Below are 144179 nucleotides of genomic sequence, written 5' to 3'. Positions count from 1 at the left end.
TAGCATGGGCTTATTTTTAGACTCCAAACGAAAAACTCTGCTTTGTTTGGGCTTGTCTTCCTCAGGAGGCTGGATGAGTAATTTAATAGGTCTGTTTTACAGGAGGTGTATACAGGTAAAGTTGTTGATCCAGAGGAAGACATGAATCTATTTTACACACTTGAACAAGCTGAGAGTTTGTCAGAAGAATGATGATGAGTGAATGAATGAAAGAAGCTGTTATCTATACACAAATACAGAGAGAATATGTGAAAATATCTGTTTTAATGTCATGATAATGTCTAGATGCAGGACCGTTTTCTGTCTGAATGGCTTTTAGGCAAATCACAAGATCTGATTTTAACCTCCTGAGACCCGAGCGTGACTGCTGTGTGCATTTTTCATTTCCATTTTTGATTTGTAACTAGTAGCACCTAATAAACTTGCCAAAAAAATTCTAGAGCAAATAGTTTTCCTAAAAATGTATGTCCACATATGTGGACAGCGGGACTAAGTAGTGAAATTTTAAGTAATATCAAGCTATAGACAGTCCAATTTGTTTTCATCAAATAGTTTATTATGTGTCCAGGAGTGTTGATTATTCATGTTTTACAGACATTACATCTGATTTTCTATAAAGCTGAATAATTAATTCTGATTCAAAATAATGGCCAGCATCATCCAATCATTGTCAACCATGTTAAAATAAAATTATACAAAGTTTACATACACCTTAGCCAAATACATTTAAATTCAGTTTTTCACAATTCCTGACATTTAATTGTAGAAATCATTCCCTGTCTTAGGTCAGTTAGGATCACTACTTTATTTTAAGAATGTGAAATGTCAGAATAATAGTAAAGAGAATGATTTATTTCAGCTTTTATTTCTTTCATCACATTCCCAGTGGGTCAGAAGTTTACATACACTTTGTTAGTATTTGGGAGCATTGTCTTTAAATTGTTTAACTTGGGTCAAATGTTTTGGGTATTCTTCCACAAGCTTCTCACAATAAGTTGCTGGAATTTTGTCCCATTCCTCCAGACAGAACTGGTGTAACTGAGTCAGGTTTGTAGACCTCCTTGCTCACACACGCTTTTTCAGTTTTTTGTGATGGCCACTCCAATACCTTGACTTTGTTGTGCTTAAGCCATTTTGCCACAACGTTAGAGGTATGCTTGGGGTCATTGTCCATTTGGAAGACCCATTTGCGATGAGCTTTAACTTCCTGTCTGATGTCTTGAGATGTTGCTTCAATATATCCACATAATTTTCCTTCCTCATGATGCCATCTATTTTGTGAAGTGCACCAGTCCCTCCTGCAGCAAAGCACCCCCACAACATGATGCTGCCACCCCCATGCTTCACGGTTGGGATGGTGTTCTTCGGCTTGCAAGCCTCACCCTTTTTCCTCCAATCATATAGATGGTCATTATGGCCAAACAGTTCAATTTATGTTTCATTAGACCAGAGGACATTTCTCCAGAAAGTAAGATCTTTGTCCCCATGTGCACTTGCAAACTGTAGTCTGGCTTTTTTATGGCGGTTTTGGAGCAGTGGCTTCTTCCTTGCTGAGCAGCCTTTCAGGTTATGTTGATATAGGACTCGTTTTACTGTGGATATAGATACTTGTCTACCTGATCCCTCCAGCATCTTCACAAGGCCCTTTGCTGTTGTTCTGGGATTGATTTGCACTTTTCACACCAAACTACGTTCATCTCTAGGAGACAGAATGCGTCTCCTTCCTGAGCGGTATGATGGCTGTGTGGTCTCATGGTGTTTATACTTGCGTACTATTGTTTGTACAGATGAACGAGGTACCTTCAGGAGTTTGGAAATTGCTCCCAAGGATGAACAAGACATGTTTTTTTCTGAGGTCTTGGCTGATTTCTTTTGATGTTCCCATGATGTCAAGCAAAGAGGTACTGAGTTTGAAGGTAGGCCTTAAAATATATCCATAGGTACTCCTCCAAGAAGCTAAATGATGTTTCAGATGCTTTGTGCAATGGGCCGTTCTGTGTCGCCACCCCCACTGCTTGACCTTTGACCCCTCAACCCCAGGACACCTCACCGCATGTCTTTTGGTTGTAATTAGGGTGGCGGATGTACCTGATGTTGACCTTAGTTGCACTGTTGGGACAATCAGCCGAGAGAAAACGCTCTATGGACTGACTGTGTGTCGGCCTGGTCCTTAATTGCTGTTTGATAAGTCAGTCATCACTGTTACTATTGCTCATACTGTTAATGATTTGATTAAACCTCTTCCTCTGACTTTATAAAAGCATGACAAGGTATGTTTCAGTTTTATAATAACTTCATTCACTCTGAGACGCTGGACATATATTATGGTGTTTACGCAGAGTTTCATATGTTACACTTGTGAAACATGAACCTCTCTGTGTCCGGCGATCAGCTCGTCTGCAGGGGTCGGGCTGTGAGGTGTTAGTGGTGCGAGGGGTCGTTCGTCACACACTGAAGGGTCACACACACCCTCGCTGTATTTATCTTATAAGCAGCTTGATCTCGACTGGAAACTGCTCTTGAGTTCAGTTTGTCTTCATTCAGTACAGCTGTTCTTAATGTTTCCTGTCCAGAAACCCTCACAGCTCACGATGCGTTCAGCTGAAAAATGCAGACTTTAACAGTTTATAAACTGTTTGTGTGAAATATTGCATGTATGGATTTCGAGCTATCTGTCTGCAGTTAACTGGTTTCTGGTCAATAACTCACTTACAGTTTGGCAACCATGTTTATAAATCTACAAACACATAGCACATGTATGTGTTTCTCTAGAGTTTATTCAGTGTGTGTGTGTTTATTCCATTTTTATAAGAAAATGTGATCCACTTTATAATAGGTGCATTTAACTACACACTTAAACTTTGATACCATGTACCTATTATGTACATGTGTTGTTGCATTATACTTGCATTTAAAGTACCTGCATTTAATTACATCTGTAGTTACACTGTTAACCTTATCCCTAACCCATAAACCTAACTCTAACCCTACCTGTACCTCAACCTCAGTAGCAGCAAAAGTGTATCTTTTGAGAATTTTGCAGAACAATATGTAGTTACACAATAAATGGGTCATACAACAAATAAGGTTGTCTGAGGTGTTAAAAACATATATATTTTTTAATTATTTATGTATTAATAATAATCTCCTAGAAATGTAATCTGTGTCCAATTGGGTTTCATCATTTTTGGATAAATCTTTATAGCATTATCTAAAAAAAGATTTAATGACTTTTCGGATGTCATATAGTGTAACCATCAAATACATTTCTTTACTTGCACCTTGAACACGCACGTATTTAAAGGGTTACACAAAGGGATGGACCGATCCGATTCCTGGATCTGTATGGGCTCTGATTCTGATGTTTTTAGACGGATCGGGTATCGGTCCAACGAGCCCAATCCAAATCTCCAAAATGACATGAAAGAACCATTAAAGTATGAAAGTATCGTGCATTTTATTCAAAGCCACTTGAAGACATGCTATGGCTTTCTGAATCATAAAAGTCTGTGTTTAATTAGTAAATATATAGTGTGCATGTGCTGCGCGTTAGTGAATGATGCGGCTCTGTTGACACACATACAGAGGACACGCATGCTCTTGATGCGCTTGCGGCCCTCAGAGCGGCGTGCAATATGTGAACGCTCCACACGAACAAAATCTCAGATGTAGAAGCTCAATAGTTCGGTTCGCTTCTAACATGCATTGAGAACGCCACTGGAGGAGCATTTCACCAGATTTGGAGTAAGAAGCGAATTAAACTAATGTGAACTAGCCCACATACAGGCACTTACAGGACTTCCTGAAGTGTTCCGACTGTCAAAATAAAAGCCTGAGGGTTTTAAAGTTAAAGTTAAAACTCTACTGAAGACTTTCACTGGAATTACTGTTAATTTTGCTGCTGCATTATCCAGTAGACTACTGAACAATACAGTTTTTCTTAATAAGCTGTACATTTCTATTGAAATAATGTGTAGTTTAAGGTTTGTGTTTCTTGATAGATAAAAGAGTACTCTTAATTAGTATCACAGAATGAGAGATAGATATTCGAAACTGATTAAGAAAACAACAACACTGGTATCGGATCGGGATCGGGATCGGGATCGGCTGATACTGAGATTTCAGGTATCGGAATCGGATCAGAAGAGAGAGAGTGGTATCGGTGCATCCCTAATTAAACCACATGACCAGAACAAAATGTGCCTTTTCATAAAAAGGTCAAAATATCAAATATTTCTGATGGTCTAAAGAGGTCCCCTCTGTTTTATGGTTATTATCAGCAAAACAACAAAATGGCTAAATACATGTTGGTTATACCACATGACTTTGATTTAGTGGACAAAAGTGTTTTTTTGAAATATTAATAAAATTTTAAAACACAATTGTTTTACTGTTTTTTTTTATTTTTTTAAATTTTTTTTATTTTGGAAATAATAATAAAAGATTATTCTGCAATACTCATGCCAACATTTCTTTTTTTAAGAATTTCAGCTTTTAATCAGCTTTTTACCGTTCTCTGGACCGTTGCACCACTTGAAATCTTTTACTTTAAGACTCAGAAAAAATACCAAAATTTCAAAATATGCTATCATGGAAAATCTGTGTTCAAGTTATTGTTTTGTGTGAATTGCATTTCTGAAAAAATGATAGATCTGGACAGTTAAAAGAGCATCAAGTAACTGACCCCAAATACATTGTATTGTATGTATTTTAATGTTAGTACATAGTAAAAGACACTTAATGAAAAGTGACACCAGAAAATGAATGCAGGTCACATGTATTTGCAGCTCGTTACAGCACTATTGGGAAAAGGCTAAAATGTCCATGAACATTTCTTTTAATCAACATCAAGATTTTAGGTTTTGTAAATGTATATGAATGTATAAAAGGAAAGTGTATATTGTAGGTCCTGGTCACCATTTCACTGAAGTTTTTCACCTTTTTAATTACTAGTTCATTTAAAATAGTCTTGTGGTGTGACAAATTAATTTTTAAAAGTACAAATATTCCATGTAGTCTCTCAATTAACATGAGCTCATTAAAACAACATGCACAATAATTTTACGAGAAATGTCAAAATGCTGATTAAAATAGTTTTAGATGATATAAGTATGTCACACCGCAGGGCACGTTAACTTCCCAAAAGAATTGAGTATCAATTACCCATAAATGTGCTATAAAATATAACAAATTCCATTAACAAGAACAGCAAGCAGATTTCATATTTGGATTCAATAATAGAGTATTTTGTTTTCATTATTCTAAGTTTTAGACAAATCAATATACATGACAAAAATAGCAAAAAATAATTTTCTTAGTATGCTCTATTTTCCAGTACATATATATATATATATAATGTTTTTTTTTTAAACAAGATAGATTTACTTGTCAAGCAAAAAAACAAGCATTTTAAGAATGTTTAGAATTGTGACCGGAAAAGAAGACAAAAATGCTATTATTATCTATTATTTTTGCAGCGCTTGACAAATGTGATTTGATAGTTATGGATACAAAATATTTGGGCATATGTTCTCATAATGCTGTTACATAATTAGGCCTAATTTTATTACCAGCCTTGTTGTAAGAAAATCATATAGTGTGTTTGTTTTCTGCATTGACACTGTGTGTGTTTGTGTGAATGTTGTAATGTCCTGCAGTAGTGGTGAGGGCTCCCGTTTTTCTTCTTCATTAAGTGTGCTCTGAAGACTGTTAAATAATATTAATGACCGGGAGAGTCGTTACTTACCTCTCTTTGCACTGGCTCAAGTGTTTTATCGATCAGTGTGGAGATGTGGCACAGAACGGCAGATTATTGTGCGCTCTGATATTATCAGCAGCTTAAATAAGTTGATTAGCAGCAGTGCTATCTTTAAATAGATCTAGATGATGATGTTGATTGGGTAAAGCAGGCCGCCATCCATCTTTTTGATCTGCTAATAACTGGAATCCATCACTGTTTCTATCAGGCCAGCTCGGACTTGCTCTTCTCTCCTGAGTCCAGATTTTTAGGAGAACCGACCCAGGAATGTAGGACACATGGAGCGCTCTGTTATTTGTCAATGGCGTGTGAAACTGGTTGAATCTGTAGGCAGTGTGTGTTTCTGTGAACATGTTTCAGGAGGTCAGAGCTTCAGTGTTCGTGTGTTTTATCATCAACACAATCAAACACAGCTTTAGGATCTGAAAGTTTTGGCAAAGCGATGCGTGGGAACAGTGATGAGGTGTCAGATTTACTTTCTTCACTTGATTTCAGTTTCGACGTGTTTGGGGGTTTGCCATAAGTGATGCACCGATATTGAAATTCTGGTTGATGCCGATCAGTTTCATTAAATAATTTAATTTCTTCAATTTATTTTTTATTTTATATTTGATCCCCTTTTCTCCCAATTTGAAATGCCCAATTCCCATTACTTAGTAGGTCCTTGTGGTGGCGCGGTTACTCACCTCAATCCGGGTGGTGGAGGACAAGTCTCAGTTGTCTCCGCTTCTGAGACCATCAATCCGTGCATCTTATCACGTGACTCGTTGTGCATGACACCGCAGAGACTCACAGCATGTGGAGGCTCATGCTACTCTCCACTATCCAGTTAATCAAAATAACATAAAAATGGCAAAGTGTCATATGTGATTATAAAACTGCAAAAAACTGCGATTAAAGACAGATAACATGACTGTGTGCTCTTCAGAATAAACAGGTTACAAGCTGTTCTGTGCACACACTCATAGCCTCTATTTTTTTTCCTCCCTTTTTCTCCCCAATTTGGAATGCCCAATTCCCAATGCGCTCTAAGTCCTCGTGGTGGCGTAGTGATTCGCCTCAATCCGGTTGGCGGATGATGAATCTCAGTTGCCTCCATGTCTGAGACCGTCAATCCACACATCTTATCACTGGCTTGTTGAGCATGTTACCACGGAGACGTAGTGCATGTGGAGGCTTCACACTATTCTCTGCGGCATCCACGCACAACTCACCACGCGTCCCATTGAGAGCGAGAACCACGTTATAGTGACCATGAGGAGGTTACCCCATGTGACTCTACCCTCCCTAGCAACCGGGCCAATTTGGTTGCTTAGGAGACCTGGCTGGAGTCACTCAGCACACCCTGGATTCAAACTCGTGACTCCAGATGTGATAGTCAGTGTCTTTACCATGGGGGCTGAGATACCCAGACCCCCATGGCCCCTTAAACGTTTTTAGAACAGTTCACATGCATTGTGAAAGAAACGTTCTGCAGGATCAAGCATTCATGCAATTCCAAACATTAGTAACCACTACAAATATTATACAAATCTACAAATGCAGCACAGTATATCAGAAAAATGGAGATGACAGCGTTTCACCAGTTGCAGAACGTTGTAAACTACAAACTGCACTTTCAGTGTCAAAATAAAAGCTCCGGGTGAAGGTGGAGTAAATAGGACAGAAATATATTGCTTTTCTATAAAACAATTCTACTCCTCAAAATAATCATGATAATTCAGTATTACATTATAATAATAAACTTGACTGGGTCCAACGGTATTAATCAAAAGTTAACCTTTTTTAAGCTAATTTGTCCAAACTGTTTGGTGACATTTTCTACATTTTACTTATTATAATCCCTTAAAAGGTGTACTTTAAGCATAAAGCATTAATACAACAACAAGATCAACAAAAATCAACTGAAAATATTCCCACTGAACACCTGCTATAACTTGCTTTATCAGAGTTTGCATCACTGAATAGTTTAGTATTATTCAATATTCAACTGGGTTCTTAAACAATAAAGCAGTTTTTGCACACCTTGTTCATTCATAAAAAATGTTTAAGTAAAAATATTTAAAGGTAAATAATGCTTTTTATTAAGCTACTATGTATCATTGTACTGTAGGCCTATTTAAAATCTAAATATAAAAGTGCATATCAATGAAAATTATTAAATATCATTCTCCCTTGTGTTCATTGAGTGAAAAACAGTGGGAAGCATACCTTCATTATTTTTAATGAGATGTTTATTAAATGCCTTTAAAATATAGAGTCTGCTTGGCCACAATGGCTGTTTGAATGAAACGATGGTTCCTCTGATTAAAAACACGCAAAAAAATGAATCACTTTTGAGCCATTTTAGAGCTAATACATACTTATCGAGATATATATCGAACAACTTCAATAGGCTGAAAAATATTGTAGTGTCTGGGAACAGAATGGTTTCTTTAAAACATTTTTATTTTGATTAAAGAATAAAGCTCCTATTGGTTAAGCAGCTTCAAGCAACGGATTATTTGGGTATTCTCCAAGAGCGTTTGTGTGTGTTGTCTTAAACAGTGTAAAGTCAAAATGCATTGTTAGGAATAAATAACGATTAAAATGCACAAAATTCAACTATGAACATGTGTAGCTCTGAGACAATAAACACAGGAATAAGCTTTGACATTTTCATGTGCACATCTAAGATGATAGCCTTCATATTGGACACTTTGCGAAAATCAGTTCTTTGAGTAACACTATAGATGAGTTTAAATAAATTGACACATTTGACATTTTTATGTGCACGTGCACAACTCTGCTATCCTTACAAACTATAACTCAGACATGCGCTCTTCAAGAAATAGTGCTTTTAAAAGTAATCTATCTCTGCCTCTTTAATTGCTAGATATTGCAAAGATATTCTTCCCTATTTTGAAGAATCTTGAACCACATATACTGTATGACAGATTAATTTCTGTTCTCGTAAACATCATTTATAAGCAATACCATTTCACAAAGAGCAACCAGACTGATTATCATGTCACCGCAGTCTGTGTGATCCAGTAAAACAACCTTAATCCAACGGTTTGTCTGAGGTTTAGCTCCAAACATTATTGATATTGTTGGTCATTTTTTTTTCCAGGGCCGGCAAACCGCTTCACCTGCTTAGCCAACTGTGAACGGAACATTCTGCCTTAATTTCATTAAACCAGGAACGGCAATTAATGCACTTTCTCTGGCCATTTTTAATGGCTTGCAGCAATTAATACATTGAATCTTGTTAATTATTCTCCTGTTTTTTGGTCGTAGGTGAAGCGTGCACAGGAGATGTTATTTGTGGGGGTGAGAGCGCTGTCAGCGGCTGAAAGCTCAGCACACTTGAAGCTGGAATCCATTTATTCCCCTGGCCAGGCCTAATTACCCCTCTCTCCCAGCCGCCACAGGTACGCTCCGCTTTCATCTCGGCCTGAGCCCATTCTGCACCCAACCACTAGTAAAAGATTAATTGTTTGCTTTCTTTTGTCTCTCCGGGGACACAGGTCACTTAATAAAGAAAAATAATTCTCCCTCGCACCCGATCAGGCTTATTTCCCCAAAATGTGTTTGGACAAGTGCACGGGAAGCTTTTGTTCTTGTTAGCGAGTTCAGCTTTACCTTCAGAGCGGCAGAAATACACGAGATACAAACGTGCTACGTAAATGAAGGAAAATGGATGAGCATTGAGTCGCCATCGAGCACGAGTTGTATCATCATTTGTTCGTCCATTGCACTCTAATTCGTCATTACAGAAGTGAAATAAGAGCGTCTGCTCGCTGTTGTTGATTTGTAAAGCAGGTGTAATAACAAAAGGGCCGCTGAATGGAGATGCAATTAGTGTTCTCTGGTAATTGAGCGTCACGGCGTTTGCTGAGCGAACACATCACACCCACAAACACATTAATGGCAAACAGTCAGGACGCTCTACGCAGAGGTCAATAAAATGCACACTTAAATGCAAATGGCACTGTAACGTGTCAGATCAGTGACCTTTTGTGGAAAAAGGAGTCAAGGCAAAATTATTCACAGGTAAATCACTTATCAAGAGTGCAGCGTTTCAGAGAACATTGAAAGGACAACACTTAAGATGCTCAATCTGATTAAATTAATGTATGATAAAGAAGTTTTAATCAAACATTGAATTGCATTTAATCTGAAATTGCAAATTAATTGGCAGTGTAGGGGATTTCTGTACATGAACACATTGAGATTTTCATAAAATGCAGCTACAGTACTGGTACATATTAGTGTTTTTGCAGCAGGGGAGTGCATCAAATCCTAACTATATACTGAACAGTGTTGGGTAAGTTTAAGGAATATTCCGGGTTCAGTACAAGTTCAACTCAATCGACAGCATTTGTGGCATAATGTTGATTACCACAGAAATTAATTTCGACTCGTCCCTCCTTTCCTTTAAAAAAGCACAAATGTGTGTTCCAGTGAGACTCTTACAATGGAAGTCAATGGGGTCAATCTGTAAACATTAAAATACTCACTGTTTCAAAAGTATAGACACAAGACATAAACAATATGTGTGTTAACATGATTTTACTGTCATAAAATCACTTACTAACCACATCTGTGGAAAGTTATAGACAATTTTACAACTTCGTTGCCATGACTAGTGGTCGAGCAATATGGGTTTTTTAATGGCTGATGCCGATATCCAGAGTGCAGGGTGGCCGATACAATGCCAATATATCACACAATTCATTATAGTAAATAACATACAAAATTAATAAACTCTTATTTAGCACTATATTTACTAAATTTCACACATAACTTTAACTTTGTAAAAAAGAATCTAAAAAAATATATTGTATTTTAAATGGTAGTTTCTTCTGATTTCTGTTTAGTCATCAAATTTTAGTAATTTATTTGCACTTGAAGAAATTGTTAATATATAAGGAAGAAGGAAATACCAGTACACACAGTAGTCCAGCATCCATGGATGGCATGTCCACATTAGCAATCGAATTTTCTCAAAAAAATACCAAATCAAATCAATTGCACATACAGTGAATAGTGAATAAGACATTTACTTATAGCACACGTGAAGCGCTTTTACTTTTTAAGTTGCACTGGATTGCCAGGACTGGATTGCCTGCTTGGATTGTCACGGACTGACCATCATGATTTGTGTATCAGAGGAACTTTTGATCTTGATCCTGAAGTTTTTGATTTTGGCTGATTGAATACGTGCTTCAGAGGAAGATATTAGATGAGCGCTCGACAGGAAGAAAACGCTGGATATTCGCGAGGTTTGTGAATTACATTACAAGATATCTGCATATTTGCAGATGGTATATAATAGAAGTTTTATTGATACTTGCCTTTTATCAATGGGAAAGTTACAGGGAACTGTTGAGGAGAGACTGATAGAATACGTGCTTTAGAGGTAAATAAATGAGCGTTCCACAGGATACTGGATCTGCTCAAGTTTTGTGAGATTGGATTATTTAATCTGTTTTAATGAGATATGTGTATATTTGCAGAAAGTATATGATATTTGTTTTATAGATATTTGCCTTTTTATCATTAGACAAGAGAGTTAAAAGTTACAGGGAACTGTTGAGGAGAGACTGATAGAATACGTGCTTTAGAGGTAAATAAATGAGCGCTCCACAGGATGCTGGATCTGCTGAAGTTTTGTGAGGTTAGTTTATTACATATGTTTAAACGAGATATGTGCATATTTGCAGATGGTATATGATATTAGTGTTATTGATATTTGACTTTTTATCATTAGAGAAGACAGTTAAAAGTTACAGGGAACTGTTGAGGAGAGAGAGGGAGAATGAAACAGGTGAGCACTTTAACATTATGAGCTCAAACGCGTCTGTTGCGACTCTGATATGCGGACCGTTTAAATGACATTGTGTTGCACACTGGTCTATTATTGTAGTAACGCGATGCATGTAACAACAAAACAAACCGTGACAGGTCGTCTACATGTCTCAGATGCTTCACATGCAAGCAGGTGATTCTCAGAACCCTCAAGAAACAAATCGGCCAAACGGGAAAATTTGTCAGCCTATGCGATAATTAACAAATTCAGAATATCGGCCGATTTATCGGCCTCAGCGATATATCGGTCGACCACTAGCCATGATGATGTAATGTCAACAAACCCTAAAACCCAAAAACGACTGTATAAATACAGTTTAAACAACTATACAGCTCAAAAAATGCATGAGTTTTAACAAAATAAATAATTATATAATTATTATAAAATTAAATACAATTATAAGCTTCACAGTTCTGCCTTTAAACCTTCTAAAAATTGACCCCATTGACTTCCATTGTAAGTGTCTCACTGGAACACACATTTGTGCTTTTTTAAAGAAAAGGAGGGACGAGACGAAATAAATTTTTGTGGTAATCAACATTATGACACAAATGCTGTCGATTGAGATGAACTTGTATTGAACCCGGAATATTCCTTTAATGAAAAAGTAATCCATTAGTGATTACTAATTGCTTCTAAAATTAAAATCAGATTCCGATTACTGAATACTTCATCGAAAAAGTAATCACATAACTAATTACTTTACTTTCAAGTTACTTTCTAAAATACATTTCACATAAGTTTGTTTTTCCTTTCAACCTTCAAAATATTATACATTTTAATGTCTATAAAAATCTTTAAGATGTCACAGAAACACAAAGAGACATACATATGAACATAGTTCACATTTTAAATGTATTCTACATAAACAATATTATTTAGAAATGTGTCACCCAAGTTTCTTAATTGAAAGTCAGTAACTGTAATGTGATTACAAGAATTGAAAATTGTTTTGACTTAATACGTAATTAGATTAAAATAACTAATCACTTTGTAATCAGATTACATCCAACACTAGTCCGATTTTTTCGCAACATATCATTTATTGCAACAAAACTCTTTTGTGAATGTGGATCTTTTAACTACACTGTCATATTGACATCCATGCAATAAAAGATACAGAAATGATTTCAGTAATCATTCTGATGGACTCTGATTTCAATTAAACGAATAACTTGTGAGTTCATGAGGCCGATTCATTAAAATCAAAATATATAAAAATTCATAAAAGTAATTTGTTTGTGAATAAGACTACACTGGTCGCATTGTACAGCTGTTTGTATGCAGCCAGTAAAGAATATGCAATAGAAAGTGTTGACTAAAATAAAAAATGTTAACCTAAAAATTCTGGTAATATCTAAATTAACTGGTTTGATTCAATTCAAAAATGTTATTTAACATGTCAGAATCAACCTTGAATAGATTTGATTACACCAACAAATCTAATTTCAAGGGTTAGATCAAGTAGAAAAAGCTTCTTAAGGTAACAATTGCATTTTACCACTTTTTTACAGTGTATTTAATGCCTTTGTATTATTTTGTGGTACTCAGTTCTGTCTTTTTCACATATAATGTGTATTGGGACAGACGCCTGATGTCTGTGTCTGACCAGAGAGGATGGATATCAGACTGTGTGCTCTGTGACATAATGTGCTGAGGCACGCAGCTTCGCTTTATTAGCACAAGCCTGTTATTTTCCTGCGACTCTAAGTGTAGATAGGCAGTGATAAATGTTGTCGTACACTGTTGATGCAATTCATTTGTCAACAGCCTGAAAAAGGTTAATCAGTATTCTCCAGCCAGGTTACGGCTCCCGTCCCCCTCTCAGCAGTAATTGTGCCTCCATCAGGCCCCCCGTTACGGCCCCGGACACAACACATGCACCCCTGCAGCTGGGGACCAACATGAGGAATCTGAGATGGCTTTCGCACTATATTTCTCTCTCTGTCTGCTGGAAAAACATAATATTAATAATACCAGAGTAAAAGGAAACAGACAAACACAAAACACAAATTATGTCAGGTTGCTTTCATAATTTATACTGCGAGTATTTCATACGTAGACCTGCATGACCATGGGAAACGATGTAAAAAATCAATGGAAATTCATATTTCATAAGGCCATAATTGCGTTTGAGGTGTGCGGTGGTCATTTGTTTTAGCGGCGGCGTGCTGACAGTACCATACATTTGTGCTCTGCCTCTTATTTCATCTTCCAGTCCTTCGATTTCACTGCTCATGTCTTTTTACCGCTACAGCTGCTGAAAATAAGGGCTTTGTTGTCGAGAAAACTGTGCTTTTTTTTTTAACACTTGACAACGTTCTATCATCTGTGAAGTTATCGATTTGCCAGTGTTTTAACCATCAAACTGGATCTGTTTGAGAGCCTCTGGTTTTTAAACAATTCCTTTGACAGGCGAGGCGTCACAGCAATTGCCCTGCTTTTAAAGACAGTATTTCAATTTGTGGAGCTCGCCGGGCCTCTTTGAGGGAGCGTTGGACCACCAAAAGGGCCCCCGCGGTGGACAGAGTTGTCAGGGTACGGCAAGGGGAAAAAAATGGAGTGGCTTTGCTTTATAGATTGCTGTTAGGTCAACAAAACTTTGGCAGCATTGATTAACTTGACAGTGAATACAGCAGTACATTTATCACTAATAGCTGGACTGCAGAAAATCTAATAAGAGTCCAATAATCCCCCCGGGAGCTGTAACAGGTTCAGCATGGCCAGCGGAGCATGCACTGGAAATATCTGCAGCCGAGGGGTCAGACGGAGATGATGCCCTCCAAAAACACGCATCATCCCGTCAAATGCATCTTTCCTCGGCCGTGCGCTCCAAAAAACAGGAGCAAGACGGCCGCGCCAGTATCATTAATTGAAGCTAAAAAGTACATTCTCCTCTGGCAGAGTGTCTTATCTCCCCATCGGAGTGGTTAAAGAGTTCAGCAGCGTTAAGAGAAAGGGAGGATTTGAATTGTGTTGTTGGGAGTTAGATTTGCATGAACGGCTATAAAACACTCTGACCGCACGTCACAGTTTAGCGGAGAGGCTAATCGATTAGCTGTCACCTGCGCATCAGCTTCACTCCTTGGATTCAATTTTTTTCCCCGGCCGTTTTGCATATTGTATCGACCGGGAGCGGGTAAATGAGCAGAACGCGTGGAGACCAGAGGATGAATTGTTTACTTGCATAAAAATAACCTTTCAATTGTAGAAGATGCATGGCGCGGGCTTGCGCTGGCGTTCTGCTGCCCCAAGCAGATGGCATTCAGCTGCTATTGATCTGGTCCTGGAGGCGGGCGGGCGGGGGGCACGGGGAACAGGCCTGTCCATTCTCACGCCACACCAAACACTTCCTGGAAGTGCAGAGAGACAATGAAATGGCACTCTCTGTCCGAACTATTCGTAAACATCAGTAGAGTTTTCAGTGGCAGGTGGATGCGCTCGTCTCAGGATTTGATGCATGCATTGAGTGATTTTAGCGCGCACACAAAAATTCACCAAAACCCAACAACAACAACAGTTACATTTTGTCAAAATTAAGTAATGACTGTAACTTAGGTTGTAATCTGTCCTGTGACAGACAGATTTGACGTAACTGTGCTTGAATTCAGAGAAAACAGAAAACATTTGACTGGACAATCAAAAAACTTTGCCAACAGTGAAACTGAGAAAAATAGCTTCATAGTTACCATGTTTTGGCTTTGCAGGGCCAACATAGTCTCATGAAAACTCGTAAAAAGTACAAGATGGTGTAAGATATTGTGTGATGTGGCTTACATGAAAAGGTACAACCAACAAACAGAATTTCAAATCGATACGATACAAGCATAACATTTTAGCTAGCCTCCTGTCCAACATTTTATTTTAAGAAACGAAACATCTTGTGCTGAGTGACTCCAGCCAGGTCTCCTAAGCAACCAAATTGGCCCGGTTGCTAGGGAGGGTAGAGTCAGTATTATATCATGAAATTGTATATATAATAATGATATACTGTAAGCTATTAATGTTTGAAATAATGTGTACAATTTACATGTAATGACAATGAGTTTATATTCGATATAACACACGCTAAAATGGTACTGTCACTTTAAGAGTGTAATGTGCATCTCACAGACTCGCACAGGTGTTTATTCATAAACGAGAGAGAAGACTCGTTTTCTTAGCGCATCCGTGCTATTTGTGATTAAAATATTTCTTTTAACTTTTAAATCTGACTTTAAAAAACAGAAAGGATGTTCAAAGACATTTTTCGATGAAAGTGGAGTGCGTGGTTTCGTCTTTGATGGACACACATTACACGGAAGAAATGGTTTGTTTTAATCTCAGGCATTTTTCAACAAAACAAGGCCATTTTTCAGGTATACCAGTTCTTAAATTTCTATAAGCTAAATCCCATAAACAGTGTAGAAGAAATTATAATCATAATCAGGAGATTATGATGTTTGTCAGGTAATTTCATGTATGATCACTTGGACAAATTGCAAATTCGAAATTTCGAAATAGTTTTGCCTCAATATGGTTCATCATTTTCACGATATATCATCCCATCACTAATTATTACGACTTGTCATGAGACTGAGTTGGCAGGGCAGTATGGCCTGGCAATAAAAATGCTATCATTATCATATTTCAGTCTTTTAATTATTTTATATATATATATTAAATAAGAGGAATCATCGTTTTGACTAAACAGAAGTGAACTGGACTTACAAAGTGCTAGTGCTGTTTGCTTCTGAAGTTTAAATCAGAGATGCTATTAAATCATAGTGTTTGTCTTAACAACACACTAAGAAGGATTGCAAAACTAGTCTAATGACACACTCTTTTGGGAACTTAAAGGCATACAGATGTTCACCCAAAAATGTAAATGAAAAATCATTTACTTACCCTCATGTTGATCCAAACCTGTACGACAGTTCCTCTGTGGAACAAAAAAGGAGAAGTTTACCAGAATGTGTTAGTCTCAGTCACCATTCACTTTCAGTGCATGGAAAAAGATGCAATGCAAGTGAATGGTGACTGAGACTAACGTTCTTCATAGCATCTCATTTTGTGTTCCACAGAAGGAAAGAAAGTCATACGTACATAACGACAGAATTTCTATTTCTTTAACTGTCTAAGAAAAACCACTGTCATGTCTGCTCTGCGAGTGATATTGAGCTCACACAGAAAGCGCTGTCATGTTTGCTTCATCAATGTTTAATTCTTCCTTCTTTTGCATTCACATGATTCACATGTCTCTGGCAGTGCCGTAAAATTCTAACGATGTAGACACGTACTGTCTTACCAATCACAGCTCAGACTGAACGCATATATACCTCACAATTGAGACATTGCTTCAACTTTGGTTTTTAAACTGCAAGAACACATTTTATTTATTTTTTTATTTTTTTAAATAACCACTTTCCTCTATCATCACTGTTTACAATGATGTGCAACGTGTACATACGTATCTATGAAAGGAATATTCTGGGTTCAGTCAAAGTCTTTCTAGCAAGTTAGTCCACTGTCGGTCATCTTTGGGACGCTCTCGGGAGGTTATTTCCAGTCATGACAGTGCAGCTCCTATCTACTTGAATGAGGAAAGACCAAAATCTCCAAAACGGATGGTCAAGATTATGATCAAAGAACGTATTCAAATCAGCAATACATTTTGATAATACTGGAATCATAAGTTGTGCTACTTGACCTCATATTACACTAAAACACACAATTGTCCCAGCTTGTATAGCTAATGTGCATACACGTTAGCAAGTTGATTGGCAGGCGATGTCTGTATCAAAAAGGTGATTGGCTCTTTTACCTGTAAGGTGGGACTTCCCTTCTACATTTGTTGACCGTTGGGTGCTAGAGCCTCTTGGTTGAGCGTTCCAATTTGTCCCATTTAAATAGAAGTGGCCCGTCTCTGCTAAATAATCTCTGGTTCAGTAAAAGTTCAGCTCAATCGACAGCATTTGTGGCATAATATTGATTACCACAAAAAAAACGGGGTTACGGTGTTACGTTGTCATGGCAACAAAGTTGTAAAATTGTCTATAACTTCACACAGATGCGGTTAGTAAGTGATTTTATCACAGTAAAATCATGTTAACACACATATTGTTTATGTCTTGTGTCTATACTTTTGAAACAGTGAGTATTTTAATGTTTACAGATTGACCCCATTGACTTCCATTGTAAGTGTCTCACTGGAACACACATTTAAAGAAAAGGAGGGACGAGTCGAAATTAATTTTTGTAGTAATCAACATTATGCCACAAATGCTGTCAATTGAGCTTAACTTGTATTGAATCCGGAATATTCCTTTAAGATCTCAAAAAATGTTTAATGAGCATTTAAAAATCTTTGTGAATATATTGTGTATATTTGATATATTGCTCAGCCCGACTATTAAACAAACACCTGAGACAAACATCAATGGTGCTTTCAACAGGCCGAGCGTCACAGTTAAAGTGACTGAATTGAGATGATCATACAGTTATCTGGCGATAATGAGGCTGTGATGCTACGGTCAGGTTAGCTCTCAGCATCCATTGTTTAAAGGGTGACTGCTCTTCTCTTCTGTTCTCTCTGTGAATCCCCTTCACTCCAGCCCCCGTCTCACCATCACTGCTCTCCCTGAACCTCGGCCTACAGCACTAATTAGTTTCAGAGGGAATGGCCAACGAGCCTCTCCACACATCCTAGAGACGAGCGCTCACATTAACCAGACAAATACAGAGAGCCCTGCTGTAAAACCGCTTTAGCTTTTATCCTGGAGATGCATTGAGGGCAACATCCACAGACCATCACAGACCATCACATCTTCTGTCTCGAAAATGCCTTCGGACACGGCAATCTGTTTTAATTTGGCCCAGACGAAACTTTCCCATGTTTGTCGCTAGAGAAGCAGATCTTTTGCACTTAAATAGATAGTCGCAGTTTTCTGCGCACTGCTGTTGGCCGGTTGGGCACACAAGCTCAATGTGTTATTTTATAACATGATTAGTGGTGCTGGGAATATGCAGTGAGTTATTCAAACACGGTGGTACTTGCTGGACAACAGTGAACAGCTGTTTCCACCATCTTCAGGTGAATTTCTCTGTCCAGCCTGAAATCGGCTGATTTATTAAGCAATGCTTCTTTTCCGGCTTCTGAGGTCGTGATAAATGTGGCACTCTGCATAAATTTAACACAACGGCTGTGGTGTGAACGCATTATTTTAATGATTAAACATTATTCTGATCACCCACCTAACTGCATTCATCTATCCTCCACAACTAAACTCTGTCAACACAATGTTTCACGGTATTTAAGGGGTTTTTTTGTGTGAAGGGGAAGTGCACTCTGCTCTTTTTCTTTGTCTTTCTCTTTTCTTTCTTTGTCTTCGTCAAGGCACGCCATTCATTTGGGGTGGCAGCCTGCAAAAAAGTCATATTACGAGGGTGTTTGAACTAAAGCGTCTTCAGTTCATTTATAAATGGTTCCTCGGGGCGGCAGGGCCCTGAGATGCGTGTAGTTGAAGCTGTTTTGGCAGCGTATGCAGTCATAATCTCTGAAGGTTCGCAGCATTCTCTGAGCAGTGCGCTCTCCGCTTACCACGGTAATTGGCTGATGAGGAGGCTCGGGCCCTAAAAAGAATGTCAGGGTTCGATTTCTCCACGATCCTGAGTGAGGATATGTCACCATTTACGGCGCTTTCGGGTGACACCGGCTCTTGGCAGAAACTCTGGGGAAATCATTACGCTGTTTATAGCGCTCCCCTGTCGGACGGCTCTTCCCTCTGATATTTTCAAAATGTTTTTCCACTGAGTGATTGTACCTCACCGAGGTCGGGGAGAACAAGTCCCTTTTGTAAATTTTTGACCATTTTTTAACGGGCAAAAGAGAAAAAGGCAGACAATTGGTGACGCGTAGCGGGAAGCTGCTGAGAGCGCTTGAGGAGACGATCAATGCTGTCCGGCAGGTGTCTTCTCAGAGGAAAGAGACGGCGCTCTATTGATTTCTGGGGCTACAGCCACATTTTTAGAATGGATTGCTTTTGGCCTTTGGCACACTGAATTTTGGATTTTTATTTCACAATAGTGTAGAGTTGTTTAACGTGAATAATGTTTGAATCAGTCACTTCGTCAGTCAGAACTTGCAGATTTTTGCACTGCAAATGAATCGTCATTGCATTTTTAATGACCTTGTGTTTTGTGTTATGTTTTCATTTTCATTTATGATTTTCTGATAAAACTAGGACACATATAAGGATGGGAAATGTAGTTTTGCTGCACAAGCCTGTCACTTCTTAAACCAGCTAAAATGAGTCTTATTTTCTGGCAGGCTTTATTGTTATTCCTCATTAACAGTACAAAAAAATGCATTCAAATTAAACTGCACAGTCAACATCCACAAGCAAAATGGAATTATTACCAATAACAATTTGCTTCTGCCATGAATCTTAAATCGACTGTTGGGGCTAAAAGAAAACCCAAGTTTCCCATTCGTAATTACGACTTTGTAGTGGCGTTCATGTGCTCTCATCTCATAAATACGATAATTCTGACATACTTGAACGCACCATGATTGCAAAAGTGCTGAATTGAAATTAACATAACACAAACAAAATGTACATTTATTTTACACAGAAATTCACAACAAATTATTTGAAAACTTGGCCAAGTGGACACACTTGTCATCCAATAATGATCCATTCCAAAATAGCCACATATTGGTGGATTAATCTGAATGGCCGTTATATGTTAGACTATTTACTCCAGAAGGAGTTTGTTTTTGAGACTGTTTAAGGTTTATAGATCTATGCACACTGAACTGGTAGAGCGCAGTGATTTCATTTCTTTGATTGCAGTTAGACTATTTGACTAAGACATAGATTGGAAAATGAATTTGAAGCAGAAGTGTTACAGCAGAAGCCTCTCAGTGTGTCCGTGTGAGAAGTGTCAGATACGTCAGTCTGATGATTCAGCCTCTTAATTGTAAAGACCTGCAGGGCTGGGAGTATTGGGTAATAATTGTCAGAGTTACACAGGGTTAGATGTGTCATTACTGGCACGTCAATACCGCAGAAACTGAGAGGAGATCAGTGAATGATTCGCTTGTCAGGAGAGCCTCAAACAGCCTCCATGATCAATATACAATCCTCAAGATATGATGTAAAACTAGGCATTAAATTGCTTATGATTGCACTAGAATTTATTATTTTTAAAAGAGGAGGGCAAATTCAGTGTCATTTTGTTTTTCTGAAATAAAAAACATACATCCTAGAGTTGTGATACAGAGTTATTACGGCTTATACTATATGTTGTGGCTTTGAAGGAAGAATTTATCCAAAATTGGAAGTTCTGTCGTCATTTACTTACCCTCATCATTTCAGATTTCAAATTTCAAACATGTATGACTTTCTTTATTCTGTGGAACACAACTGGAGATGTTAGGCAGTATGCTAAAGACTGCCCGTGTGACGCTCCTGTTCTACCGGCTCCGTACGGGACTCGAACCGGCGTCTCCGGCATGGGAGGCGGGTGCGCTAACAAGGAGGCTAAAGGCTACAGCCTTTAGCGTCAGTCGCTAGTGCACCTCTTGAGGTCAGGAAAGTGAGGTTTTTTTTTTTTTTATACAAATTGCACTGCTATCTATCAGCTGGCCACCATTACACTCACCCCCCCAAACCTCACTCCCATCCAGGTTACGGCACCATTGTGACACTCCTGTTCTGCCTGCTCCATACAGGACTCAAACTGGCATCTCCGGCATGGGACGTGGGCGTGCTAACAAGGAGGCTAAAGGCTACAGCTTTTAGTGTCAGTCGCTAGTGCACCTCTTGAGGTCAGGAGAGTGAGGTTTTTTTTAATACACATTGCACAGCTATCTATCAGTTGGCCACCGTTACACTCACCCCCCCAAACCTCACTCCCATCCGGGTCACGGCACCATTGTGACGCTCCTGTTCTACCTGCTCCATATGGGACTCGGACCGGCATCTCTGGCATGTGAGGCAGGTGTGCTAACAAGGAGGCTACAGCCTCTAGCATCAGTCGCTAGTGCACGTCTTGAGGTCAGGAGCATGAGGTTTATACACATTGCACAGCTATCTATCAGCTGGCCACTGTTACATCTGTATCAGTCACCATTTACTTTCATTGTATGGAACCCTAACCCTAACCCTAATGCTTGACCACATTAAATGACAGGTGTAAATGCCCCCAAGACGATTTGTGATCGGATCGTGATTGGATCACTGAATCCACATTCAAAGGTGGTCAGGAAAGGTGTAAATGCAAATGTGTTTATGTTATCCAGATACAACTACGTAATAATGAATTATATGATGAGGTTCCGCTACAGTCATCCATTGTTAAAGCGCTGTGTTGTGTGTTCTTGCCTTTTTCTGTTAATTCTACAATCGCAAAGTGAAGAACACAATAGACACTGCAATCTTGTTACACGAACAGTGAACAATATCCCATGAATTATTCCATTAATTTGGAATACACTTGGAACATCACGTTTCTCTCTTCTAATCGTGCGTGTCACACATAAAACCAGTCTTCACTCTCAGAGCGGGATTCGAACTGGGGGCTCTGGCATGGGAGGCGGGCATGCTAACAAGGAGGCTAAAGGCTACAGCCTCTAGCGCAAGTCGCTAGTGCGCCTCTTGAGGCCAGGGGAGTGAGGTTTACACACTGCACAGCTACCTATCAGCTGGCTACCGTTACACACATTTAGCCAAATTTGTTTCGGCGACCTGAAATTTAGCTTTGGTGGCCAATCGCAGTCAAGACACATTTGACTGCCAGGTGTAAATGCAATCCAGCTAAAGAATATCCAGATACTATCTGGATGAGAAACACATGTTAATGCAAGGTGTAAATGGGGCCACAGTTTAGCCCTAGATGGAGCACTTGTATTCATATTAATGGGAGAAATTGGAGACTGTCAGTTAACTCAAACACACATGTGCATTAGCTGAACCAGGCTGAAATATATTAGGGGTGTAACGATTCCCTGGTTTTCTCGATGGATTGATCCATTACTAATCCTGCTGATTTATATGCATCTATCTAGAAATATGATTTTTGAATTGAGAATCATTAATGTTGGTCAATATTCTGTCTAAAATGCTAAAAACCGAATGAATCGGTAAAACAGTGTACAATGTTTCAAAATGTATAAATATTAAAATAGTTACATGTGTGGCGTGGTTCTCTATTTAACTGGTATCATTGTTTAGTTGGGGACTTGGCGTGCACAAAACATTTAATTTGAAGTCTTTGATATTGTTCTTTTATTTATTTGCATATTAGATCTTGAGTGAACTGAATAAAGTCAGATGGTGTTACTTTAATGTTGTAAAATTGGGATTAGTTAACTGATTTAGGTTTACTATGGTCATGGATAACCTAGAAAAATCAGGGAACAGACTGGTGGTGGCGTAGTGGTCTAAAGCAAAGAACTGGTAAGCAGAAGGTTGCTGGTTCGATCCCCACAGCCACCACCATTGTGTGTCCTTGAGCGAGGCACTTAACTCCAGGCTGCTCTGGGGGGATTGTCCCTATAATAAGTGCACTGTAAGTCACTTTGTATAAAAGCATCTGCCAAATGCATAAATGTAATGTAAATGTAACTTTAAAATTGTGTTTTCCAGGCCTGGGAATGTCATGCAAATGAATAAAATCATAAAAAATTATGACATTTTTATCAGAGACTATAAACAGTTCAAGGAAGGAAAACTGAAAAAGAACAACATTTTTTGCAGAACGCAACCGAAAAGTGGAACGAAATCCCTTTCAATTGTTCCAGCGTTAAAACATTATTTTTAAATGCTGATAAACGGTTAATAACTGGTTAATTTTCATCAGATACTTTTTTCATGAAACCAAAGACACAAGAGTTTATCACAGTAAATTTTGGGAATTACACCACTTCCTTTGGCAGACAAAATGAGGTTCTCTCTTTTTAGTACAATATAAGCATGTGTTGTGATTCTGAAGGAAACCGCTAGTTAAAAAAAACAATGTTAAATAAATTAAAATAATTCGATCAGCAAACGGTGACGTTTACTCCCCTGCAGTGTGTGCATGCATGCAGGAGAAATAGATTTAGGCTATTCATTGATTTTAGGTGGCCAAATGAATAATTGAAATATTTTTGGGGATATATTTAATATTAAGAATACATTTATCGAAAAGACGTTACTAGGCTACGGTATACTAGTTATGATTTCTGTCCTGAAAATTCCCCCACATGAGAAAACATTTAATTGCTCATTTTATTCTCTTACTTTGAGCTTGTTTTTCAGACCAGGCCCCTTTTTTCTTGAGAGATCTAGAAACACTGCACCTGGTGTTTCACCCACTCTTAGCACAGAGTGCTGTCATTAAAAAAAGAACGTTATTAACCCTTCTTTTATTTTGTTTCAACCGGTTAACAATTGGAAAGGGGGCTGTAGAATGCTGGAACCGGAATGAAAAAATACTGTTTCTGCTCAGAACGAACCGAAATGAAAAACATTTAGTTTTTAGTCCCTGATTTTTATACTGAAATATGAAATAGTTTCCTGTTTATGCTCAGCTCTAAAGATTTTATCAGCACATTGCACTTTTTATTGTTTTCCAAGTAGCCTGTATGCTGTTTTATCATAAAAAATGCGGATGTTTCTTAAACGTTCAGTTGATATGCTTTCTCTCAAATTATATCACATATTCTGAAAAATATAAAACATTTTCTAAACAAACCAAAAAATACAAAAATTATTTAAAACCGTCGTATTGTGAAGAGAGGCTGACGAGAACACCCTGTCTACACCGGACGCGTTTGTTGACCTTAAACCGTCGAAACCGTTTATTTGTGTTGTTGGCAGTAGTAGCGCCAGTGCGTGCAGCGCAAAATGGAACCGGCACCCGTTTACTGTCGGTATGACATGATGCACCGCAACGGACGCTTCCAGCGTAGACAGCATCATTGATTATAATGAGTTCTATTGCTTTTGACGCAATGTGCCACTCGCATCCGGTGTAGACAGGGTGTTAGTATGTGTCCCCCCCAGTTTTCAGATCGTTCCTACGCCCTTGGTTGTATCCACAGAAAATAGCTGCACGAAGATGTTACAAACATGGCTGCGAGTGGACTGAACTGCCTTTAAAGTGACTTTGAAATGAGACCTTTAAGCAAATTTGATGCCGCCATGAAAAATAATGAATAGATAAAAAGAATAGAAATGTAAAGAATTGAATCACTAACAGTGGTCCTGTGTGGGTCTATCAGGCACACTTTAAGATGGTTTCTGTGAGGCTGATTTGTCTACTCTTGACCTTTCCAGCAAACTGTCCCATCAAGCAGTGCGAGCGTTCCTGAGGGACTGGAGCTGTGCGGATAATGAAGCCTGTCATCTCCACTCACCTCCACACCAGACACACATCCAGCTCCTGCATCGATTCCACAGCCGCTCACAGAGATCCTCACAGCTTCACTTGTTGGTTGAGATGTTGTAACAGGTCACTGTCTTTATGTGTAAAGATCTGTGAGTTTGTGCTGGGGAAGGTGCTTCATTTAACCTCATATAGTGTAAGACATCGCTTTAAAAAGGAAAAGCTTCAAAACTGACTTCAGGGAAAACAGAGTGACGCTTAGACTAATTATTTATTTATAGTTTTACAAAGCACACAAATTTAGGACAATAAAAAAAATCATATTACAGTTATTTCTGTAATGTTATACAGTAAAACTTGATTACAATAATGATAATCCAAAGAGTAACACCCCTGAGAACAATTGGAACTACAAACAAACTCAAAAATAAAAGGTTCAGCCACATTACGGTAATGAAAATGAGATTTTTTTTTATTTTTATTTGTGGTAATAATGTCAGATATTTAATAATATCAATGGTCCAAAAATAGGCTTCTATGGGGTTTTCTTTATGCAAAATATAATTTCTTCTTTAGGCATGAAATATGACATGTACCCAGACATGTTCATCGCATTTTAAAAGATTCATCTGTGTACTGAAACGCTAACCAACATTAGCAGAAGGGCTGCAGAATTAATTTACAAAAAATTGTAACATTACAATCATTGCCTCCATAATTAATCAATCGTGAAACGTGTCAGTTACAGAATTGTTATACTCCAGTTGTGTCTACATTTTCTATTTACAATGTGTGTGTGTGTCTGTGTGTGTTTGTTTGTGTGTGTATATGTGTGTCTGTGTGTGTTTGTGTGTGTCCGTGTGTGTGTGTGTGTTTGTGTGTGTCTGAGTGTGTGTCTGTGTGTGTTTGTGTTTGTGTGTGTGAGTATGTGTGTGTTTGTCTCTGTGTGTGTGCAGAGTTGGGGAGTAATGGGATTACATATTTAAAATACCAAATAAAAGTAACTGTATTCCACTACAGTTACAGTTTAAATCGTTGGTAATTAGAATACAGTTACATTCAAAAAGTATTTAGATTACTGAAGAGATTACTTTGCATTTTATTGTCATTTGTTTCATTTAATATTTAGTCCTTTCAGATGGAAAACATTTATACATATACATGATGCGACCCAAAGTGCATTTGAACAGTGGTGAAACACTTTCTTATGATGTGTTACATTCATACGAGCAGACAGAGAAGTAAGTTTGAAGTACGTTTGGAGCAGAAGAAATAGAAATAAACCTTGTGTAAATTGTCAGCTTTACGCTAAGATAAAATGCTATTTCTAGCCATTTTACATGCACACGTTACCAGACACGATCATAATTTTTTATCAAGAAAATTCACGTTGGATCATAATTTCTTTTATCTAGTAAGATCTTTGATATTAGGGCAAAAATCGTATTCTTGATAATAATGTTTGTATTGTTTTCCTGTAAAAATATCTAAAAATCCTTAAAACATGATCAATTTGATTGATCTTGTTTTAGAAACAACACTGCATAAGATATTTCGGTTTTTCAGAGAATGTATTTTTAACATGTGTATTTTGTCTTACTGTACTGACAGAGTTTTTATAGTCAAAACAAGTGAAAAAATCTACCAGTGCTGAAGAAGTAATCCAAAGTATTTAGATTACATTACTGACCTTGAGTAATCTAACGGAATACATTACAAATTACATTTTACAGCATGTAATCTGTAATCTGTAGTGGAATACATGTCAAAAGTAACCCTCACAACCCTGTGTGTGTGTTTGTTTGTGTGTGTGTGTATATGTGTGTGTGTATGTTTGTTTGTGTGTTTATGTGTGAGTGTGTTTGTTTGTATGTGAATACATGTGTGTGTTTGTGTGTGTTTATATGTGAGTGTGTTTGTGTGTGAATATATGTGTGTATGTGTTTGTTTCTGTGTGTTTATATGTGAGTTTGTTTGTTTGTGTGTTTATTTGTGTTTGTTTGTGTGTTTATTTGTGTGTGTATATGTGTGTGTGTGTGTGTATATGTGTGTGTGTTTGTTTGTGTGTGTATATGTGTGTGTGTTTGTTTGTGTGTGTATATGTGTTTGTGTGTGTGTTTGTTTGTGTGTGTGTGTTTGCAACAGTAAACATTGTAACCAATCAGAGACATGAATGCAATGAGTGTTTAGATTAGTCGACACTCTTTTGCCATTTTCTGTGATGATGGGTTACAGTGTTACAGTTAGGCCTGCAGTTCACCTCTGATGTTTAATTCAGGTCTATTCAACTTAATTGACATGAAGAGAAGATGAAAAATAAAATTCATCAGGGCATGCAGGCCAAGCCAGAATATTTTATCAATGAAAAGCTATCTGCAGATATTGTGTTATAGAAGGCCTATAATATTTGTTCATAATAAAAAATAAACATCTGTTTTAGCTTTCGTTTTTTTATCATGAGAAATATTTCTACCTAGCAAGAAATTTAGAAAGAAAATACTTGTAACTTGAGACGAAATAAAAAAAAGTGCTTTCAAATTTGGTCCATAACAAAGTAAATCAGACTGATGTGAAGTTTGTTATAAATGCAATAATTTAAACTTTTGACTTTTCAAATCGAATGTTTTCTTGAACTTTTCTGTTTCTTGCAAATCACGACTGTCATTCGTCTACGACTGTTATTTAATCTTTCCATTCCATCAAAGTGACGGATGATCATTTTTTTTCCCAACCTCTGAAAGAGTCTAAAAAATGTGGCGCTCTTGCACTAGAAAAACAGAGAGAAGTTGCGAAATGTCTGTCTACTGCAAGTTTACGTAGGAAAACATTTGAGTTCGAACAGTGCGAACAGATGCAGAATGTCAGATAACCTCAAGCGGGCCACTGAAAATGTCAAACGGGCAAGATGTGGCCCACGGGCCGCCAGCTGAATAGGCTTGCTTTAGGTTGACAGTAAAACTATCATGAAGAACACTCATTCAGGATTGAAGTACTTTATTGTGAGACAGCAGCAAAATCTCATGACGATTTTATGAATATATCAGCCTCGATATGCTGTTAGTAAAGTCCACACTCTCAAACAGTGAATGCATCCAGTTCATTATTGAAAACCAACAAAACAACAGGCTGTGAAACAACCGTATAAACAGAGTTTGTAAACAGACTGTGAGAATCAAATGAACCCAGTTTGCATCTCTTCTTTTAGAACAGAACATAGCTTATTCTAATAGAGACTATTAACAACATTTAAAGCCATCAACTAAATTCAAGTATGTAGCCGTTATGGCAGTGCTGGGATTGTTAAACTGTGTCAATAATAAGCATCGAATGCCATTTCTGAAATTTCAGACTGATCTCTGCTAGTTATAAAGTGCTGAGCAGTGAGAAGAGCTACAGTTATTGGAGTACATATAGACATTTGCACATAGAGTAACATTATCTTTATGAAATGACATGAGATATGTAACTTCTCTGTAGAAAAGTGTCTGCATAGTGCTTAAGATAATGATCTAATGATAATATGAGGGAGGAAACATCATAAAAACACTGACAGTTACAGCACAACTCCTAAAGCAACACTGTTACCAATAACAAACACATATTTTAACTTGACTAACACGTGTGCACAAAGATAACTGTATGATTGTTCCAGTCTGTTGTGTTGTGGAGGTAAATAATGATTTTTACCAGCCCTCCACTTCAACAACAAAAGGCTCCTTGACCTTAATCTTTCCACTATTGACGATCACACACTCGGTGTACGGCAGGTTCCGATCGTTTGTGTCCTGCAGTTCAATGGTGTGAACAACAGACTAGAAAGAGAGAGAGATTTCACACAGACACGCATAAACCTGTTCACACAGAGAGTACAGACTAATGAATAATGAATTCGGTGAAATATCAGGACACATTAACTGTTAGCATTGCTATCATTGTGCTACAGCAGTGTTCATTTTTACACAGCTTTTTGTTTCAGTCTTTTGGCTAAAATTTCCTTTAAAATTAGTCAATATTTTGTCAAGTCATATCCATCATGTTTAGTCCGTTTTACTCTGACGAAAATGACCGAATTTTCAGTCAATCTGTAACAGACCAAACTTTAATCAAATATTCTAACTTTGTGAAAAATGTATCAAACATAAAAGATACAAAATATAACTGTCCTTGTGACAAGCTGATCTCTTAAAATACTAGCTTATAATGAATACTACTTTTCAAGTTACTGTGTTCTGAATTCTTCGTGCTTTAGAGACTGTTATTCATTTTCCATGTTTTAGCCAGTTTAGGATATTGCATTGCATGTAGCATCCTTTTACAGAAACGGCGTATTCACAATGCAAGTTACGCATTGTGACTAGCACGTCATTTAGTTCAAGTTCAGCTGTTCATTCGGCTCTTTGTGCAGATGTAAGTTGTAATATTATATACTGTATATGTTGTGTATACAGTGATTAATCTCATGTATAAATAGCGTTAGAATGAGGTAATTAACCCGTTTGTATTTTACTGGTGTTCAGCTGTTTCTGTTCACGCAGCTCAAGCAGAGAAATCCCCAACATACTGGATTATTGGATTAATCGATTCTTTCTGGATGTTTCTTCTTAAAACAGATGTTTTCGGTTTCTTCTGTTTGTGTACTGTTAATATCTTGCAGTATTATTTTGTCCTGCCATATTTTCATCAACAGTATGTTTAAAAAAAAATAGTTCTTACATGTACCTTGGTGTTGCTAGCATGTTTTAGCGTGCCACTAGGCATTGCTAGCATGTTGCTAGTGTGTTGTAGTATTACTAGGGTGTTGTAAGTTGGTTGCTAGGGTGTTCTGGGAGTTTGCTGGGGCATTGCTAGTGTTCTAGGTGGTCACTAGGTGGTTTCTAGGGTGTACTGAGTGGTGGTTACGGAATTGCTTGGCGGTTGCTAAGGTGTTCTAGGTGGTCACTAGGTGGTTTCTAGGGTGTTCTGGGTGGTGGCTTCAGAATTGCTTGGCGGTTGCTAGGGTGTTCTAGGTAGTCGCTAGGTGGTTGCTAGGGTGTTCTAGGTGGTCACAAGGTGGTTTCTAGGGTGTACTGGGTGGTGGCTACAGAATTGTTTGGCGGTTGCTAGGGTGTTCTAGGTAGTCGCTAGGCGGTTGCTAGGGTGTTCTAGGTGGTCACTAGGTGGTTTCTAGGGTGTACTGGGTGGTGGCTATGGAATTGCTTGACAGTTGCTAGGGTATTCTAGGTAGTCGCTAGGGCATTGCTAGGGTGTTCTGGTTTGTTTATTATCACCATGATGCGTCTCTTTCATCTTTGTCTTAGTTACTGCTGACAAAATCAAAAAACACTGTCAACAAACATTTTCATCCATAACTTTATTATTAACACTGTGCAACAGTTGCATAGTTAGATTTTGAGCCTCAGTGTTTTAGGCATAATAACTACACTGTAAATGGAAACCATATTAAATATATTTCAAAATTAAATAACTCTATATATTCTGTAGGAGATGAACCTACCATGCCCTCCAGGACTTTGCCAAAAACGACATGCTTGCCATCTAGCCATGGAGCTCTGGCTAATGTGATGAAGAACTGGGAGCCGTTGGTGTCGGGCCCAGCATTCGCCATACTGACCCAACCTGCACCGAGGTGCTTCAGCTTGAAGTTCTCATCAGCAAATGTGTTGCCATAGATGCTTTTACCTGTAGAGACACAAGAACTGAGAATTACAGTCTCCTCAGTATACAGGCCTTTAATTTATGGTTAATGGAGTATAACCAGGCCCAGATGGAAACTGCAGACTTTTTTTAATTATTTTTTTGTGTGTGTGTGTGTGTGTGTGTGTGTGTGTGGGGGGGGGGGGGGGGGGGGTGGCATTATCTGCAGAATTTTTACGGAAGGGATTTTAAAAATGGTCAAATGTGTAACATGGAGCTGCAAGTTGTACAGTCATATTGGTAGCCGAAAGCATGATCAAATTAGCCAAAATATTTAGTTAACAAGCATGTTAATGTGTGGGCGAATGTGTAGAATTTTATGCACGACTGGGATTTTAATTTTCCTGTGGAGTTCTGTGCCCGCAAATTCCATGTGGGCCTACTTATAACTAATTCAAATTTTGATGAAGACGGGAGACAACTGTTCATAAAAACACATTCTTCCTCTTTGCTGCAGCTTTTAAATCTCATGCATGTTCATGTACATTCAAATATGGCTTGTTAAGACACATTTGCATCAGTCAATGATGCTAAACCCATTTACATTTTACATTTATTCATTTAGCAGATGCTTTTATCCAATGTGATTTACAAATGAGGAATAAAGCATAGACAAATTGTCCTAAAGAGGCAATACTCTTCTGCTCTGCCAGTGAACCAAATGCCACTGGTGTTGGTATGTGTTGTGATGGGCTGCAAAGTTCCGTGTTTGATTATGCACCAGTATGAATGAGATGTGAGAGCTGTGGCAGAGGGGAATATTATTAGTGACTTCAGAAGACTTGGAATATAGAACATACATTGATCAGCCACAACATTAAAACCACTGACAGGTGAAGTGAATAACATTGATTATCTCGTTACAGTGGCACCTGTCAAGGGGTGGGATATATTAGACAGCAAGTCAACAGTCAGTTCTTGAATTTCATGTGTTGAAAGCAGGAAAAATGGGCAAGCGTAAGGATCTGAGCAACTTTGACAAGGGCCAAATTGTGATGGCTAGACGACTGGGTCAGAGCATCTCCAAAACGGCAGGTCCTGTGGGGTGTTCCCGGTATGCAGTGGTTAGTACCTACCAAAAGTGGTCCAAGGAAGGACAACTGGTGAACCGGCGACAGGGTCATGGGCGCCCAAGGCTCATTGATGTGTGTGGGAAGCAAAGGCTAGCCCATCTGGTCCGATCCCACAGAAGAGCTACTGTAGCACAAACTGCTGAAAAACGTAATGCTGGCCATGATAGAAAGGTGTCAGAACACACTGTGCATCGCAGCTTGCTGCATATGAGGCTGCGTAGCCGCAGACCGCTCACAGTGCCCATGCTGACCCCTGTCCACTGCCGAAAGTGGCTACAATGGGCACGTGAGCATCAGAACTGGACCATGGAGCAATGGAAGAAGGTGGCCTGGTCTGATGTATCATGTTTTCTTATAGATCATGTGGACGGCCGGGTGCGTGTGCATCGTTTACCTGGGGAAGAGATGGCAGCAGGATGCACCGTGGGAAGAAGGCAGGCTGGCGGAGGCAGTGTGATGCTCTGGACAGTGTTCTGCTGGGAAACCTTGGGTTCTGGCATTCATGTGGATGTTACTTTGACACGTAACACCTACCTAAACATAGTTGCAGACCAGGTACACCCCTTCATGGCAACGGTATTCCCTGATGGCAGTGGCCTTTTTCAGCAGGATAATGCGCCCTGCCACAATGCAAAAAATGTTCAGGAATGGTTTGAGGAACATGACAGAGTTCAAGCTGCTGACTTGGCCTCCAAAGTCCTCAGATCTCAATCCAATTGAGCATCTACTGTATGGGATGTGCTGGACCAACAAGTCCAATCCATGGAGGCCCCACCTCGCAACTTACAGGACTTAAAGGACCTGCTGCTAACGTCTTGGTGCCGGATACCACAGGACACCATCAGAGGTCTTGTGGAGACCATGCCTCGACGAGTCAGAGCTGTTTTGGCAGGTGGTTTTAATGTTGTGGCTGATAAGTGTATATAAAATATAGCATCATATGGACTACTTTTATGGTGCTTTTTGTTTTTTTAGGAGCCTGACAGTGTGAATCATTAATGTGCATTGTAAATCTTTTTGTGTTCCGCAGAAGTAAGAAAGTCCTATGGGTTTAGAACGACATGAAGGTGAGTAAATAACAACAGAATTTTGGGTGAACTAGTGTTTCACGCTGTAGAAAACCTTAGTGTAGATATGGTGATGATGAGGATACAGTGACAGTGTTCTCCTCACCGCCCGTGCCATCTCCAGCGGTGAAATCTCCTCCTTGAATCATGAAATCTTTGATAACACGATGGAACTTGCTGCCTTTATACCCGTAACCGTTCTGAAGAACAGAGAACTTCTATTAGCATGTTCTCACTCAATCAATCAAATGCATTTATTTAAAGATGAACACGTCAGTTTGTGGGATGGGGTTGTTCACAGATGTTTGTCATGAGTTCTACCTCTCCTGTGGCAAGTGCCACAAAGTTCTGCACAGTCAGAGGAGTGACCTCCCCGAACAGACCAATCACGATCCTGCCAACCTCATGCCCACCTACTGTGATGTCAAAAAACACCTGCAACACAAAGAAAACACCAGATTAAAGAGCTTCACTCATCGCTCAAAACTTTATCATGCAAATTTGTATGTAGCCTATACTAAAACCAATTATAGCCTAACATCATTGTACAAAAAATAAAGACCATAGAATGTAACCATTGAGACATAAACAAATAAAAAAAATATCATATATTAATGTTCACAATAGGCCCCTGTATCATTGTGTGCCTGCATGTGTCATCTTGAGTCTGCAGTATTTTCACACATATGAATCAGATTCCGTCGCACTTTCAGATGCGCATTATTCAGTGTGTGTAAATGTAACGCAACGCATGGCATATCAGCTCAAGATGCGACGCAGTCCAAGATGGGCATATGCGCCTTTGCGTCGCGTCAAGACGAGATCATGAATACACAAACAGCGATCGGTCACTATTTAAATCACAAACACTACTCTGATACACGACTGGTTTAACTCGTGATGATTATTTCTCAGTGATGTTGCGCAGGACGCGCCGCGGTGCTTCGGTATGCAGAGAATGCAGCTGCACGCGCGCGTCTCACCTTCTCGGTGACTTTCGGTCCGGTCCGCGTTTTAAAATCAACGGCGCTCCCTAAAAAGGGCAAATAAAAGAGAGCAAACGTGTGCCAAAGCCGAAGCCGATACATCGCTGAATGTGATCTGCGGATTTGACTACAGAGAATCTGCGCATTCAGTGATTCCTCGCGTCTTCCTGTTTGACGCTCCTCCTCCCGAGCGTCACGCCGGGACAGTACGGTACAACACGGTAAAACGGAACTAAATGCACTTTAGATTTTATTTTCTCCAAAAAACACCAAATATCAAGAACTCCGACAACACCTGTTTGTCACTAAACACTGCAGAATATTCCTGATCCATGAGATCATTGTGTGTAATGTCTTTTAATTTTGAGGTAATTTGATCTAATATTTAATCATTTTTAAAATGTTGTAGATTTATGTAGCTAATGAGAATTCTTTAACCCTTTTGTGTCAATTTAAAAAAGTTACTCAGACAAAAATCAAACGTCAAAACAACTGGCATTATAATATTATATATTAATATTATTTTCCACTTTCAATGAGTTCATTTTGTTAACCAACATCAGTCCTGATCATGACTACCAAATATTCATTCATTTTCAGGATTTTAACCCTTTAAATGCCAGTTTGTTTATATAATGCCACTGTTGTTTTTTACACACACACACACACACACACACACACACACACACACACACACACACACACACACACACATTTCTCAATACACACATACACAACACACTCTGACATCCATATCAACACAAACACACACAAGTTTATCTGCATCATTTATTCAAGTGTCCTGCAGTGCTCTATAATACAGCAAACAGAGAATAGGGGAAAAGCTTGTATTTGCTCCATAGGCTAAACATGAGAAAAATGGCGCCATCTGGTGGAAAATATTAATTTTTTATTTTTGAAGCCAGGGCTCCGGAATGAAAGCATAATATCATAGAATTCATGATTTTATGCTTTAATGGCACTGGGATCAAATATTGCAGTTTTAATGGGTTTCAATGGGGACATTTTTGTCCTGAAGGTCCTGAGTGTGACTATTTTGTGTACACAGTGTATTATAGATGTATTATAGGAACTGAGGTTCAAATATCAAAATAAAAAAAAATACACACCTTTGGCTAAATGTATGCCGTTGGCATTAACACAGCCAAAATGATCGAAAAAACAAAAATGAAAAAGACAATAATGTCCCGAAGGTCACACAAGGGTTAAAATATCTCATTTATTTCAAGATAAAAGACTTATTTGTTATTTTCAGTTTTGTTCAAAAGTTATCCAATAATTGTCCAATAATGAAAGGATTGTATTTGGGGTAAAAAGGGCTAAAGCCCCCATAAAACACAATGTTTTTCTGAAGTGCTTATTTTGAATAAGCATCATCTTAATTTGTACTCAAAAAGCATCTTACTGTCTCAAAAGTATTTACCTAAATTGGAAAAATTTGCCCTATAAATATCGCCCCTATATCTACAAAAAATCCCTAAAACCCCCTTGGGGGCCTTTTACACCATGTGTGGGGGTATTTTACCAGAATATGGATTAAAAGGCTTCCTTTGTCACTTTTTTTTTTTTTTTTAAAGAGTTTTAATCAAAACAACTTCCCGTTATTAATTCTTTTCACACAAATTATGTTGATCCATCAATATTCAATAAAAATACATTTATTTTTTTTCAATCTTGATACACTTTGTGACCAGAAAATAGCGCATTTTCCCTAAGGTGTGCCTTTAGCCTTGCTGTACCCTATTTTATTCTCTAGAAAGAAAGAAAAAAAAACTGTGGTTTACTCATTACAATGTATAATTACTACAATGTAGTACATTAAGGACACTCAGAGCCACTTTTAGTCATTAAGATGAATGGCAAAATGGACCAATTTACCTGACATCACCCTATGCTTCATATGTGAAGTGAATAATAACAGAATGTGGAAGATTTATGGGATACAGTAACGTGCAGAAAATGAAATTAGTTTTTCCGAAAAGGTTCTTCAATGGTTTTTTTTTTTTGCATCTTGGGTTCTCAACGAACTGTTTGAACTGAATGAGTTCTGGAGTTGCTATATGTTTCTTTTAAGAGATTAAAGAGGTTCATTATATATTCTTCAGATCAGTGTTTTGGTTTCTGGGTTATCAGTACATTTCTCAATACACAGTTTTGGTTCTTATTGGAACCTCTATTTGGGATATAGCTCAGTTTTAGTTTGGATTGCTTTACAATCAGAAGAATTTTTTATTTTGTGCCATATAATTTTCTTCTAATCTGATTTATTCTCTGGCTCTCCTCTGAACTCTTTCCTTAAAGTGCACAATCAAGCGGTCATGGGTCCCTTAATCGGGTTAAGAGCGAGCTTCATTAAACACTCTGGTAGCTGCCATGTAAAACAGAAAACCTCATCTCAGAACCCGTGACCCAGGAGGGCTCACTATAATGGCTTCTATGCTGATGGAGGGTCTAATCATTGGGTCAGACTTGAATTTTATTTCATTCAACTATATGAAATCAGCCCTACTCTGCAGCATCTATGAAGTTTAGTTTGGCATTCTGCTAATTTTCAAAGCAGCTTTACAGAAAATTATGCTGAAACAAAATTATGCAATTAAAGTTCTCATTATTCACTTCACTTCTCATGACACATATTCGCTTAATCATCCCAGAAAATGACTTGTGTTTCTTAGATTTCTCTGACCAAGCTTGTATATATTTTAGAAATGCATAAAAGCACCAGAGAGCAATGATCGTCCATTTCAAACTGAGCATAACCAGACATGAATGTTATGAGCATGTCACACTTATACAAAGATGATGTGATTCCTTTGATAATTAGAAATACCAAAGTCATTTTACTCTATTGGCAGATTACAATATTTCCCAGATGGTTTCAAAAATACCTTTCCCCTCCCCCATTCAGTCTTTTCATTACTCTTATGCAATAAGGTGACATTTTGCTATTCCAAATTGTAATGTTTGCATCTGAAGATAACAACAACTGGTTTGGTTACTCTGGTGTGCTCAAGTAGTTACTCTGTAGAGATTACAGAAAATCACACAAAACTAATTGGACGATGCAGTGATTTGTCAAGCATCAGTACTGAAACATTCCAGGTGTGAAGACCCTGAACTGACAGGTGAGATTCAGAGAAGAGCCACTGACTCAAAAAGAGCTTTAAAGAGTTTGATTCAAGTCACTGAAATGAGAAAGAACAGTGAGACACTGATGGCATCTTCAGCTCTCTCACACTGTCTGTGTGTCTTCACTTTTCCTGCTGCTGCATGAGTACATGATGAGGCTGTTCAGACTCGATCTGGTTCAGCGCTCAGAAATGGGGTTGTTGTGGTGTAGTGGTTAATGATCTGGGTCAGTTACCGAAAGGCTGCCAGTTCAAACCCTGCTATTGTGAGACATCAGTTATCACCGTTATGCCTTTGAGCAAGGCAATGGACCTTATCAATGTAGACACCATATTTAATGTGAATGAACATGAGATTCTGAGGTACAGACGTACAGTCTGTTCAGTATGTTGCACTGTCATGATAAGGTTTCAGGTCACGTTTAATTTTACATTCCATTATTTCCCAAGTTTTTTGTCCTATTTAAACAACAGTTCAACCCCTTTGAGGCTGTAAGAGATAGACGTACAGTCTGTTACTTTCATTCAGCGTCTACTCTGACTAAGGTCCATCATTCCCAAATTGTGTGTAAATCACCAGCGTTGGGTAGATTAATTCCGAAATGTAATCTAGTACTGATTACACAGTTAAAATTGTAATCAGTAATGTAATCTTTTATGTGGTTACACTTTTAGGGAATCTAATCAGATTGCTTTTTGATTACTTACATTACATTTTTGATCAAAGTTTTAAAGTAACAATTTCAATACATGTAGCTTTCATGAAACATTAGTAAACATGAAATTTAACAGTCCCTAAATCCCTCCCTTCAGCGGACTAATTGTTAATGTAATCTTACAGTAAAAAGTAACTGTAATCTGATTATACACTGTTAAAAAGTAATGTAATCCAATTACAATTTGATTACGCAATCCAGATTACATGTAGTCCAAAACACTAAATCACTTTGGATAAAAGCATCTGCTCTTTGATTCATTGCTTACAGAAATGTTAAACATCTCAAGGCATGATGAAGATGTTTGCTTTCATCATATAATAATACAAAGCTTGCTGCTTGTTGACTGTATGTATATCTCAAGAGTGTTTATACTTTACCTGTATTGGCTGTGCTTTGCACATTGCACACATGTGTGAGTTTAACCTTTTTAAGAAGCCACTGATGTGTTTATGGGAAAATCCTGATCATATTGTGTGTCTTTAGCAAGCTGTGACGTTCAGTATGCAATTTTCCCCACCAAAATTGCTGTGATACAGTTCAGAGTGTCAGAGTCTATGTTATGTGTTGTTCTTTCTTCTTCTTTATATTATAATAATAGTAATTAAACAATTACTCTTTAATTACTCCTGTAAACAGATGTTGCAGTTTTGCTGGATCTCTGAGGGTTAATTATAGAGAACAGTTTTAGATCATAACATATAAGCCTATACATCTTCTAGCAATGTAAATAAGACTGAAAAGGTATTTTCCAGGTTTTAATTCTGGCTGAATCGTTTCAAATCAAAGGCTTGATTCATTCCAGCACTGCAACACATTCACTGCTCGAGCTGAATATTCACTGGGATCATCTTTTACTCAATGACAATTTAGCTTTACATTACACATGCGTGGGATGAGTTGAAGACGAAGCACAATTTAATTGTCTCATTTAAACGCCCAAACACTCAATTAAAATGCTAATTCATTTTGAATTGAATATAAAGATTATTACTGAATTTAACAGATGATGCAGAGTCGCGCGCTTCGAAAGAATTTCTCAAAATCCAGGGCAAAGCCATTTACAGAAACAAACCCGAGCAGTGCCACTGTCTCACTGATGCCATCTGAATGAGTGAACTCAGAATAGTTTCGTTTTCTCTTTATCAAATGGCACAAAGCAGTGTTGTAATATTTACATCATGTGTAAGCTACATGTCTGTTGGTGTAAAAACGCTGCAGATGCATATAAACCCCTTGTTTGTAGTAGGCCATTAACAGGCCATTTATTATGAATTTGAGTTGCAACAACAGGGCGACCATCGACTCCCATCTGAATAAACGTCTATATGAATGAATTATATACTCAGCAACCCGTGACCTTAAAACTATAATAAGAGGCGCTGGTGGCGGAATTCTTTATCGGACTCCTGTCAAAGCGGCCCGTTCATTTGTCTTTCAGCCATCAGCAGAATTAATTAACGAGAAATGCAAAGGGTCTAAGTGAATGTCAAACAGCAGTCTATGTTAATGAAAGACACACCTAAACACTTTTTTTCCACCCATTGAAAATATACAAATGAAGCCCAAATTGACGCTCCGCGTTAATAATCCGGTTTTTGGCACAGAACATGATATATTTGGCCAGTTAATGTATCGATCCCCGCTGCCCCTCGAGAGCACTTTATTTCACTAGTCATTTATCAATGAATAAAAACACCGATACACTGTCATTATAGCAATGTTATTTCAAAGTATGACAACCGGTAAATGGTTCTGAGGTTGGATTTGACATGTATTACCAGCAAAATAATAATAATCTGCATAATTGCGCCATGACGCAGTTTGCACAGAAGTGTATCGAAGTGCCCGATCACTTCACTTTAAAATTATCCCCTTAAAAATATTATTAACACTAAATCTAAACTGTTTGCCTACGTTGTTATTATTCACATTATTTAGGAGTGAAATGCATTTGTAGACTAAAATTCATGTTTAGACGATTATGTGTTTTGGTTCGTTATCAGTCCGCAGAGACGTCTAAATGACGAATGACCCTGTCAAAACGTTGCCAGTCAAAACATCTGACCCCTCCTCTGTTCGGAATGGTGTAAAAATGCCCTACATTGAGATACAGAGCTCCTATCCAAACAGCACTAACTTTCTCAAGCGTCTGAACGGGTGGGAAACATTTCTGCTATCTAATGCGTTTATTTCATGCTCAAATCAGGCGAGCAACTGAAGGAAATTATAGAATTATCCAAAAATGCCCGATTGCAAGACTCATTCATTATCATGGAAATTAAATACACAATCCTGACAATCATTTATGATTCTAAGAAGTTTATTCCCACTTCTAAACGAGGCTTTTTCTTTAAAACGCAGCCTGGATTAAAAAAGTGTCTGTTTATTTAAAAAATATTGATTTAATAAACTCTAAACTAACTAGGAGTGACACAGACAGCATTAGCACACTATAACCAACTTAATTAATAATTAATAATTATTAATTATTTTTTAAAATAAATAATATTAATATAATAAATAATAAACAGTAAAAAAATACAAAATAATAATTTTATAAATTAATTTTTATAATAATAATAAATTCTAATGTAATAAATAACAATTAATAAACAGTAAAAATATACAAAATAATAATTGTATAAATTAATTTTATAATAATAAAAAATGATAATGAAATAAATAAATAACATTTAATAAACAGTAAAAATATGCAAAATAATAATTTTATAAATGTATTTTTATAATAATAAATAATTATAATGTAATAAATAAATAACAATTAATAAACAGTAAAAATATACAAAATAATAATTGTATAAATTAATTTTATAATAATAAAAATGATAATGTAATAAATAAATAACAATTAATAAACAGTAAAAATATACAAAATATTAATTTTATAAATGTATTTTTATAATAATAAATAATTATAATGTAATAAATAAATAACAATTAATAAACAGTAAAAATATAAATGTATTTTTATAATAATAAATAATAATCTGATCAATATTAATAATGTAATAAATAAAAATGAATAAACATCATATTGTGAGACAGATGCTCAACATAAGTCCGTCCAGAAGCCACGTGCTCGAGTGGGAGGACGTTTGCGTGTCCACGGGATTCGAGCAGAACTTGCGGTCAGTAGTGTGATGGTGTGAGTGAGTGTGCGGGAGTCACAGCTCGGACTCTTCTAATAAGGTAAGTCTCTTATTTCGCTTTATTCATGATCTATGTGACCTTTAAATGATGAATACAGTTTCACTGAACGCTCAGAAACCCGTTCCAGGCGCGTGAAAGAGAAAAGTCAAACACAAATCGGTTTCTTCACTTTTATACTTTCACTCCGCAGCTCATGACAGTGTTGAGAATGTTCGGGAATATTCTGTTCAGGCATGAATTCCAGTCTGATTAGATTCAGTATAAGTTAAGCCGGTTTTAGATGGATTTCTTGACTGGAGAATCCACGAGACTCGCTCATCCATCATGTGCTCTTACAGTCGGACATGCTGAAGCCGGGCGAGCCCAGCGGTTCTGCTTTCCTCAAAGTGGACCCGACCTACATCCAGCACTGGCAGCAGCTCTTCCCTCAGAACCCGCTGAAAACAGCCGCTCTGACGCCGCTGCCGACGCCGGTACCGGTGGAGAACCTCCGCCAGAGAGCCCACCTGATCTCGTCCACTTCTTCATCCTCGAGTTCTTCCACCACTCCATCCTCCGTGTCTTCTATAGCGGGTTTGAGTCAGCTCGTGGTTCCGCAGATCTCCCTGTTCGGACAGACTCTGAGTTCCGACAGCAGCAGCAGCTCGTCTCAACCCAAAGAACTTTGTTTGTCGTCAAACTTTAAGAATGATAAAGGGTCGCGGTTGAAGCTGAGCTCCGAGGAGCTGGACTACTACCTGTACGGACAGCAGCGGATGGAGATCATTCCTCTCAACAACCACAACGGAGAAATCAATAACCGTATGTATATTATTATTATTATTATTATTATTATTATTATAGGACAATTCCGCTGGAATTGCACTCATGAGTGTTGTAGCCTAAATAGTTGCACATAGATTTCAATATGTGGTGTTTAAAATATATATATATATATATATATTTCAAGACACTGAATCATGAGTGCATATATATATATATAAAATTCAATATGTGGTGTATATATATATATATATATATATATATATATATATATATATATATATACATATATATATATTAGTTTCATGATAAAATAACACTGCTGCATAACCGCAGGTAATTTTATTATATCTATCACCTTTTTAAACTTTTGAAGTCGGCCAAAAATGTGTCGAGCGCTTGATGGGAGGCACTTTGTGTAAAGGTGTGAGTTTTTGTAAAGATTAGGCCCTGTCGCACGAAATTATCAACGCGCAGTGTTATTAGAAAACATGCTTGAATATTTACAAAAATAAAGAAAGAAAGGAATTAATAGATACAATTAACCACCCATTAATTAATAAGCGTTTCCGTAATATTTGAGGTGATTTATATATTGAAATAGACTAAAATGAGTTTAAAATGTAAAATGTATTCAATATTTTAAAATCAGGCATTGAAGAATGGATAAATGCATTAATTGTCAAGGTCAAGAACTGTGATCTTTTCAACTCTAAATCATTCAATCTTCTGTATGAATCTTTATAAACTGTAAATTGATTTTTTCGACGCCAGTGGAGCGTTTTATCCGCACCCGTTTTCCGTCTTTAATTAACGTTATTCTAGTTTTCCCCCTGAAGAACTAAATAAGGGCTTTTCATGCATGAAGGGAAATACTGTATTAACATGAGAGGTGGACAGTGTTTATTCGGAGTGATCAGCAGTAATCTTCATCGATAAATGCCAGCAGCAGATGAGGGATGAGCGGACAAGCCACAATTAATTGCAGTATAGTTTTGTAGAGGAGAGTCGAGTGAGTGCGGATCACTGATCGATCTGCTCCATCGGCCAACATTCATCATCCCTACACGGGATATGTGTGTGTCTCCGGGGGACAGCGAGACTTCTTTATCACATTCAGGGTTCTCATATAAAGGCGCTTACAGCGGAACACATGTAGTTTAAAACGGGCCTTAATTTGTGTTACTGAACACTGTTTTACTCTGGATTGTGCAATGCTGCATGCCTATTGAGGTTAACAGGAATAACTTTGATGCACATTGCATGAAAAGAACACCTCGCTATATAAAATTACAAAAAGGGATAATAAAGGGATAATATAAAAAAAACATTTTTTTTTTTTTTTTTAATTTAAAGCCCAAATGCACAAAACAAAACACACTCTTTTTAAGGTACAAGGGCCGTCACCTTTCGGTACCTCTAGTACCGAAGTGGTAGCTCAGCGGTTAAGGCTCTGGGTTACTGATCAGAAGGTCGGGGGTTCAAGCCCTAGCACCGCCAAGATGCCACTGTTGGGCCCTTGAGCAAGGCCCTTGACCCTATCTGCTCCAGGGGCGCCGTATCATGGCTGACCCTGCACTCTGACCCCAGCCTAGCTGGGATATGTGAAAAAGAAGAATTTCACTATATATGTGCAAATGTATAATGTGTGATAAATAAAGAAAATTATAAATTATAAATGTATAGCTCGTTTTGGGGTTATAATTGCACCCTAAGGACCTATTGTGTACCTTTAATGGTACATTTATATGTTTCGTTCCTCTTGGAACAAAAATGTACCTACACAGTATCTTTTTGTCTCCTTAAGGGTATCACCCCAATGACGGCCCTTGCACCTTAAAATGTACAGGTTTAATATATTTCTTCCTATGATGCATGTACATTTTTGAATGATCAATATCATGCTGAATAAAGCTAAATATTGAGCTCTTTTTCATTTATGAATTGATATATGTGCCTGTTTTTACATTAAAATCTGGATCTAAAGCTTCATATATTTTTGTTTTTGTACCAAGCACAGTACATGAAATGTCTTTATGGAGCATCTGACAAAAGCACAATTTAAACTTTGTGTGTGACTCAGTGAAGGGGATCGTTCCAGCTGTGGTTCGGGGTCCCATCTGTGTGCTGGGGTGAATAACTGCTCCTCTCACTGTGCTGTCCCACAGGCTGTGACATGTGTGCGGACAACCGTAACGGCGAGTGCCCCATGCACGGCCCCCTGCACTCGCTGCGGAGGCTGGTGGGGACCAGCAGCACTTCAGTTGCCGTGGCACCACCAGAGGTCCCGGAGTGGTTGAGGGATTTGCCCCGTGAGGTGTGTCTGTGCACCAGCACCGTCCCGGGCCTTGGCTATGGCATCTGTGCAGCCCAGCGCATCCCTCAGGGCACCTGGATCGGGCCCTTCCAGGGCGTCCCCCTACCACTGGAAAAAGTGCAGTCGGGATCTGTGCGGAACACACGACACTTATGGGAGGTGAGTGTGTTTCATTCTCATGCTGAGATGATGTTGAAAGAAAATCAACTTAAACTGTGAATGTGAACAACCTGATGTGTGTCAAACACAAAGACGGGCAGGTGAGGAAACCACAGACACACAGAACTGTCACACACTTTACTCTTGATATTATCTGACAATCAAGAGGGACAGACAGCTCTCAGCTCAGGTTCAGTGCAGTACAGTGCTGCTGGATCATAAATTACTGTCACTGAGACCAGTGTCAGAAATTAAGTTTTACTTTAAGGGGCGATATTTCTCCACTGGATTTGATTTTCAGGGGCTTTGTTTACCTTCATAAGGGGAATTTGGTTTCTAACCACATAAAACTAAATGTGTCTCATCTGTTTAAATCAAATACTTAAGAAATTGTATTCATGAATTGATTAAATTTAAGATTAAGAATGTATTAACTCTTTCCCTTAAAATTAAATCAACATCAATGATGCAATAGTATGTATAACCAGGACTATAATAGAATCTTAAGTATCAGATTTTACAATTAAAAACAAAAAAATTCGTTCCAGAGACATTACTTTGCATTTTTAATTATTAGTCACTTTGTGTGGCATTGTTGTTTTGCCCCAAGCCCCCTTTAATTTCTCCCTCACATTTGACAGTTTTCTATGTTCTAAAATTAGACAAAGATAGATGAATAATAAATAAATAAATAAATAAACAGCTGGACTAATCCCTATGGCACTGGTGTATAGAAATACACACAAGGAGATAGAGTTAAGTGATAGAAATAGATAATCCTGTGTAATACAGAGTGTTATATGCTACAATGTCAGTGGACCAGCACAAAGATACTATGAAATGTATAGCGTTATGCACAATGAATATATGATGGATAGTACAATACATTATCATAAAGTAATATAAGTCAAGCTTCTTCAAGAGAAAGTTGAACTTCATGTGTGGCAAGTATGTGCTTTTGTTTTTCAAATAAATTGTGATGTAAAAAACTCAATGTTGAAATTCTTGGAGGAGTTGTCGAGAGATGATGTTGTTTTTGCAGTAGAGGCCGATTAGGGATGTGTTACAACTTTGATTGTCTGTTCCGTTGTTACAAACATATTTCAATGATTTGGTGATTCACGAAACATTCACTAGCTCTCCACCTGTGGTTTGAAACATAGTTACTTGTTTTTTTTTAATTGATAATATCTGCCCAGACTCTTTCTTGTCAGCATTCATGACAGCTGACTTTGAGAAGCTGTTGTTTATGATTTTCTACCTCCTCCAGAAGCACTTGAACTACTATTTGAAAACTGCGGTTTCTGCATCATTGTTAGTCACATGTCTTTAGTACATGACTCGTGTGACAAGTGGACTCAAATAGATTACACTCATGGGCAAAATAAGCAATAAATCAGTCACCCTCATTGTCTTTTGGTTTAAAATATTTGCAATCAAATTATTATCTTTTCTTTCACACTAATTGTGTCGTTCCAACAATATTCAATAAAAAAAATAGGTACAGCAGGGCTAAAGGCACACCTTAAAGGAATATTCCGGGTTCAATACAAGTTCAGCTCACTCGACAGTATTTGTGTCATAATGTTGATCACCACAAAAATTAATTTCAACTCGTTCCTCCTTTTCTTTAGTAAAAGCACAAATGTGTGTTCCAGCGAGACACTTACAATGGAAGTCAATGGGGTCAATCTGTAAACATTAAAATACTCACTGTTTCAGAAGTATAGACACAAGACATAAACAATATGTGAGTTAACATGATTTTACTGTGATTAAATCACTTACTAACCACATCTGTGGAAAGTTAGACAATTTTACAACTTCGTTGTCATGACAACGTAATGTCAAGAAACCCTAAAACAACTGTAAAAATGACGATTTAAACAACTTAATAAAGCATGAGTTTAACAGGAGAATTAATGTAAGTGCTTTTATAAAATTACAAGCTTCACATTTCTGCCTTTAAATCCTCCAAAAATTGACCCCATTGACTTCCATTGTAAGTAACTCGCTGGAACACACATTTGTGCTTTTATAAAGAAGAGGAGGAACGAGTGGAAATTAATTTTTATGGTAATCAACATTATGACACAAATGCCGTCGATTGAGATTAACTTGTATTGAACCTGGAATATTCCTTCAAAGAAAATTAGCTTTTTTCTCATCACAAAATGTTTCAAGATCTAAAAAATTAATTTCTTTTATTGAATATTGATAGAGCAACATTATTTGTGTGAAAATAAATAATAACAGAAGGTTGTTTAAATTAAAATTCTGTTTAAAAAAAAAAAAGGATATATAAACTTGGGTTCATATATTATGTAGATATCGGGGCAATAGTAGAAAATTATGTCAACATATGCAAAACACTTTTGAGACAAATTAAGATAATGTTTATTTAAAAAAAAAACTGTTCTGCAAAGGGTTAACCATTTCCTGTTCATTTCAATCACATTTCAGAACATTTCAAGTATTCTATAAACAAATGAATCTCTACTGTGATTGGATCAGTCGATATGAGTCCGCTTTAAACATTCTTCATATTAAATCTATTCCAACAGACTGAAGAAAAACATTGTGTTTTTACCCCAAATACAATCCTTTCACTTATAGGACAGTTATTGAAAAAACCTTTGATTTAATCACCTTGAACAAAACTGAAAATGACAAATAAGTATTTTCTCTCAAAATATCTGTGATTATTTCAGGGATTCTCATTAGCTACATAAATCTGCAACATTTAAAAATGATTAAATATTAGATCAAATTACCGCAAAATCAGCCGAATGCAATGATCTCATGGATCAGGAATATTCTGCAGTGTATAATGACAAACAGGTGTTTAGGAAAGTACTGTGGTAGTTCTTGTTGCTATAAAGTATTTTGGAGAAAATCAAATCAAAAGTGCATTTAGCTCTGTTGTAACGTACACTTTGGGACCAGATAATGACACCTTTTCTTTAAGGGGTGGGGGGTATTTAATTCTGTGATGTTTAATTAACCATTCTGATTGGTGCACATCTTTTGCACACTGACTAAATCTCGCCAATCAGAATATATTGCACAAAAATGTACCAGTGACAGAACAGAAATTAGAAAGGTGCATAAAGAAACACAAAAAGGCAAAAATAAATAAGCAACACTATCGACCATCATTTATGCAAAGATCATTTTTGTCCCTCCAAAAATGTGTTTTTGAACACTAAAATGCATTTTTGAATGTAAAATGTGTGAATAAGGAAAAACGTTTACCAAAATAAATGTTTTTGCCCATATTGCACAGCCAGTGCATTCTATATCTTTAATTCCATTACAGCACTTAGACATCCACTCGATCGCTGCAGAACTTATGTCTCCACACCCTGCGTTACATCATTAACGTGCAAATGACAGATGTGTTGATTTGTAACATTGTTGCTATGGTTTCAAGGAACAGTCAAGACTAGCTGCAGTAGTGCATCGTACTATGGTGGTTAAGCAGCAAGCTACAGTACATCATTGTACGAGAGACACACTCCAGATCGAGAAACACACTGTTACTTGTTCTATAGGGTCAGTGTGACGTCACTTTATACTCTCACTCAACAAAGACGACAGAGCTCTGTTGGGTGAAGGGAACACATGCACAATACTCCAGCACACACTGGAATTCTCTTATCATGCCAGTGCAGTGTAAAACACAAACATTTCAGCACATAATGTGTGTGTGTTGTGAATATCTCTGGCCGCTAGATCACTCAACTAAAACAGCATCGAGAACAGCCGTAGAATTATCCTCTGCTGTATGTCAGAAATCACTGTAATGGGGAATTAATCACAGGCTAAGTTTGGCAGAGTTTGTGAGGTGTCATACTCCGGGTTATGAGTGCGCTCAGTAGCTCTGCAGATTAATATTTCTCGTTAGATCATCTGTTAACATAATATTAGCACAACAGATCTCACGCTGCTCTCATTCGCTCATTTACATTCATTACAGCTTGATTAAGAATGTCTGCTCGCTTTGCTCTCTGAGCTTTTATTGATAGCTATTGTAGTATTTTTGTGAAATATTTATGCCTCATGTCAGACATGTTGGTTAAAGGTGTGATAGGAACCATTTGTTAAGTCAATTAGGAGTGAATAAAACTCAGTTCATCTATTGCTGTAATGACTAGCTACTACTTTAATGAACAGAATTCTCACAGCACACTAACTCTTGATGCTCATGCGGCAGTATATTAAACAAATGTTTATTCTACACTGTGGTGGTCTATAAGATGCAACTAGATGATGGTCCAAATGCAACTTCATTAAGTACGTGATTATACATTGTTAAAACAAATAAGCTGCATGTAGTGCTTGGCTAATGACACTGGACGGGTGGGATCTTTTGCTGTTTGATAAATGTGTTAATTACCCAAATATATTTGTATATTTGCATATGTTGCTCATTTAGTTTTAATGATATAAATACAGATGAAGACAGAAGTGTATATGGTGTTTTGTAACATTTACTCAAGTCATTATGAACATTCGGCCTAATGTTTGTTTGTCCCGGTCGTGGCGTACGGGGGATTTGTGTCCGTCAGTTCCTCTGGTTTTCTCTCTGGCCTGTCACAGACGTTGAGAATTATTCCACTGGTCCGTGGAGGGTTTTCCCACCCGGACTCTGGAATGCTTTTCTAAAGAATACTGCACACATTTCTCTCACTGATATGCCCATTTTCAGTCATATTTACCAGCTGTAAATCGTGTGAATGGAGCCGTTTGTGCGTGTTTCACGCTCACCGTGTCTAATTTAAATATCTTTGTAAAAGTCTCGCCCAATAAATATCTGCACTTGTTAGTCGTTCTGTCAGGACATCGAGTGTATGATGATCATCCACATTTATAAACTAAACACTATCTGTTGTTTTACTGCATTAAATGATATAGTAGCTCGTGTAAAGTGTGTCAGTGTGGAGTTGTGTTTGCTTTAGCTCTCCGTCAATCTTTGTATCACTTACAAAACGAGAACAGTGTCATACTATAGTACAGTGAAGGGATCAGACTGCAATATATGATCGCCACATTCATATACCATATTTACATGCTGTTCTGAAGAATAACATGGTACTTCCATAGTAAATGACCAAAAAACATGGTAATACCATGGTGCATTTTGGTATGTTTTTGTTGGTGTGAATGCTTTTTGGTCATCATGTTATAGAGGTGCAGAACATCATATGAAATATAATACAGTGATTTCTGGCTCTTAAATAGCTGGGGTTGGTGCAGTTGTCGGTTCTATTTATGCCATTCATTTGACAAAATTCTTTAAACAATATTGGGTAAACTATTGGGGTAGAAAATAGTCTGTGACTGAATGCTTTTTATTCAATGTAAATATCGAATAATTACTGCGCATGATGGTGCTTTAGTCATCTGCTGATGGGAATATTATTTTCTAGTGGTGGGCAGAAGGTCACTGGCATCTACTATGATGTCACCACTTGCGTCTGTATCAGTGGGTGTTCTGGGTGCCAGGATAATTATTTTTATCTTCCAATCTCCGCTACAGAGGTGACTTGTTTAACATGGTTTCACTGTATAATTTGTCACTGAAGTTATTTTATGCTTCATTAGTGACTGTGTTATGAGAGAAATCACCTCGAGATGTATCACGCTCTCAGTGTAAACACAAGCCTTTTTCACGCCGTAACATTCAGTCGTGACCAAACAGTTTCGTTTGGAAGTAAAACACGCAAATTCTTGCTCACATTGAGTTCATAGTTTCCGCCACACATTTTTTCATCACTTTTATTTTCAATCCTTCAGTTTGGAATGAGCGTTTTTAAGAGCAGCGCTGCGTGCTGTGTTTTCAATTGACTATTTTTACTTTAAGATTTGTTTAGTCTGGAAGTTTATGAGCCACGTCTGACGTGCAGCTGTTACAATTACAGACAATAAAACCCCCAGTGTTTATGTTAATATTTGTACTCATACTGTATATCTTTAACTTCTTAACTAACTCTCCATATTGACATCCCACTCGGTCTGAGAGAACATTCAAATAATGCTGTTATGATAGTAAAAATGATGTTCTTCAACAGACATAGCCCTGCGTGGCTTTTCTAAGGTGCTGTAGATGCTCTTTGATGATATTGCTGTGTGTGATCATCAGTAGGGTGTTTCCTTTGATATTGTTATTGTGATTATTAATTTTGATGAATAGAATTTACATTAAGATACTTGTTTTGTGTGGGGCATTTGCATGCCATATTCTTTATGTAAGCAATGCATCAAAATAACTTGAGAACTATGTTCCTGAATTGCTTTAACATTTTAATTGCACGTACAATAAAAAGTGTTGTTCACATTTGGAATAAATTGTACACAGTATAATTAAGAGGAAGTGAGCATTACTGCATGCCTTTGCATTCATGCACACAATGGCCAAAAAAACATGTTGTAAATAGAATATTTTGATGCACCTAAATTCAATACTGTAATTGACACTTTACACTGTAATTGTAATCTTGATTATTTGTTCAATTAATTGTGCAGCACTAATCACCAGTTAATCACAGTGTGTATGTCAGTTTGGGTTAACACCATCATGCAGTGAAATGAAATGGATCCTTTATTAATGTGGACATCAGGATTTATCTAAAAACTGTTTCTGTTAATCAAACTGTTTCATATTCAGAGTGAAGCTCAATCGACAGTATCTGTGACATAATGTTGATTATTAACCCAAAAATTAATTTCGACTCGTCCCTTCCTTTTCTTTAAAAAAAGCACAAATCTGTGTTGCAGTGAGACACTTACGGCTTTAACCACCACACAAACCACGCAATTGCATGGGGCCCCGGACGTTGGGGGCCCCCTGGCCTGAGTAGGAAAGCTCTGCAAAAACCGCATGAGGGGTGACATGTTGTTCTGGGTAAACATGCGAATATGCTGTTATCTGCGGTCTCAGAGCGGTTCATGAAGCCGCTGGGTTCGGGTCAGTAGGACTTTTCGTTCGGGTTTGTAATTTATGAAAAAATATACAGGCCTTCCGAACTTGTTTCGCCCACGCGCGCTCACACAGATACGCGACGAGTTAGGGGCCGTTCACTCCGAAGTGTTTTTGCGTGCGTCTACTCTGTTTCCCCATTGTTTTTCTATGTAAACGCGCTGGATGAACATCCTTGATTGCTGTACTGCGTCTCGCTGTTTCTTCAGTGTCTCACGCAGGACCGGCACATTTTTAGACGCTGTGTCAAGTTAAAAATAACCTGCGTTCTGTTTCATTCGTTGCGCTGCGTCTAGACTGTTTTTAGCGCAGGTGTCACAAAGATTTTATGTTCTGAATAAGTTCAGGCTGCAAAGAGGTGACTGTTACCATTTTAAACATTATTCCAGATTATTCTGCACCAAGCAATGTTTCAGCGCTTGATAAACAGCAATGTTTTTTCTGTGTGCTGAGGGGCCGCCGTGCTTGTGTGTTTACTGTTACTGTAACGAATGTTACCTACGATGCTTTCATAAAATACAGCCTTTTGCATCATGATGAACAACACACTGCAGCATTAGAATATATGCTGGGAAAGTAAATAAGACAGAAACATACAAATCCTCAAAGTAATAATAATAATAATACTGTATCATATTATAATGACAATCTAGATAACAATAAATAATTGTTGGGTTATAATATTAATATATACTGTAAGTTCTGCACACCCTGTACACACACACACACACACACACACACACACACACACATTGTAAACATATATGTAGTTAATATTGCTTTTTTATCACTGTATTGTGGAAAAACTGGAAAACTTGCATTAATTATCTTTAACTAGATTTGTATTTCATTAAACATTTTGAATGTACTTGGCTACAACGGCTGATGATTTAAAATCAATTTTGTCATTTTTTTAGCGACATTTTTCAAAATGGGGCCCCGGGTTGGTTGGTTGCTTGGGGCCTCAGAAATCGTAAACCCGCCCCTGCCAGTGAGACACTTACAGTGGAAGTCAATGGGGTCAATTGACAAAACTTGTGTGTTATTTGAGCTGTAAAGTTGATTAAATCGTAATTTTTTTGGTTGTGTTTTATTGTCATGGCAAACAAGTTGTAAAATTGGCCATAACTTTACACAGGAAAGGTTAGTAAGTGATTTTATCACACTAAAATCATGTTAACACACACATTTATAATGCCACAAATGCTGTTGATTGAGCTAACTTGTATTGAACTTAGAATACTTCTTTAATCTTGATGATTAAGTGTCTTGAAAGTCACTCAAAATGAAGTGTTTCATGTCGATCCACAGGCGTATTAAGACGCTAAACAGTGTTGGTCTCTTTCAATGAATAATACTGTTTTCTCTTTTTCCTGAGTGTGTAATGAAATGAGCCTAATTACATTTCACAGTCAGTAAATACACAAAGAGCTCATTGACTTCTTTTAAACATGAACAATAAGCTGAAAGAGTTTCTGGCACGAAGCTGATAAAGTGAGACGCAGATGAGGCCAGCGACTGAGAGAGTGTTTTAATACGGCTGAAGCGATAAGGAGCGCCGCTATCACCTCCAGAGACGCATGCAGACCGCATCAGCGCACAACTGCACCATTTACATGCTCAAACCTCTCGCCTCATGACCTGTAAGTGTTTCATGTGATAACTCGTCGCGGCACCATTAGTTAAAGTGTTCGTCTCTCCTCGAGCACTGGAAGCTTTGAGCGATCTCTGCACGGGTCTTGGTTGAGTTTAAGGGCTGCTGGGTCCTGATTTACCCACTGTAATGAGGTCAAGAGGTCAAGCGCCTGTCAGCCAGACTGTCTCCCGTGCGTTCTCTTTCTCCGTGGGCCGGTCATTGACGTTGCGCTGGTCAAAGGCTATTTACTGCTTTCAGTCAGTGACAGGGTCCAATCACTGAGGTGTAAATGTCGTCTGGAGAGATTGAGTAGTAAGTAACGCAGTGACAGACCTCCGTCAGGTGCGATCAATAGCAGGACGAGGGACACTGAGACCTGCAGGCTTGACTCATTACAGAGGGGATGTGATGTAGACCTCCTTCAGTCGGATTGTCCGGTTTAGTCCATCAGAAATATCCCCATCTGGTGTCATAAACACACTAAAACACATTTCACTTCAGATTCACTCATCAGCACTAACTCATTCAAACACTGCATACGGGAATTTATAAATTAGGCAGTTTTCTTGATTATCGTGATCATTTGCTGGATCGATATCTCCACTGAGAAATAAACGGTTCACAGCAACAATACTGACAGAGTTCATATGTGTAATAAACTGAAATGTCGATATATTATAAAGTTGTTGTTTAGCATGTAGAGACATCGCAAGATCAGAGATTTTATGAAACTGATCATGTAAAGGCCAGCTTCTTAATGTCTGAGGGAATATTTACAATGCCAACCGTTTAATTGATACTGTAATGTAGATGAATCTGTGTTTAATGCAAAGAATTATTTCCTTACAGAATTTTTTACTCGTTTTCCTGCAAAAATATAATATATATATATTTTTTTAAAAGATACATTCACTTCAGATATTTTGTCTTGTTTTCAGAGAAATCGAACAAAATTAATTATCATAACGAGAAAAACCATTTGCCAGTGGGTTAAGAAAAAAAAAAAAACACTCCATTGGCAAATAGTTTTTTCTCGTTATGAGAATTAATTTTGTTCGATTTCTTTGAAAACAAGACATAATAACTTACATCATTCTGCTTCTCAAGTCTTTTTTTCTTGTTTTAACGATGTTTAACATACAGGTGCATCTCAATAAATTAGAATGTCGTGGAAAAGTTCATTTATTTCAGTAATTCAACTCAAATTGTGAAACTCGTGTATTAAATAAATTCAGTGCACACAGACTGAAGTAGTTTAAGTCTTTGGTTCTTTTAATTGTGATGATTTTGGCTCACATTTAACAAAAACCCACCAATTCACTATCTCAGACAAATTAGAATATGGTGACATGCCAATCAGCTAATCAACTCAAAACACCTGCAAAGGTTTCCTGAGCCTTCAAAATGGTCTCTCAGTTTGGTTCACTAGGCTACACAATCATGGGGAAGACTGCTGATCTGACAGTTGTCCAGAAGACAATCATTGACACCCTTCACAAGGAGGGTAAGCCACAAACATTCATTGCCAAAGAAGCTGGCTGTTCACAGAGTGCTGTATCCAAGCATGTTAACAGAAAGTTGAGTGGAAGGAAAAAGTGTGGAAGAAAAAGATGCACAACCAACCGAGAGAACCGCAGCCTTATGAGGATTGTCAAGCAAAATCGATTCAAGAATTTGGGTGAACTTCACAAGGAATGGACTGAGGCTGGGGTCAAGGCATCAAGAGCCACCACACACAGACGTGTCAAGGAATTTGGCTACAGTTGTCGTATTCCTCTTGTTAAGCCACTCCTGAACCACAGACAACATCAGAGGCGTCTTACCTGGGCTAAGGAGAAGAAGAACTGGACTGTTGCCCAGTGGTCCAAAGTCCTCTTTTCAGATGAGAGCAAGTTTTGTATTTCATTTGGAAACCAAGGTCCTAGAGTCTGGAGGAAGGGTGGAGAAGCTCATAGCCCAAGTTGCTTGAAGTCCAGTGTTAAGTTTCCACAGTCTGTGATGATTTGGGGTGCAATGTCATCTGCTGGTGTTGGTCCATTGTGTTTTTTGAAAACCAAAGTCACTGCACCCGTTTACCAAGAAATTTTGGAGCACTTCATGCTTCCTTCTGCTGACCAGCTTTTTAAAGATGCTGATTTCATTTTCCAGCAGGATTTGGCACCTGCCCACACTGCCAAAAGCTCCAAAAGTTGGTTAAATGACCATGGTGTTGGTGTGCTTGACTGGCCAGCAAACTCACCAGACCTGAACCCCATAGAGAATCTATGGGGTATTGTCAAGAGGAAAATGAGAAACAAGAGACCAAAAAATGCAGATGAGCTGTAGGCCACTGTCAAAGAAACCTGGGCTTCCATACCACCTCAGCAGTGCCACAAACTGATCACCTCCATGCCACGCCGAATTAAGGCAGTAATTAAAGCAAAAGGCGCCCCTACCAAGTATTGAGTACATATACAGTAAATGAACATACTTTCCAGAAGGCCAACAATTCACTAAAAATGTTTTTTTATTATTGGTCTTATGATGTATTCTAATTTTTTGAGATAGTGAATTGGTGGGTTTTTGTTAAATGTGAGCCAAAATCATCACAATTAAAAGAACCAAAGACTTAAACTACTTCAGTCTGTGTGCATTGAATTTATTTAATACACGAGTTTCACAATTTGAGTTGAATTACTGAAATAAATGAACTTTTCCACGACATTCTAATTTATTGAGATGCACCTGTATTTACTGGAACATAAGACAAAAATACTCCGTAAGTAAATGTTTTTTTACAGTACACACTACTTTTATGATACTTTTATGGTGTTTTTTTGTGATTTTGGAGTTTGACAGACTTAGTCTTCATTTACTTTCATTACACAAAAAAGAGTGTCCAGGATATAATTAAAAGAAAATTCTAACAATGCAAAAAAATAATTTTCTTAATGAATATTTTTGTCTTGTTTTAAGAATTTTAAGAAGCTATTTTTACTGGAAAAAACAAAATGACATACAAAATCTTAATATCTTACGTCATTCTGCTTCTCGAATATTTTAATTTTAATTTTATTTTTTACCAGAAAATAAGACAAAAACACTCTGTAAGAAAATAAATATTTGCACCATTCTGGGTTGATTTGTAAATACAATTCCACTGAAAGTTTTTGGATTTGCATTGAAGTAGCTGTTTATTTGTTTGTACATCATTTTTTGCTTTTAAAGGGACAGTTCCCCCAATAATGAAAATTCTGTTATCATTTACTCACCCTCATGCCATTCCAGATGTGTAGGACTTTCTTTCTTCTGCTGAACACAAATGAAGATTTTTAGAGGAATATTTCAGCTCTGTAGGTCTATACAATGCAAGTGAATGGTGACCAGAACTTTGAAGCTCCAAAAAGCACAAAGTCAGCATAAAAGTAATCCATAAGACTCCAGTGGTTTAATCCATGTCTTCAGAAGTGATATGATAGGTGTGGGTGAGAAACATATCAATATTTAAAGGAATAGTTCACCCAAAAATCGATAGGTTGGTGTAAGAAACAAATTGATAATTAAAACGTTTTGAACTTTAAATTGCTGCTTCCGCTTAGCGCTGTATTTCTGTTTGAAATGAACTAACTCTCGTGTGACGTTCGTTCCTCTGTTGTATACAAAGCACGTGCTTCTGACTTCTCGCGTGAACGTGCCATTGCACTTACGTCTCTAATGCGTCAACTGCTGGCAGGAAGTGATTTTTAAAAGTTAATAAAGTTTTAATTATCGGTTTGTACACCAGCCTATCGATTTGCTTCAGAGGACATTAATTGATCGACTGGAGTCTTTTGGATTACTTTTATGCTGCCTAAATATGACTTTTGGACCGTTAAACAGCCAGCAGTCTAATGGCACCCGTTTACTTGCATTGTATGGATAAACTGAGCTGAAATGTGCTTATAAAAATCTTCATTTCGGGTTGTGCTGAAGAAGGAAAGTCACATACATCTGGGATGGCTTAAAGGTTAGTAAATCATGAGAGTATTTTCATTTTTGGGTGAACTAATCCTTTAAATATTGATCTGTTTATCACTCACACCTATCATATCACTTCTGAAGACATGGATTAAACCGCTGGAGTCGTACTTTTATGCTGCCTTTATGTGCTTTTTGGAGCTTCAAAGTTCTGGTCACCATTCACTTGCATTGTATGGACCTACAGAGTTGAAATATTCCTCTAAAAATCTTCATTTCAGTTTTGCAGAAGAAGGAAAGTCATACACATCTGGGATGGCTTAAAGTAAATCATGAGAGAAGTTTTATTTTTGCGTGAACTATCCCTTTAAATCCTTTTTTACTATAATTGTTTACTTACGGTCACTTTCCAATGCATGTCCATGAGGGGAATCATGTTACGCTGCCTCTCGCGTGACTTAAGCAAGTTGGTATGTTTACGCGAGAACTTACAGGATACAACTGGAAGTGCAGCTTGATTTGTTTACAAGAGGATGCTGTTCACAAGCTTCATTGGTTTTGCATTTGAACATGCCAGCACGCTTACATCACAGGAGAGGCAGCGCAAACTAATTCCACTCATGGACGTGCATTGGAGAGCAACCGGAAGTAAACTATTACAGGGAAAAGGACTTAAATAATAACCTGTTTCTCACCCAAAGTGATTGTATCACTTTAGAACACATTAATGTATCCACTGGAGTCTTATGGATTACTTTTATGCTGCCTTTATGTGCGTTTTTAAGCTTCAAAGGTCTGGTCACCATTCACTTGCATTGTATGGACCTACAGAGCTGAAATATCCTTCTAAAAATCTTCATTTGTGTTCAGCAGAAGAAAGAAAGTCATACACATCTAGGATGACATGAGGGTGAGTAACTGATAACAGAAGTTTCATTTTTGGGTGAACTGTCCCTTTAAATCAGTTTTCCAGCTGTCAGTAAATGCGAGTGATGTCAGATGAGCAGCTGGTCTGTCCGTTTGCGTTACAGTCAGGATTAAATCATATAAATCACCTTTATGGCCTGTTTATGGTAATTCTAACTCAAAGTCATAACAAATCTGCCTGACTGACTGCGAGCAGTAGATCACAGTGATGTCTATCAATCACAATGAGTTTTCTGTGCGTTCCCATATATTACACTGTGAGACAGTAAATACATCGATGGTAAATGCAGTTTATACTGAAACAGTATGCTGAATAATGCTCACAGAGATATTATTACTGGTGTTTGCTTAGTCAAGCGTCACTACTAATGCTCATAAGGGCTTTTCACACTTGAAATCGTTAACCCCGGGTTATTCTAAACCCTTCTGAATCCTGGGTTGCCTGATTCATGTTTCACACTGTTCATTCTTTACCCTGGATTAATAATTAATCTTGGGTATTCATGTTCCGATGTTTCACACTGTGCATTCGTAAACCCCAGGTTAATGTTATTATTTGGACAATGATTGGACGACCCCCTTTCAAAATGACAAGTGTGGAACATTGCTTTACCCGGGGTTAAAGCGGGGTTTAGAATGAAGATAACCCGGGGTTAAGCGCAGTGTGACACATTGACAGAATGTTCAATCTGGCCAACTAAGTCTATGGGATTTTTCGTATTGTCCACTGTGCGATCAGTTAGGTCGGAAGTTTGGTGGATGTTGTTTCAGTTTTGATCTTGGTTTAGGGATTTTGTAAACTGTGAACCATGTCTGTAGAATAACAGCATGAAACAGTGATCCCTCAAATCATGTGTGTCGTTGAGGAGAGGTGTGCTGTTACTTTACTAACAGATCACACTTCACCTGAAAAAACCCCCATAGAGTTATATTGTAGGAGGGACTCCAGTCAGATCTCGAGAGCAGATGCCTACACAATAAACCCCTTAAAGGAATAGTTCACTCCAAAAATAATTTTCCCACCCTCACTTTATTCCAAACCTGTACGACTCACTTTCTTCTTTAAACACAACAGGAGATGTTAGTCAAACCATCACTGGAGCTCCACAAAAAACATGAGGTTAAAACAGAGGAATGAGAGCGGACACGCGGGGTCACAGGGGTCAGATACGCTCCAATGACGTCTGCTATAGAGATGTTTTATAATGTCAGCAATCTTGAGACAATCAATCTACAGTACACTGTCTTTATATCATGCTCGATGCTCTTCGTGTTTTGTGTGTTCACATCTCTGCAATGTGTGTCTAATGAACTTTTATAAAGATGAAATATCAGTAACCCACAAATAAATGTCATAAATCATCACAAACAGAAGCCGTGGTGAGAATTAAGACTAAGATAAAGAAAGCAAATCCAATGCCAAGTTTATTCTCTGTGTTCCACTGCATTTATTTTCCCTTTTTTGGTTAAATTTGTATATAGCAGAACCAAACCATACAGTAAAAAATTAATCAAGATATGAAGTGTCTAAACGGCAGATGAATTGTTGTTTGTTGACAGTACTTCTGATGGTTTGGTAAATGTTTCTCTTTCAGATTTATGATCAGGAGGGCACGTTACAGCACTTTCTTGACGGTAATGAACCCAGTAAATCCAGCTGGATGAGATACGTACGATGTGCCAGACACTGTGGAGAGCAGAACATGATGGTGGTGCAGTACAGGTACGGTACACACGACTGTATATCACACGTCTGAGATGAGTGAAAGCATTTCTACCAGACCCTGAATGATCTGAATCCAGTCAAAGTCTTTCTAACAAGTCAGTCCACTGTTGGTCATCTTTGCGACGCTCTTGGGAGGTTATTTCCAGTCATGCCAGTACAGCTCCTGTCTACTTGAATAGGGAAAGACCGAAATCTCGAATTAGCAAGTTGATTGACAGGTGATGTCTGTATCTAAAAGGTGATTGGCTCTTCCTTTCTACAGCCGTTGGGTGTTCCAATTTCTCCCATGATTTTAATAGAAGTGGTCCGTCTCTACTAAATAGTCTCTGAACTAAACACTAAACCAGTGGTTCTAAACTAGCCAGTCACGACCCAATAATGGAGCACAGGTCTGTTCTGATAGGGTCACCAATCACACGACACTGACCCATCTAAACTCGCGAGTCAAACTCTCTGTAATTTCTTTTCTCAGCCCTAAAGCACAATTTTTCACTTAAATATTACCAAAATGTGAATCATGTTGGACTTTTAAAGACATTATTTCTGTTAGGGGAAAAAAAAAGACATCAGTGATCACCAGATCGTTTTAGCTAGTTCATATTCTCAAAACTTAAGTTAAAAAGTAAAATGGGAAAATAAACGCTTCAATAGACAGTTCTATGTTAACTTATTGTTATTACACAGTATTCTGATGCCACAGTACTTACGTGGTCATCAAGCTTCAAAATACCGACGGTACATCGTGTTTTTCAGTAATCACAGTTGTATGTATGATAGTATAATTCCCGATAGTAACTCTGTTGTGAAACGGCATTTACGACTCAGACTCGACCTGATGAGTCCAGCACGAGTCCAGCGCTGCAATAGCGGCTGTTCAAACAGGACATTAGATGGAGCACGACAGAACGCTGGGATCTCAAGACGCACTTTTCCAAATCGAACTCTTTTAGCGTTTAAAAGATGCAACGGCCCAAAACCTCCATCTAAACCATCATCAACACATCTAAAATTCAAATGCACATTCAATATGATTTCGAATGTGCATTTTTATCTTGAATTCAACTCGAATTAAAATTTCTAATTTTAAAGGAATAGTTCACCCAAAACTGATAATCACTCCACTGGTTTAATCCATGTCTTCTGAAGTGATATGATCACTTTAGGTCAGAAACAAAGCACAAATTCAATCCTTTTTCACCCAAACCCTTCTCTTCTGACCAGCTCTTTTAAACGGGTTCATGAGAGAAGCTCGTTTACAAAGGATTTTTTGATTTCATCAACGATAATGAAGGCGAGACAAAAAAGGCACATCATGACGATAATTAAAGCATGCTTATGATGAAAATATGACGAGATAAAAATTATACTGCAAGTTATTAAAGGAATATTTCAGATTCAATACAAGTTCAGTTCAATCGACAGTATTTGTGGCATAATATTGATTATCACAAAAAATAATTTTGACTCGTTCCTCCTTTTCTTTAAAAAAAGCACAAATGTGTGTTCCAGTGAGACACTTACAATGGAAGTCAATGGGGTCAATTTTTGGAGGGTTTAAAGGCAGAAATGTGAAGCTTATAATTTTATAAAAGCACTTACAATGAATTATACTGTTAAAACTCATGTATTATATGAGCTGTAAAGTTGTTTAAATTGTCGTTTATACGGTCGTTTTAGGTTTTAGGCGTTAGGTCGTCATGGCAACGAAGTAGTTAAATTGTCTATAACTTTCCACAGATGCGGTTAGTAAGTGATTTAATCACAGTAAAATCATGTTAACACACATATTGTTTATGTCTTGTGTCTATACTTTTGAAACAGTGAGTATTTTAATGTTTACAGATTGACCCCATTGACTTCCATTGTAAGTGTCTCACTGGAACACACATTTGTGCTTTTATTAAAGAAAAGGAGGGACGAGTCAAAATTAATTTTTGTGGTAATCAACATTATGCAACAAATACTGTCGAATGAGTTTAACTTGTACTGAACCTGAAATATTCCTTTAAATAACAATGCAAGAAATATACAGATGCAGAAACATCCAGAGAATCTGTTTATAGAAGACGATATTAGATATGGATTTCTCGTGGATTTCTCCGCTTGAGCTGCGTGAGTTAAACACAACGAACACCGGTAAAATGAACCTCTTCAAAACGGGGTAAATAACTCATTCAAATGCACCAGATTAATCATTATGTGCACAACATACAGTATATGTGATATTACAACTTACATCTGCACAGATAATCAAGTGAATGAACAGGTGAACTTGAACTAAGTGACACGCTAGTCAGAATACGTGTAATTTGCGTTGCAGGTGTTGTGAATACTCCGTTCTGTAAGAAACACACAATGTAATATTCCTTAATGGAAAAAGTCTCTAAAGCATGAAGAATTCAGAATACAGTCGGATCATTTCTAAAAAAACGTATCTTATACTTCAGTCTGTTCATTATTATTTCAGGATCTCAGGTTTTTCACAAGGACAGTATGTATATTTATATATGTTTAAATTAGAAAATGCTTGAATATTTGTTTAAAGTTTGACACTTTTTTGTCCATTTTGCACATAATTATCAACTAAAAGATATTATGTTTGTTGACTAAAATTAAATGTAATTTTCGTCAGAGTAAAACTGACTGAAATGAATTAATATGACGAAATATTGAGTGAATTTAAAAGGCATTTTCATCAAACTGTGACTAAAACAAAAAATGGTGAAAAAACTAACACTGGAAATGAGCCAGTGTGAGTGGATGTGTGTCTACAGTTGATGCTTTACAGAAGGACAAATCTGCTGTGCTTTTGATTGTGAGATTGTGAGCTTCTTGATTTGAAGGAGGGTGGAGATGTTCCCCTGTGAGCACATGATCGGGACGAGACGGTGTTGTAGGCTGACATGTTTCGTCCAGCCGCTGGATCCACTTTCATATGTTTTGATTTGCAATATCTGATTGGAATTCTCTTCAAAGCAGCTCGTGATGGATGAATCTTGAGCCACTGTTGTTTCGTGCTGACAATAATGTTCATTGGCATGTGCGCTGGGACGCCCTGCCGCTGTCTTTATGAGTCATCCAACCACAATACTAAATACATGTCATCGCGGGGAATGTTATCCAAGACGGAGGGGAAAACTGGCCTTTGATGTGCACATTTTGGAAGTCATGGCAGGCGTGTAAGAGACAGTGTTGGTTTACATTCTGAAAGTGTGCGAGACCACCCATCGCTCGGAAAACAGGCCTCTCTCAGCGCCACGCCGACTCATTGAGTCCCACTACATTTATTTGTGTGTTCCAGTGTTTACATTGAGTGAAGCCGAACTGAGGGGATAAAGAACATGCTAGAGCCGTGTGTTTCTCATGCCGTGTTTTCTCTCCTGTGGGTTACGAGATGTTTTTTATTTATGGGCTCGGCGCTTGTTTTATTTTGATGTCGTGGTGGAAAGAATTAATCAAATTCACTGATCTCAGCACTTCAGCAAAGACCAAAGAGCTTATTGTCAAATATTTGTAGCTTTTTCTCCTCAGGTCACGGCTCCTCTGATGAAACATAGTGTTTATGTCTGTCAGTTAAAGCACTGCTTTGTTCAGCAGAAGGGTTAGATTAAGGTTAAAGTTTGGGTCAAATTAAATTAGGGTTTGAGGTGAAGCGTGGAGTTCCAGTAGAGTTAGGGATTAGGGTTAGTTCGGTTCTCCGCTCAAGATGGATAAAATTGTGAAAAACCTTTTAATCTTACACTCCGCAAAACTGAATTGAGTAATCTTTAACAAAAAAATAAATAAAAAATAAATAAAATAAAAAATAGATATTTAAAGTATTATTAAGATTGTTAAAAATTAAACAATTCAATTTAATAGAATTTTGTTATGAAATTGAAACACATAAATCTTTAAAAAAAAATAAATAAAAAAATAGGCAAAATATTTATTGATTGTATAAATGGCTCATGTAGAAGTATGGCAAAAATCATTCATTTTTAAGATATGAGCTATCATACGTGGGGGGGGGGGAAGGGAACCTGCAGATTTCATTCTATTCATTAAACATGAGATGCTTTTTCTTCTCGTTTATTTTCTGAAGGGAATAAAAGGGGTTAAACTATGTAACACAATTTTTGTTCCTGGGTAGTAAGTGTTATTTCCTAATTGCTAATGCCTCAAAAGTATAGAAAATGGCTATTATTCCCCACAAACTTTGCTTTTTGATATTTTGAAATGTACCTATTTCCAATGAGAAAACGGGCGAATGTGTGTCTTTTCGTTCACATAAAGTCAGAAAAAACTACATATGAATCCAAATTAACATTCTCGTTATACTGTCCTTGGTAGCGGCGTTCAAAGTCCAGTATATCCTGATGGAAGAGCTCTCATCTTGCTCCTCCGAGTACGCTCCCATGTTCTCCTTGAATTTATCAAGATGAGCATCAAGGATATGGACTCTGAGGGACATCCTACAGCCCATTGTGCCATAGTTCTTCACCAGAGTCTCAACCAGCTCCACATAGTTTTCAGCCGTGTGATTCCCAGGAAGCCTCGAACCGCTGCGACAAAGCTGTTCCAAGCCGCTTTCTCCTTACTAGTGAGCTTCTTGGGGAATTCATTGCACTCCAGGATCTTCTTTATCTGTGGTCCGACGAAGACACCGGCTTTGACCTTTGCCTCAGACAGCTTAGGGAAGAAGTCTTGAAGGTACTTGAAGGCTGCCGACTCCTTATCTAGAGCTCTGACAAATTGTTTCATAAGGCCCAGTTTGATGTGCAGTGGTGGCATCAGCACCTTCCGTGGGTCCATCAGGGGCTCCCACTTGATGTTGTTCCTCCCCACAGAGAACTCGGTCCGCTGTGACCAGTCCTGCCTGTGGTAGTGCGCCTTGGTGTCCCTGCTGTCCCAAAGGCAAAGATAGCAGAGAAACCACCTTGGAGACCCATCAGGAATGCCACCATTCTGAAGTCTGCTATGACCTCCCAGCCATACTCATCATACTTTAAGGCGTCACACAATGTCTTGATATGTATCCACTTAGACAGCTGGAACTAAACTGAACTGGTGGGCTTAAGGCCCCTGTATCTATACTACTATTTATATTACTGGAAAGTTCTAGAAAGTTCTAGAAGTTACTCCAAGTTTACTCAGCAATGAATCTATCTGGAATGTTCTGGAAAATAGGTACATTTCATAATATCACTGTCCTGGTCACAATAGCAAAGTTTGTGGGGAATAATAGCCATTTTCTATACTTTTGAGGCATTAGCAATTAGGAAAGAACACTTACTACCCAGGAACCAAAAATAAAATAAAAATACATTTGTTACACAGTGTTATTTACCTGTAATTTGAACAGTTGTCACAAATCAAGGTTTTAATGTTCTCAATGTCTTTGCTTGTATTTCAGATCATGTATATTCTACCGGGCGTGTTCTGATATTCCTCGTGGAACTGAACTGCTGGTTTGGTATAACGACAGTTATACATCTTTCTTCGGGATCCCGCTGCAGTGCGTCGCACAAGACGAAAACTGTAAGAGTCTCTTTCTATCTGTTTCACGTCTTATCAAAAATGTTTGCCAGTACAGATATTTAAGATGCATTAATGTTTTCTGTACATACATGTGACTACTAACATGCAGTAAAACGTGTAAAACGGCTCAAATGTTGAATCAGCGATGCTTGTGTGTTTATGATATTTCACGTATCTATCACAGCTGTTTGTCATAATGTTTGGTCGGTGCTACATGGACAAACTTGACCCGGAATAGTTTTCCGTTTCCAGTACAGGACTGTATATCTTTTAATATTGAAAGTTCATGATCGTTCTACACTGGCTTTGTGTCAGTTTTGGCCTTGGAAATTTTAACCCACATCACAGATTTCGATGTTTAGCAGCGACGCTGGTGTATATTAGGTCAACGGTATTTTAGTTTCCCAGGAATTCATGAAACATTCTGCAGTGCATCTGTATTGACTTCTGAAGTAATAATTTATTTTCTCAATATAAACCCGCACTTGCACCATACTGTTCAGTCTTATTTCTGTCGAGTTCGCCGGCCAGTAGAAATCCTGGAGTTGAGACGGCGTCTGACAGCTCAGTGTTTACATGAGACCGATTTTATGACTTCAGTCTGGTTGTGTTGTGTTTAGAGAAGTCTCTCTCCTTCCAAACTCTCCTCTAAAGTGTGTCATAAGAGTTGATAGATGTGATGCTGTAAATGCTAGAAATACTGCGAGGAGAACATTGAGAGAACAAGACAAACAAGTCTTCAGTTGAGTTTGTTATGGCACAGAGAATGCCGTCAAACTGAAACACTGGATTAAAACTGGCCCAAAACTAAAAGCTGTTGAGATGCATTTCATTCATGATTTATTATTTTTTTGTGTGTGTTTAATGCATCAAAAACACTTCTAACTGTGGGGAAAAAGCTTTTAAATCGTAATTTTTGCAGACACAACTGCCGTTTGTTTCATCCCTGTTGTTTGTTCTGAAAACAATTAATAAATCTTGAAGTTGCATTCTTTTATTGTGAAGCAGTGAATATGAAAAACTAGTGTTGTGTTTTTCTGAAATGTCTTGCTTTTTTACAACTGCCTACCCTGAATTTCCATGCTGGTTTAGTGCTGGTGCAGCTGGTGGATCAGCAAAAAGCTGAACTTGGCAAAAACCATCAAGGCTTATTCGTAGACTAAAGAAGTTTTGCTGGTTACATTTGTTACTGTAAGAAGTTTGGGGAGGGGGGGGACACCAGCTCTCCAACATCCACAAAATAACACATGCTGGTGACCAGCTGGTTATTTGAGCAGGTTAGTTGTTAGACTACTAACATGTATCAAAGCAGTAAACAGTGATTTTCTTCCCGAATCCTGAAATATCCTCGCCGTGCATCGCTCCACACGCTGGGCTGCAATCTTTGTGTGTTTTCAAAATGCAACATTCAGTTTAATCTGACTTCTATGGCCTGACGCTCAGCAACGATCAAACATGTGATGCACACTTCATGTTTTATTGCGTTCAATGCGCCTGCTTTATTAAATCAGAAAGGTCTGTCGGTCTCCCACATGTCTCTTCTTACAGTCGGGTAATGTGATGTTTATGTACACAGCGTGTTGCGTGATGAAGAATGTGGTATGTGGTTTAACTGTATGGAAGTGTTTTTCTGCCGTACTGAATGTAGTTTCATATGAAACTCTTGTCTGTAGAAGTGAGTTCATCTTCATTGTAACAATAGAACTATTAGGGTTAGGTAACCTTAACCTAACCCTAACCACACGCACACACACAGATACCAGCGCGCGGCAAAGTCACTTGGAATCAGACAGTAAATCACATCTTTATGCTAATGCAAGGCAGCGAATTTAAATCATGAATGTAAACTTTGTTTTATTTGCATGTAACATGGGAATTGAAGATTGGATTTATATCCGTCTGGCGGAGTGTACATAGAATGTGCTTATTATCTGATCTGTATCAATGCATGAAGTGACCAAGTGTAAATAGCCCCAGAGTTTTCATCCAAAAACATATTAGTGTGGATGTGGATGCTGTAGGTCAGTGGTTCTCAACTGGTTTTGTTTTAGGATCTAGATTTTACAACGGATCCAACATTGTTTATTGTTAAAAGAATAATTCACCCAAAAATGAAAATTCTCTCATCATTTACTCACCCTTGTAATATCCCAGATATTTATGACTTTCTTTCTTCACCAGAACAAATTTGAAGAAAAATAGAAAAATATCTCAGCTCAGCAGGTCCTTAAAATGCAAGTGAATGGAGATTTCTCTTATGAAGCTCCAAAAATCACAGACAGTCAGCAGAAACATCATCCATATGAGTCCAGAGGTTAAATTAATGTCTTCTAAAGTGACAAAGTGTGAAAAAGATCAATATTTAAGGACTTTTTAACTATAATCCATCACTTCCGGTAAGTTTCATGAGAGGGTGGAGATCACACGGTCTCTCGTGCAGTAGCGGTTCTAGCATGTATGGCACCCTGGGCGAAAGGATTCAAGACGCCCCCAAAGTTGTTGACCATGTGCATGGGGGTTGGTGATTGTAAATGAGAATGCTCCCAATGTTGTTGACCGGGGGGAGACATTGGGCAACTGCCAATGCCACCCATGCCTAAATCCGCCACTGCTCTCATGTGATGTATTCGCGTTGGCATGTTAAGGACGTAATCTCACGTTCTCCTCTCGGTTGAGACATCCAGGATAAGCACACAAACACACCATTATGAGTAAAGAAATGGATAAATACAGATCTAAACTAAAACCAATGAAGCTTCTGTTCAGCGTTCCTCCTCCTCACTTGTAAACAGCGCTGCTCTTCTGGCTGTGATGCACGTGTGTCAGTTCTCACGTGCCAATGCGATTATGTCACGCTCATGCCGCTGCTTACCGGAAGTGATGGTTTATAGTTAAAAAGTACTTGAATATTGCACCAAAAGTGATTGTGCCCCTTTAGAAGTCATTAATTTAACCTCTGGACTCATATGGATGACATTTATGATGACTGTCTGTGATTTTTGGAGCTTCATAAGAGAAATCTCCATTCACTTGCATTATAAGGACCTACTGAGCTGAGATATTTTTCAATTTTTCTTCAAATGTGTTCTGGTGAAGAAAGCAAGTCATAAATATCTGGGATATTACAAGGGTGAGTTAATGATGAGAGAATTTTCATTTTTGGGTGAATGAACCCTTTAAGTCAAATGAGTTTATGACACACAACCTGTCCATGTTGAAAACTTCTACCAAGTGCCAAAATACTGGAGAGTCAACAACAACAGATATGGGAAGCGGTTTCTTCTCCCTTTTAAGTACATTTATTTTGTTATATTAACTATTATATAATTATATAATTAGTACTATTTTATTATTTTCCTTTAGCATTGTTTTCTGTCTGTAGTGCAGAATTCCCGATTGGATTCCGATTCATTTGGGTACGCTGTATTTCAGATATAATGTGCATGTTTAGTAAAAAGTAAAGAACAAATTACAAAAACAATAGATCAAAGATGCAAATGAAGAAAGCAGTACTTGAATACTTGATACTGCTGTTAAAAACTTCAAGAAAACTGAAATAATTCATGAAATGCAACATAAAAATACATAAATGACTGGTCCTCACTGAATAATACAATAATATATATCGAAGCTACTAAAGAGCAATGAGGGGGTTTCCTCATCTTCTTGTTATTGTTGTTTTAATATTTTGAAATAAATCAGCTTTTTCTTGTCCTGCTGATTACGTTCCCTTTACTAATCAATGACTGTTAAAAAAATTATTCATAAAAAAGATTGTTCTTGTGATTTTAAGAACTGATATTGGAATCATTCAAATGGAAAACAGTTTTTTTTATTTTGAAATTAAATTCTGCCCACACCCATTCATTATTCTGCAAATACATTAATAATACTGATATAATAAATAAATAACAAAATAAATATAAGTACATGTACCTCACTCAATTTGATTCCAATTCAGTAATGCACATGTGCATAGAAGCTTAAACAAAGGAGAGAAAAAATAAAAATAAAAATAAAAATAAAGGACATAGTTAAGCAATTCCATTTGACTGCTCACTTTTTTGTCTTCCTTATACTTTTAATTTCAGAGCCTAAATTAATTGGTTCCCATCTTTCTTCAAAAAGCTTTTTTTTTACTATTCATATTTTGCCATCTACATGGAATAAACTTTGAGTACTAATTTTAGCCAATCTTCTCCAATTTCATGTTATTTGCTGTGGAGATTTCACTGTGATTTTTGTGTCTATAATGATCATGAATTCTTCAAAAAGACTATTAAAAGTGGACTCAATCGGTTTCAGTGACACTGATACTTCTATGACAATTCAGTTTTCATCTGTGATTGGCATGTTGTGTTTGTAGTCTGCATGAGTTCATATTCTCACTGACTTGTGTTTGTGTTTTGTGAAACAGTGAACGTGCCGTCTACTGTAATGGAGGCGATGAGCTGTCAGGAAACTCTTCAGCCCTTCAGTAAGAGTCCCAAATCCTCTTCTCTGGTTTTGCCACGTTCGATGGTGTTTCCTCAGTCGTCCTGCTCACGGAGCTTCTCCCTCCTGGACAAGAGCAGCCACACCGAGTCCGGTTTAAACCAGATGAGCTCCAAAAACCAGCGCGTGCTGGCGAGTCCCACGTCCACCAGTCAGCTGAGTTCAGAGTTCAGCGACTGGCACCTATGGAAATGCGGCCAGTGCTTCAAAACCTTCACACAACGCATTCTACTGCAGATGCACGTGTGCACGCAGAACCCTGACAGGTGAGATACGGCGACAACACCTCTTGCCACGAAACAGATCGAACAAATCCTGCACAATGACTGAGCTCACAAATCTTTATTACATAGCAGCGTTTCCACCAGGAGATCTTTACCTTGTTAGAGACATGAAATTTAATCAAACTGTTATTTTTAAATGCCTGAAAATGCTCTATGCTGTCTATTGAAGAATTTCCAGCTACAAGAGTGTGCAGGAGTTTTGCTATTCTTTCATGGTATTGTTTATTTAAATATAATGTTTTATGAAATGCTTGAAATGAAAACTGGAGTTTCATCGAGTCCATATGGCACAGAAGTGTCACAGATAAACCGATGTGGCTGCAGTTATGATATCATTTTCATGAAGCGTGCATGATTTGAACTGCCCGTTGACATGGCATGTAGATATCTGCGCAGCTCTGTGTTGTTGTAACTTTGTGACCTGTGATGATGGGGGGTTCTTTCTAGAACATTGAATATTTTCAGTGATTGCTAAATCAACATCAACTTCAGTGTGGTATAAGTGAAGCAGTGACCAGCTTGCATCTTCACTCAAGAACTAAGTCATGCGACTGAATTAATGCTTCTGGTGAAAAACATCTAATGAGCTTTGACAGTCCAGCTGCATCTCTAGAATGAAGGACACAAGAACTAAGGCTGTCTGAACTCCAAACATCTGCAGATTTCTTTGTTGATCCAACCTGGTCTCATAGAATCACGTTACTATACCTACGTTTTCAGAAAAATATTTTTTACGTGGCTCGTTATACATATCGCAGCAGTTTCGTGGTGAAATTAACACTAGAGGCGCTACAACAGCAATGACTTAACATAAACACTTTTCATCCTGTTCCCCACACAATGCTATCTTATGACATCTAAACACCTCTATTATAGTCAAGTCATTTTTATTTGTATAGTGCTTTTCACAACACACATCGTTTCAAAGCAGCTTTACAGGAAATCATGCATTAACAGAAAATGAAACTGTAATATCTATAAAGTCTTAAGAGTCATCATTGTGTAGTTTGATTTAATATGATTGTAAATTGTGTATAAAAATAATTTAGAAACTCAGTGAGCAATCTGAAGGCGACTGTGGGAAGGAACACAAAACTCCATAAGATGTTGATTAATGGAGAAAAATAACCTTGAGAGAAACCAGACTCACTGTGGGGGCCAGTTCCCCTCTGACTAACATCATGAATATAATGACAATATTAGTTATTTATGTGCAGTGCAAGTCATGGGTTAAAATGAGTAAACTAAGTAAGTGTTGAAGTTCATCCTGGATTAACTGCAGAAGTTCACATAGATGCATTGTCCTTTGTTAGTTGGCTGATGAAGGCTTTTGTTGGCAGTTAATTGATAATCTATGGCTATGTTCAGACTGCCACTAAGAATCTGATTTTTTGCATATCCAGATTGTATCCAGATGAGTTTTGATAGTCTGGACAGCAAAAAACCATATGAAATTTGATTTTCCTGAATCTGATTCAAACCACATCGGGAGGTGGTTTCAAATGTGATTTAAATCAGATTTTTTTCAGATGCATCTCAGTTCGGATGCTCTGGCTGTTCAAATCAGATTTAAAATGGTCTTTTGCGTCACTCTTAATGCGACACACAATGATGACGTCAAAAATCGGTGACGGAAATGCCGGAAGTATTCATAAGCCGGCCGTGACTGCAGCACAGAACATCACAATATTTACCAGTCTCCTCGTCGCTGAGTTTTTTTGTGCGACGGCGGAGTTCTGCACCGCGACTGGACAGGGCGCTTATTTGGAGAGCGAGATGATGCACCTCCATTTTTCCTTCATCTGTTTTAAAAGCATCGTCACGTGGGTACGCCTACGTCCTTACCAAAGCAACCCATGCATATAGGTTGGTTATGTCTGAACGCACAAATCTGATTTGATCACTTGCAATTAATAGTGCAGACAGTCTGCCTGAAAAGATCTGATTTGAGAAAAAATCAGATTTGCCTGCAGTCTGAACATGGGCTGCATTCTTAAAATTGAATACATAGGCTATCAATAGATAAATGTGATGCAGGCAGACATCAGTGAGGTGCATCACAGTTCAACCAGCAGGTCATTTCGGTGAGGTTTGGTGAGGTCCATCCTAAGTCCAAGGTTCAGACAATGGCATATGAAGTATCCCATGTCTTATGGTTGGAGTTGGCATCAGTTCACCCTCTGAAGTCCATCATAAAAGATTGAAGTGATGTCTGGCTGGCACCGGCTGCATTTAGTCATCATCACTCAGACACACATAGCAGTGGAGTCCAACACCAAGCAGGAACAGAGCTGGATCTGGCCTGTTCTGGGATATGAATCCTGAGGTTGAGACATGGAAACAAATAGAATAATATTAGTGTAGATGCCATTCAATTTATTGCAGAGTTATAGATTATGAGAAATGTTTCTGAGAAATGTTTCTGGTTCTGGCAGACCTAACTAAAGCAGCCTAATTGTGAGTTGAAGGATAAATTAGGTGTATGTCTGGCTAAATAGATGAGTCTTTAGTCTAGACTTAAACTGAGTGAGTGTGTCTGCATCTCGAACAGTGTTAGGCAGACGATTCCATAGTTTAGGAGACAAATATGAAAATGATCTACCTCCTTCTGTGGATTTTGATATAGCTGCTTATTTTTTAGAGGTTTTTGGTCCAATAATTAGTACCTTTGTTTTGTCAGAATTGAGTAGAAGGAAATTTCTGGCCATCCAATCTTTGATTTCATTGATACATTCAAGGAGAATTGTGAAATTTTGTCAGATTTCAAAGAAATATAAAGTTGGGTATCGTCAGCATAACAGTGGAAACTTATATATGCTTCCCCTGGGAGATATTATCAGGAATCATGGAATAAGGAGAAAAGCAGAGGCCCTAAAACTGATCCCTGTGGCACTCCATACTTAACTTTTGTTTGATTTGACAATTCCTCGTTTACACAGACAAAGTGGTAGCGGTCTGCTAAATAGGACCTAAACCATGCTAATGCAAGTCCATAAATGCCAACATAATTCTCCAGACTATTCAAGAGAATGTCATGATCTATGGTGTCGAAGGCAGCACTAAGATCTAAAAGCACTAGAAGAGAAATGCAGCCGTGATCAGATGATAAGAACAAGTCATTAGAAACTCTGATAAGTGCAGTCTCTGTACTGTGATGGGGCCTAAATCCTGACTGAAATTGTTTCTCTGTAACATTTTCTCTGTAGAAATGAACATAGTTGGGAGGACACTACATTTTGTAGTATTTTCGACATAAACGGGAGATTAGAAATCGGTCTATAATTAGCCAGTTCTCCAGGATCAAGCTGTGGCTTCTTAATAAGCGGTTTGATAACTGCCATTTTAAAGTTTCTTGGGACATGTCCTAATGATAGTGAGGAGTTAATAATATTAAGAAGAGGTTCTGAGATTACAGGGAATACCTCTTTTAAGAGCTTAGTTGGTATTGGATCTAACATACATGATGTGGCTTTTGATGTTTCGCAAAGTTTTTTTAGCTCTTCATGACCTATGACAGCGAAGGATTGAAGTTGCTCATGAGGAAAATTACGAGATACTGTTTTCTGTGACAGACGATTGCATAATTCCAATTTTATTTATGATTATTTCAATTTTATCAGTAAAGAAATTCATGAAGTCATTACTATTGTGCTGCGATGGAATATCTGGTTCAGTCGATGCTATATTCCTAACCAATTTAGCCACAGTACTGAATAAACATCTAGGATTGTTGTGGTTATTTTTTATGAGTTTGCTAAAATTTGCTGACCTGGCAGCTTTTAGTGCCTGTCTGTAGCTACATACACTATCCTTCCATGCACCACGAAATACCTATAATTTTGTGTTCTTCCACTTGCACTCCATTTTCTGAGCTGCTCTCTTGAGAGCATGAGTGTGATCATTGTACCATGGAGTGGGGCTTTTTTCTTTAATTTTCTTTAATCGAAGGGGGGTGACACTATCAGGAGTGCTAGAGAATACTGTATTGCTAACACTTCCTGTTCTGGTTGCTGCCGGCACCTGCACGAGTCTGTGTTTGTAGCTTGCTAACCTTCTTAGCATTGCTTATTCTTGCTTATTCACGTTCATCGTTTTATCCTTTGCCATTTTACTGCGTGCTTTGGGTTTTTCCACTTTTCTACTGTTTCAACTGTGTGTATTTTACTGCGTTCACCCGTTTCTTCTTTTCTTTTTTCCGCTTGTCTACATCTCGCATCTCGACTGCGTGCATTCATTTTCTCCACTGTGTTTTACATGGATTATTGCATCAATCTCAAACATCTGCTGATTAGGAACCACATCGATCTCAAACCCTCGCCGCTCAAGAACAACCACAACAACAAACAATTGCGGTAAGTCATGGCGTCCGCTCATGTTATTTCTTCCTGCATTGCATGCCACATATTTACTATAGCTTCTTCCATCAGTAGTGAGGGATTTACCTGTGATAAATGTAAGGAATTAGTCAGGCTGATGGAGAAGTTTAATAAGTTAAGAGGAATGCATCTGAACACTAGTGGAGGTCAGTAAGAAAGAGAAGCCAGTATATACTGTTTTGGATGCGGGTAGAACAGCGAGCAACACACTTTGGTTCCGGCTGAAGAGCTCCCGCAGCAGGGCGTTTGGCTGACATCTCGGCGGCATACTCGCTCAGCAAAGCGACACCACTCTCCCGTTCCTATTAGGGTTTCCATTTGATTCTCTACACTTAATAATTGGTGATTCTTTTGTAAGGAACGTGGAAATAGAGACTCCAGACACCATTTTTAAGTGCATTTCGGGTGCCAGAGCGTCTGTCATCAGATCAAATTTACAAGTGCTGGCTAATGCTAAATGTAGATTTTCTAAAATTGTTATTCATGTTGGCACTGATGATGTCCGGCTTCGCCAGTCGGAGATCACTAAAGATACTGTTAAAGAGGTGTGTGAACTTGCAAAAACAATGTCAGACACTGTAAGATGCTCTGGCCCCCTCCCTGCATCGTCGTGGTGATGAGGTTTATAGTAGATTAGTGTCACTGAATGGGTTTTTTGGGGTAGACCTGACCTGCTAAAGAGAGACTCCATCCCTCCAGGGAAGGTGCCGCTCTCCTCTCTAGTAATTTGGCTCATAGTCTTAATAGTGATTGTATTTGACTAACTGTGGCCCATCTGCTAGCTGCTTTGAGACATCACACAGGTCACATAAACTACAAGACACATAAAGGCTGTATCACCTAGATATCATATAAAGACTGTGTCTGTTCCCTGAACTACCAAACACAAAACTCTCACTAAATCATTTTAAGATCAAACGTGAAAAAAATACAAAGAAATACAAAAAATACAAATAAAGATAAACATCATATAAAGGTAGGGCTACTAAACATTAGATCTCTTTCTACCAAAGCACTAATTGTAAATGAAATTATAACAGATCATAATTTGGATGTGCTCGGTTTGACTGAAACCTGGCTTAAACCAGATGAATATATTAGTTTAAATGAATCTACTCCCTCAGATTATTGTTATAAACATAAGCTTCATCTGAAGGGTCGAGGAGGAGGTGTTGCTACAATTTACAGTGAAGTTTTTGGTGTTACTCAGAGGACAGGATATAAGTTTAAGTCTTATGGACTGATAATGCTTAATGTGACACCGTCACATATAAATAAAAAATCTCTGTCATCTTTTGCCCTTGCTACAGTATATAGATCACCTGGGCCATATTCTGATTTCCTTGGTGAATTTGCAAATTTTCTATCAGATCTAAAAGTTACTGTAGATAGCGCTTTAATTGTTGGTGACATCAACATTCGCATAGATAATGAAAATGACACATTGGGATAAGCATTTATCGATATTCTTAACTCTCTTGGAGTCATACAAAATGTGACAGGACCAACTCATTGCCATAATCATACATTAGATTTAATTCTGTCATATGGAGTTGATGTTTTTATTATAGAAATTCTGCCGCAGAGCGATGACATCTCAGATCATTACCTCCTCTCTTGTATGCTGCGATCAGCTAATGTCACTCAATCTACACCACGCTATCATTCAGGTAGAGCTGTTCTTTCCACCACTAAAGATAGCTTCACTAATAATCTTCCAGATTTGTCTCACATACTCAGTAAGACAAAAAGTCCAGAAGAACTTGATGTAATAACAGAAAATATAAATACAGTCTTCTCTAGTACTCTTGATAGTGTCACCCCCCTTCGATTAAAGAAAAAAGCCCTGCACCATGGTACAATGATCACACTCATGCTCTCAAGAGAGCAGCTCAGAAAATGGAGCGTAAGTGGAAGAATACAAAATTAGAGGTATTTTGCGGTGCATGGAAGGATAGTGTCTGTAGCTACAGACAGGCACTAAAATATATATTAGCAAACTCATAGAAAATAACCACAACAATCCTAAGTGTTTATTCAGTACTGTGGCTAAATTGGTTAGGAAAAAAGCCTCAACAGAACCAGATATTCTGTCGCAGCACAATAGTAATGACTTCATGAATTTCTTTACTGATAAAATTGAAATAATCAGAAATAAAATTGGAATTATGCAATCATCAGTCACAGCACCTCATGAGCAACTTCAATCCTTTGCTGTTATAGGTCATGAAGAGCTAACAAAACTTATCAAAACATCAAAAGCCACAATAGGTATATTGGATCCAATACCAACTAAACTCTTAGATCACAACATATCTCTTGAATAGGCTGGAGAATTATGTTGGTATTTGTGGACTTGCATTAGCATGGTTTATGTCTATTTAGCCAGGCATACACCTAATTTATCCATCAATTCACAATTAGGCTGCTTTAGTTAGGTCCGCCGGAACCAGAAACATCTATCAAGATCTATAACTCTGCAATAAACTGAATGGCATCTACGCTAATATTATTCTGTTTGTTTCCCTGTCTCAACTTCGGGATTCCTATCCAGCCAGATCCAGCTCCGTTCCTGCTTGGTGTCGGACTCCACTGCTACGTGTCGCTGAGTGATGATGACTAAATGCAGCCGGTGCTAGCCAGACATCACTTCAGTCTATTACGATGGACTTCAAAGGATGAACTGATGCCAGCTCCAACTGTAAGACATGGGATACTTCATATGCCACTGCCTGAACCTTGGACTTAGGATGGACCCCACCGAACCTCACCGAAATGACCTGCAGGTTGAACTGTGATGCACCTCACTGATGTCTGCCTGCATCACCTTTATCTATTGATGGACTACACTCTTATAATGGAATACATAGATTATCAATTAATTGCCAACAAAAGCCTTCATCAGCCAACTAACAAAGGACAATGCATCTATGTGAACTTCTGCAGTTAATCCAGGATGAACTTCAACACTTACTTAGTTTACTCATTTTAACCCATGACTTGCACTGCACATAAATAACTAATATTGTCATTATATTCATGATGTTAGTCAGAGGGGAACTGGCCCCCACAGTGAGTCTGGTTTCTCTCAAGGTTATTTTTCTCCATTAATCAACATCTTATGGAGTTTTGTGTTCCTTCCCACAGTCGCCTTCAGCTTGCTCACTGGGGTTATAAATACAATTATTATTTAATTATTAAATTTGTATACACAATTTGATATTTAATCAGTCTGCACAATGATGACTCTAAGACTTTATAGATATTACAGTTTCTGTACATATTACTGTTAATGCTTGATTTCCTGTAAAGCTGCATTGAAACTATGTGTGTTGTGAAAAGTGTTATACAAATAAAAATAACTTGACTTATATTTTTTGTAATTACATCAAGTTCTTCTGGACTTTTTGTCTTACTGAGTATGTGAGACAGTTCTGGAAGATTATTAGCGAAGCTATCTTTAGTGGTGGAAAGAACAGTTGTACCTGAACGATAGCATGGTGTAGATTGAGTGACATTAGCTGATCGCAGCCAACAAGAGACGAGGTAATGATCTGAGATGTCATCACTTGTAAGGCGATACATTTTAACATTGCATTTAGGGCTATCACGATTATGAAATTTGGCTGACGATTAACTGTCAAACAAAAAAATGTCATATTTCTTAAGATGTATGAAGCACACATGCACCTTAAGAAGTCATTGGTCAAGTCATGGTTTTCTCAAATAACCGCTGTTAGATCAAATAACTGTGATCAGATGATTATTTAATAATCGCGACAGGCCTAGTTGCATTATTTTCATGAGATCAGGGTTTGGCAGTTCGCCCCTGCTGATGTCGTCACTACACTATTATGTGGCCAACGAGCGTCTTTTACTATTGGTGCACATTGAAACATAGTCTTTCATTCCGATGAATTAAAACATTTCCAAACAACACAAAGTGAAAATCTTTCATTATAATATTTTAGATGTTTTGCCAGTGCCTGATTGTTTGTAAGGCTCTTAAAGGGATAGTTCACCCAAAAATGAAAATTATTTACTCACCCTCATGATATCCCAGGTATGTACGACTTTCTGTCTTCACCAGAACACATTTGAAGAAAAATAGAAAAATATCTCAGTATGTCCTTAAAATGCATGTGAATGTGATTTTTGGAGCTTCAAAAGAGAAACTGCATAAACGTCATCCATACAACACCAGCTGTTAAATTAATGTCTTCTAAAGTGACACGGTCACTTTTGGTGTGAAAAAAGATAAATATTTATGTACTTTTTAAGTAACTCTAAATCAACACTGCTGGTCAGCAGCAGTATGCGCTTGTTTACAAGTGAGGAGGAGGAATGCTGTACAGAAGCTCTTTTGGTTTAGATCTGTATTTATCCATTTCTTTACTAACAATGGTGTGTTTGTGTGCTTATGATACGGACGTAATCTCACGTTCTTCTCTCAGTTGAGACATCCAGGATGTCAACGCGAATATGTCTCATGAGAGACCACCTGAACTCAGTGCTATCATGAAGCTTACCGGAAGTGATGATTTAGACTTAAATATTGATCTTTTTCACACCAAAAGTGATCGTGTCGCTTTAGAAGACATTAATTTAACCGCTGGAGTCGTATGGATGACATTTATGCTGACTGTCTGTGATTTTTGGAGCTTCAAAAGAGAAATCTCCATTCACTTGCATTTTAAGGACCTACTGAGCTGAGATATTTTTCTTCAAATGTGTCATGCACACATGGGATATCATGAGGGTGAGTAAATGAATTTTCATTTTTGGGTGGACTATTCTTTTAAAAGTGTGACATGGACATTTTCTTCCCTGTCTGCTGTCTTTGAAGTCTGGTCGCTGGTGAATGTTTTAGATGTTTGTGTGCATTCTTGTGGTGTCATCAGCCAATCAGTGTTGACATAGTCATTTTCCTGTGACTACAGAGTGATAAGTCATGTGACTTTTATGCATTAAGCCCAAAGTATACTTCTGTTCTGATGCAAACTCTTATCGTATGCTTACAGTCGAACGCTCAGCCTTTCAAAGGATACTTCATTTTGTGCATTCACCGGTGGTTGACTCATGCGCGCTTCGACTGCTATGAGATACTGGAGTATTTCTCTTCAGGAGTTTAGACCTATAAAGATATCTTTATATTTCTTCAGACTTGAGTTATACAAATGCAGGTATCTCCTGACCTCTTCATGGTGTTTAGTGGCGATTACATCTTCTTCTAGTGCTTCTTCGTGGCAGCAATGGCTCAATTGTGAGTGGTGCCACCTTGTGGACCCATTAATAATTTCTGGTGTATGCACTCATTCAGCGCTCGAGCACTCTGCTGATGACGAAATTTAAGTCACTTGCTCTGTACACATATGCCTGCCGTTCTTGCAAAACCGAAGTATACTTTGGGCTTCAGGTGATTAAAAGTGGAGGGCAGAAAATCCGCTTAAATCTGTATGTGGCATTTAAGTGGGAATTTCCCATGTGGATCTGGAGTTTTGTCTCACTAACCACTAACCAGCATACTTCTAGGGTCTAAATGTGGAGTGTAACATCTCTAAACCTAATTAACTACAGCAGAGGATGTATTGGAGATTTTCTGCTTAGCTCTATTTTCTAGGGTGCATATAAACCTATAAATCAGCTGCTGATGTCACACAGAAATACACACGGCAAAGGTGATGTAGAGGAAAACACATGCCACTTATTCAATAAACTAATATTCATAGAGAAGAAAAATGTTTGCAGGATTCCCAAGCAGATGAAGTCAATGTGAGGCTTTGTCAATATTCAACTTTATGACCCTGAGGTGCAGATCAAATTCAGCTGAACAAGGGAATCTTAGATCGGCTCTTTGACTCACTGAATCTGTTTCAAATGAGCTCACATATTCTTTATGGCTTTTGGCTTATACAAATGTATTGATGTTTAGTTTATATGAACATTTTAGAACGGATAAATGATCTGATCATCGCTGATGTGTTTTGCTGACGTCTCGTCTGGACTCGAGCTGTTTTTCTGCTTTTTGTTTGAGCACATTTATCATTATGATGTCATATTTCTGTTGGGCTTCGTTAACGAGTCAAGCCCCCAAACAAGCAATTCATTACAATATTGAGCAGTGAATAACAAAATACTGCCTCTAACAAGCTCAAATAAATATTCTCTTTACATAAAATATGAGATCTAGATATCTGCTATGCTTGTAGTGTTGGGAAACACTATTATTACTCATTTTATCAGATTAAATGTAGAAGTCTTGGTCTTTATATAGAGTTCTGTTGCAGAAGGTTTCGGTTGCTGGAGGTGCAGCTGGTCTTTACTGGAGGTCCAGAGAGTTTATTTATGTTCTTGCAGCGGGCCACTGCAGTAATAAACAATAACTGGACATTAATCACCAGTGCTGCTGTAGTTAATACTCCACAAACATTCATCATGTTAACATAGTCACTGCAATCACTGCATCTCCCAGCTGAAAAAACTGCTCTATGATTGTGTGATTACAGTGAATACTGGTGTTAAAGGCTCTTGTTGTGCCAAGAACAATTTATTTATTTTTATTTTTTTTGTCATTATGAATTTTATTTTTCCCATAACAGACGTGAACTTTTGGGTTTTTCCATGTCAAACTTCCCTGGCTGAAAAGTTTTATTTAATTTATTCATTTTTTACAGTGTAATCCGTTATTTTTAGAGGGGAGTCAAAATGACCATTTTCACCAATGACTGTGGAGCAAAACTACAGGCTAAAAACATAACCTGAGAAAGTGGACAGCATCATTATTTGATTTATACACAGAGATAGGTATGTCTATTACTTAAATCAGTTGACTTCAGCACCATGCCAATGGTGTGAGTCCAAATATTGGAGAAAACACTTGTTGTGTTGTTTTTCCAAAGTTGGAGTGCCTATAACTCCAGAAGTATTAAAGATATCTTAATATCCTTTTAGATAGTGGTTCAGAACAAACTTTCCTTTTTGTAAATTAATTTTTAAGGCCCAATGTGGTTTAATCCCAGACATATGGGGCTCTCAATTTGACTCAATATGAAAATTGTTCAATTTTACCAATTATTTTCAATGGTGGAAAATCAAATGTGGGTCACATGGTATGAAGCGAGGCGCAGTGTGAAAGATGCGAGGCGCGAGGCGATCGCCTGTGTTCCACGACTGCTACCGGGTCCTTGAATAGCGTATAACGTGCGAGTAAGGTCAGCCAGTGGAGTTTCTGGTGACCCCCTAGGGAGCTGGTGCCCTACGCAGACCGTGTAATATGCATATAGGGAGCAGCAGTACTGAGTCAGTGCATAAAAAAAGAAAAAAAAAAAGACTAGAATCAAAACCTAATTTTTAAAGTCTTCATAGGACAATTGTCTGATTTGCACGGAATTTGGTACATATAATCTAGAGATGCATGCTCCTAACGAAAAATAAATAAATAATCAAAATAATTATTCTGCTGACCAGGGCAGGATTAATGTCTACACAGGCCCCTAGGCTTGGAGCTTTCCAGAGGCCCCTCCTCCCCCCTGGTCCTCATTCACACAACTTTACAAATGCATGTGCACATAACCACCACCTATTGGGCACTAGCAGAAATAATGTGCCGTTGTTCACACTTTGTCTTTTTATATAAAATATCACAAGTAACCTACAGCAGAGACCACTAAAGTGTAGGACTGTGCAATATGGACAAAAATATCATAATAGAGATTTTTTTGATAAATATTGTGATTGTAAGTTTAATTGCAATTTTGGTAAATATTGTTCCTGATTCACAAATGTACATTCAGTGTTCAAAAGCACATTTAAAGAGGGAAATAAAATGTATCTGCATAAATTAGAGATACATTTGCATAAATTCCCAATTCTGATTGGTGAGATCTTGTCAGTGTGCAAAAGTTGTGAACCAATCAGAATGGCAAATTAAACATCACAGAATTCTAAATTTAAAAAAAATTAAATACAATTGAAGCTTTCTGCAATGTAGAAATGGCACATGCTGTAATCACAGTTTTATTGCTAATAATTGTGTGGTCCAACCAAAGGGCCTGAATGCATAATATCAATAAGAATAAATGATATTGTGATTGCGAGTTTAATTGCAATTTTGGCAGATATCTATCAAAAACTCTCTCTAATATGACGCTTTGGTGATCTCTGCTGATAGGTTACTTTGTGCCCTAACAAAGGGCTCTGATGCATAATATCAACAAGAATAAATTAATAGTGGCTTGTCAATGTTTTAGTTTTACATGCCCCAAAAGTGTTGTCAATCAGAAACTCCCAACTTGTGCAACCAATAACCAAACAATAGGCCAAAGCGCAGTCAAGTGAAATACTTAAAGTTTGGAATTATTTTCTTTTATGTCTTCATTGTCAATTATTAATGGTTCTTTGTCATTTTCATGCACTCTTTGTACTAAAGAATACATTTATTTTGAATTTGCTGTCTATGACCTCTAACCTGAAGTTTTTAGAGACAGATGACATAAAGATCACAATGTGATGAGTGCGAGAGTTTTGTCAGGAGTGAGTTTAACAGATGTGTATTATCCCAAATCAAATAGTGTTAATGTAACTGTGTTTTTCCTCATATTTACACCCAATGTGTGACAAATGTGAAGAAAAGTGAGAACAAATCCTGTCAACTCCTTGTTGTTACTCCTTCAAATATGATGTCAATCCACGCATCTTATCACGTGACTTGTTGAGCGCGTTACCGCGGAGACGTAGCGCGTGTGGAGGCTTCACGCTATTCTCCGCGGCATCCACGCACAACTCACCACACGCCCCACCGAGAGCGAGAACCACATTATAGTGACCACGAGGAGGTTACCCCATGTGACTCTACCCTCCCTAGCAACCGGGCCAATTTGGTTGCTTAGGAAGCCTGGCTGGAGTCACTCAGCACGCCCTTCAAACTCACGACTCCAGGTGTGATAGTCAGCATCAATACTCGCTGAGCTACCCAGGCCCCCAAATGTCAATTTTCTGATGGACTGTTTTTTCTCTTTCAAGCAAATGAGTAATGAGCTAACAAAAGATTTGAATTGTCAATTCATCTAATTATGCCTCTAAGTGCTTTCCGTTATTTTTTCTGATTGTCAATACATAAGCAATTTCTTTCCAGCCCTCCGTGATTATCTGGCACTTAACTCATAATTAACCTGATCGTTACTGTGCTGCACTCACACCTTCAAACAGGATCTGCAGCTCTCAGAGTCGAGCACTGACTGGGTGGAAATATTGATAGATGACCCAAACATGTTCTCGCCCTGTTGTTGATGAGGGTCATGCTACCATGGTAACAGCATTGGGACATCCCGTGTGTTTCTCTGTGTCTGCAGACCGTATCAGTGTGGACACTGTTCTCAGTCGTTCTCTCAGCCGTCGGAGCTGCGGAATCACGTGGTGACCCACTCCAGTGACCGGCCCTTCAAATGCGGCTACTGCGGCCGAGCGTTCGCTGGTGCAACGACCCTAAACAACCACATCCGCACGCACACGGGGGAGAAGCCTTTCAAGTAAGTAACAGTGAGTACCATCGTTTCTTAGAACAAGTTTTTGTGCGGTTCTGCATGTGTGTAAAACTCGACAAATGTCACAATAATGTTGACTGACTGTTAAATGCGCCTGCAGACAGTGATTAAAACTGTTTAGACTGTTATCCAACAATTAACAGCACATGTAGAAGTTCACTCTGGCATTTATACAACAGTTCGAAGGCCGCTTGTCCAATCAGATTAGAGGAGCAGAACTGAAACTGCTGATATTCAGTGCTTGTGGCATTCCTGATGGGATGAGGTAATAGAGGGCGCTTTCGAAAGTCTCTGTATTTTGGTGGAGGAAAATGAGAAGCCTTAATCATGGGCGGCGCTATGGGTGGGCTATTGTTTTCATCCTCTTGTGGTGATGTCAAAAGTACCAGTTCTTCAGTATCAAGTTGATACTAAAAATAAATAAATATATACTGTGCATATTACATAATATTACAAATATATGTATATAAATGAATGATACCAGTCTTGAAACACAGTATCGATAATACCAAATAATGTCTGGATTCAGTACACACATGCTGTGTTGTTGGCAGCTGCTTTCCAGCACGTGAATGAGAAGAGTCAAAAGAGTGAACGGTCAAAATGCCCGACTTGGTGAGAAATTGGAAAGTGTGTTGAGAGTTGGTCCATCCAGATGCAGTAAGCACCAAATATCAAGATATATAACCCTAAAAACAAAGATCAATATATACAGACATGCTCAAAGAATTTCCAAACTTTAAGTCATGAGGCAGGACATTTGCAAAACACTTTTATTAAGACTAATTTTTCTTTTCTCATAAGCACTTATTTAAGTCTGTTTACAGCCTGCTATTTTTGAAACTCAATTAAAACACCCTAAAAAAAAAAAAAAAATCAATATTAGGTGTCAAATCGGTCAATTGCACACAATGCGCTTTGAACTACGGAATGCCAAAAGGGACAAAAATTGTGTCTTTTTTAAACAGATTTAAAGTGCATAGTGTTAAAAGCATGCAACTTTTGATCTGTGAGCTTATTTGAAGTTGAGAACCTTTTAGTTTGAGTTATTTAGTAGTTAGTATTTTAGTAATTTATATATGTCATTTAAAATGTAAGAGAATCGATATTAACATCATGTTTATAAAAATGTTGTATAAAAGCAATATCACACACAATCGTGCTGTTGTACTAAATATCAGTCATGTGATTTTCCTGCGCCTAATCACAGCTCATGTTACGATTGTGAATGTGATTTTACTTAATTGAGTAAACAATTATTTCTGTATCTAATTTTAGTTTTCCATCACAGTTTTTACATTTAAGTTTGATAAACTCTGACTCCATTTATGACGAAACTATTATTGCATATATCTGAGTGTTTCAGCAGAAACTCTGATCTGAGAACAGTTCGGTGTGGTTTTTCCTACAAACGAATGTCATGTTTTTAATAACGTTCTCAAGCAATACTAATTAAAAACACAACAATAGTTGTTTTACAAACTTCACAACTTCATACTGAATTATTGTCATATCAATTCTAAATCACTTCATCTTACACTATTAAACTGCTATTTAATTTAGAAACTGTACAATTAAAAAAATCTAAAAGTTTAATAATTAAGTAAACTATAAGATTGTTTACATGCATATCACATCAGACAGATCAAACACTACTGTATATAGTGCACTGTCGAGATTGTGTTCATTTGAGCTCATTTGACATCTTCCATTGAAGTCCAGCAGGAGAAATGAATGTTTAATGTGAGTCGAGCTGTTGTTTCACACTGATATTCTGCTGCGAGACGTTTCACTGTAAAGACAAGCGCTGCAATCCAGTAAGAAATCAAAGATCTAATGAGCAAACAGATACACAAACGTGTCATCAGCATTTCAGGAGCTCACAGAGGAACAAAGACATTAATGAAAAGCCCACAGAAATCTTTAGTCAATCAATATTCTTGAGTTATTCTCATTGAGCTGATATGCTTGATAGAAGAAGTCTGGCGTTCTCTCTTTCTCTTGCTGCTGAATGCCCAAGTGTTTTACGATGCGACTATTGCCTTCCTGCTCAGTTTAATACACTTTAAAGATTCATACACAACTATTACTGAATGAAAACTTCAGCATCATGCAAGGTGTGTTACATGCACTCAGGTTTGAATTCCCAAATGTGAAGTCTCTCCTCAAGATGCTTCATGTTTGTCCGTTTTTAGCTTCATATTAGTAAAGGAATATTATATATTACCACCTGACCTCTGACCTGCTTCAATTGCAAATGTCAACACAGGAAAGAAACCTTGTCAAACCATTTGATGGGCTCTTTTTGACTGATTTTTAGTTAGAAACGCTTCAGTATGAGCTTTAGTGCGTCTAATGACAGAATCATGGTGATTCACAACCGTTTCCAGATTTCTAGTGACTCCAATTAGAGACAGTTCAGACAGTTCTGCTCGATACACAAACGACGTCCAGCTGAATAAAGACACACACACACACACACACACACACACACACACTATCAGCACTTTCAGCCTATCACATGATGTTCTCCTTTGATAGCCAGCCTCGCGAAAACCTCGTTTAGTTCTTTACCTATCGTTAGTGACACTGATGCGTGCTCTTATCAGGACAGGCGTCTCTGGGGGCGTCCCATCCACTCAGAGTATTGATAGGACCCCTGTGTTGTGAGGCATTGGGCTCTTTTGCCCGTCATCAGGACCCTGAGCATAGGTGCAATTACAACTCACCAGCCTGTAAGATTTCCAACCGCTTTCAAGTGTCAGTAATGGTTACGTCTGCGCAGGATGAGACGGTGTGCTTGACAGCCCTCTGTAAGCGTGTCCTGTTTGTGTGTGTGTGCGCAGGTGTGAGAGATGCGACCGCAGCTTCACGCAGGCGACGCAGCTGAGCAGACACCAGCGGATGCCCAACGAGTGCAAAGCCATCAGCGAGAGCAGCGAATCAATCGAGGTGGATTAACGGATTGAGCGGCGAGGGAGAATCATGATTAAACGTCACGGACACTTAAGCAAAACCAAAGATTTCCTGAGAGAAACTCCCAATCAAACACAGAAAACCAAAAGCAGTAATAAAATAAGTGAGATGTTAAGAGATATCGATCCTGGCACAGATAAAAGATGGGTGGGGAAGAAATCGGGTGGCTGGATATGGGGGAGATTATTTATTAAGGAGTTTGTGGATTGAGACTTTGTTTAGAAGACCTGCAAAAGAAGAGAAAGAGTCTGCCCAGCATACAAAAATAATACATATTTATATAACTCTGGTTTACTGCTTTATCTTTGTGTATCGCAAGCGCTTTCGACATTTAATCATGCGCAGGAAATGAATTATTGATATCTAACCTAACTCATGGAAATAGCAATTCTTGATATAAAAAATGTCATTTCAACTAATAAAAACATATTTTTTTTTATATCAGTAACTGCATATTCACTAGTAGAATTTGACAAATCACAAATCACACTTCTGATATATGAGATTTGCATTGATACTAGTGAAAACCAAATTACAGATATTATCAAAAATGTACATTGCTGATATGTAGATCTGGAATTCTAAGTAGTATTAAATTAATTATATAAAATATCTGTAATTGTGTTAAACAGGAGTAAATGACAGATCATTGCGAAATTCTACTAGTGAAAATGCACTTAGAGATAAATAAAAACATCTAGTTGAAATTTAATTTTTTATATCAAGAATTCATGTTTGTACCAGTGCAATTACTAATATCAATGAGCATTTTCACTATCAATTTATCCTACACATGAATAAATGTTAAATCGGCTTGCCATATAATTGTGCTCTGTGTAGTAAAACCAAAGCGTGAGTTCAGGGTTGTTCAATCGGTGAATGTACGATGTCTGTGAAACTGCACCATTTAGGAAGCATGACTTACAAGGGTAGCAACTGCTTTCACCAAAAATGAATTTTCTTTGTATAAAATGTAAAATCTGAATATTATATTTCTCTCATATCATGCTTTATGGCACTTTTGACAATTGTTATTTAATATTTCAACTCTGTATAAAGCACCAAAATGTACAGAGTAGAAATCATTGCCGTGTTCAGGAAACTGAGAGTTGAACTGTCTTTGTTATTCTGAGATTTACACGATGTCTTACGTTTTCCAGAGCAAAATCAAAGAGCTTTATTATTATTATTATTATTATGAGATACATTTTGTTAATCAAAGACATCACAGACTGAGCCGTTAACACAATGACTTAAATACAGTTTCTGACCAAGAACCTTTATGATGTTTGACCCAAAGTCTTTTACTTACAAACCAAAGTATCTGCAACGTTTTATAAACACACTGAATGTATTTTGTTCTTAATGGAATCGTTTGAAACTGTGTGCTCAGATGTCGTTTCAAGCGTAACACATGTCTGATAATCATGAGTTGTGCTGTATTTTGAGGAAAGTGTGTTCAGCTCAGATTCATTTACTTTTGTTTGCATGATCTTTGTATATAAATAGGCCAAAAATGTTCTTGTGAATAAAGTCATTGACCAAACTTTGATTAACAGTAAATGGGGTTGATTGTTTAATGAACTCTAAATTAGCAATTCAATGCCACAAAATAAATAAATGAAAATGTAAAATTGGATGCACATCTGGAAAACCAGATTCAGCAAAAAAATGAATGAACCAACAAAAACATTATAATTTATCCTGAGTTTACAGCAAGATCACACGGGAAATCTGCGTGTTGTTTCAGAGAGTTCCAGTATCGTTGGATCGGCTGTATTGTGCCGAATCACTGACAAGCAGCATCTACTATCAGACATTTTTTCATCTACTCGAGCATGTTTACCTTCCCCTGTGGCACGACCGGAAGCTTGTTGAAAACAGGAAGTAATGGCGTTTCAATAATCAGTGACGAGCATAAATCGGAGGTTGCATTTTTCCCTACCATTGAATTTTTTCTCCATATGCATTCCTCTTCACTGTATCACAGGCAGTACAGCTGAAAACAACTCGCTTTTGACGCCCCCCTGAGGACATTTCACCTGGAAAATGAAGCTCAGATGTGCCCATATGCCCAACAGCTACCGCGTTGGCCACTGGGGGCGGTGTTTCGAAATTTGACTAGCACAGACCGAATTTAGCTAAAGAAAAGTGAACTTACTGTTTCTGATTTCACTGTGAGCTCAGTCTAACCCTTCAGTTTAACCCATAACCCAAACCTCAACCGAACCATGACTTTAATGGGAAAATCACTTTTGTGTACCACGGAAGAAGGAAAACATCAGGGATTGGAACAGGACAAGTTATTGACATATATCAGTCATTCGTATTGCATAAATAAACATACCAAGTAACAAAATTCATTCACAGATGTTTCCTTTCTTAAAATAAATAGCTGGAAATTAGGCGAGCTAACATTTGATGCTTGTGTTGTATCGATTAGAAATTCTGTTTGATGATTGATTGGTCTCTATGGGAATGAAAGTCGTACCTTTATTGTGCAAGCCAAGATTTCACCATCTCGTACAAATTATCACTGGTTGTTATGAGCAGTAAAAAATGTAATCCAATACAAATTACTTTAAGGCTGTCATCTGATTATTTTATTGATAATTTTTATCAAAAGACTAATCATTGGGGGCCTGGATAGCTCAGCGAGTATTGACGCTGTCACCCCTGGAGTCATGAATTCAGGGCGTGCTGAGTGACTCCAGCCAGGTCTCCTAAGCAACCAAATTGGCCCGGTTGCTAGGGAGGGTAGAGTCACATGGGGTAACCTCCTCGTGGTCACTATAATGTGGTTTTCGCTCTCGGTGGGGTGTATGGTGAGTTGAGCGTGGATGCTGCGGAGAATAGCGTGAAGCCGCCACACATGCTAGGTCTCCACGGTAACGCGCTCAACAAGGCATGTGATAAGATGCACGGATTGACGGTCTCAGACGTGGAGACAACTGAGATTCGTCCTCCGCCACCCGGATTGAGGCGAGTCACTACGACACCACGAGGACTTAGAGCGCATTGGGAATTGGGCATTCCAAATTGGGGAGAAAAAAAAGAAAAGGCTAATCATTACTGATTAATTTACTTTTAAATGACTTTACTTGTTCATTGACTCGCACGGGGGTGCACGTCCATCAGCTGTGACGGAAAGGCAAATAATTTGTATGCATTATTATTACATAAATAATATTAATTCAGAAATGTGTAACCCAAGTAATGCACCTATAAGAAATTAACTGAACGTCAGTAACTGTAACATGATTACAAGAATTTAAAATGTAATGCGTTCCACTGCTTTTGACTAAAAGTAATTACATTACAGTAATTTATTACTTTGTAATCAGATTACACCAGACACGGATCATGAGCTTGGCAAAAACCAAATTTACGATTTTGTGTGCAATCTTAAATGTTTGTTACGTTTTTTTAAAATCTTCTTCTAATCAACTTTTGCCAAGAAAATGAAAGCTGTACTGTAATTACTAATTGATCAGACTGCAGCAGTTCCAAACACAAACTCTTCTCTCATGTTTACTGACTCGCTGCTGTTTGTTCTTTATAATGGTGAGTTTTTCCCCCCTTTTCTAGTTCTCGAGGTGAGCATGAAATCCATCTTGTGCTGATGATGTATCAGGGTTTGTGTTGAGGCCGCGGCCCCTGTGGAGTCTGTGCGGAGGGTCACGTCCCCGAGCGCCGCCATGTCTCCAGCTCGGGCAGCTGTCGTGGTGTCATACTTCTGACCCGAGGGCCGCCGGCCCGCGAGCCTCCTGATTTATTAGTGCACACCTTTCAAGAGCCGCTTCCCCCACCAAACGCCAAAAAATACACCTTGAAAAACAAAGATTTCCCAGCGCTCTTTTCTTGGATTTTCAGGTCGTGTTTATGATTTTTCTTTCATGTGGTTCGCTCGAACGTTCTCATGTTTGTTTGACCTTTGACCTCCTCGGCATTACATCTGAACTCTGTTATTCCACGATCTGATAAATGGTGTAAATTATTGGACCTTATTAGATCAACATTATTTGGTGTTGTTTTGTTTGGCTGCTCACTGTTAGATCAACAGTTACACATCTGAATATAGTACTGACCCCCTAGTTTGAGTCTAGTGTCATCTTTGGACCATCTGGGGCTATTTGTATGAGCCTTTATTGCAAAATGAAATTAAAGATCATTTTTACATTTCAACAGCACTTAGTGGCAAAGGTGGCAGTAGTCTGTATTTGAGAGATGAAGACAAATGATTTGCCATGCCATGTTGATTTATGTAAGACCAGGAGGCAAATTCATGGGAAATGTTGAATTAAATTGTATTATGCACAATGTTGAGAATTTATTTCTATGTATGCACGACTGACATCCAATGTTCTAGTTTGTGGTTGAGAGAGTAAAAACGTCCATCTGTTTTCTTTTGCCCAAAAAATGTTAATAATTCTTCAGACAGTAAAATGTTCCCAGTTCTTACATATTGAAGAAAATTGTTCCCCGGGGAGAATTACACATTTGTAAAACAAATAGTTACGATTTTGCGCATCAATCACGCCACTTGGCCATGTGAACCGAGACCTGTGAACTGCAGTGGAGCCCAGAGGCCAAACAAATGATCAGATGAGAATTATTATTTTGAAAAACAGACATGTGAAAGTGGCCTGTGGGTTTTCAACAGCAGGACTTTTGCTTTCTGTGGAATTTCCTGAACTGAGGTCGCTCTTTCACAGCCAATTAGCAATAAAGGTGGACTTTTTTAAACGTCTCCAAAATAGTCTAATTGGAAACATATAACGCTGTGGAAAAGTCTGTGAGAAATTCTGCTCGGTTTATTCACATGATGAATGTCTTCACAAAGTCATTTCTCATTACAGCTCTGACAAAGTAAAAATTAAGTACTTTCGACACTGAATTTGTTAGTTTAAGCATTAACTAGAAAATATTAAGTAAATTCTACATTTGTACCAAATTCAAACATGTAAATATAATGATCTAGCTTTTAAGTAAATATTATTTATGATTGTTTGTTATCTTTACAATGAGTTATCATGTATAAATCCTAAAGTAGAAAACCTTGTCATATAATTTCGTTAATTTTAGAAAATTCCAAGGGGGTCGTGGGTATCTCAGCGAGTATTGACGCTGACTACCACCCCTGGAGTCGTGAGTTTGAATCCAGGGTGTGCTGAGTGACTCCAGCCAGGTCTCCTAAGCAACCAAATTGGCCCGGTTGCTAGGGAGGGTAGAGTCACATGGGGTAACCTTCTCGTGGTCGTGATTAGTGGTTCTCGCTCTCAATGGGGCGTGTGGTAAGTTGTGTGTGGATCGCGGAGAGTAGCATGAGCCTCCACATCTCCACGGTGTCATGGAGTAACCGCGCCACCACAAGGACCTACTAAGTAGTGGGAATTGGGCATTCCAAATTGGTAGAAAAGGGTATAAATAAAATAAACTTTTTGTAAATTCCAGAGGTAAATAAAATAAGTAAATTTGACATAACTTTTCAAAGCTGGTGTTCCCAGCATGCACCAGGCTTGAAGAGTTAACGAGCTTGCATGTTTCACTGTTTGCTAATTGAATTACACCATTTTTATTGTTGATTTTGTTGTTTCATTTGGAAACTTCTTCCAATATCATGTTTTGTGCACCAAGAATTGAGCCTCTGGATCGTCTATCGCTAGTAATACACGGCGATGTCATCAATAGATTACATTGCATGGATGAAGCTTTCCTGTGAAAGTCTTCCGTGTGTCATGTGGTACGTGACTAAATATGCTTAAACAAAACACTGAAATGCTAAAACATTTTTAAACGCAAGGTTTAATTCAGTGCTCGAGTAAATGTGTACAAAACAAAGAATAAAATTCACCTGAAACAGAAGATTGCAAAGTAAACTTTACTTGAGATTTTCTAATTAAAGCCGCCAAGAATTGTGTGTTGTATGCCTTTACTTGAAAATATAGTGTCACATCTACTAGCAATTTCTGCGTGGAAATTGGATTTCTTAAAAAATAAATAAAATCTAGGAAACAAAGCATTGAAGAAAGCATTTCTACACATTCTGTATGAGTTACGGAGAAACATTCCACATCATCAGCTCGAGATCTTCAATGCTTCCATGTTGCGCTCCAGTAGTTCATGAAAGTGTTTATAGAAGTGATCATGACCACATTATAATAATAATATTGCTGAAAATGTGGCCTTGTGTTTTTACGAGGAGACAACCACATGAAAGCATTTACACTGTCAACATTTATACAGTCTGTCTTGCATTTAAATATTTTTTAAAGTAACAATTGCAATAATATTAGTATGTAAAAATGTCTGTGATACGCCAGTTATTATAATGCAAGGAGAAATGACTGAAGAATGAACTGAGATGGCAGTTTGTTCATTTGTTTGGGGGTCTGTTCACATGAAACTACAGCTCTTTACAGTATATACAGTATCTTCTCTGAATAACATCAACACTGAAATATGTTTGAGTGGGGTTTACTTAAAGAAACTAGGTGTATTCTGTGTATTTCCACACAGAAATTGCTAGTAAATTTAACACCATATTTTCAAAGTCGAAACAATTCTTGGTGGCTTTAATCAGAAATTCTTATCAAACGAAACATCAAAATCAACAATAAAAACAGTGTAAATAAACCATCTCCTCTAGGAATGAATAAAGAGTTGGTAATTAAATCATTTTTATGGTTTAATAAATGTTTTATTTGTAAATAAAAAAAATAAGCTTTTAACTAAGTCTTGTGCATAACTGTTCTTTGTAAATGGTTGTTTTAATGATGTATAATTGACTGTGGTTTTACAATTGATTTGTTCTCTAATTAATTGCCAAATCGGTGCATTTAAGATTGGTGTGTTCTGATTGGTGGCTGATGATTATCCTGTTATTTCATTGGCTGGATATAACCCTTGTTTGCATTCAAATAACTGCTCTTTAACCTTGTTTTAACCTTGTTAACCCTAATGAAAGCCTGTGGGCCAAATCAAATTGGTTTTATTCAGTGGTGTAGTAGTGTCTGAAGAGCTGGGCATACTGTGAATTTATGAAGGTACTATAATGTGCTTTTCTGTGTATAGTGAAATTGTTTTCCTAATTGAAATGATTTGATATCACGAGAAAAAGGCACCACCGACAGCAGTAAAAGGCAAAAAAAGGAAAAAAAACATTTGATATAATTACGAGACACAGTTGTCCAGCATCTGTGCAAAGAGCATCAAAAACTAGCACGCAATATAAATATATATATATATATTTACGTTTAGCAGGGAAATAAATTTGCAGCTCAAATTGTGGTTACTCCAGGGATGCTTGTGCATCAGACGCTGGAAATGTCTCACCCTTTAATGAAACGGAAAACATGATTGGTAAGCAAATATCCAATCGTGTCTGAAATGAACGTTCTGATTGGTGGATCAGTTTAGTCGGACTGTCTGTCTTGCCCATGCCATCAGTTGTGCTCCCGCAGCTCCGTGCATTTAGAGAGAATCTCTGTACGCTTTTTAAAATACACAAAATCACAATTCACTCAACAGTGCTGCGGCATCACGTTAGTAGATCGAAGAAGTTCAATCGTCGTCCATTATAAGCGTGGGGCAGGAACTACTGGGCAGGGAGAATTTGTAATAAAAAAGGACTTAAATATTGATCTGTTTCTCACCCGCACCTATCATATCACTTCTGAAGACATGGATTAAACCACTGGAGTCGTATCGATTACTAAAAGCAGCATAAAGGTTTTGGTCTCCATTCACTTGCATTGTATGGACCAACGGGGGGGACGACTATCCTTTTAAGGTGTTTACATGACCACACGAGAACGCACATGTAAACGCGCTCATTGATGTCAAACCTGCATAACGCACCATAATTAATTTTGAGCGTGCACAAACCACCTCACAATGATGATGAATCAAACATCATCCACAAATGCAAACGAATAAAGAAAGCAAAGAAAAAATAATTTATTTTAAAGAGACAGTCATAAATAAACACACACTAGCAACATCACATCATCAAAAACTACAAATAAACACACACATAAAGCCCTGATAAGATCCAAAACAGTAGTGTGATTTGTTGAGAGTGCCATCTGCTGATATCAAACACACACTCAACAGATGCTTGAGAATGTCTCTACATGACTTTTAAGTAAATGTGCAAACTGTCATGGAAAATTTGATATGGGTATTATTTTTGAGACATTAAAATTACAAAATGTATGAGGTAACAAAATTAATTGCGCCCTTAATGATCTTTACTCACAATCGAGACTTATTCAAATGCAGACGAACATTAGTGCCTTGCAAAACTACACACAAACTTTAATATCTAAGACATTTATTAAATGCATGAGGAGACGATGCATTAGACCTTCAGTTGACGTCACAATGAGCTCAAATCTCTCGGCTCCCGTGAGTGTCTGTTGCTCATGGCCTGCTGAATCTGTCTGTTGAGTTCAGATATGATTCTGTCATCATGCGTGTAAACTCCGGTCCGCAGCAGTGTGTCTCTCTCCTCCAGCAGACGGGTCACATGATCATCGGTGCTGTCGTCCACACACACGTGTGCCGGTTCCCTCCAGCTGTTCGATTCATCCTGCGGCTTCAATCTGACCAGAGTTAAACCGATGAGCTAACAGCCTGATGATGCTACATGAATCAGTTTTTCATAACTCCAAAATGAACTAAAATAAAATAAAAATGGTCTCAAATTAATTTGAGCTTTTTAATTATTGGTATATTCGAAATCCACCTTCATTAAAGATGAAAATAGACGCACCATCATTCTGTTTAATCACATCAAGACAAAGCAGCAGCTCGTTCCATATGTGCAGCAGTACCTGTTGAGCTGGTTGCGAAAGTCCTGAAGTTCATGTTTGTCGTGTTTCACAGTTTCCTTCTCTTCTGCTGCCAGATACTTCAAACGCATCTGCTGCAACTCCTGCTGCTGCTGCTTCAGCCGTGACATCGCATTCTCCTGCTCACGCTGTGCACACACACACACGCACACACACACGCACACAAAATCAGCAGACTGCTGCATTTCAATGCACAATATGATGCTACAGTGTGTCTTACAGTATTTTTGCAGCATTTCTGGTTTTATTTTTACTTCTCAAAAAGTACACCACACAATGAAAATTCCTCTTTGTTTTGAGTGACCCGTCCAGCCCGACACAACAACATGAACTCAACCAATGGCCATCTATAACAAAATATCTGTTTGTTTGGGGGCCATATTCGGAAAGCTATTTGAAAGCGATGTTAATTTATGCAATTCCATTGGGAAAGTTCTCCCAAAACTGATAATTCTCATTATTTACTCACCCTCTTGATGTGTGCATGACGCATTTGAAGAAAAATAGAAAAATATCTCAGCTCAGCAGGTCCTTAAAATGCAAGTGAATGGAGATTTCTCTTTTGAAGCTCCAAAAATCACAGACAGTCATCATAAACATCATCCATAAGACTCCAGCGGTTAAATTAATGTCTTCTAAAGTGACACGATCACCTGTGGTGTGAAAAAGATCAATATTTATGTATAAATCATCACTTCCGGTAAGCTTCATGAGAGCGCTGAGTTCAGGTGGCATACGTGACGTATTCGCATTGCCATGATATGGACGTAATTTCAGTTGAGACATCCAGGATGAGCACACAAACACACCATTGTGAGTAAAGAAACTGATAAATACAGATCTAAACCAACAGAGCTTCTGTTCAGCGTTCCTCCTCCTCACTTGTAAACAGTGCTGCTCTTCCAGCTGTGATGCACGTATGTCAGTTCTAGCATGTCTCACGTGCCAACGTGATTACGTCACACGCATACTGCTGCAGGACAAACGCATGATTTAGAGTTAAAAAAAAGTACTTAAATATTGATATTTTTAGCACCAGAAATGATTGTGTCCCTTTAGAAGACATTAATTTAACTGCTGGAGTCTTATGGATGATGTTTATGATGACTGTCTTTGATTTTTGGAGCTTCAAAAGAGAAATCTTCATTCACTTGCATTTTAAGGACCTGCTGAGCTGAGATATTTTTCTATTTTTCTTCAAATGTGTTCTGGTGAAGAAAGAAAGTCAAACACACCTGGAATATCATGAGGGAGTAAATGATGAGAGAACTGCAATTTTTGGGTGAATTATCCCTTTAAAAATTCCTGCATGAACTGCAGCAAATTCCACCACAAAACATCAGACGATCACAACTTTCAGCATGTTTTTTCCCTTTAAAAACACATGAATAATAATGTCCAGAGGCCTGTTGCAAAAAGCTAGTTGAACAAACGCAAGACGCTCCACTAAAAATGTTCTCTGTCAATGTGACGGTATCAAACTTTCATATCACGATAATTGCTGAAGCATTTATCACGGTATACGGTGTTGTATATAATTACAAAACGGGTTAAAAGATAAATAAACGTTATTGTTTTAAATTAAACAATCACAAAGAAAGTAACTTTGCAAAGATCACACTATATAAGATTTAAAGGGACATGGTGGCTTTCAAAAGTCTGAGTTCAATGCTTCTATTTTGCATTTATCTAATTTATTACGGTTTATTTTCATCGCAAATGAACAAGTAACAACAATGGTTATATTTTGAGGGGAAAAGCTTAATTGAAAAAGAGTTTCCTATTAATTTGGAATGTCTTCCTATTACTGTAAGAGTTAAAGTGTTGGGAAAGTTGATTTATTGGTGGAAATGCTGCAGTACATTCAGAAAAATCTACCCAATTTGGTTAAACGGTTATCTAGAAATGATCACGGTAGTTTGAATTGATCACGATAACAATATTGTGCATGTTAATTATCACAGTATACCTTATTATTATTATTTATTGATTTTTTTCTGATTTTCTCCCCTTTTTCTCCCCAATTTGGAATGCCCAATTCCCAATGCGCTCTAAGTCCTCGTGGTGGCGTAGTGACTCGCCTCAATCCGGGTGGTGGAGGACGAATCTCAGTTGCCTCCGCGTCTGAGACCGTCAATCCGCGCATCTTATCACGTGACTTGTCGAGCGCGTTACCGCGGAGATGTAGTGCGTGTGGAGGCTTCACGCTATTCTCCACGGCATCCACGCACAACTCACCACGCACCCCACCAAGACCAAACCACATTATAACAGCCAAGAGGAGGTTACCCCATGTGACTCTACCCTCCCTAGCAACCGGGCCAATTTGGTTGCTTAGGAGACCTGATTGGAGTCACTCAGCACGCCCTGGGATTCAAACTCGCGACTCCAGATGTGGTAGTCAGCGTCAATACTCGCTGAGATACCCAGACCCCAGTATAACTTATTATTGAATATCCGCAAACATCTAATCCTGAGTTCATGATTGACCCAAAAGCTTATGCATATGAATGAGTGACGTTTGCCACCAACAGCCAACGGGTGAAGCTTGGAGAGAGTCCACTGAAGATCAAGAGATCATTATGAAAATATGAAACAACACTGCTGCTGCCGTCACTGAATTTTATACAGGTTCACAATAAGAACATATAAGCAACATAATTTATACATTTATTTAAAATGTAAAAGCTTTTATATTAATTTTAATGAAAAGCCTAATAGAATTTATTAAGTGAAAGCCATGTCACTTTATGTGATAGTTTACAATATAATTTTAATCAGTAAATTTGTTCAGATGAAAGACTCGTCACAAAATAAATGTGAGAATGACCCTACAAACACTTCTGCAAACAGTACTTTTTGTCTGAGGTTCTCAGCTTCATGCATGCAGCTACAGTAAAGAAATGCAAAGAAACTCAATTATAAATTTTTAATTAGCTGCTCAAAAGAAACAAGGTTCCCTGATCTCTCAAATAAACCATCTTATAATATATAAATCTAAATTCTTTAAATACATTCCTTGTGAAGAGTGCTTTAATTTGGAGCGAGAGATACGGGGGAGTGACTTCATTGCATCAGAGATGCAGCTAATTGGTTGAGTATCAGTTTGCGATCTCTAACCCAGAATAGTGTAGCGCAAGTCGCTAAAGCAATGGACACGGATAAAAGCTGACCCACCTTCTTGAGACCGAAAAACCAGAGTTTGCACAAACTAACCTGGGTAGCCACTGAAACTGGCTACATGCAAAACGCCTTGGCAATGACTCCGCAACACGTCTCTTTAAAGTCGTGAACAGTAACAGTTCAATCGGTGGTTTAACAGAAAGTTCCCCTGAGTGTATGATGGGAAAAGTGTCGAAATCTTCAGGTTCAACAGCTCGATGCAGTGAAACCGCACATTTAGATTCTCTCCATCTGTTGACAGCATAAAGTGTTTGTGGAAAACTCAAAAACTCAAACTGTTTTTGATCATCTAAATTCATTTGTATTTTTCTTCAAGCATTACAACAGAAATGTCTTTTGCTGCGGCCAAAATTGCAGGAAAAATAAACACACTTAGAAGTTGGCTTGACTTGAGGCCAAATCTGTGCTGAAGTGAAACACGGACGAAATTATCCTGAAGATTTTTTTCAACTCTCGTGGGGTTCATTGTTTTCTTTTTTGCTACTTGCGGTAAACAGCGGCTACAAATGTTTCCAGAGTTGTGTGGCGTGATTCACTGTAATAACGCCTGAAGATGCACGTTAGCATGTGTAAATATACACGTCCAGACTGAGTGACCACAGAATGACCCCGCAGCAGACACCAGACGAGACTCAAGTGCGGTTTTCTGGAGCGAGTCGCCCTGACGTTTCCCCATAGAAACACCAAAACAGAGCTGAAACAGATCCATCATTAGGAGATAACACACAGAGAATATCACTGAAGATATTTACATTTCTACTTTTTCTAGTTCAAATCTGTGCCGAGTTTGTGCTCATAATGATGCGCCACATTTATTTAGTCATTCTACAAAGTTACATGAGAACATTGAGATTATTACATTGTAAAAACAAAAACGATTCACTTATTCATCCATCGCTCTTTCAACAAGCCAACATGATATTCATACAGCTAATGTTTAACATAATACAGCGCTGATTTATAGCTCAATTTCATATTAAGTTATGAAGCCCTTCAAGTACCATAAATCATATGATGTTTTCTCAATATATATATCTGGCACTTGAACAGAAAGAGTGCGCAGCTGGTTTGTGTCAGTAACAGTTATTAGCAGGCTGATAAGCGCTATGTTTATACTGTATTAGTGGCGTTCAGGGTTCACAAGAGAAGCAGCTCAATGTTTCACTGCAGCTCGTGACAGCTCGCCGTTTCTCAATGTTCACTCACTGTGTTTTCCATGAGAACTCTCGCTTACGTCTGCTTTAATGCAGTAAAACTCTTGCATCTAGTCTACAGCTGGTTCTGACCAGTATACACAGGTTCAAAACCCTACAATCTCCTCTGACTGAATACATATTCTCTGCACACAGTGTTGGGTGGAATATAATTACAAATAATTTAATCACTGTATTCTAATTACTTCTTTAGGACAAAAAGTAGTGTAACATTACACTAAATTCTTGTAATAGTTAATTACTTTTAAGTACATCACATGGGTTACACATTAAAAAAATGATATCATTTATGGAGAATAGATATAAAACAAGGATACACCCCCCCAACGACTCATTGTGAGGGAGAAACGAGTGGCGCCGAGTATACAAGGACATTTAGTAATTATTTTGAATTCGATGAGTAAACAAGTACTGTTCTATGAAAAGAGTTTTTAGAAAGTAACTTAAAGTAATTAGTAGTGCAATTACTCTTTTGATTGAGTAATCGGTAAAGTCTGTAATTACAGTTTTAGAGAGGTAATTAGTCATTTGATGTGGATTACACTTTTGAGCAACTTACCCAACACTGTCTGCACGCTAGAATCAGTTTATCACAGATTAAACCATTAATGCAGTTAAATTATTCCGTTTTTCTACCAAGAGATCAGAGCGGTCACAATTATGAAATATTGCATGGCGATTAATTGTTGAAAAATTACTGTGATTACTGCCTAAATAAAATAATTGTATATTTTGTGTCAATTACAGTGTTAGATGAAATACATGAAAAATCATTTGTATACTCACGTAAACTTGGAAACATAAATAACATGATTTCATTTAAAGGAATATTCCGGGTTCAATACAAGTTAATCTCAATCGACAGCATTTGTGACATAATATTGATTACCACAAAAATAATTTCGACTCGTTCCTCCTTTTCTTTAATAAAAGCACAAATCTGTGTTCCAGTGAGACACTTACAATGGAAGTCAATGGGGTCAATTTTTGGAGGGTTTAAAGGCAGAAATGTGACACTTATAATTTTATAAAAGCACTTACATTAATTCTGTTTAAACACTGTGCATTAATGAGCTGTAAATTTGATTAAATTGTCGTTTTTAATGGATTACTGGGTTTACAGTGTTACATCGTCATGGCAACAAAGTTGTAAAATTATCTATAAGTTTCCACAGATGTGGTTAGTAAGTGATTTAATCCCAGTAAAATCATGTTAACACACATATTGTTTATGTCTTGTGTTTATACTTTTGAAACAGTGAGTATTTTAATGTTTACAGATTGACCCCATTGACTTCCATTGTAAGTGTTTCACTGGAACACACATTTGTGCCTCTCCCCCCCCCTTTTTTCTCCCAATTTGGAATGCCCAATTCCCAATGTGCTTTTAAGTCCTCATGGTCACATAGTGATTCGCCTCAATCCGGGTGGCAGAGGACGAATCTCAGTTGCCTCCGCGTCTAAGACCGTCAACCCGCACATCTTAGCACGTGGCTTACTGAGCGTGTTACCACGGAGACATAGCGCGTGTGGAGGCTTCACGCCATCCACTGCGGCAACCATGCACAACTCACCACACGCCCGCCGAGAACGAACCACATTATAGCGACCACGAGGGGGTTACCCCATGTGACTCTACCCTCCCTAGCATCCGGGCCAATTTGGTTGCTTAGGAGACCTGACTGGAGTCACTCAGCACGCCCTGGATTCGAACTTGCGAACTCCAGGTGTGATAGCCAGCGTATTTACCACTGAGTTACCCAGGCCCCCTGGATTTATGCTTTTTTAAAGAAAAGGAGGAACGAGTCGAAATTAAATTTTTGTGGTAATCAACATTATGCCACAAATGCTGTCGATTGAGCTGAACTTGTATTGAACTCGAAACATTTCTTTATCCTCCTGAGACCCGAGCGTGACTGCTGTGTGCATTTTTAGTTTCCCTTTTTGATTTGTAACTAGTAGCACCTAATAAACATTGAAGTAAATGTGTAGAGGAGCAAATAGTCTTCCTAAAAATGTATGTCCTCATATGGGAACAGCAGCTCTAAGTTGTGAAATTTTGAATAATATCAAGCTATAGATTATTTGTGTGTCCAGTAGAGTTGATATTCATGTTTCTGAGACGTTACAGACATTACAGCTGATTTTCTATAAAGTTGTTTTGAACAATGTGTTTTGGGAAAAGCACAAATAAAAAAACTACACTTATAAAAACTATTACTTTTATATTACAATGTAATGTACTTTTATTACTCAATGTTTTCTCATTGCACTGTCAAACACACAAGTGATAGTGCTGAAGCATTTTACCAATCAGAAATTAGCATAATTAATTCAGATTCAGAATAATGTTCAGCATCATCCAATCACTGCCAATCATGTTAAAATAAAATGATACATTATAAATTCTGAATCTATGTACTGATTATCATTGTCACATGTCTGTCAAACATGTTGAGTGATCCAAACATCATCTGCAGCCTGAAACTGAACTTTTGATCAGATTTTAGGAGTGAATGCACTTAACTGCATAGAGAGCTATAGGATGCTCCCTTGCTCCCTATTTAGTGAATGACTTAACCTCCAGTGTGCTGTCTGTCTGCACTGGTCTCAGAACAGTTTGAAATGCACCTTATTTTCATCCTAACTCCATATAAAGCCTCTGAAAGACACATTTATCAGCTTTTGCATGAATACATTTATTCTCAATGTGAAAACAGTAAACAGAGGATTTCAATAAGTATGACTAAATGTCCTCGCAGGAGGTCATTGTGTTTAACTGTGTGATGTTTCGCAATAAAATCAATGACATTTTTTAAAATGGCACATTGGATTGGAAATGGCACAAACTAGAGATGTTACTCTTTTGACTCAAACAGGTTTCAGTGTTAAAACTTAATGATGTTTCATACCAGATGTAGTTTTGTTGGCGTCTCTCATGAAGACAAACTTCACTGAGATCTGCGCCATGTTGTTTTGTCACATGACTCGGTGCGTCAAACCCTTTAATGACAGCCCAGAGTGTCCTGAACTGAGATCAGTCTGTTAAAATGCAATTAAATTATGCGTAGCGTATATCGAAGACAAAACACAATGTATGCGCCTGAGGAGGCAGGGTCACACGAGGTTAAGGTAAGACTAGATCAAAGAGTTGATATCGGATGATTTTGTCAAATTCAGGCTCATATGTCACGCTCAAGACTTTCTCTTTTCTGTGAGAACATATGTGATAGTTTAAATGTCTCACCTGTTTAAATCTGGCCAGCTCTTTCAGGGCACGTCCCCACTGCTGTTTATAATGCAGTTTAGATTTAGTCGCTGATTCCAACTTCCTTTCCAATTCAACCTGAATATTTAAAAACAACACAGATCTCTCAAAACAGTCCATATGAAGACCTGCAACTCAACGTCTCTGAGTGTTATATTGATGAGTGTAGAGGTCATTTAGGGTCTCTGACCTTCTCCAGTGTCAGCAGATTGACCTCTGACTGCAGACGGATCTCCGGCCGAATGTTCTGCTGGTCTCGGTACTGTTGAAACTCTTTCTCCAACTGTCTGTATTTATTTTCAGCCTCTTGAATCTTTTAAGAATGAAAACAACAACATGATGAAACAACAAGAGATTCTCACAGAACAGTTCTACTTGTTTCAGATTAGATTCCGATTCACAAGCTGTTCATCTGATTCTGATTTCAATTTGATATCATAAGGTTATATTTCATTTTACATACAACTGACAGACATTATCTCCCAGCTAATGCTGCTAATTATACAGGGGACCTTTTAACTAGGGACATTATGAAAATATTAAATTTGACTAATTATATGTTATTAGTTTTTTATCATTTTGGTCAAATTCATGTATTCCATCAATAAATATGATATCATATTGCATATATTATATTTTGGTAAATGTTTATTGTTTAATTGCATATTTGTACTATTACAAGTATCCATATTGATTTGTTGAACATGTGCTAAAAACCAGTACTGTCTCTTTAAAAAAAAAAAAAAAAAAAAAGAATTCTGTAAAGTGTGTTTATAAATGAGCGCATATTAATGAGAGAGGACTCGAATGGCTTCTGTTCATTTTTGTTGTTTTTGATCAACAACTGACTGTAAGAACAGAAAGGATATTAAAAGAGTCATTACTCAATGAGAGACGGATTGTGTGGATCTCGTCTTTGGACACACATTACACAGAACTTTTCCTCTCAACATGCTGTGAAAGGATCTCACTGCTGAACTTCTTCACCGCTATACTACTCAATCACTGCTGAGTGATCTAATCAACATTTACCAGCCAGTGGAGAATCACACACATTTTTAGTCACATAAAGCTAAATTTAGTTGCAAATGCGAGCGATTTTCTGTCATTGTATTAGAGCAGGGGTGTCAAACTCGGTTCCTGGAGGGCCACAGTCCAGCACACCTAATTAAACACACCTGAAGCAGCTAATCAAGGTCTTCCGGAGTGCTTGAAGATTACAAGGAGGCATTTTGGAGCAGGGCTGGAACTAAACTCTGCAGGGCTGCGGCCCTCCAGGAACTGAGTTTGACACCCCTGTATTAGAGGGTCGCACACAGCGTAAAAGATCCATCTTGGGATTTTAGAAGAGATATAGAGATTGTTCAAATGAAGACTGCAATGCATCGGACTCAATCAATATTTTTACCCAGTCCTATTGTTTATACTGTGGTGTATCCGTGGTCCCATAAAAAAAAAAAAGATCAAAATCAAGCTAAAAAAAAAAAAAAAAAGTGTACCATTTAGGCCTATTTTTACTTGGGTGGGGACAAAATCAATTCTGTTCCAAATTCTTGAGACAAACGATTTTAAACTAATTTAACAACTTTTAAACTCTGTGTTGTACAGTGTAGTGTGATGTTTGTTGTTAAACACGTCTCTGAGCGACAGCACATCCATTAACTCACAACTACTGCTGAAACACTTCAGGAGCGTTCGACAGACAGACAGCGTCCAGAACAACTAAAACCTTACAAGTGCTCTCCATTCTCCCCCGCTCTCTGCCGGTGTCTGACAGAAAACAGATGCCAGCGGATCCCAACACATGATGGATGCTTTCACAAACGAGGAGAGTTTGTCCAGTTAAAAAAAGAAAACAGACAGGTGAACTCTGTCTGGATAAACTGGTTAGTGTGTGTCGACACGGGACGAGTGTATGTTTACATGTTACTGACATGAGAGAGACGACAAGATGAACCGCTACACACAGACACGGCCAAACAGCTCTCATCAAACGCCGCTTCTCTTTTCGCATGTCAGAAACCTACTTTGCTTGATTTGTTAGTTCGGGCCAGATGTTTTCTAGGGGAAAAAAATGAGACTGCAGACCGCAGTATTTCAGGAGATGGACAGTCTGCAGAACATAAGGATGTTGGAGAAGCTCCGTTTCACTGAAAAGTGAATTCTACAGGAAACAAACGGAGTCTGACGAGGCTCACTGGAGCATCAAACTAAAAATTCTGCTCTCGTTCTGGTGATTAATTAGGGGTGATAACGAGAGTTTGTGGGAAAATTCGAGATGTCTGAAATACAGAAATATACTGTTAATGTAAACGTTCACTTCTGTGCCTCCTGAGAATCACAAACCAGCTTCTAGAAATAGATGTGTTTTGAGAAATGGCAAAATATGAAAGTGGATCTTCAAAACACAGACGGTAGACAAGGGAAATCGCTGCTAAAACATCTGGCTGCAGCATAACAAACACACTTATGGAGCCTTGAATGAAAAGTGAATTGTGAGACTATCACAACTGATTAGGGATGTCAAAAGTACCGGTAAGTCGGTACTAAAATAAAAAAGATGTTACATTAGCAGTGTTTATGCAGTACCGATAGTACCGAGTACAGACTCAATTCGATATCCTCCTGCTGTCTGATTGACAATCGACTGCTTTCAAATTCTCACACAAAAATGTAAAATCTTTAGGAAAAAATTAATGCACAATTAATCAAATTCAAATTCTAAAATTAAAACTAGTTGTCCTAGTCTCATTATTAAACTGCAAAAGAATGCAATTTAATTAAAGATACTCTCTGCATGTGCTGCACATTTTACAGCGAATGTGTGAAGCTGCTCATACACTGAAAATATTATGAGCATCACCTGTGACAAGCATGTTGTAGTAGATGACAGAAGAGAGCACACATTCACCGTGAAGCTCGTAGCGCCTGCAGACTATATATTTATATAATTCAATCGCAGCATTTTGAGCTTTAATAATCACACTGGGCCATAAAACCAACTGCTCATCTGGAGGTGTGAAACTACCATCAAAAACTCACTCGCCTTCACATCAAAATAAAGCTCGATTTAACCTGCGACAGAAATACATGACTACTGTATAGTAAAATGTATTATTCACTGTAAAAATAATAATAATAATAAATATAGCTGCGAGCAGCAATGTGGATTCCTCCTCAAAACTGCAAATTATGTAAAAATCGACATGGTAGAGACATGTACTTCACACATGTACACAACATTTCATTAATTTGTTATTAAACATTGCAAGAGTCTTCATATGAACTGGTGATTGAATCAAATTATCACTTTTATGACTAGCGGATTTGTAAAGCATTATTTTAGCGTTAGCGATAAATAATAGCAAACTGTAATTCTGTCGTCTTTTGACATATCAAGGTGAAATTTTGCACAGTACTTCAGAGTAAAGTCATCTTGAAGCCTGTTTGTTGGAAAAAACATTAGTCAAAATGGCATTAGATATTTTGGACATATGGATATTGAGACAATGTGGACATTTACATAAATGCGCACCTTTCAGCCATTTTGTATTGCGTTCATTTTTGCTAAATTGATAGACATGTATCCTACACATACATACCGAGTTTCAAGTCAATTGGAGCTATGGTTCAGGAGGAGTAGATTTTTGTAGTTTTGGACAAATTTGTATTGCACAGGAAAATCCATCATGGCGGACTTTATGGGTTCTAGAGAATTTTTTGTTCCTCATGAGAAATGAGGCATATATACCAAGTTTCAGAAATTTTGGACTTATGGGGTGGAAATGGCATCACTTTGAAAATGGACAAATTGGGGCGTGGCCTGTAGCGCCACCTATAGGCTCACATGGGCCATTTTTGGTGTGGTAGTTACTCGTGGCCTGTAGTATCAATGTGCCAAATTTCAAAACTTTTTACCAAGGAGATCTTGAGTTATTGGGCAATTTAGAGCTACAGGAATAATAATAAGAAAAGGCATGCAAAAAGGCATGCTTGCTAGCTTGTCATTTGAACATGACAGCCTCTGTTTCAATGTAATTTTATGTCTTTTTGTTCTTTTAATCTTGGTTTCTATACAGAAGCAATATAAGATCTTAAATGTTTACCACACTGCAGTTCAAATCTCAACTGCAATATTTATCAGAATAATCGCAATATGATTTTTTTGATCAAATCGTGCAGTTGTACTGTCCTCAGTCATTTTTCCCCATACAGAAGAAATGAATAGTACATTTGACGAATAATGTCAAGTCACAATAGATGAAGACTCCGGTCACAACAGTGCTGAAGAAAAAGCAGAATACAACTCACATTATCTCAGTAACACCTCTGTTTTCGGACACTTTTACTTGAGGAATAAATGAACTATGGGTGACATTCTGCAATGACATCGGTAACTGACAACCTTTGCTCGTGTGACCCTGCATCCACGCCGATAAGAGTAAATATAAAGTCCAAACAAACAGGCCAAAAACGACTCTGTGCATCCATAAATCTACTAATCAGAGTACACTGATCTCACTGGATTAATGGGTCACTTCTTAACTCCACGTTTAAGAGCAGTTGGATTAGCAGTATTCACTACACCAATGTGCTTTAGTGAGGGCAGGGGTTTGACCCCATGACCCCGCAGTAACCCAACACCCCCACCCTTGCTCTTAGAAAGACAGAGTTCAACATCACAGGTCGCGTGTGCTGTGTTTACCTGCTGTTGCTGTCGGCTCAGTTGATCCTCGAGTTGCCTGACCTTTGACCTCTCCAGCTCCACCTGGTGGGCGCAGTCCTCATGCAGACGCCGGCCGCTGTCCTGCAGCTCTCGCATGCAGAACTCGTGTTCCGCTCGCATCTCTCGCTGCAGCCGCTGCGTCTAAACATCAAACACAGCTCAGAAATTCAGTGACATCATTTTATCTGAAGCTGTTTCTGTTTGATGCAATACATTAACTGGTGAATCTCATGAAAACATGTCAAGCTAATACTTCTAAAAAATAAGACTGTATATAAGCAAATTCAATCTATTTTAGGACCTCTGTTAATTTCTAAAGACAACTAAACAAATGTAAAATAAATATGTCATTACTGTTCTGTGTCTGGATGCTTTGCTTTTGAGTTTATTTGATTATTTATCTCCTCATTTTTAAAGGTGATTCTCAATAATATAATGCAGTCATATTTTACTTATTTTTTTATAAATTTGTTTCAGGCCAATTCGCTAATGAATGACTCAGACGAATGTGTGAACCATTTTGACCTGTTCATTTACAAAAACTCACTGGAAAGAACAATTAGCTCACAAATCATACATCACTATGGCTTGCGAGCGAGTTGAGAGGGCCACGCTCAAAATGGAAAAATATTACGCTTTAAATGGTCTCCACAACAAATCATTGGTGGAAGTATCTGGAAGGCCCAAAGCCTCTTCATGCAGGGATGACCACCTGCTAAATTTTACAGTTCTCAAAGACAGGAAAAAAAGCCTACAAAACCGTCAGAATTCAAGAGCTCAGAAAACAAGACTCTTTCGAGAAAAACAATAACCAGAAGGTTTTTTTTGTCTAGAAGATCCAAGACAGAATTACATTTGTTGCAGAATATGGAAAGTTTGATTCAGAGTTGTGTGGAGGGATGAATCACTCTTTGAGTTGCATGGTGATGCTCCAGAGAGCTGTCTTCGAAGATCTGGTGAGAAATACAATAAGTGAATGCATCTGCACCACAGTGAAGCATGAAGGAAAGGTGTCATGGTGTGGAGAGCCTTTTCAGCTCTGAAAAGTCAATGAATGCTTTGGAGTATTGGAGAATATTACAGAAAGGCTTGCTCCCCACAACTGAAAAGTTGTTTTCTAAAGAGGAATGATCAGATGTTATTTTGCTCCTGCACACACTGCAAAGACCACCAAGAAGTGGCTTGAGAACAAGTCCATCAGGCTCATGTAATGCAAGTGAATGGTGACCAAAATTTTTAAAAGTAATAAATACGACTCCAATGGTTTAATCCATGTCTTCAGAAGTAATATGATAGGTGTGGGTGAGAAACAGATCAATACTTAAGTCCTTTTTTTTACTATAAATTATCATCCCTGCGCAGTAGGTGGAGATATGTAAAAAGAAATAGGCAAAAATAAAAGAAGAATGTGAAAGTGAAGATTTATAGTAAAAAGGACTGAAATATCGATTCATATCGCTACTGGAGATATGGATTTAACCACTGGAGTCTTATGGATTACTTTTATGCTGCATTTATGTGCTTTTTGGAGCTTCAAAGTTCTGGTCACCATTCACTTGCATTGTATGGAACTACAGAGCTGAAACATTCTTCTAAAAAATCTTCAATTGTGTTCTGCAGAAGAAAGAAAGTCAGACACATCTGGGATGGCATGAGGGTGAGTAAATGATGAGAGAGGTTTCATTTTTGGGTGAACTATTCTTTTTTCCTATTTCCACATGGCAGTAATGGGAATTAAGGGTGAAATGTTCTTGAGCGTTTTCATGAGATCTGCCGTATAAACTGACTGAAAAGCACAACAGTGACATCACACCTCCATCTCGGCATGTGTGAGTGCTTTCTCTCTCTTCTCCAAATCAGACAGAGTCTTCTGCAGCTGCTCCTCTAGAAGATTATACTCCATCTCCTGAAACACACACACAATCACAACACTTGATCACCCTCAGAGCGTCCAGAATGTCACATGACGTGAACGGTTTGTGTCAGAATTATCCATGCTGATGTGTGGACCTTCTTCTTGAAGAGCGCCTCCCGCTGGTGGTCTCTCTTCCTCCACTCCTCTGCCAGCGCTTGCATGTGACTCAACTCCTTCTGCTTCAGCTGAGATCAAAACAAACACATGACAAATCATTTCCATAATCTTCCAAATCTACAAGATACAATACTGCGCTGACTCTAGTTTGCTGTTGTGGTTCAGTGCAAATTAGAGATGTCAAAAGTACCAGAACTTCAGTAGTAATGATTCAGTACTACACTATAAAAAGTAAATAACATTCTTTCGACAGTACCAAAGGTAAAGTCTGAGTGCAACAGGTGACAGCTTTTGCACCTCACAGTAAACACAGCTGCATGTCATTGGTCAAGAGCATTTCTGGATCGTGGCGTTTCAGATGCAGTTTCGCAGCTCTATACATCAGTCGACACAGAGCTGTTCAATTTAAATAAACTAAAGTGTCACCTGATTATCAAACAAATCTTCCTGCATCTCCTTCCACATCTCCAGCTCCAGTGCCGCCTTGTACTCCAGTGTCTCTCGCGGTCGTGTGAGAGTCTCCGTCTCCCCGTGACCCTGAGAAGTGGCTGCTGCTGCTGTCTGTGGCCCCTGATGAACAAATATTACCCATAACCCCACTGCTCAAAGCACACACACTCACAGAGAGAGGCTGAATGATAGTGGATTTTGATGATACCGATAACTAAGGTGGTGGAAAAGGCAGATAAAAATGATTAATCTGTTGAATATATTTTTTTTTATCGATTATCTTAATTTGATGGTCACAGACAAAGGCTACAAGAGTGCAAAATTAATAAAATCCCAGACGCAGTTTATTGTTGAACCAAAATACCAATAATAACCAGAAAAAACCCCGAAGATTTTGTGCATAACGTGGGACTTTAAACTATTAACAAGCCTGAAACACACTGGGGACTCTTATTTTGAAATGACAGAAACTTGGCTCCCTTACAATGCTCTATATTTAAGTATTAACCAAATTATGAAGGTCACAGACAAAGAGTCCTCAATTAATAAAATCCCATATGTGGTTTATTGTTCAAACAAAATCCCCCAAATAACCAGAAAAAAATTTAAGATTTGGTGCATAACACGGGACTTTTAAGTATAAAAAAGCCTGAATCACACCGGGGACTCTTATTTTGAAATGACGAAATTATGAAAAAACTATCTGCAACTATCAGCATAGATTTTTGCCGACAACGACAGTTCCAAAAAGCAACTATCAGCACGGATTAATCGGTAAAACTGATATCTCAGTCTACCTCTAATATATATTTTGAGAAATACTTTTTTTAATAATTCACAAGATATGAAGTTAAAGACACGATGTATCTGTTGACGGAGCAAATTTTCATAGCATGCCATTGTTCTGTTTTAGAACACTTAATTACCTGTTCAAAATATGCATTAAAGTGAGGATAAAAATATGGATGAATATTGTCAAAGATGAAAGATTTAGATACAGCGAACATGTGATTGTTAATAACGGAAAAAAATTATCGGCACCGATTTTTGCAGATAACCGATAGTTTCAAAAAGCAACTATCGGCACAGATTAATCAGTAAAACCAATATATCAGTTTGCCTTTCACAAACTCATTTCCATCATTCAGCATGCGATCAGAGATATAAAAGAATCACCTGTGATGATTCAGAGATGAGAACGTCTTGAGCTTTCACGAAACCCAGATCTTCTAGAACGGCCACATAACAGAGTTCAGCCAACTTCTCTGACCTACAGAGAGACAGAATTCAAGAGGAGCAAATCAAACGGTTTTACTCATGCCTTCATCATGTTTCCTACATTTCAACACAGTGTGTTCTGAGGCTGCCATCTAGAGGTCAGTTCAGTGTGCTTCAGTTTAGAGTAGAAAATGACTCAACATGGTGCAAACAATGCAAGAAAAGTGAATCTGTTGAGTGAATTTCAGACAAACCTGTCAGTTTTAATAATCGGGAGTCTCTCAGTACAGCTCTGTCTCCAGTGCTGCTGGCCCGACGGGTCGAGGAATCGGGTTTTCTCTGAGTGGAGGAGATGAGAGAGCTGAATACTGACAGAACCCAAGAGAACATCTGGAGAACTTGAGTCTCTGTGCCACATCTCCACCACGAGAGGAACCCTGAGTAACACACACACACACATACACACACACACACACGGCCAGAGGATGAACAATTAACACACAAACTAATGATATATCTTTAACACCCCCATTCATGTCATATTACCCAGAGAAATTATAGTCACCATCTCTAAACTCTTTTAAAATCAAAGCTTTTTTGGGTCAAATCATTTATTTGTAGCAAGTTGTTGCTCACGATGACATTATATTGCAACATATTAACAATGTAGTTTTTTTATTTTTTAAAGAAAGAAATCTAGAAATAACTGATTTAAACAATCCAGTCATAGTATGTTGTATACAATGAACTTTATTAATGGGTTATTTACCTCAAACACATCATATATATGTGATATTAATCAGCTATATGCACAACATAATTGTAATATCACAACTTACATCTGCACAGACAATGAAGACAATAAACAGGTGAACAGGTGAAGTTACTCACTAGTCAGACTGTGTAACTTGTGTCGTAAATATGCAGTTTCCTTAAAAACACGCTTCATTATATGCATTTATAGCAGGAGTTCAGTTTTCTCGTGTTGTTTAATCTTACATATAAACATACATTTTTAATTTACTTGATACATGTTTAAATAATTGTATTTAAATGTTTATATAAACATGTTTACAAAAAAATAAATACATTTTTCTAAATATTTGATTAAAGTTTGGTCAGTTTTATTCACGTTTTTGTCATTTTGCACTTTATCGTCAACAAAAATGTTTTCTTTTTGTCAACTAAAATTCAACTGACTAAAATGAATAAACATGACATGATGAAATATTGACAAAATTTAAAGGACATTTTCATTAAAAGACAAAAATTATGATTAAAATAAAAACTGTGTGAAAGTTTGCACTGGCTTGTCATGTGATCTCAACATGGTAACACCCATGATTCAACACACCCCATGTAGATTGATATGACTGGAGTGTACATGATTTTAAATTAATTTAAAATCAATTAAATAGTAAAACAATATATAATATATATATATATACACAGTACTGTGCAAAAGTTTTAGGCACTTGCGAATAGTGAGGATGTCTTCAAAAATAACTAATTCTGAGTGCACTTTAAAATTAGTTTTTTTTCTTCAAAAAGCATCTTGAGAAGCCACCTCTTAAAAAAAAAGATTTTTATTATTATTATGACCATGCTGTGAAGTGTTGACAGGCTGTAGGTTGGTCTCACCTCAGGAAGGTGTCTTGAAGCTGATTGGGCAGAGCAGCAAAATCAAAGGCGCAGTACGACTGTGGGAGAAAAACCTCTGTGTTCTTCTGTATCTCCACCGCTGGACTCGTCATGATGGGAGCAGCACTGCCGAAGAAACGATACGCGTATCTACAACCAGATGAGACATATGAGCCAACGGCACTTTAAGAGAGTGTAAGTTCAGGTCATGTGTCCTGATTCACCTCAAGATGCAGTTGACCGTGAAGTTGGTCCAGAGGTCCCGGACGCTGCGGAGATCCAGACTGAAGCAGTAGTGATGAGCAGATGCAGGGATGCAGATCTTTGGAGCAGAAACCGAGACTGATGAGTCTGGAGCATCAGCCTGCACACGCACATCAGGGGCAAGAACATCTGAAACCACAAAACAACACAGTTGTTGATCCTTAAACACATCAGCAAAATAACACTCCTAAACAAACTCTATAGAAACGACAGTGAGGTTCTTGCCATGTGCTGTGGGCGGGGCCTGTCTGACATCACAGGATAGACTCTCCGCCTCACTCTCAGAGTGCTGGTGTTCAGAAGAAGCACGTGGAGATCTGAGCGGGTGATCGGGTGATATCCGGGTGGGTGACGGGGTCACTGGTGCTCTGTGCTCCTCTGAGGGACATTCAAGATGGGCTGCAGGAACAGACACTTTCTTCACTGGAGTTTTAGGACCATTTTCAGTGTGCACATCAAACTGTTTGTAACAAACATCAAGCTGTTAGAATAAACTGAAAGGCCACAACCAATAATACATTTATGACAGACAATGATAACATTTGAACCTGGTTATTGATATCCTCCCCTCTCAGTGTCACAGAGACACCCACAGTGGGCTGCATGTCAGCTGGGACAGACGGCAGGTTCAGTTTGGCTCGATTCGGGGGTTGCAGGATGAATGCTCCCTCTATAGTGGCAGCATGTTTTGACAGATCGACACTGTTCTTCATTAAACCATCGAGACTGATCTCAGTGCTGCCTAGAGACTGATTCCCACAGCACAGGTGAATCTGTGTGCAAAACACAAAGAACATCACCAATACTACAGAGACTGATTTAAAGTAGAATACTGCATTAACGTTAATTAATTGATATCACTAATTAAAGATATGAGCGCACTGATGTTGAGAGTAGGGTGGCTGATGTTTCTTCAACTTCAGGCTCTTTCATATCTCAGGGGTTGATCTTTAGTAATACGAACAGATGAACAGAACTTTTTATTTTTTGTAATATGAAAGCCTCATAAAGAAACTTTTTACCAGGACTTCATTTATTTTTGTTACTTTTCAAATGCCTTTCATGTATAGATTTGACTGTTTTAGTCTTTTCCCAGACCCACACTTTCAATATTAATCTATGAAAATCAATGAAGGGTAAAACTAATGTTCCCCACAGTTGTGGCATCGTTTCCAGAAAACCAAACATTTTTGCCCCTAATAAAGTTTGTTCAAAAGTTAAAGTACTTGTTAACCAAGTGGACAAAGGAGTCAATGAAGAGCATGCTTGAGAATAAAAATCAAGATAAATATCACTTTTTATTGGTTGTCATTTCCAATCAAGCTGTAACTTTGATAAATTATGCAAAAAGTGTGAAAATATTATTTAATTGTGTGTAATTAATATATATTAAATGTTATCTATGAAATGAGTCTCATCAAGTAAGGGTGTGAAACACAAGGTATATATAGTATATCATTATCTAGGTCACGATACTATAAAACATATTTATACAAATTCTTTATTTTTGGTGTATTGCAAAACAAAACTGCAATATTATACTCACTGTTTCTCATTTTATTTCACAGGACTTCATAGAACTGTTACGAAATCACCAAATGTGTTTTCTTTTCTCCCCAATTTGGAATGCCCAATTCCCAATGCGCTCTAAGTCCTCGTGGTGGTGTAGTGACTCACCTCAATCCGGGTGGCGGAGGACGAATCTCAGTTGCCTCCGCGTCTGAGGCCGTCAATCCGCGCATCTTATCACGTGGCTTGTTGAGCGCGTTACCGCGGAGACGTAGCGCGTGTGGAGGCTTCACGCTATTCTCTGCAGCATCCACGCACAACTCACCACACACCCCACCGTGAGCGAGAACCACATTATAGAGACCATGAGGAGGTTACCCCATGTGACTCTACCCTCCCTAGCAACCGGGCCAATTTGGTTGCTTAGGAGACCTGGCTGGAGTCACTCAGCACGCCCTGGATTCGAACTTGCGACTCCAGGGGTGATAGTCAGCATCAATACTCGCTGAGCTACCCAGGCCCCCCCACCAAATGCATTGCTAAATATAAAAGTGCCTGAAATAACATGTGAACCATTTATTAGTGAACATAAGTAAAACTGACCCTCAGATAAGTCTTTTTACATCTGAATTTGATCTTTTAAACAAAATAAAAACAGTCTTCTGAGAGTTGAACATATAAAATATGAATTCCTGCAGTCCTTGCAACTTAAAGGGTTAGTTTAAAGCTGCAGTATGTAACAATTTTCATGTAATATTTTTGCTAATGTGTGAACGACTTGTAACGCAACTTAAAAAACGAGCCCTTCCCGGACTTCTTAGGTTGACTATTAAAGCCTGTAGACTGATTTTCATGTGAAGGGAGCGGGTCGCTTTTGCCGGGAAAATCCAAAGGATGTGACGTTTATGCACGCTCCTGAGAGCCTCAGTGCGTCTCTTCCGCTATTCAACAGCGACAACAAACTGCAACACTAGGTAACGTTATCTTAGAGATGGAATCCAGCAAACGTCCGGCTCCCAGCACAACACCGACTCCTACACAAACTCAGAGTAAGCCCCCCAAAAAAACTGATCTACTGAATCTCGTCTGGCTAAGCGGGAACATGATCATGGTCGAGCGAAAACTAGAGTGAACATCGGCAGGGCATTTGATTCCTGGAGGGACCTTCAGTCAACCGACCCTGAATTGGCGTTCTTCTTATTGGACAGGTAAACTTACATAACTACAAAGCATGTGAAATATAGTGCCATGAGGATTGATCTGTGTCATTTTAGATAACTTGATCTTGCCTGCTAACACTGATGAATTACAAGCTACCTTGCTTCATAACTTTCAAATAATTTCAACGATCTTCTCTTTATACTAAAAGTCAGGTATACAGGATAAATGTAAGCAAATACGCTGGTTTCTTGATCGTAGTACAACATATGACATACAAAACATACAACAGTGCAACAGTAAACTGTCTGGTATAGTTGGGTAGTATGTAGCTGTATGTGTGTATCAGTATGCTATGTTAGCTGATAAGTAGTTTTAGTTTAGTCTCAAAGTTTGTAGTAAAACAATCATAACTGTGTAATTTTAATTATGCTACCTCATCTGTCAGTATGATGCCGGTGGATCATGTTCAGTCTCTTTGTACGTTACGTCATTGTTTTGGCTGATGCTCTCTCCCTCGCGTCCCTATGGAGTGCGTGCACAAGCACGAGCACGAGCAACAGGTAGCTGCTGCAGTTCACTTAATGGCCACAGGTGTCACTAATAACAAGGTTTCTGAATCATACATACTGCACCTATAAGTCAAATTCATGCAGCCTTCTGAAAGATGAACAATGTTTTTGTGATGTTACATTTAGTCTTTTTTTTTTAGCAGAAAATAGTAATATGTCCTTGAAACTTATAATCAACTTCAATAATTTAAAACTGAAAGTACATCAATAAAAAAATACAGTAACAATAAATAAAACAAAATAAGATTGAAATAAAGTGTATATTGTGCTGCTTTTTTATTTTTGGCTACTGGATCTTTCAGACCTACTCAGACATGACAGGAAATAAAAATGTCAAACCAAAATGTTGGCAAACTCTTGATTTAAAAGAGGAAGGAGGACAAGCGTAATAACTGCGCCATCTAAGGGACTGTTGTTGAAGGACTAGATCGATTTGGTTAATAGAAAGTTTTTTCCATGACCATAAAATTAATGTGAAAAAATGTAAATAACAATCTTGATTTTCAGTGCATAAATACTGATACACTTTTGTGAGGAAAAATATTGCAATACTTTAACATATCGATTTCCCTCACCTCTGTTTGCAAGACAAAAGAGTTTTATTTGAAAAACGTTAAAAATGTAATTTCCATTTCCAGCACAGAATTTAACACAATACAATGGAAATGAATTTTCATGACTCGAATGACAAATCTCCTGTGATGCATGAACACACACTGTTTTGATAATAGCCAAATTAAATCAACTAGTGAGAGTGTGAAACATGTTTTAACCAGACTTGACTTTCTAAAAGTGCCGGAAGTTGAAGAAACACCTAGATATGCATTGACTTTGACTGCTGGTTGGTAGATTTCAGAAATGAAACACTTCTGTTAATCAGGTGAGGGGGCAGGTCAATCAGCCTGATCAATATATTCTATACAATGTATTTTATGCATTGATAAGCTTTACCTGGAGAACATGTAGCTGGCTGAGAAAGAGCCGCAGAGCTCGGTCACTGCAGCGAATGCGGACAGACGCTCGTTCAGGCTCAAAGTTGGGATGGATCAGGTTCTGGAAGGGTTCACTGGTGACGTCATTCCCCAGAAGAGTGTAATAGAAGAAGAACTCTGAACCCTCACTGGACAGCTTCATTGAGCTGGAGATCAACTGACGATCAGGACAAAAAAGATCATTTAGTTTTACACTCTAATCAATGCAACACATATAGTGATGAGATTCATGTATCGCATCATAAGTGTGGCGGCTCTTTTCACCTGCTCCAGTTTAGTAGCAAAAGCGACTGTCACTGACAACACAAACATGTCTGTGCAAAGATCTGCCGGTCCAATCTGATGAAAACCTTCGTCCTCATTCAGAACCGCTTTGAGTTTAGCAGAGTCCAGAGGAACCAGAGCTGGAGAACCTACGACAGTGACATCATCAAAAAACCGCTCTTTTAAAGTCAACATAAAAAAAAGGCACTCACAATTAATTTTACTTCTGTAATGTGACGTTATCTGAATGAAGCAGAATATTTAATGAGGAAAACAATGTAGGGTGGGGCTTGATTTGATCCATCAGGATTTGATTGGTTGGTGTAAAGTGGGCGTGTCATGTCAGACTGGAGTCAGATTTGAATGCTCTTTGCAGTGGATTGTGGAGGACTGAAACACCGCCAGCACACACTTTTGAAGAGGAGGCTTTTAGACCAGGACATGGAGACTAAAGGTCAAGTTCACCCTCCAGACCATCAACATGTATCACAATGGCAACGCTTCTTTTTCACCTCTACTGTTATTTGTTATTGCATCATTTGTTTCACTATATCATTTTATTGCTCTATTCTTTTTCTCTCCTTTTTATTAATTTTTTTAAAGAAACTTTTATTTATTACTTTTTATTCTCATTTTTTATTTCTTGTTCTTAACTGATTTAAAAAATGTATTTTTATGGATCTTGTATTTTCTGTATCATCTCTATTTAAAACACTTTAAATTACCATTGTATATGAAATGGCTATATATAAAAACTTGACTTATTATTTCTATACTCCATTACATTTACACTAACCAGAAAAAAAAAAAAATAATAATAATAATATTTTTATATATATATATATATATATATATATATATATATATATATATATACACACACACACACACACACACACACATGCAAATGCATAAAATATAAAAAATATAATTAAAAATATATACAGTAAAAAAAATAATAATAATATTATTTATATAATTTAAAAATAATACAATTATAATAATTATTATAAATAATAACAATTTAATAATAAAAAAATACATTCAATAAGAAAAAAGCAAGGTCATAATACCTTAGAAATGGGATATTTTTGTCATTATTTATGAGTTTAAGAGATTGTACAGTATGAGATATTACAAATAAAAAGACTTAAAGCAAAGAATCAAGAAGCTTGCTCCTGTGTATATATTTCATTCACTGCAAATAAAAATAAAAAAAATCACATTCAACAGCATAGTTATTACTTGAAAATATTGACAAATTATTTCCTCCTGTGACAATATTAGCTCATTGTTTATAAAGACAAATCAGAACTTAGTTGGCCTAGATGGTGTCAGTCCAAAAGACGTTATTAGCAAGTTATTACATTTATTTATTATTCACAATAAAACCAGGAAGTAAACAGGGACAATTTCGATTTCATGTTGACAAGCAGTTAAGATGGAAAGGACAAACTCAGTAGACATAATCTACTCAAACACTTCTTAACCAGCACTGACCTGAAACACACTGTCAACAGAAACATACATGTGGGACATGCAGCTTTGAAGCACACAGAGGCAGAGAAAGAGAGAAAGAACGGAGAGTAAAACAAAGAAAGGAAAATATCGCAACCACAAACATAAGACATTCATGTCCCATCAGCATGAGAGAGACTGATATTGATGTTCTGTCAGATACCTGCTCTTGGAGGAGCTTTCTTTGCCTTGAACTGCTCAGGTGTTTGTTTGATGTCGTTTTCTAACATCACGCCGATCAGCAGTGAAGGTTTCAGTTTAGTGTACTTGCTACTGAGTAAAGGATGCCATTTAGGAGCCTGAAGAAATACACATTAATCAGAAGAGAAGATGAACTGATTCACGAATGTGTCAGAAGATCAACAGAGCATTTACACCAAAAATATAAAACACACTCAGAGTGTTACCTGTTTGATCTCTTGCACAGATCTCAGATCGAGGATGATATATCCCACACACTCTCTCGCCGACGTGTTCAAGTCCACTTTGTAACACTGTAATTTGATTGGTGTTCTCTGCAGTCTGAAGGAAGAGCGTGTAACACCGTAAGTGACAGTGAGTGTGCTGATGGGTCACAGGTGAGTCAGATGAACAGAACTCACCTGTGCTGGTGAAGAGTCTTGCGGTCGAGCTCCCACGCCAGCTCTGTGCAGAACTGCGGCTGTTCTTTATGTTCTACAGGGTCTGTGGCCAAAGTCTCTCCATCAAAGCGAGCTTCAACAACCAGCGTGTGCCGCGGACTCCTGGGAAACTGATGACCTGAAGAGAGAACAAACATAACAGTTACAACTTTTTCTGCTGGCCAGGACAACATTTTCACTGGCCCCACCACAAAAAACAAACAAAAAAAAAAAACATTTTAATTTTAGCAATGTACTTTTGTATGTATATGTGCCAGGAATAATATTTATGGGTGATTCTTACAAAAACCGTCAAGAAAATGTCCTAAACTGCTCCAAAATCAAAACAAACAAATATGAAATTATATTTTGCATACAAAAAAGTGAAGCCTATTTTTTTTTTTTTTACTTTGTGACATTATTTTGATGACAGTTATACACGTTTTACCCCACGATTCTCATTAATGCAACTATGATGACCACTATGTGAAAAAAGATACTATTTAAATTGTAAAGTAGCCTATTTATGCTTCTTAATAGTGCTCCCTTGCATTTTACATTGTAATTTAAAAATCACTACACAACAGCATCTTTTTTTAATTGTAATACAGTAATTATGTGACTGTGTTACGGTGATGAGAATCATCATTGAAAACAATGGGAATATTAAAAATATTTTTATTATTATTATTTATAAACTTGGGGTTAAACATGATTAAGAGATTTTCTCAACAGGTTTCATGAAAATCACCCTATAGTTTTCATAAAATTTCAGGTTCTCTTTACAAAAAAATAGTCGTGCTGGAAAAACATGGCAAACTATAATTATAACAAGTTCTCACAATTTCAACAGAACCTTGTCTATGTTATCCAGTTAGATAATGTTACCTGGGTGACAGGTTGAAAATCAGCAAAATTGGCAAAAACAATGTTCAATAGATTTAAGTTTCCAAGGTATACAAACACATTTAATATCAACAAATTTAAGATTTCATGAAAACGCAGCATTGGAGCAACAACTTGAAACCTGCTATGCAACAATAAATACTGTGAAAAACAGTACAAATACAAATAAATCGACATTAAAATTGATCTGAATTAAGAAATTGGCAGATTGCGAGCAGCACTAATTATCCTGAGACCAAATAATAATTAAATCATTCTTCCTTTTCACTTATATATTTCACAGTATATATTGATAAAGTACTGCAGACAGTCACAGAAAGATTGAATCACTCAGATAAGTGGCATTTCACATAAACAAAGGAAAGCATGCAATAAATAATAAATCAAAAGCAACAGTGTCTCAACACAATCTAGTAAAGAAGAAACATTTATTAAAGCTATTAAATTGCAATTTAATTAAAAAAATAAAGAAATTTAATTAGCTAAAAATGTGTCATTGATGTTTGCACCCCTAACAAAAAACTACTGTGGCTGTACCATAATACAGTGAGGCATTATAGAGGCTAATACCATGGTACTGCAGAAAGTATTACGGTATTATCATGGTACTTCAGAAAATATTACGGAATTATGATGATACTTCAGAAAAGATTATGGTATTATCATGATATTTCAGAAAATATTACGGTATTATCGTGATACTTCAGAAAATATTACGGAATTATGATGATACTTCAGAAAAGATTACGGTATTATGATATTTCAGAAAATATTACGGTATTATCGTGATACTGCAGAAAATATTACGGAATTATGATGATACTTCAGAAAAGATTACGGTATTATGATATTTCAGAAAATATTACGGTATTATCGTGATACTGCAGAAAATATTACGGTATTATTGTGCTACTGCAGAAAATATTACGGAATTATGATGATACTTCAGAAAAGATTACGGTATCATCATGATATTTCAGAAAATATTACGGTATTATCATGATACTGCAGAAAATATTACAGTATTATCGTGATACTTCAGAAAATATTACGGAATTATGATGATACTTCAGAAAATATTACGGTATTATCGTGATACTTCAGAAAAGATTACGGTATTATCGTGATATTTCAGAAAATATTACGGTATTATCGTGATACTGAATAAAATATTACGGTATTATCGTGATACTGCAGAAAATATTACGGTATTATCGTGATACAGCAGAAAATATTACGGTATTATCGTGATACTGCAGAAAATATTACGGTATTATCGTGATACTGCAGAAAATATTACGGTATTATCGTGATACTGCAGAAAATATTACGGTATTATCGTGATACTGCAGAAAATATTACGGTATTATCGTGATACTGCAGAAAATATTACGGTATTATCGTGATACTGCAGAAAATATTACGGTATTATCGTGATGCTGCAGAAAATACTACGTTATTATCGTGATACTGCAGAAAATATTACGGTATTATCGTGATACTGCAGAAAATATTACGGTATTATCGTGATACTTCATTAACCTTTTGTTTTTGTGACAAATCTGTAAGTTCTGTTGCACCGCGACATACATGTTTAAATGAAAGTTTATATAATTATAAGGCGTGTCATGCATTTAAAACCACATATGACCAGAATAACATAAACAAACAGGTGATCAATACTATATTTCAGTTGATTTTGTTAAAAAAGTTTTCATTGGAAAAGTTTTAAATGATAAATTTCGCTGTTACCTTCCAGTATAGAGACAACAATAAGAAGCTGGTCTGATTTTGAAGCCATGTCATCTCTCTGTGTTAATTAATTAAACCCATTATAATTTTAATGCGATTTTAAGCGTTTGCTTGTTTGTTTTCAGCGCGTTTGTTGTTCAAATAACGACAGTATTACGGCACTTCCGCCGGAAACAGCAGCAGGTATGTGTAGCGCGCCACCTGCTGGACGGATGCGCTCATCACTCACTCACTCACTGTTCACTACAGAGTGAACGCCACATAGTGCACTATATTGGGAATAAGGAGCAGATTCGAAGAAAAAACAAGATAAGACGTCTTATACGTAGCCTGAAAAATGCAAGTGACGTAAATACTTTTTTTTTTAATGTTTTGGTTTAGTGCATATTTTTTACGTTATTATTACGTTAAAATCAGTGTTGCCATTGCCAAGTACTGGTGTGAAATCTCTTACAAAAAGTTACCCTAGTAAAGAGAGGGTTAGGGTTAGGGTTACAATTAAAAACCATTGTACTACCATGTATTTTGCACATGTACCATGGTATTATTTGAAGTGTCTTGGAGTATAATGAAAATACCAATGACAATGAATAGTAAGGGTCTCTGGTAATATGGTATAGCCTTAAAAAGTTTGGAAACACTAAGAAATGTTTATGTTTTTGATGTTTTGTAATAATTTTATTCACAGAGGATGCATTAAATTGATTAAGAATTACACTAAAGACACTTATAATGTTAAAATGGTCAATTTCTATTTAAATAAGTGCTGCTTTTTTAAACTTTCTGTTCATCCAAGAATCCTCATCTTGCACCAATGACACCTGAGGCTTTCTAGCAGTGAGTTTCTTGTAAATCTTCAGGTGTAGTCTCATCCCATGCTTTCTGCACATTTCCTAAAGGGCACTTCTCACAGATTTTATATAGGGATAGTTCACCCAAAAAATTATAAATTCTGTCATCATTTACTCACCCTCATGCCATTCCAGATGCGTATGACTTTCTTTCTTCTGCAGAACACAAATGAAGATTTTTATAAGAATATTTCAGCTCTGTAGCTCCATACAATGCAAGTGAATGGTGACCAGAACTTTGAAGCTCCAAAAAGCACATAAAGGCAGCATAAAAGTAATCCATACGACTCCAGTGGTTTAATCCATGTCTTCAGAAGCGATATGATAGGTGTGGGTGAGAAACAGAACAATATTTTTTTTCTCCACAATTTGCAATACTCAATTCCCAATATGCTGTAGGTCCTAATGGTGGCGTAGTGACTCACCTCAATCCGTGTTGCAGAAGACAAATCTCAGTTGCCTCTGCATCTGAGACGGTCAATCCATGCATCTTATCACGTGGCATGTTGAACGCGTTACTGCGGAGACGTAGTGTGTGTGGAGCTTCATGCTATTCTCCGCAGCATCCATGCACAACTCACCACACGCCCCACCGAGAGCAAGAACCACATTATAGCGACCACGAGGAGGTTACCCCATGTGACTCTACCCTCCCTAGCAACCGGGCCAATTTTGTTACTTAGGAGGCCTGACTGGAGTCACTCAGCACGCCCTGGATTCGAACCAGCGACTCCAGGTGTGGTAGTCAGCGTCTTTAATCACTGAGCTACCCAGGCCCCCAAAACAGATCCATATTAAAGCCACCCCTCCCCCCAAGTTTTAGAACTGATAGTAAAAAAGGACTTAATAGTCTTATGGATTACTTTTATGCTCCCATTATGTGCTTTTTGGAGCTTCAAAGTTTTAGAACCTGTTGAGTGGCATTGTATAAACCTACAGAGCTGAAAAATCTCCATTTGTGTTCTGCAGAAGAAAGAAAGTCATACACATCTGGGATGGCATGAAGGTGAGTAAATTATGGGGGAATTTTAATTTTTGGGTGAACTATCCCTTTAAAACCATGGGGTTGCAGCTAGGTTTTCATCCATGCATAATACTGACTTCTAAGCATTTACTACTGAGTCTTTTAAGTTATTTTGTACATTCTACCCTTTTCCTCTTATTTGCCAGATTCTTATTTTTTCTTTAAAAAGTCTGCCTAAAATGCCAACATCCCAGAGTCTTCTCCTCATTGTTGCAGATGACACTGGTGTTTGGCATGTACTGCTGGTCATTGAATCTGTCAGTTTAGACCTGTGAGGAGTCTCTTTCTCAAACTAGAGAATAATGCACTTGTTTTCTTGTTGTTGTGCATCTGGGCAGTCCTCTTCCATCTCTATCATAGTCAGATCTCAAAATTCCTAAAAAAATTCCCTCAGATCCTAGCCCCTCAAAAACAGCCATATTTGAAACTCATTCGGTAGAAAATGAACAACAAGCTCCACAACATTATAAAATTAAATTTCAGGATTTACACATAATGTACACCCAATACATTGCATCCGAATACATTAAGCACAGTGACACCTTAACTATAAAACAGTCGTGACATTTGATATATTTGTAAATAAAACTGGTTCTGGTAGTGTTTAACTGCCGCATCTTTCAATAACAGTTCCTTTGAAAAGCTTGATTCATGTATTGACTGGTTTAAAAGTAATCCACGCTGACATCAGCTGAAAAAACATACAGTCCAGGCTAAAATGTTCTGAATACACAAATGTAATGCATTCACAGTGATGTTGGGTGCTTCAACAGGCCAAAGCAGAGATGCTAGTCTTCACATCTCACATCTTCAGTGTTTGTTTCCACACATAACGGCATGTGTTTCTCCCATTCAGTGGCAGCAGCAGAATGAGACGCGTTTTTAAAAGTTGCACTTGTACCACTCTTAAAATGCGGCTCACATTGCCGGAAATGCATCAAAACGGTCAAAGACGTCCATCTAGTGCATGCTTAAAAAAGAGCAACAATTACACCTACAAAACAGCAAGAAACAGCGCAGCTGAATGAAACAGAATGGAGGTCTCATTTTTAGAGTTATAACTTGACATTGCGTTTTTTAAAAGCGGTGCTAGATAAATGATAATGGTCAAAGCCGTTCATCTAATGCAGAAAAACATTTCAATCCAGATTGGCACATGAAGGTGTCCTGTGTAAGCCCACTTTGCTGTAGATGAATCTCCCATGACAGGCCCCATCTCTCTCCTCTTCACCTGTGTGACTGACTTTGAGTGGGCGGGGCCAACGGTGCAATGATGAAAAGCAGGCGTTGTCTTGCTGAAGAGGCAGTCATTATGCAGATGTATTTGGTCCTTGTGACTTCATAAGCTCCACAAATTCCAAACCGGCTGTTTCTAGAGACTGGTTTAAATAAATGCTCTTTTTCTATTAAATAGGAAGATTTCAGTTCTGAAACTTACAGTATGTTTTTATAGTACAGTGACTTCTTATATGTCAAAAGACCCCTTTAAGTAGCACAACCATTTTCAACTGTTCTAATAATAAGAAACATTTCTTGAGTAACAAATCAACACATTAAAAGGATTTCTTAATGATGGCGTAATGCATTATTTTCTTTATAGACTGGAGGAATGACTGCTGAAATGGGGCTTTGACATCACAGGTAAAAACTACATTTAAATATAAATGAAAATATAAAACAGTTCATTCAAAGAGTACTAATAATGTGCAGCATAACTAATGTTCAAGGTGTTTGAGATCATCAGTTTCATTCAAGTACAAAATGTTATTGTGTTTCCAAACTTTTGAAAGGTAGTGGATATCAAAGTACCATCACTGCACCATGTTACCACCACAGTACCTTTTTTAGGAGGAACCAAAGTTACTACAGTTATTTTTTACTTCAATAAAACAGTGGCATTTGGTCTCAAGAAATTAAGCAAAATGACAGAAATATTGAGAAAGCTGCTTGCACTGCTTGAAAGAGATTTTGCAGTATTAACTGGTGGTGTTTTGGTCATTTCTTGTAAGTGAAAACATGCCATGTTAACATTGTCATATTGAAACAAGGTTTATTCTATTATTCTTCACTCTGTCATCTTATCTTCACAATAAACTAAACATTTTCCATAAAAATACAACGACCGTGTAAAAACAACCTTCACTGTTTATTTGGATTGCCGAACATGTTAAGGCAGAGACAGTATAAAAAGCAACAGCAGTTTGATGGTGTAAAACCTAATGACAGAACTTGACCAACCTACACCACAGACTCTCTCTCTTCCAGAAAACCACTTGTAAACAGATTTAGTTCTGGATCACTATTGAAGTAACAAAGGAATACGTCTGCCGTGTAAATGAGGTGGGTAGACAACCGTATCCATTGCACTGAGTCAATACAAAGGTACATTAGCTAGTTTATAGTCGCTGCTGAGCTTTGTTAAACTATGTACATCTATATACATCACAATAATACTCTATGGCACTGAGATGATCTGTCGATTAATGTCCACTTTATCCAATACAATAGATTAATGGCTGTTAATAACAGTATATTCATGATAATAAGTTAATGCAGAGCGAGCCACCGTACATCACTTGTAATCTATTTTGCACCGTCCTTTACCACACAGAGGTGAGGAAATAGCAAAGACATTCAATAGTATGATTACACAACAATATAAGTGCATACAAACAGCTAGATGTAGCCATTTACAGGCAGAGAGGGTTTATACGGTCCTTGTCTTACAAAGCCTCAGTCATCGTTATATCAGCACATATATATATATATATAGTTCCACTGACAGGACTGTAGTCTTTCTTCATTAGTACATTCATTGGTTAGAAATGAAATTAGTCGCTGCCTCCAATGGAGGCGATGAGAAACACCATGGAATTGATGTCTGTGTGAATCTGTGTGTGGGTCGGGAATATCTCAGATCTTCCCGTCATTTTCTGTGAAGATTAAAAAGACAAGATTCTCAACATGTTGTGCTTTCGTTTGAAAACGCATTCATTTCAATACATTTACGGATTTTATCCGCACTGGTCTGGCATTTTCTTCCATCGAGATTGGATTAGGAACATGATGACATTAGAAAACTGAAAACTATTTAAAAAAGAAAACTTTTATTAATGTGCATGTGGCCTAAAATGAAAACATTAAACTAACAGCCTACAAATTGTAAGTAACAAAACTGTTATTTTACTTCATTTAAAGGGATAGTTCACCAACAAATGAAAATTCTGCCATCATTCACTCACCCTCATGTTGTTTAGACTTATGCTGCGTTCAAGTCCTCCTGGGAAGTTCAAACTTCCGAAGTCAGAAGTCGTAAATACTATGTGATGTGTGTTAAGGTAGTGGCTGGGCGATTTGGCTACAAAAATCTACATATTTTTATGCTTATTCACAATATTCAATATATATCTCGATAATTATGTTTTTGCTTAAATGGCATTAAAAGTGAATCAGATTGATTCATAACATTTTTTAATTATAATTAATTTTATTTATCACACATTTGCACATATACAGTGAAATTATTTTTCTTCGCATATCCCAGCTAAGCTAGGGTCAGAGTGCAGGGTCAGCCATGATATGGTGCCCCTGGAGCAGATAGGGTCAAGGGCCTTGCTCAAGGGCCCAACAGTGGCATCTTGGCAGTACTGGGGCTTGAACCCCCAACCTTCTGATCAGTAACCCAAAGCCTTAACCACTGAGCCACCACTGCCCATTGTGCTGTTTTTAGATTTACAGTATATACGGTAATAACTTTTAGCGGTTACAGTGTTTGAAATTGCGCTACTGTGTAAATATGCAGCACTTTGCGTTCCCAATGCACGTGAGCGACACTAAGAGTGCTAAAAAAAGCGTATCATAAATGTCACCTGTTCACTCTGAAGCACACACAGACCATGTATTAATTAAATTACATCGCAGACTTTTTCTGTTTAATAATCACAAATGACATTACTGAGATTTTGATGTTATTTTGATTAATTGTGCAGCCCAGAAGGACCGTGAAATTAGTTTGGAAACATTGTGGGAAAATACTGCAGTTACTCACGATATTGCTTAATTTGATATTGCCAGCAAAATCATCGTGATAATTTCGTGAACATCCGATGTATCGCCCAGCCCTATGTTCAAGTGTTATAAGTTGGAAAGAATGTACCCATTTTGCAAGCTGCAAAAGCTGCATATTAGTTGTGTAATTGGAGCGTTATCCAGTCCAATTGTAATCTATCTATTTAATTATTCTGGTGCCGCCACATGGAGGGGAATTTATTTTGTTTGCACATGCCTGTTGCCTCATAAACAAGCTAAATGAGTCTTATTTTCTGGCAAGCTTTTCCGCTAGTCTTCATTAACAGTACAAAAAATGCACACAAACTAAACTGTACAGTCAAAATCCAAAACTCCACAAGTGAAACTGAACTATTACCAATATTAATTTGGTTCCGCCATGATTCTTTAATCAACCCACCCACAACTCTGAAAGTCTGGCCCAAAGAAAATTCAGTTTTCTACACCACTTTGTGGTGGCATTCATGTGCTCTTAACTACTAAATATGATCATTCCGACATGACATGAAGGCACCATTTTTATTTGTTATTTTATCCACTTTTCTCCACAATTTGGAATGCCCAATTCCCACTACTTAGTAGGTCCTCGTGGTGGCGCGGTTACTCGCCTCAATCCGGGTGGCAGAGGACAAGTCTCAGTTGCCTCCGCTTCTGAGACCGTCAATCTGCGCATCTTATCACGTGACTCGTTGTGCATGACACCGCGGAGACTCACAGCATGTGGAGACTCATGCTACTCTCCGTGATCCACGCACATCTTACCACACGCCCCATTGAGAGCGAGAACCACCAATCACGACCACGAGGAGGTTACCCCATGTGACTCTACCCTCCCTAGCAACCGGTCCAATTTAGTTGCTTAGGAGACCTGGCTGGAGTCACTCAGCACACCCTGGATTCAAACTTGCGACTCCAGGTGTGATAGTCAGCGTCAATATTCGCTGAGATACACAGGCCCCCTACTTGAAGGCACCATTAATCGACTTTCTTTCTTCTGTGGAAGACAAAATGAGATGTTTGAGAGAATGTTAGCCTCAGGGGTGACATGAGGGTGAGTAAATGATGACAAAATTTTCATTTCTGGGTGACCTGTTTCCTACTTTTCTCACCACTGGAGCAGGTCTGTGTTGTCGTCACTTGCTGGTTAGCACCCAGCGCCGCAGAGCTCAAACCTTTAGAAGGAAAATCACAGAGCATTACAATCAACTCTTACCATTTGAGTTCTTTCCTCTGATCTGTAAGTGACACTTAATATTGACTGCAGTTCTGTTGTTTTTGACCTTTTCACCTGGAAATGGGTCATACTGCCCCGACACCAGCGTGTAGCCCATGCCCAAGTGAGTCAGGTGACGCGTTTGAAGGTGACGGCCGAAAGGAACCACTTCTCTCTCCCGTTCAGTTTCTCTGTCCTGCTCCGGAGATCCTCTCTCTCCAGGCTAATGAAGCAAAACTCCACTTTAGTGCATAGTATTTCATTGCAAAAACCTGTGTCTTATTTACTAACTGCTCCCAGTCCAGCTTTACCAGCACTTTCTACACTGGTATAGCATTGCAATGTGACCATTAAGACATTTTTTTCAACACAAACATTCTAATGAGGGTTATTATAAAATGAGCTTGATTCACACATAAAGGCCACATAAACTCCGTGCTTTCATGGCTTTTACGCAATATATATTTGGTCTGTGAGTGAAACAATATGCTTGTTGTTGTTATTCTACTCGAGACCTTTCCAAACTTTTACAGTACAGTGTACAGTTAATAATCATTTTTCATAAGTTATGAAAATGGAACGCTTCTAATATTTAAGCAAATGTAAAACCACTTGTTATGAGTTGGTTATATTGCCTATATGCTTTGTAAAGTGCAGCTTCTAAGCCTTTAAAAGACCCATTTCCTGTTGGTCAAGCCAGAAAGTTATTAACTTGATTATTTTTTCTCAGTGCACAGCGTGGGTCAATGTATGCCAAAATATTTATTTATTCTTTTTTTAAGCAACTCAAGAGCAAGCATAGTATATGCCTTATTTATTTTCTCTCTACATGGCAGACAACATGTATAATAAATAATATGGACCTCAATCTCAACATGTTTGCATAAATACTTTTGAATCCACAAGTAACATTGTTTTTCTTAATTAGTGAAATAATTCATTATTTCAGAAATGAAGGAATTTTCTCCCTCAACACATGAGTGCTTTGGCTGCGTACTCGCAGAATGGCACAAACACAACAAACTACAAATGCAAACCACTGCATGGACCTTAATCACAGTTGTACAATATTTGATTCTAGACATGAATGAAAACGAGATTGTGAGGAATAGACTTACAGTCCCTTCAATGGCATGCACTGCATAAAGCTGTATTAAGCTCCAAGATTACATCTCATTTTCCACAACTCATTTTTTATGGACATTTCTTGGAAAGATGTTATTTTCAATGTTTTGTTATTGGAGTGATCCAAAATACTTTAACCTGTTGATGCTCATTGACTCTACCCATGGGTTTGACTTTACTTTGCTTAAATTAGTTCACATTTACCATATAGTGTGCTGTTCAAAATTGTTCATAATGTTGACAAATTATACATCTTTATAATATGTCAACATCATTAACTCTTTTTTGACTAGACTATATAGTATATGTGAATTAATTTAAGCAAAGTAACATCAGTTCTGGGGGGTGGGCGTGGGGTGCACATCAACAGGTTAAACAGGTTAGTCTATCCCTCACAGCCTCGTTGTCATTCCCATCAAAAATGAAAGATGGCGCTACTGTGAATTCGGTCCTTAGAGGCTATGGTGAAGGTTTGAAGTAGAAGTATAAAACGGCCTGGGCCTCGTTACCCAAAAGCACCGTAAGCCTAAGTAAATCGCAGAATACATCTTACGATTCATCTTAGTTTTGCGGTCCGTTTCCCAAAAGCATCGTAACTTAAGTAGTACTTGAAAATGCTCATAGATTTAAAGTGCTCTGGAGTACTCGTACAGTGCAAAGAGCATCATAAGCACATTGACTTATGCAGACTTATAGCTACACTTTATGTTAAACTTTAAAATCAGGATAACTATGTTTTATTTATTTTTATTTTAACAGACAAATATAAAAATAATAATAATAATGAAATGCATAAAATAGATGGTCTATATAAATGGATGAATACATTAATTAGTAAACAAATATGTTATTTGTGTGGACTAGTTGGTAACAGCAAAGTGGTGGCATGACTGATGCAGACTAAATAATAAATTAAAATCAGAGACAGAAGAAAAAGTCAATAACTGCATGAAAATCATCAGTATATATTGGCTCATCATCCTTGTCTTCTCTTCCTATCTGACACCCTAAGGTGCTCTCGCCAGCACTACAAGTTGTGTAGCACCGCATGTTATAAATTTTGGGAGTAAAAGAGACCTCTGCTTTATTGGTGAATGTCCCTAAAGCGCATCTTCTAAACGTCTCCCTATTTTACGCTGCGTGATATCACGGTGAACCTCGTAATATTCAATGAATGCTTGTAATTAGCAGGATCATACACAGGGACTCCGCTGTCTTCACTAATCCTGGAAGCTTTCATATCAAGAGAAATGTGTGAAAACAAAATATTACACATGCACACCAGATTGTGAAAGCAGATTGTGTAAAAGAAATAGATTGTTCTGCACAAAATAATTGTCAAACAATATGTAAATATGTAGTTACTTTGGTTGAATATTTAAAAAAATATTTTTAAACAAATATTAGCGAGGTAAATTACAAATGATTGTAAAGTTACGCACAAATATAATGAAGTTACAATGACGAGCAGCAGATTTCAGCACTGTCACACGGACAGCGACTCAAGTAACACTTAAAGCACGTCCTCGCGTGTTCATGTTAAATGCAGTTTTGGGAAACGTACGTAAAAATAACGAACGTACGTAAAATCGCTCGTAGAAAATGCTCTTAACTAAGACCGATCGTTATTGGGAAAGGAGGTCCTGGTCTTGGGCTGTGTCTAGAAGGGAACATCCCCACATCCCCAAGAATCTCATTCGCTGTTACTAAGTTTAGGTTTAGTGGTAGGTTTAGGTTTCGGGGTAGGGTTTCTGTAGGACTCCAAATAAATGCAATACACACAGAGTGTGAACGTCTAATGTGGCTCTGGCGAGAATTTAGGTAACTGAGAGGTTACCTTCTAAACATGACCCTGGTCTTGTCTTGATAATAAATTGTACACCAGTGTCTTGTACTTGAATTACAAACGTACCACAGGAGATGTGCCATGATAAGGCAGGAGAGGATGTGACAGAAGCTCTAGCGCTGTAGAATCTGTCACTGGTTTGCTGCTTTGAGCCCCATCTGAGTCCTCTCTCCCCGCTGTTTTTCCATAAAGAGGGTAATGGAAACCTGGAATGGAAAAGACACGACTGACTCTTTACAAACAGTACAAAATAGTCTCCACTTCAGGGATATTTAGTGTGAATACTGGTGTGATATTTCCTTCTAAGGTGTATAAGTCTATAAGATTACCTGGGTAATTGTGTACTAAAGCAGGAGACATCACTCTGTAAGCACTGCTACTGGTGTCACACAGGTGTAAATACGGGTAGGAGTGCTGAAACTGGATAAAAGATTGCTGAGGTGATGGTGCGGCCCCTCTTGCAGTCTGTGAGTCTTCAGATATTTCTCCCACCATCTCGTCCCCGCCTGGTCTGGTACTGTCCTCCATGACATCAGCAGTGGTCTCACACTTGACGCTCTGGTGTTCGGTCTCCAGTCTGGACTCTGGCTCCAGTGGAATGTGCCAATCTTTCCCCTTGTCTGGACTGAAACTCAGTTCCTCAGACATCTTGTTAAACTCTTGATTTTGCTGCTTCACATATTTGGACTGATAAGAGTGGCTCCAGGACTGAGATTCTGAAGCCTAAACCCAGAGGAACATCTACTGTCAAACAGTTTCTGGTCTGACAAACCAATGAACAAACCAACATACTCACAGGGAAGCCGTTTGTTATGCAACAGTAGCCCTGTAGGATTAGTGTTTAATGCGTTCTTTGTCATGGACAATTTCAAAATAAATCAATAAATCGATCTCAATCGTCAAACAATCCTGGCATTTCGATAATTTGATGATTAAGGATCATACCTGTATGAAAAATCATCCCAAAACTGTATGAAAACAACACCAACACAACCTTTCTAGAAGTCTGTTAATTGTCTTTAAAAGAACATTTTCCTCAGAAAATGATAAATAACATCAGTAACTTACATTTAGAAATGTTACATTTGTGTCCACATTTGATTTTGAGTTTGAACTCTCCAAACTGAGGTCTTCAGATTCCTTGTTAACCCCTTGATCTTTTGTCATGGAGATATTGGATGACTTCCCCTGTTGCTGCTGAAATGATAGCTGCTTGTCCAAGTGCACATATATAAACCCAGGTTTCGCACAGTTAATTTTAACAGAGTTTGCCCCCTTATGAATGGACTGAGGAGAGTTTATAAATTGCTTTTGGTCGTCCTTTGTTCGCTCTTTCTGCTCAGATCCACGTCTAACTTGACCTCTACTCTGCTTGCTGTATTGGATTTCCTCACAGCATGTGTCAGGGAGTTGTCTATGGGTGCTGGGCATCATCAGAACCTTCTGGTCCATGGAAACACCACGACTGTACTGCCCATAGTACAAGGACTGAGCAAGTGCTGTGTCCGTTTCAGTCATGGGATACTGAAGCTGTGATTGAGTAGAGGAATCTGAGCTTTTTATATCCTCATTTAAATCTCTCAATTCATCCTTTGTCCGACCATAAGGTGAAGCCACCTTCAAAAACGAAATGGAATGTGCTTGTCCAGAGTGCATGTAACCTGGTATACAGTGAGATTCATATCCATGGCTGTGAGATGTTGACTGGACCTCTTTACCTGGGGTTACCGTGACTGCAGTATTCAATGAGGGAATTTTTAGATTGATGTTGCTGTTTGGGTTCGAGTCATGCGTCGAGTTTCTTCTAGATCTCGAGTTTGATCCTCCATCCTCGGCAGCATCTGATATGTCGGAGTATGCGGGGCTGTTTGTTTTCGCAGTGGCTCCATCTCCGTTTGTAAGGGGGCCACAGTCCATTCTCGCAGAGCTTCCGATAGAAGGACTTGGTGCATTGTCGGAAAAAGTGTACACCTTGTCCGCTTCCGCTCTAATGCTTGCCATGCGGCTTTCTTGCGTTTCACCTGGCCCATTTACAACATCCTGTTTGCTCAAATGTTCTTTCAAGAGGCTCACAGGGAAGTCTTTCCCGACACTCTTGGCATCGTCCGTTTTTGTGAACATTGGCTCGCTTTTAGGACTCCGTGGATCTTTGCAATTCTTGTCCTTCAATCGATACTTGTCCTTTCTCTTACCGACTTTTCTAAGGGTGGTGGGCACATTAGCCATGTTAACATGTGCAATAATGTCCAGCTTTGGCTTGATGGGTTTCAGAGAGAGGTTCTTGACATTTGTGAGAGCAACAGTTGTAGAGTTCTGATGGGAAGAATCCTCTTTAGCAGAGAACGCAGTGGGTGGAATTGCAGTCAATTTTGGGGGAGCAGGGGCGCCGGTAATGAGTCTGTTGGTCCGAGACTTGGCTGAGCATCTTTCAGTGAAGCCACATTCCTTTTTAACTTTGCTACAGATATCCCTCTTATCAATAGCACCCTCTGCTTCTAGCTTGGGCATCTCCACAGATGTGTTACGATCCGTAATGAGGCAGTTCTCAAGGACAACAGACATGTTTGAAATGAGCGGTAAGTTGCTCAGGTCATCTATAGATCCGTCCTTACTCGCCACGTTCCTGCGTATTTTAGCATTGGCTATGGCACTGTTGTTGTTGTTGTGCAATGCTTTTCTGCTCTTCGGAGAACCAACTGAATTGAGTTTAAACATAGTTCTGGGCTTCTTGGAGAGAACACTCTCAGAAGAATCAAAAGGTACAGAGCTGAGCGGATCATCAAAATCAGATAGTCTGTCCTCGCTCTCCACCTCAAACTCTTGCTTGCTTTCGCTGTTCAAGTGAGCATGAGACTGGTGGTATCGGAGCCCATTGATGTGTTTGTACTTCTTGTTACAGTTTGGATGCGGACAGTCTATTAGCATTGGGGATCCACAAACTTGATCAAGAAACATTGGGTCGGATTTACCCTGCGGCGTGGAAGGAGCGCTCCTGGATTTGGCTCGTATCCTTTTCCCATTTCCATTCCTGATGTCCTCCGCGACCAAGCTTAAATCTAGATCGGCTGGAGCTTTGCCTTTTCTTTTTCCACATGTAAATGAATTGTCCTCGACGCCATAGTATCCAGGTGTTCTACAGCCAGTGAGGTTCAGACTCCCTCGTCTTCCCTTGTTGCCGATTCCCACACCACGTCTCTTGTGACTTAGTCCTCTTATTTTGGAAAGACTCGGGTCAACAACTGGTTGATCAGGTATTGCCAGCCTCATTCGTTTACCACGTCCACGCGCACAGGGCATGTCCATGTCACTCATCGGTGACTCACAAAACCTAGTTAAAAACAACATGGGGTAATGAGTGTCTGTAAGTCCAGTGTTTATAGTGAATTACTTTTCTTCAATCTTAAGGAAATGTATAGACACTGCAGGTCAAGAAATCTTCAAGTAAGGAAGATGTATTACCGTGGTGGGGCCCAGTCATGCTTGGTACAGTCCAAGAGTGTTCCCACATAGGTCCTTTTCCTCCATGTCACATTCACAACTAGAACCCCTGGAGACAAAAACAGTTACTTGTAATGTGTCTTTCACAAATATTTTGTAGGCGTTAAAAGCTTGTGAGAACATTCCTTGTTATAGCTTTTATTCTACAATAGGAAAACAGAATTCATTAACACCTGCGCATACCAACTTGGAGTAACACTATACAAAAATTGTAATCGAATGTGTTAATACATGGTACTGGTGTACAAAATTAAGCCATTTTCTATAATCAGCAAAGGTTTTGGGTTTGTTAAGCATTACCATTTATCTATATTGTAGAGCTGCACAATTAAACGGGTGAAAAGTTTCAATTACAGCATTCCATTTATATCTACTCCAGTATTTTGTTGTATGTTGTATTTACATTTTTATTTCCAGTGGTTGAGCATTGTAACCAATCACAGACAAGTAAGTTGAGTAGATAAGCTTATCATTAAAGCAGATATATACTTTACACAAATACACGTATGCAGATGCGAGTGCGGTCTGATTAAAAATAACGTTCTTAAAGTGCGTTCTTGTGTTATCGTAGCAGGAACAAACCTCAGTACTCAAGGGGGCAATAGAGTTTCCTTCAAATGTCTGTGCCATTAAAATGGATGTGCATTATTCAGGTAAGTTGTTATAAATATATTGACTTCACCTTACTTGCTCAGCAATATTCTCTTCAAACTGTTGCTCCGCATGACAGTTTTTGGCTTGAAAGAGAAAATTTACCATAGAAGCTGTAAGTTTCACACAAATGTCCGCTATAGCGCCTCTTGTGGCAACATTGAGAATGCAACACATACTTGCGTTATGTTATGAATTGCGGTCTGACACTTTTTGGAATGCAACAAGGCACTAAATTGAGCTTGCATAGCAAGAAGCATCTGCGTTCACGTACATGCGTAGAGTACGTTTTGTCCTAATGGCCCGACAAAACTAGAACGTTCCTGTTATAATATAACAATATACAGTAACAGCAATAATGTAATTATGGAACAAAGTTCTCAGCTTGTTTTTGAAAATGTAGCCTACATAAAGAATATGGCTTGCATTGGTCCAACACAAAATAAGTATTTTTGTGTAAATTCTATTAATTGAAATGAATTACCGTGATTTCAGTTATCAAGGGAATTAATTGACAATTATGATTAATTTTTGTAATAGTCATGCAGCCCCAGCCATATGGCTACATTTTAAAGGTTTTTTTATTGTATTTTCAAATAGACTCATTCTATGCTTGATCTCAGTGATGGAAGTTAAGATGGTGGTCTGCAATTTTAATTTGCTTAATCAATATGCAACTAGTGTCTGCTCTTCCTTCAAATGACTCCGTCTTACTGCTGCTTTGAAAATGCAGTCCTGTCATAAACACAACAAAACTTGCACTCTCCGCTCAAATAACGATTTATTCATAATGTGGTGTAATATAGTAAGAAGAAAAGGTGCTATATATTATTTGATAAAACAATGAGGAAAGCTTGTCTGCAGAAGACCTTTCAACAGTCTTTACATATTTCTGTTTCATATGTGTGGGAAAGCTGCAAAATGCTCTTACCTTCTTCTGTTTCATGCCACACAATACCCTCCAGATTGACGCTCGTTCCTGGCTGACATGGCTCCATGTAACTGGACTCTATGGTTTTCTCTGTTTCCTGTGTGTTTGTTCCAACTGACCGTGTCATAACACTCAACTGGGGAGAGAGTAAAAACACAATGAAGCTGAAGTATAATGCAGTTACATACAAATTCCTTGTTGCATACAATGTACGAGGATGCTGAGACTATTTGATCTCTTCAGTATTTTTTTTATTGCTTATTAGTGGCTAATAATCAAGAAAATATCTAAGTGATTATCCTTTGCTTGGACTATCAGCAAATTATATACTACCTCATTAAGGTATTGACAAATTCTTCATTCAAGGAAAACACACACAAAAAAACAACAACAACAACAACAACAAAGTAATGAAAACATTAAAGGAATTTTTTGGGTTCAATACAAGTTAATCTCAATCGACAGCGTTTGTGGCATAATGTTGATTACCACAAAAATTAATTTCGACTCGTCCCTCTTTTTCTTTAAAAAAGCACAAATGTGTGTTCCAGTGAGACACTTACAATGGAAGTCAATGGGGTCAATCTGTAAACATTAAAATACTCACTGTTTCAAAAGTATAGACACAAGACATAAACAATATGTGTGTTAACATGATTTTACTGTGATTAAATCACATACTAACCACATCTGTGGAAAGTTAGAGACAATTTTTCTACTTTGTTGCCATGACAACGTAACACACCTGTAAAAACGACGATTTAAACAACTTTACAGCTCAAATAATAAATGAGTTTTAACAGTAGAATTAATGTAAGTGCTTTTATAAAATTATAAACTTCAAATTTCTGCCTTTAAACCCTCCAAAAATTTGGCCCCATTGACTTCCATTGTAAGTGTCTCACTGGAACACACATTTGTGCTTTTTTTATTTTAAAGAAAAGGAGGGACGAGTCGGAACGAATTTTTGTGGTGATCAACATTATGCCACAAATGCTGTGGATTGAGCTGAACCCGGAGCATTAGTTTAAGTATATATCTGAATGGCCTCTATTCAAACAATATGTCACTGAGATGAAGATGAAATGAAACACACATGTATGTAATCTTATAGACACAATAGCACAGAATGGCAGGACTGGAGGGGGTGGAGCCTCTATCTTTAAAACTGTAAATAACACACGAAAAAGATCATCTTGGCTTCTTTGTCAAAAACAAATAGAGGAAATCACATTGCTCAGGTTTCCATTAGCAACAGACAGGAAGAATTTCACAGGGGATGAGTTAACAAAGGAAATGGCTGACAAACAAAAGAAAAAGCTGTTATTAAATTGATCTTGGAACGCAACCAAAATGCCTTCATTGCAGGAATGGTGTTTTGTGCTGTTTTTGTTTTTTAGAACTCACTCTGCCTGATCAAAGATTCATTTAGCCTGTAAATAAGGCAGACACAGACAGAATAACGCCTAAAGCATCTTTGCTTTGCACACTACAACATTTCCTGAGCATGCATATAAGCTTCATTCTTCAAGTATGCAAACACTGTATCCAACGTCACCTCATTCTACAGTCTAATTCACATTTCCTCGCGTCCATAAAGATCTTATCAAGATGTTTGGTGCATATTAGTAGTTTGCTGTAAGCCAGACTATGACTGGATTCATATTGATTACACGGGTCGATAGAGCAGATTCAGACGTGACAGCGAATTTCCCTTGAATGAGAGCAATGAGTGCTATCAGAAGAGAACAAACGATTTAGAGGACAGATTTGATCTTACCGTCTTCAGGTCGTGTTCTTGTGTGTTCGTGTCTTCAGTGTGTTCGACAATAGCCGCGTCCATTCCGCCCCTACCGACGAGATTCTCCGTCCCTCCGACAGCGCATCCATTCTCTGACTGCGATCCGAATTCATCAGCGAGCTTCTCTTTACGCGTCCTGGCGGATTCTTTCTCTCTTTTCAGCCCTTTGCCTTGATTCTTCCCTCTCTTGCCGTCTTTGCCTTTAGTCACGTCGCTGGAGCTGTCCACCGCCGGTGGTGCTGAATTCATCTCTGGAGCCTCTCCGGGGCGTCCTTGAGCCTCCCTCCGTTTACCGACGCATACTTTAGGAATCTCCAGCGAGGACGATCTGTCAGTGTCATTCGAGGAATTTCTCCTTTTCAGCTTGAATTTCTTGGGCTCTTTGCACAGATATCCCTGCTGCGGCTCCCCGGCTCCCGTCAGGCCGTTAAACGCATCCGCTGCACCTGCGCAACTGCACTCGAGCTCCACACGACCTTCCGCCGCGCTGCTTTTAACGCTCGAAACGCGATTCATCTCCAATCTCTGTCTTTCTTTCTCCAAATCCGCGTCCAGGTCGATGATTAGATTCCCCACACCGATCTCCCAGTCATCACCGCTGTCGTCGGGATCAACTCCGTGTGGCTTGATGCTCTGTTGAACGGAGGAACCGACTGACATTCTCCACACAGATTTGTGACAGAAAACAGTGATGCATCCTCAATCAAGAGGATGGGAGGGAATTAATCTCACAAGTGCTAATGTGAATATGAATTACTGTGGGCTTCAGTCACGGTGCTGTTCTGCTAAACGGTTTATGGTACAGCTCTGTATTTTTACACTTCTAGGATCAACATGTGTGTAACAATGCTGCTGAAATCACTTTTAGCACATGAGCACTTTAACAAGAACCTTTGCATGTCGTACACTCTTAAAAATAAAGGTTCCTTATCAGCATGCATGGTTCCATGAAGAACCTTTAAGATCCATGGAACCTTCCCGTTGCACAAAAGGTTCTTTGTAGTGGAAAAGGGTTCTTTAGACTAGTAAAAGGTTTCTCAAAATGGTTCTTTTAAGAACCTTTCACTGAAAGGTTCTTTGGGGAACCAAAGATGGTTCTTCTATGGTATTGCTGCAAAACACCCTTTTTGGAACCTTTATTTTTAAGAGTGTAGAGTTGATAAAAAAAAATGCATAATGTGCTTTATATAGTCTTTTTGTTAGTATGTCTTCTCTTTAGTTTTCATTCTCCTATATTGGAATAAAACACAAAAAGCTTGCATGAAATGTTCTCCTAGATGTCCCTGTTTGTAACCTGTGCATGCTGTTCCCGAATAATTCTGTGAATCAGTTCTCAATAAATTATGTTTGTTTTAAGCAGTGTCTTTACACTGTAAAATGTCCATAATTTCAACGCTAAAAGAATGTAAAAATGCTACAGTAAAAAACGTTAATTAAGGGGGTTAAAGGGACAGTTCACCCAAAAGTGAAAATTCTGTCATCATTTACTCACCCTCATGCCATCCAAGATGTGTATGACTTTCTTTCTTCTTCAGAACACAAATGAAGATTTTTAGGAGAATATTTTAGCTCTGTAGGTCCATACAAGTGAATGGTGACCAAAACTTTGAAGCTCCAAAAAGCACATAAAGGCAGCATAAAAGACTCAAGTGGTTTAATCCATGTCTTCTGAAGTGATCTAATCGGTTTTGGATGAGAACAGACCAATATGTAACTCCTTTTTCACTGTATAAATCTCCTAGTACCATGTAGCGTGTAATCGAGCTTGAAATCATGATTGAGCCTAGAGACTGCAATGGCAAGATGTACAGTAAAAAAGGAGTTACATTTTGGACTGTCTCACCCCAAACTGACTGGATCGCTTCAGAATAGACATTTAAAGACACTGCTTAAAACAAACAGATTTCACTGTAAAACATAATTTATTGAGGACTGATTCACAGAATTACACTGTGTGCACAATTATTAGGCAAACTGTTTTCCTCAGGATTAATTTTATTGTTGAACAAACACAATGCTCTCAGTCAATCCAAAATGTTATTGAACCTCAAACCTGAATGTTTAACAAAGGAAAAGTGAGTTTTGGCTTTCTCAGGGGAATATATAAGTGTGCACAATTATTAGAAAACTAAATTACAGAAATAATTTCTCCCAACTCAATTGTTTATTCTCAATTTTTAGAGTAGGTGCAACAAATAAGTAAAACAAAATGACAATTAAATAAAATTTTTGGCCTTTCAGAAATATTCAGTGACCAATATAGCCACCCTTCTTTTCAATAACTGCCATGAGCTTTCCATCCACGGAGTCTGTCAGTTTCTTGATCTGTTCACGATCAACTTTCACTGAAGCAGCAACCACAGCCTCCCAAATGCTGTTCAAAGAGGTGTATTGTCTTCCCTCACGTTTGAGAAGGGCCCACAAGTTCTCAGTAGGATTTAAGTCAGGTGAGGAAGGGGCCAAGTCATTATTTGGGCATCTTTGAGGCTCTTGCTGGCTAGCCAGTCAGTGGAGTACTTGGATGCATGTGATGGAGCATTGTCCTGCATAAAGATCATGGCCTTCTTGAATGCTGAGGACTTCTTCCTGTACCACTGCTTGAAGAAAGTACTTTCCAGAAACTGGCAGTAGGTTTGAGAGTTGAGTTTCAGTCCATCTTCAACTTGAAATGGTCCAGCTACCTCATCCTTAATGATAGCAGCCCATACCAGTACCCCTCCTCCACCTTGCTGGCACCTGACTCGAAGTGGTGCTCTGTGTCCATTACTGATCCAGCCACGGGCCCATCCATCTGGTCCATCAAGAGTCACTCTCATTTCATCTGTCCATAAAACCTTTGAAAAATCTGACTTCAGGTATTTCTTTGCCCAGTTTTGATGCTTCAACTTGTGAATATATTCAGTGGTGGTCGTGTTTCAGCCTTCTTGACCTTGGCCATGTTTCTGGGCACTTGGCACCTTGTACTTCTGGACACTCCAGGTAGGTTGCAGTTCTGGAATATGGTGGCATTGGAGGATAATGGGTTCCTGGTAGCTTCAAGTTTAATTCTTTTCAAGTCTTTTGCAGTTAATTTGCGCCTTTTCTTCTCCAAGCGTTTTTTTGCACCCCAGTTGACTATTCGCAACAAAATGTTTGACTGTCCAATGGTCACGCCTCAATAGTTTAGCTATTTCAAGAGTGTTGCATCCGTCTGAAAGGCATTTTACAATATTTGACTTTTCAGTGTCAGTTAAATCTCTTTTTTGGCCCATTTTACCTGAGGAAACGAAGCTGCCTAATAATTATGCACACCTTGATATAAGGTGTTAGTCACTTTCGCCACACCCTCCCTCATTACACAAATACATACCACCTGAAAATGATTAAATCAAATGGTTTGGAGTTGGAAAATGTGCATGGAAATAATGATAAGATCAGAATACTCACTTGCCCAATAATTGGGCACACAGTGTATTTGGGAACAGCATGCACAGGTTACAAACGGGGAAATGTAGGAGAACATTTACGGTGAAAAACAATGATCGGGCGTTTGCAGAATCCCTGCATGACCCACCACATTTCATTAAGTGGTTATGTTTCTTCTCATTTTTAATATCAGTTATGTACATTGGGGTGTTCTGTGTTATATTTGAGTTTACTTAATGTTTAATGTGTAATTTTAGTGTCACATGTGTTACCCTGATGGTGTTTTATGTTTGTGTGAGTGACACTGAGCACTGTCTCTACATGTGTAGTAATTATCACTCCTGGAAGAGTCACTCTAGATGAACTTTAAGTCATCATATAACCTTCTGTAGTTACTTCAGTGATTAACAATATATTTTAAAGTGAAAAGAGGTTTATAGCTCCAGAAGCAGTTCATATCATGTAATAATAACACCGCCATCAAAAGGACATCCCGTAATGCCTAAAATATGGTCACTGGATTTTTTATGGTGAATTTCTGTGAATCACAGTCGATGGTATTTTACTGTAAATTTTTAACAGATTTTGTTTTTACAGTGTAGCTGTTGGCAGACAGCACCATTCCAGAAAACCAGGCAATACAAAAAAACACACAAGTCACTGATATTATTTAAAATCAAGGCAGTTTATTTAATTAATTTGTCAATGTTTCTTTCTAGAACTAAGTTTTGATGACAGTGTGTTGGCACTGAGACCTTTGCAAAGCCATGACTTTCTCCCCGATTAAGGACTGATTCTAAAACAGTTTTTAGTTAGTTTTTAGTAAACTCTAAATAGGCACAACAGCATATGAGCCAAAACAAGTTGAGCCCAAGAGTTTTCCACTAAATCTGAGAAAAGTAGCATGGACTGTCAGTGTTGTGGACAGATGTCTGAAGATCTGATGAAGATCATTTCAAACACTGCCACTGTTCAGAGTGCTATATAAATGTTCTAGAACAAGCTAAATTAAAGGCCTTTCATGGAACTGTTAGTGCAAAATGGCCAATAGATATATTTCAAGCATCATTATTGGCCTGTCATTACATTAAAATATGATCATTTGCAACATCAATCATATCTGGTCAATATACAAATGTACTGATTGTAATGGTATGTTTCAT

The 144179-nt window shown here is 38.0% G+C and overlaps 5 protein-coding genes across 6 annotated transcripts in view; 1 reads left to right on the top strand and 4 right to left on the bottom strand.

Moving 5' to 3' along the window:
• Positions 1 to 27942: 27942 nt before the first annotated feature.
• Positions 27943 to 33971, bottom strand: ppic (peptidylprolyl isomerase C). The gene is made up of 5 exons (XM_051668561.1): positions 33783 to 33971; positions 33121 to 33234; positions 32906 to 32999; positions 30460 to 30644; positions 27943 to 28777 (listed from the first exon to the last, which is right to left on the bottom strand). Exons 1-5 carry the CDS (start codon positions 33885 to 33887, stop codon positions 28649 to 28651), a joined length of 627 nt encoding a protein of 208 aa, XP_051524521.1. The 5' UTR covers positions 33888 to 33971; the 3' UTR covers positions 27943 to 28648.
• A 6858-nt stretch (positions 33972 to 40829) lies between these two features.
• On the top strand, positions 40830 to 87969 carry prdm6 (PR domain containing 6). Its single transcript, XM_051668513.1, has 8 exons — positions 40830 to 40863; positions 41163 to 41625; positions 43755 to 44062; positions 59139 to 59266; positions 64665 to 64789; positions 69207 to 69549; positions 83294 to 83470; positions 86332 to 87969. The coding sequence occupies exons 2-8, from the start codon at positions 41169 to 41171 to the stop codon at positions 86444 to 86446; spliced, it is 1653 nt and encodes a 550-aa protein (XP_051524473.1). The 5' UTR covers positions 40830 to 40863; positions 41163 to 41168; the 3' UTR covers positions 86447 to 87969.
• Positions 87970 to 94440: 6471 nt separating this feature from the next.
• LOC127423844 (centrosomal protein of 120 kDa-like) lies at positions 94441 to 122744 on the bottom strand. Its single transcript, XM_051668477.1, has 20 exons — positions 122604 to 122744; positions 119928 to 120084; positions 119733 to 119847; positions 119489 to 119624; positions 117808 to 117956; positions 117503 to 117700; positions 113861 to 114085; positions 113538 to 113772; positions 113273 to 113441; positions 113049 to 113198; positions 111662 to 111844; positions 111366 to 111459; positions 110166 to 110309; positions 109718 to 109807; positions 109521 to 109613; positions 107687 to 107848; positions 103172 to 103294; positions 102961 to 103059; positions 95299 to 95444; positions 94441 to 95067 (listed from the first exon to the last, which is right to left on the bottom strand). Exons 1-20 carry the CDS (start codon positions 122650 to 122652, stop codon positions 94842 to 94844), a joined length of 2943 nt encoding a protein of 980 aa, XP_051524437.1. The 5' UTR covers positions 122653 to 122744; the 3' UTR covers positions 94441 to 94841.
• Positions 122745 to 126552: 3808 nt separating this feature from the next.
• LOC127423840 (zinc finger protein 608-like) lies at positions 126553 to 140278 on the bottom strand. Of its 2 annotated transcripts, none has more exons than XR_007894387.1 (9): positions 139591 to 140278; positions 137811 to 137946; positions 136190 to 136277; positions 133799 to 136058; positions 133060 to 133453; positions 132797 to 132936; positions 129827 to 129982; positions 129656 to 129718; positions 126553 to 127411 (listed from the first exon to the last, which is right to left on the bottom strand). XR_007894387.1 is itself a non-coding variant. In XM_051668471.1 (9 exons), exons 1-9 carry the CDS (start codon positions 140269 to 140271, stop codon positions 127392 to 127394), a joined length of 3930 nt encoding a protein of 1309 aa, XP_051524431.1. In that variant the 5' UTR covers positions 140272 to 140278; the 3' UTR covers positions 126553 to 127391. The 2 variants fall into 2 exon arrangements, 1 of the variants encoding a protein (XP_051524431.1); XM_051668471.1 differs by having other exon boundaries at positions 129835 to 129982.
• A 3404-nt stretch (positions 140279 to 143682) lies between these two features.
• The window catches only part of slc12a2l (solute carrier family 12 member 2-like), a 22722-nt gene continuing 22225 nt past the window's right edge, over positions 143683 to 144179 (bottom strand). Inside the window, exon 26 of the mRNA XM_051668472.1 lies at positions 143683 to 144179. This exon is cut by the window's right edge and continues 150 nt beyond it. The gene's annotated coding sequence lies outside the window, so the exon portion shown is untranslated.

The sequence above is a fragment of the Myxocyprinus asiaticus genome, chromosome 33 (assembly GCF_019703515.2).
Source record: "Myxocyprinus asiaticus isolate MX2 ecotype Aquarium Trade chromosome 33, UBuf_Myxa_2, whole genome shotgun sequence".
Taxonomy (NCBI): Eukaryota; Metazoa; Chordata; class Actinopteri; order Cypriniformes; family Catostomidae; genus Myxocyprinus; species Myxocyprinus asiaticus.
Note: the sequence above shows the minus strand (reverse complement) of the source record. Positions and strands in the feature narration are given on the sequence as shown.

Coding starts and splice junctions, on each gene's coding strand:
- LOC127423840 (XM_051668471.1), bottom strand. CDS start 140,271: ATGTCAGTCGGTTCCTCCGTTCAACAGAGCATCAAGCCACACGGAGTT. Junction 136,059..136,189: donor CATGACTGGGCCCCACCACG/GTAATACATCTT, acceptor GTTTTTAACTAG/GTTTTGTGAGTCACCGATGA. Junction 133,454..133,798: donor CAAATGTAACATTTCTAAAT/GTAAGTTACTGA, acceptor CTCTGGGTTTAG/GCTTCAGAATCTCAGTCCTG.
- ppic (XM_051668561.1), bottom strand. CDS start 33,887: ATGTATCGGCTTCGGCTTTGGCACACGTTTGCTCTCTTTTATTTGCCC. Junction 33,000..33,120: donor TGGCACTTGCCACAGGAGAG/GTAGAACTCATG, acceptor TCTGTTCTTCAG/AACGGTTACGGGTATAAAGG. Junction 28,778..30,459: donor GCAAAGTCCTGGAGGGCATG/GTAGGTTCATCT, acceptor CTCTCTTTCTAG/TCTGTTGTTCACACCATTGA.
- prdm6 (XM_051668513.1), top strand. CDS start 41,169: ATGCTGAAGCCGGGCGAGCCCAGCGGTTCTGCTTTCCTCAAAGTGGAC. Junction 59,267..64,664: donor ATGATGGTGGTGCAGTACAG/GTACGGTACACA, acceptor CTTGTATTTCAG/ATCATGTATATTCTACCGGG. Junction 69,550..83,293: donor TGCACGCAGAACCCTGACAG/GTGAGATACGGC, acceptor CTGTGTCTGCAG/ACCGTATCAGTGTGGACACT.
- LOC127423844 (XM_051668477.1), bottom strand. CDS start 122,652: ATGGCTTCAAAATCAGACCAGCTTCTTATTGTTGTCTCTATACTGGAA. Junction 119,625..119,732: donor CTGTGCAAGAGATCAAACAG/GTAACACTCTGA, acceptor GTATTTCTTCAG/GCTCCTAAATGGCATCCTTT. Junction 109,808..110,165: donor AAGATTTGTTTGATAATCAG/GTGACACTTTAG, acceptor TTTTGATCTCAG/CTGAAGCAGAAGGAGTTGAG.